Source organism: Anabrus simplex, chromosome 4 (assembly GCF_040414725.1).
Source record: "Anabrus simplex isolate iqAnaSimp1 chromosome 4, ASM4041472v1, whole genome shotgun sequence".
Lineage (NCBI taxonomy): Eukaryota > Metazoa > Arthropoda > Insecta > Orthoptera > Tettigoniidae > Anabrus > Anabrus simplex.
Genome location: NC_090268.1, coordinates 161,021,097 through 161,151,279, shown reverse-complemented (window position 1 = coordinate 161,151,279; position 130,183 = coordinate 161,021,097). Strand labels below are relative to the sequence as shown.

The 130,183-nt window shown below is 44.4% G+C and overlaps 1 protein-coding gene across 1 annotated transcript; it reads left to right on the top strand.

Annotated features, from left to right (window-relative positions):
• Positions 1-10,448: 10,448 nt before the first annotated feature.
• Positions 10,449-78,410, top strand: LOC136871739 (uncharacterized). Its single transcript, XM_068227200.1, has 5 exons — positions 10,449-10,635; positions 10,795-10,965; positions 71,658-71,848; positions 77,445-77,822; positions 78,308-78,410. The coding sequence occupies exons 3-4, from the start codon at positions 71,662-71,664 to the stop codon at positions 77,642-77,644; spliced, it is 387 nt and encodes a 128-aa protein (XP_068083301.1). The 5' UTR covers positions 10,449-10,635; positions 10,795-10,965; positions 71,658-71,661; the 3' UTR covers positions 77,645-77,822; positions 78,308-78,410.
• The last annotated feature ends 51,773 nt before the right edge of the window (positions 78,411-130,183 follow it).

The window sequence follows — 130,183 nt, the reverse complement described above, 5'->3', positions numbered from 1 at the left end:
CCGTCGCGGTAAGACCTATCTGTGTCGGTGCGACGTAAAACAAATAGAAAGAAAAAAGAAGAATAATTTTAAATAAAAATTCAGTAAGAAAAGTATTTTGAGTGAATACATTGTAAACTATTCATTGCTCAGGTAACAACATTCCATACGTTGGCTTTACCGTCATAACAGTAATGGTTCTTACTTGGCAGTATTTAAAAGTTAAAGTTCAGATTATCTTGCATAAACATGTGTCGTATTGATGTCATATGGAAAATACGACTCCGCCTAAAGGATTATTCAATGAAAGAAAATTTAGGGTTAAAATACCCGATTTGCGTGATTAGCTGCCATGCCCGGATGTCCGGGTTCGATTCCTGGCCCTGCCACGAAATTTCAAAAGTGGTACGAGGGCTGGAACGGGGTCCACTCAGCCTTGGAAGGTCAGCTGCGTAGAGGGGGGATCGATTCCCACCTCAGCCATCCTCGAAGTGGTTTTCCATAGTTTCCCACTTCTCCTCCAGGCAAATGCGGGGATGGTATCAAACTTAAGGCCACGGCCGCTTCCTTCCCTCTTCCTTGCCTATCTATTCCAATCTTCCCTCCACGAACTTACGCTGGCGTAGCAGGGGGAGAGGTGATAATCCCACGTGGCGGGTCCCAGGTGGCGTTAACAACTGCTATCGGCCACGTCATTTACGCATTTATTACGAAAACGTGTTATCCTCTTTTTCATTTCGAATTTTCTTTCAGCAGTCGATGGGTATTACAGTAAAATGTAGACGCCTCTGGTATTACTAATCAACTACAACATCGCCTTTGAATGTCAACGAGAGAGCTCGCAAATGCACAAAGTGGGAAAACTATACCGTACCGAAGATGTTCGATCGCATTTTGTTGCAAATGTTTCAGTTTTCTTATTCAAACAGCGTTACGTGGCGGATAGGGGGGTCCTAACGGGCTTGCCGGCGGACTTAATGGAAATAAAATACCTCTCGCGGACCAAACACACTACCCCCTGCGGGTGGGGGACGCACATGTAGAATACACCCGCGGTACCCCCTACCTGTCGTATGAGTCGACTAAAAGGGGCGACCTAGGCGCGGACATGGATTGCGGTTTGGTATAATGTGTTGGACCACCTGTGAATGGGAGGGGTCGAGTACATTCACAGGTAATCCCTGCCTGTCGTAGAAGGCGACTTAAAGGGTCATGTGGCCATGGTCCCCTCTTTATTTTATTATTATTTTTCCGAGGGTCAGATGTAGACCATTTCAAAATTTTGATGTTAGTGTTGCCCGGAGATGGGCCTCTTACGTGTGCGATTACGCCCAAAAGCCCTCAACTGTCCACCCAGGACCACTGCGTGGTGGGAGCGCCATGTGCCTTGGCAGTGGTATCTGCCTGACAACACAGGTCCCCGCACAGCCGAATGCCAGAAGGACATATTATTATTAATTATTTTTAATTTTTTTCTCTATATTTAGTGCTCTGTACACGCTATGGGGTGCATGCTATTGCGGGTGTCTTGAGGAAGGGAGCCCTAGTGCTCATTGCCTCAGTCATCCCGTATTAGGCATCGTCCAACATCGGGCCCCGGGCAGTACCTGCTACGACCAGGTGGGTATTGCCTTGGCTGCTTGGTTCGGCTACAGAGACCCCTGATCGGAGTGGGTGGCATTCGGGGAGGAAGCTTTCGGGAATGGCTTCCAAACGAAGTCGTCCTTCTCAAGGTGGTCCCCCACCAAGTCTTTAACTTTTGCTTCCCTGAGAAGTTCAACTCCCTGGGAAGATGCGCAGCGTGAAGGAATGGGATCCAGCTTCCCTAGGTTTCTGGTCGCTACCAGAACCGATGGGCATGATTTTAAGCTGGTGAAGTCGATCCTTTTTAGTCAACACATCGAAGACGTTTACGGCGAACTTGAGGACCTTAAGAAAATGCGCAACGGTAGTTTGCTTATGAAGACTCCTACAGCACTGCCAGCTGATCAGCTGCTTAAGTGCGACCACTTTGGCGTTATCCCCGTCAAAGTGGCGGAGCGTAAGTCCTTGAACCTGGTTCGCGGAGTCATCTTTCACCGCGACCTCATTTTGAACACTGACGACGAGTTGATGGAAGACATGAAGAACCGTGGCGTGACACACGTCCGGCGCATTACGCGCAAGGTCAACGGTGAAGACGTTGCCACTGGTGCCTTCATTGTCTCTTTCAAGTTGTCAGTGTTACCAGAGAAAGTCAAGGTAACAACTTATCGTTGCGATGTGAGGCGTACATTCCGCCTCCTATGCGATGCTATCAATGTCAGCGATTCGGACATATGGTCTCTCGCTGTTCGAATCAGGCTGTATGTGGTACATGTGGACGAGTAGCTCACGGCGCGGAGGAGTGCACAACTCCGTACAAGTGCACTAACTGCTCCGGTTTTCATTCTCCTCGGGATCGGAACTGTCCGACATACCTGAGTGAGGAGAAGATCCAGGAGCTCAAGACCCTGGATGGTCTTTCCTACCAGGAAGCGCGCCGTAAGTTTAATTCCACGAATACACCTGCCCGTACACTCCACTACAGCATGATAGCTCAGAGTCTACCAGGTTCGTCATTTTCTTCATCGACACCTGTCCAGACCGCCTGCGCCCAAGGCGACTGTTGCTGCTCCCAGCGACGTCGCAAAGAGTAAAATCTCGAAGGGGGGGACCACCCCACCTTCGACCAACCAGAAGTCTGTGCAGGCTGTCAGTTCCCAGCCGGCACAGCACGGGGGGAAGACTAAGTTCCCCCCCCCCTAGGAGGTCGACGAAATTCGTGCCCCAGCCGGCGGAGGCGGCATCGTTGACCAGGGCTGGGAAACCATCTCCCAGCCCGTCTAAACTAGAAAAAAAGAAGGGGAAGAAGAGTGCCCCTTCCTGAGCGCTCTCGCACTTCCCCTACGAAGGAGAAGTAATGCCCCCTCCTGAGGGGTATGAGTCTGCGCCTGGAGGAACTCCTGCTCCCAAACCTGCGCGCTCTCCTCGTAGGGGAGCCCTTCGCCTCCGAAAAACGTCGAAGTTCTGGGCGGCATCCCCGCCGTCTGTTGACGACGTGATGGATGTCGCGCTGTTCACTACATCTACGGATGTAGATGTTGATAGTCTTTAGGTTTGTGAGCATTTTATCGCTCATAACCTAACACTACTTATATCGTCCACACTATGGCACTGTTACAGTGGAATTGTAATGTTTATGACGGGCATCTTGCTGAGTTACGTCAGCTCATTAGGGAGTACGCAGCGAGTATAGTCTGTATTCAGGAGACCAATTTCAGACCTGGTCATCGTACGGTTTTGAGAAATTTTAGGCTATACTCTACAGAACGATACTATGCTCACCGGGCTTCCGGTGGCGTTGGCATTTTTGTACGTTCTGATACCTACAGCGAAGAGGTTCCATTAAGAACCCCGCTCGAGGCTGTAGCTGTTCGCGTTTCACTGCCTGTCATAGCAATAATGTGTAATGTTTATTTTCCACCAGGCCAGCATCTTAATATAACTGATGTCTTTGATCTCATAGATCACCTTCCACCTCCCTTCCTTTTTATTGGGCGATTTTAACGCCCATCACCCCATGTGGGGCTCGGAGGCGCCTTGCCCCCGGGGAAGAGAGCTGGAAATATTAGCAACAGAGCTCGATTTATGTATTTTGAACACAGGGGAACCAACTCACTTTAGTGTACGTTATGGCACGTATTCTAGCATCGACCTAAGTCTATGCAGCCGAACGTTGGTTCCACTGTCTCGGTGGAATACACACGATGATCTCTGTGGCAATGACCATTTTCCCATTATCCATACTTTGTTGAAGCATAAATCCGTCGAGGCTCCCCTCGATGGATTCTTAAACGTGCTGATTGGGCAAAGTACTCATCACTAGCTGTCTTTAATGACGATATCAGGCGGACTGTCGGTGAGGAAATAACTTATGTCACCCAAGTTATTCTTGCTGCTGCTGTGGAGTCCATTCCGTTCTTCTCGGTGACTCCTCGCCGAAAACTCGTTCCCTGTTGGAACGATGAAATAACAGCAGCCATCAAAGAACGCCGTCGCGCTCATAAACGTTACCGTAGACAGCCTACGGCGCCAACTTGGTAACATTTAAGAATCTCTGCGCTAAGGCGCGAGTACTTATTCGACAAAGTAAGAAGGCTTCATGGGAGAGATATGTGTCTTCCATGACGTCACATACTCCATCATCCCAAGTGTGGACGAAGCTTCGATGGATTTCTGGTATTCACGGATAATGTGCTGTACCGGGAATTTCCACTGCAGGCAGTGTCTGCACTGACCCTCTTGCGATTGCTAACCATCTCGCTAGACATTTCGCGGATGTCTCCGGCTCCGGGTATTACCATCCTGATTTCTTACCTCTGAAGCGGGAGGCAGAACGTCATCACCTTAGTTTTGCCACCCAAGCTTCAGAGGACTACAACGTGCCCTTTACGGAGTGGGAACTCCGTAGCGCCTTAGCGCTTTGCAAGGACACGTCTCCTGGACCGGACAACATCCATAACCAGATGTTGAAACACCTTAGTGATGATAGTCTCCTATATCTCCTTCGTGTGTTCAACCGAATCTGGATAGAGGGTTATTTTCCGTCTCAGTGGCGAGAGGGCATAGTCATTCCTGTCCTCAAGCCTGACAAGGATCCTAAGTATGCAGGAAGTTACAGACCAATTTGTCTTACAAATTGCCTGTGTAAGCTATTTGAGAGGATGTTAAATCGCTGACTCGTGTGGTGTCTGGAGAAACAAGGACTCTTGTCCGAGTACCAATGTGGTTTTCGAGCCGCTCGCTCGACTACTGACCACTTGGTCCGCCTGGAGATTGTTCTATCCAGGATGCGTTTCTTCGCAAACAGCACTTGGTAGCTGTTTTCTTTGACTTGGAGAAAGCCTACGACACCACATGGCGATGTGGCATCTTTTCAGTCCTGCATCAATGGAGATTCCGAGGTAACTTGCCGGTATTTATTGCGAATTTTTTTTCCCTCCGTCTATTCCGTGTCCGAGTGGGGAGGACATATTCGCAATACTACGTTCAAGAAAATGGAGTCGCACAGGGATCGGTTCTTAGTGTCACTCTGTTCGCGATTGCCATAAACGGTATTGTTGCTGCTGCTGGTCCAGCAGTAATACTGTCCCTATATGTGGACGAATTTGCTCTGCACTATAGCTCGTGCAGTATCGCAGTCGTAGAGCGACAGTTACAGCAAGCTATCAGGAGGGTGGAGCAGTGGGCCTTAGAACATGGCTTTCGGTTTTCTGCCGCAAAGACCTCTGTTGTCCACTTTTGTCGTCAACGTACTCTTCACCCCCATCCTGAGCTTTATTTAGGCAATGTTCTTCCAGTTGTTGACACTTACCGATTTCTTGGGCTCCTTTTTGACAGCAAATTATCGTGGGAGCCACACGTGCAGCAGTTGAGAGTGTCATGCACTAGGAAGCTTAATATCCTGAAGTTTCCTAGCAGCACTACTGAAAGGAGAACCCCCTCCGGTGTGTACCTGCGGCAACCATCTTACCGTGGTACACATCCTTACGGAGTGTGTGGACCTGGTCGATCTGCGCCGTAGTCTTAACCTTCCGAGTACAATCTCCCTTATCTTGCGAGATGACGAGCAGTGAGCAGACCTCGTCATCCGCTTTATGAGGGATAGCGGTCTGTTTTATCGTGTGTGATGTCCTTTTTCCTAGTGTTGTTTATGTCAGTTGCGCTTTTATCTCATTGACTTCATTTTAGTTTGTGTTGCGCATTTTAATGTGTTATTTGAACGTCTAACGTGAATTGTGTGTTTATATCTGTACTACTGGGCAATGCCTTATTCCTTCGTTTGCCTGTATTTTCTCTTATTTTAATAGAACATAAGGCATTGCGTATTAGATCCACTGAATGTTTTAATCTCACCCTCATTTTTCTTCATCACCATTCTTTTTAACTCTAGTCAGTGGATACTTTTTAAAATTTTAACTTCATGTCTCATGTCATTCATTTCGTTCCATTAGGGGCCGATGACCTTCGATGTTAGGCCCCTTAAAGCAACAAACATCATCATCATCCAACCTTCCCATCCCCAACACAAAGCCCCTGTTCAGCATAGCTGTTGGTGCCACCTGGGATGAGGTACTGGTCATCCTTCCCAGTTTTATCCCCCAACCCGAAGTCTCACGCTCCAGGACACTACCCTTGAGGTGGTGGAGGTGAGATCTCTCGCTGAATCCTAGGGAAATGCCAACCCTGGAGGGGTAAACAGATTAAGAAAGGAAGAACGGAAAAAGAAGATAAATACCTGAAATAGAAACGGAAAACAAAGATGAATGTGCCAACTAATTTGAGCCACTCCGTAGTTTTGTCCTGGTCTACAGAGAATTCGTGAAAGGATAGTGTCTCTTTGCTCGTTTTTTACTGTTCGAAATACAAGAAGGCACACAGCAATACATATTCGATTATTTCCAAACACTGTTAAAGAAAACAAAATCACTATACTATTAAAAAAATAATTAGCGGATAAAATAAAATTCTTGGCTGAAGCTTTAATGTGTTCACTGAAAATGCCGTCAGGGCCCGGTGCTTTTCCATCTTTTAGTTTGAGTATAGTGTCAGAGACTTCTTTTTGTGAGAATAGGGTGATGCCTCCACTGTCTGCTTCAATGTACTTTCTTGTATAGGCTGTTAAGGATCTTTGTTGATTTAGGATGAGTGAGAAGTGCTTCTCCCAGGTCTTCATATCTATTTTACCAGTTGTTGGAACTTTACGTGGTTTTAATGCTAAGAATGGGTCCTTCTTGGCTTCGTAAGCCTTCTTCAATGCCTCGAGTTCAATATACTTGTTTCTAGAAGTCTTCAGTAGTTCTTTGTATTTACTTCTGAGCTGACTGTATTTAATTAGGTCATATATATTTATTGTTGTTTTCGCCACATGAAGAGCCTTCAAGACTTGCTTTCTTTCCAAATAGCAGGTCTGATTGAACCACTTTTTGGATTTTCGTGGAGTTATTGTGATGAAGGCAGATTTGAAGGTGTCTTCCAAAACAGAAGTTGCAGCATCCAATTCATTTTTCAATATTTTGTGGTTTAAGCCGATGATTTTATCAGTGCTTTGCAGGAGGACACTCTCATTAAGTTTTCGAGCTATAGGTTTCGTAACGATTGGTGCATTACATGGGTGCGAAAGAACATCCAAATCAAAGATCGCTGAGACTGGACAGAGCTTCTTTGATACTGACTCTGGAGATGAGTACAAACCTTATAATCAATTAATTTAAGTCCAGCACCTTTGAAGAATAAAACATCAAGTGTACTGCTCCCATTATGGCCAAAGTACGTCTTGTCAGATTTGCTGTTGACGAGAGTGAATCCTTCTTCCTCCAACGTTTGAAGCAATTCCTGACCTCGATATTCATTGTTGTCTATCCTGCACTTTAAGTCTCCAGCAATGATTGTATTATTTTCTTGATTCACCTTCGATAGAGCAGTCATAAGAATATATAATACATCTTCCATTGCTGAGGAAGGATCGACGTATAATCCTATTACCGATAATTTGTTAGATTCCATTATGATAATGTTCTTATCTCTATAAGTGCATGACAACTTTCCAACAACGGGTTTAAAGAAGCAAGCAATACTACTCATGGGTCTGCCTCGTTGCCCTTGTATGGCGAGTACTTGCTCTGAGTAGAATCCTGGTATGTTGATTTCGGTGGTCGCGAATGTTTCAGTCAGGATAATAATGTCTTGATTGTCAATGAGATTTCCCGTAGTTAAAGTCAAAGTGTTTTTAAGCCCTTCCGTTATATAATGTGTGTGTGACACAGTTGTTGGCTTAAAATAACAAAAGGTTTAGAAAATTCATATCGATCGATCATATTATCGATTCAATTCAGATTGCATTCCCATTCCGTTGGCAGTACTAACGGAACCGGGAGAGCTCCCTCTCTACTCTTCAAACGAGTACGCATTTCCTGCGCATTTCTATTGCGAAAAAAAAGCGCAGATTGTACTTAGATGCACGTTCTCGACCTGTAACCCTGGTGTTTCTACAAGTGTCCAACAACTCTTTCCATCATAAGTAAAAATTAGTCTGTTTTCTTGAAGATTTGTGACAAGAAGTGTTGTGACTGGGTATTGGCTTTTCAGCAGCGCCCAAGAAAATCCTGATAAGGAGAAGAAGAAGAAGAAGTAGAAGTAGGAAGTATTATCCGCGCACTTTTTAGTGATAGATTTTTGTACTCGTTGGAGAAGTAAGAAGGGTTCCGTTAATACTGCCAACTGAATGGAAATGAAATCTGAATTGAATCGATAATATGATCAATCGATATGAATTTTATAAACCTTTATTATTTTAAGCAAACAACTGTGTCACACACACAATATTTAATACTATATAACATTTCCCGTTGCGAAACGTGTTCCTAACATGAATTCTATAGTTTGGCTTTGCTGTGTAAACAACAACAGTACGAGTACTTAAAGTGTACGCCAGATGGCGCACAGCGATGATAAGCGATTCTTAGTTTGTGTTTCAAAGGTTGCCAATACGAATCTCGAAGATAACCAAAGTCGACCGCTTCAGCACTAGGGTGTAAATCTATCACTAAAAAGTGCGCAGATAATATAGTACTTAATCCGTCACCGGACATAATATACATATTAAACAAATATTTAGATGACACGGACATCATATTATAAACATACCATAAGATTCACGTTTCATTAATAGTTGTGTCACTTACATAGTCTTCATAACATTCCCGATTATGCCTAATTAGGTTTTGTTTAAGCTTTGTTATTATACAACTCTAGCAACAAATGAACACAATGTTCGCCTTACTATTGTCATTTGTTGACTCTAGCACATGTGTAATACTGCGTTGTTCTTTTGTTAGCAAGATCCAGATTCAGTAGGTAAATTCTCTTTGGTAGGTCAGATGCTCCTTGGTAGGTACGGTTTAGGGAACACATCGTTAGTCATATCACACGTCATTGGTAAGCTTACATTACACTTTGCGCGATATCTACCTTCCAACCCTCTATTTGTGTTATTCCATCCTTAATACTCGATCCTTTAGTTGTTGTGTTCTATCGTCTGTCCTTCCCAATTGTAGACCCGTTCCGTATGTCAAAGTAGAAGACGCCAAGATGGGTCACTTCGGCGTGAAGATATAGTACCTTGTGTCCCCGTGCTTATTCCTATGTCTATTACAGTTACACCCACAAGATGTAATTTTCCACCCATACCAGTGATCTTTGTCCTGTGTGATAAAGTCTTTCTTAAGGCCGGTCTCCACTGATTAACATTTAACAACAACATGTTAAATGTTAAAAGTGTTAAATGTTAACTGGTGACACCATCAGCATGTTAAATGTTAAATGTCAAAAACTGTTTCATTTAACATTGTGTCCACACTTAATAAACATGTTAAACTTGACATCCTTTGTTTATATACAGGTAGTTCATCATATCAATTTATGGTAATACATTTAGATGGTGTCTAGTATTTTTAAATAACGACAATGGACTCAGATGAAGAGGAATTGGCCTTTGTTATTGCCACTGTTGCTTCTTGTTATGATTTAGAAATTCAGTTTTATTAGGCACATTTCCTCCCCTCACTCTGCTCATAGCTTCAAAAGCAAACCACTTTGAAGTACAGGGTATAAACTTCGTCCGCTCCCGACTACCGACTTTTCTGAACTTTCTGCAATTCTCGACTGTACTGGGAGCGGAGGGACGCTAGTTTTTTTTTTTTTTTTTTTTTTTTTTCGATTTACTCGCGGGAACAATTATAGATATTTTCGAGTTCCTGGAAACTGTCGGCTTTCTTCGCTTTATATCTGTATTCCTCTGATGAGACATCCCACAAATAAGGCCTTTCTATTATATCATTAATTAAGTCCAGAGTAATCTCCTTGCTCTACCCCATTTCTGACATTTTAGTAGTGCAGAGAGAACGACACACGTGCGTGTACTGTATTTGTAGCTTATAACAAAGAGAAGGAGTATTGCGGAGTGTTGTAATTATAATCCAACTTCATGAGGAGCACGTCGTTTGCATCGTTTAGGTTATGTGTTGGCATGGAAACATCATGGAAGTTGCCGAAGCTGTGCCGACAACGCACGAACAACGAATTGACTTGACAAGTTTTCCACTTGGAGCGGAAAACACGCCAACATGTTAAAAGTGTTAACTCAACATTCTGAGTTAACATGCAAAGTCAATTGGAAGACACAATCACAATATACATGTCAACTGTAACATGTTAAATTTAACATGTTGGTGTTAAATGTTAAACAGTGGAGACCGGCCTTTAGTCACCATAACTAACTGTTTCTGAGTGTTCTACAGTGTTTCATTTACAAAGTATTGGAACTGGGTGTTAGTTATATACAGAGCCCAACCAAATATCAAGGAGGAGAAGAAGAAGAAGATGCTTGCTCTTGCTGTGAAAAATGGTGTCTTATTATAGAACATCTGTTACAATCAATCCCAACCAATCTCCTCAAGAAAGAAAGAAAGAAAGAGAGAACTTTCGTCGAAAAGTGGAGAAATTTGCATCTTTTCTTGGTAAACAGTGATTTTGAAGAGGCAATTCTCGATGGTGATTACTTAACAAGAAAATTTAGTAAGTTGTGAAAGTGATAAATGTGATAAAATATTCGTATCCTAAGAAAGTGAATGTAAATACAGACTAGTGGAAAGTAAGCCTCGATAATTCTTGCTAAGTTTTTTGACGTTAAAAATAGGGAACTTGATCAAATGAAAGTAACATTTGTTCATATAGCTGGGAGCTGGATCATCACCAAATTCTTATCCATTTAATGTTGTGGATACCTCTCACAGATGTACTACGTAATTTACAGTAAATCCTGCGACACCGACCGGAAGAATTTATGTGCTATCTCAAAATGTAAACGCAAACCAGTGAGACATTATGGAACTACGTCTATTGAAGGTAAAATGTCGATTATATGCCCTCACTTCAATTTGTTTCTTAATTACATTTTTTTGAAATTTCTTTCCTGTAGTGCATAGGCTAGGCCTGTAAGTTGATACACCCTGAATTTTGGATGTGTTGTGCTTTATAGCCCACACTTCAACAACACAACACTTCATAATAGTAAATATCTCATGTTCATCAAATTTTATTTATCCACATCACCAATAATTACAAATGTTACCGTATTATACACTGTAGCATTATAATTTTACCTTCTGCAGGCTACATTCAGCTGTGCGTGGAATGACTGTCGTTTGTTTACACGCTCGGGAAGGATGTTTGTACTGAGGAACTGATGAGTGAGTGGTGCTTCGATGGCTGGTGGTTTTGATTATTGTTACACGATTGCTCTGGGCTGGTTCTTTCCGTGCGGATGTTAGGATAGGTTCTGAACTGGTTCTTGCCATGCGGATGGTTAGGATAGGCTCTGGATAAGACCATTGGTCTGGATGGTTAGAAGCCGCAAAGCAGTCCTAGGCCTCTAGTGTGGAAACACGATTAGACTGATTATTGGCGTGCGAACTGTTAGGATAGGACCTGGACAAGATCGTAGGCCTGGACTGGTTCTTGCTGTGCTGATGGTTAGAATATTGTCTGGACAAGACCATTGGTCTGGACGGTTAGAAGCCGCGAAGCGGCCCTAGGCCTCTAGTTTCGTGTGGAAATACGATTGGTCTGGATTGATTCTTGCCCTGCGGACAGTTAGGATAGGACCTGGTCAAGACCATTGGCCTGGACTGATCATTCCAGCCCGTGGACTGCTATTCACACAGACGTGTAACGACTGTCGTTTGTTTTCTCGCTCGCGGCCGCCTTGGAAAGGATGTTTTGCACCAGTGCTCAGTGCTGCCAACCTCTGTATTTAGGAACTACGCTTCAAATTGTATACGGTTGGGACAGGATCTGGGCAAGACCATTCTTGCCGTGGACAAGATCATTGGTCTGGGCGGTTAGAAGCCGCGAAGCGGCGTTAGGCCCCTAGTTTCGTATACAGTTAGGATATGATCAAGGCAAGACCATTGGTCTGGACGGTTAGGATTCTTGCCGTGGATAAGACCATTGGTCTGGACGGTTAGGATTCTTGCCGTGGACAAGACCATTGGTCTGGGTGGTTAGAAGCCGCGAAGCGGCGTTAGGCCCCTAGTTTCGTATACAACTTGCTCTTTTATTGTGCTGCGGTTGGTAATGGATTATCATCAACATTCTTGACGTGAAGGAGATCACGTGCCACTTTACATTGGCCATTAAGAATACAAGTACCTACTTCAGAAATGAGCATGGCGTGTAATAATCTTTATTAGGTTATAAGAGTAAATATACTTCTTGGGGCGGGATGGTGGGTTCCTGGACATCGCAAAGAACACACCTCTCCTCTGAGACGCTCTCCAAGTAAGATTTCACTAATTCCACTCACTTGTAACATTACAAATTACGCCGGTCTATGGGCTGTACTAATGCCCCGGACTGGTTCTTGCCGTATGGATGGTTAGGATAGTATCTGGACGAGACCCTTGGTCTGGACGGTTGCAAGCCGCATTGTTTCCTTTACATTGTATTTGTTTGCACTTTTATTCAGTCGGGGTTGGTAACGCAATGTATTTATCAGTGTTGATGGTTCTGACGTCACATTCTGTTCGCGTTAACCAGTGAGAATGCAAGTAGTTACTTTAGCCATGGCCGATGTCGGGTGCTGCTCCTTATTGGGTTATAAAAGTAGGGTACGTCGCGCATTCCTATCTATGAAATATCACTATAAAATTTGTCACAAATGGAACATAATAATTGCTTTTACACATATCAAGTGAAAAATCTGCAGCAAATTAAGAAATATTTCATTTTTGGATAATAGTATGTATACCTACTTTACCACTTTACAAGTACGTTTGGTGTTACGCTCACAGTGACACAGGTATGTCTTTTGTCTTACACTTTCAACAATTTCGTGTGTGACGTCTTTGTTCACTGAAGTTCTTTGCTTACGTTTCATTGCATCATCAGTTGTTGATTCATGGTAGTGCTGTAATTTTCACGGTAGTGCTGTAAAGGAAGGAAAAATGACATTTCCTGAATTGTATCGCGATATGCAAGATTTAATAGGCGACAAAAATCTATGGCCAATGTACGTATGAAAAATTCTGTGGACTAGTGAACTAAAATACAGAGATAGATTACCGATCACAGTGCTTTCTTTTTGGAAATGGTTGTCTTACGGACTTTTTCATAGAGTTTCTGAAAGGTTGTAGACGAAAGAGTAACGTCCTAAGAAAATAGCAACATTTATAGGGATCTGGAAATGCTTAGAGAAATGTGTTGAACAAAAAAGGATGGATATTTTGAGGAAAAGAACATATTATGACATATCGTTAGGGCAAGTTGTGGACTTGTGCCCTAACTGATTCATTAAGTGATTTATTGGTCCAGGGATCATGCTACTTTTCGTTGCGTCCTTAGTGGTTTTCCCGTAGAGCTCCAGCCACATGAACTGGTCAGTATGCTCTGGGAGCAGCTTGGAGTTCATTACTCCCATGCTTCTGGCAAAACGCTTTAGTCGTGACCAGTAGCCTTCAACTTGGTTGGTGCAGGTACCAGTGATAGGATCAACAAAATTTCTGCCGTGATTAACGGTTCTGTGAATGAATGGTGAACCCCCTCCCCCAAAGTAGACAATTTAGCATAACCCCGCCAACGGTCAGTCCATAATTCCGTTCCGCGTAGAACACGTTCCAAAATAATGTCAGTCAACGTTTTAGATTTCCTGTCGTCTACATAAATAATCATTCCCTTTTTTTTAAAGTGTTATAAAGGCTGAAAATCCATTTCTGCTTAACTACTCTTCCAAAATTAGGCCTATATTTTCTTTTGGTAATGACACTTTCATCCAACTGAACTATAGTACCTACACCACCGAACTGAAAGTAATCTTTATCATTTATCAATTTCCACGAACAAATGTCGCGGAAATATCTGTACTGTTGCACTACACAGTCCCTCCTCATGTTTAGGATATTAGCTCTTGCTAAGACGCGAGTTTTCGATGCCCATAACCATATTAATATGAATATAGTTTTCACGTCTAATTTAGAATTGCTAAAGAATGTGCCTTTCCTTAGGCTTCTGAAATTCTGGCACCTTTTGCACCTAAAAATAAATCCAAGTAATCCACTGCTCTCTTTTCTCACCAGAGCGCAGTTTCCTCTACAGTTGTTCCTGCTCACACATCTGCCATTCTTTGGCAATAGCTTAAGGTCTTGTAATTTCACAATAACCTGGTCATTTGCCTCATTGAAAAACAAAATAACGTCGTGAATACTATTCACCTCCATTTTGCTGTTTGAACTGCCCTCTCTAGTCATGATGGACAAAGATTATGAGAATCCACAGACATAGCACTCCCATTCCTCGGTGCTAGCCCTGGACCTCAAGAAATGAACAAAAGACGGCACCAGCAGCGGAATACGACATAAAAGGAGTTCTGTGTACAGGCCTTAGGTATGTATTCATATTTCTCTAATAACAACGGTATTTCTTAATTTGCCGCAGATTTTTCACTTGATATGTGTAAAAGCAATTATGTTCCATTTGTGACAAATTTTACAGTGACATTTTGTAGATAGGAATGTGCGACATAACCATATAAGTAAATGTACTTCTTGGAGCGGGATAGTGGGTTCCTAGACATTCCAATGAACACATCTCTCCTCTAAAAGGAATTCCAAGTAAGATTTGCATTATTTTTGCTTCCTTATAATGTTATAAACTCTGGGCTGTGGAAGGTAAAATTGTACCCACTGTAGCAAGTGAAAATGCAACAATAAATGTTATTTGCATGCTTGAAAACTTTTCAGAAATTTGATCCTACTACACAAGCATCTTCTAATACACAGGCACTGGGCAAGTTCTAATGTGTATGTTCGTGTGGGAGACTTTGTTATTTAGCATATCTTCATCAGCTATTTTATGGAAGGAGATATTTCATCCTTGATTCCTCTTGCATTACGTGTAAGTCCAGGGAATACTTTCATCATTTTTGGTTTTAGTTTTGGATACCTTTGAAAAATCAGTTTTCCTCCACTTGGTCGTTTTGTCTTTTCCCATAAAATATTCATAACATTAATTTTCACTTCCTTCCGAGTCAGATCGCTCCTCTGAAATTAGACCTTCCTCAGATTCAAATTCCTCACCTGATTCTGCAGTGTCCAAGTTGTCTTCCACTATTCCACTGCAAAAATATTTGGTGTTCATGGACATATTTCTTGGAAACATTAATGCGTTGGTAGACAGGTCATGGATAGGGAAAATGATTCATTGCAATTAAAATATCGAAAGAGGTCTAGAAAAGTTAGTAATATCTTGGAAATCACGTCAAGTCTTATGCATATGACCTTAACCAAGATATGCAAATGCAAAGAAAGAACTTTTTTTTAGTAGTTCTATTGAAATTACCTTGAAAATAAATTTACGCTGGCTAGAAGATAACGTATAGGCCCTGGTTGAGGTAGATGTCACACCTGTAATTTCCTGTCACACCTGTAACCATTGATTGCAAAATTAATATATGAGGTGATTTACTCATTATTGACATTTACAATAAAGAAGTGGACCATTGCCATTTCACTTAGAGGGGCTTTTAAAGGCTTTAGATATATTCATTAAGGTGCGAAGAACTGGATAAGGTGTGAAAATACTGCATTATTGTCCTATTACTGTAGATATAAAACATTGAATAGTATGACAGGTATGACTATTATAGCACTTGTCAACCATGGATTTACTCATTAGCATAAACTATTTTTTTGAAATTTGTTCATGAAGGAAACACTTTTCTTAAAAGGAATGTTTTTGATATTTTGTATGGTTGTATTTTCTGCAGTTCAGACTGTTTTGATAACTTTTTGTGCCAATTGCAGAAAGGTGCATCGTATCAGTCCTTGATGGCAGATCAGTTGATTGTCCATCATCTTTCGTTTCTGTTCGCGTTGCAGAAAACCTGACCCTCAATCAGTTTGCTGAATATCTGAAAATAAATTGAATCTGGCAACAGTGCAATTTATAACCACTACCATGTTGATTTGTGGTGTCTAGCAAAGGTATCAAAGTGGCAGTGAGTCAGGAAACAGCTGATCGTGTTCTGTGACAGCTGAATAATAGCAGTTTTGAGATGTTGTTTTGATTAGGTTTGGTTTTTGACAAAATGAGCATTGTACCCACTGAAAAAGCAAGAGGGCCGAAGTTTTCATTGAATGCTTGAGCCTTCCTGCTGAATATATTGCATATTATTCAAAATTAAAAACCTGATCCTATGTGAGCAAGAGAGAAGCAGCAGTGAAGGAAATTGCTTGTGACTTCCATGAAGCCAGTTGCGAATAATCAACAAACAAAGGAAAGAAAAAAAAGCACATCAGTCCTTACTTTACCTAAATCTTTTCAGGAACTTGCTTTCATTACACCTAAAAAGCAGTTCTTGTTTATCATGAACATTTTTTCTTAGGCATAAAAATCTCTTCATAACTTATTGTTTGAAAATGTCTTCATTAGAAGAATCCATGTCAAGAAGTTACTAGATAGGACCTATAACTGTAATTATCAATCAGACTGACGAACAGGCCACGATATACTGCATGCAATGATTGTAGTAGAGTGGGGAGGGGTAAATATGAGACAAAATCAAAACTTTCATTTTTTGGAATACAAAAATATATATATATATATTGTAAGTGATTAAAATGATGTTAAATGGCATGCTGAATTCAATTTTAAAAGCAATTTTGCTCTAGTGTGTATACTTATGTGTTAAAGAAAATAATTCTGTTTCCCTTTTTTTTACTGGACAATTGGGGTAAAAAGAAGACAGTGTGGGGCAAATAAAAGACAAAATTATATCTCCATAAAAAAAAGAACTAGAGCAATGAGACAGCATGTTTCTTTTAGTATATTGTGCTGACAGAAATTATAATTTTCTCCGATGAATGTCAATTTTTACAAGAAGGAAGTAGTCCGCTGATGTGTTATAGGCACTAGTTTATGACAGTCAACAGTTCAAGAAAATATTGAAAACAAACATTTTAGATAAGGAGCTATCTGACGGCTGCAGTGTAGAAAGCCAAGAATAACAGCCGAGAGAATTCGTCGTGCTGAGCACACGACACCTCGTAATCTGCAGTCCTTCTGGCTGAGCAGTGGTCGCTTGGTAGGCCCTGGCCCTTTGGGGCAGTTGCGCCAGGGGGTTTGGTTTGGATATGCTTCTATGCATATTAAAGAGTGATGTGAATCAAATACATTTTTTTCTCCTAGTAAATAGTGCTCATAATAAGCTTGTCTTTTATTTGCCCCACTTTCTGGATGTCTTGTATTTACCCCTTCCTACCCTACGGTACGAGAAGAGCAAACAAGCATGCTGCAGATAGGTTCTCAAGTTTTGTCATATCAGCTTATTAATTCTGAAGTTTGGTTTTACTTGAATATTAAGAAGCCAGAGAACACTATTTATTTTAAGATTGGGGTAATTTTGCAAATAGAAGTTAATTTGTTCTTTGCTCAAAACTGGTATGTGAGAGTATTGACTACATACTGGTGGCTCATTCTTTGTCTGAATTTTGTTGGTTCTTGCAGTTTCCTTTATTCTTATATCAGCTTGGAATTCCTCCACGTTTTTTACAGGCAGGAGACATATTGCTGTGCTAAGAAGCTTAATATCCTGAAGTTTCTTAGCAGCACTTCTTGGGGGGCTGACCGCGCAGTGCTCCTACGATTCTATAGGGCACATATTTTATCTCGCCTAGACTACGGCAGTGCAGCATATGGCTCAGCAAGACCAAGCGTTCTTGCGAAGCTAAACAGCATTCACCACAGCGGGGTTCGGTTGGCGACGGGAGCCTTTCGTACGAGCCCCATAGCTAGCCTGCTCGCTGAGTATGGTGTGCCGCCTTTACACCTGAGGCGACAGCAACTGCTTCTTACCTATGCTGCTAATTTGCGACAGATGCCACTACATCCAAGTTATTCTAGCGTTTTCAACAGTGGCAACCGTTTGCTGTACGCCGCTCGTCCCCGAGCAACGCGGCCAGTTGGAATACGTTTAGATAGCAGTTACAGTTTGTTTGACGTACCTTCGGTTCCTTGCCTTGTCAGACAACCAAGTGGGGTACCTCCGTGGGTAGTACGGCGACCTGAAATAATTCTGGACCTACACACTGGCCCGAAGGAGAACACGGACCCTTCGATTTATCGGAGGCTCTTCTTGTCCGTCGTTGGCCGCTATCCAGGCTCAGTCGTCGTCTACACGGATGGTTCAAGGACGGACACGAGGGTGGGCTGTGCGTTTGTTGTCGACAATGATAGGTTTCTTTTCGCTCTCCCGGAAACCTGTAGTGTGTACACAGCAGAGCTCTATGCTCTCTGTAGAGCTTTGCGGTACGCACTGTACAGTGAACGCCGTCACTTTCTTGTGTGTACTGACTCCTTGAGTTCACTCCAGTCTATTGATACCTGTTTCCCTCGGCACCCTCTGGTGCAGCGGATCCAGGACCTGCTGGCCGGGTGTTCGGATGCCGGCACCAGAATTACTTTTCTGTGGCTCCCAAGCCACATGGGCATCGAGGGAAACGAGTTAGCAGATTGGGCTGCCAAGGAGGCAGTTACACTGCCCCCGTTGCCTATCAAGGTTCCAGCAAGTGATATTCGCTCTCAGCTGAGACATCTGGTCATGTCTCATTGGGAGATGGAGTGGCAGGCCATTCCACTTCCCAATAAGCTGAGAGCGATAAAAGGAACAACGAAGGTATGGAGGACTTCCCTTCGGGCTTCGCGAAGGGAAGCCGTGATATTATGTCGTTTTCGGATCGGCCACGGTATCATAACTCACTCGCATCTTTTGAAAGGAGAACCCCCTCCGGTGTGTACCTGCGGCGACCATCTTACCGTGGTACACATCCTTACGGAGTGTATGGACCTGGCCGATCTTCGCCGTAGTCTTAACCTTCCGGGTACCATCTCCCTTATCTTGCGAGATGACGAGCAGTCAGCAGACCTCGTCATCCGCTTTATGAGGGATAGTGGTCTGTTTTACCGTGTCTAGTGATGTCCTTTGTCTTCGTGTATTTGTTTCCATTGCGCTTTTAACCTATTGACTTCATTTTAGTTTGTGTTGCGTATTTTAATGTGTTATTTTAACGTCTAATGTAAATGAAGTATCTATATATGCACCACCAGGCAATGCCTTATTCCTTTTCTCTCTGTATTTTCTCTTATTTTATTAGAAATAAGGCATTGCGAATTAGATCCACTGCTGTTTTAATCTCATACTCATTTTTTCATCACCATATTTTTAACTCTGGTTAGTGGATACGTTTTAAAATTTTAAATATCATGTATCATGTCGTCCATCATGTTCCATTAGGGGCCGATGACCTTCGGTGTTAGGCCCCTTAAAACAACATGCATCATCGAGACATGTTGCATTGATACGTGCATTCCACTTTATATGTCTGCCATTTGCATTCTCCCTAAGAAACTGATATACACATAATGCTATTTGAGATGACCCTCTCGTAGCTATAGCTCATCCCACATGTAACAGACAGCACTATTTGCAATTACATTTAACACTGTTAAGTTGTAGAAAGCAAGTCTTCTTTAGTAAAACCATGCTTTGGCATTTGTATGTGGACAGTACAGTACAGCTTGTAAATCAAATTCAGTGAGTAGGTACTGGTAGCTCATTCTTTGTCTGAATTTTGTTGGTTCTTGCAGTTTCCTTTATTCTTATATCGGCTTGGAATTCCTCCATGTGTTTTTTCTTATCTAATGCATTCATATTACATTAATGTTTATAGCATGAGTCACACATGTCCTTTGGTTATGAAAAGTTATATTTAAGTCCTTATTGAAACATTCTATAACTTTTGACCTTTCTTTCTCTGGATTAATATTCCTTTCTTTACACTGCTGAACATATCTCTCTGGAGTACAGAGCTCCTTCAAAGCAGGCCACCTTCTCTTTACCCATACACTCTTCTACATCTTTAAAACCTATTTCAAGTTCTCTGTTTGTAGCAGATGTTGCTGAAACACATTCTCCACTTCATTTTCGTTTTCTGGACAAGGGTGCGGCTGGATCCCATGGCAAGAGCCCGCATTTTCGAAATCTGCTCTGGACTATTTTGGGTGAGATTTTGTCAGCAAGGACCTCTTTCAACAAAGGGCAGAAGTCTTTTTTTCTTTGTTATGGGAGATTCTATATTTTTTGCACGCCATTCGTGGACTTTGTTCTCCTAGTTTACCTTCAGAGAACGGAAAACTGTAACGTCCATTGGTTGTACGAGGTGCGTTTCATTTGGATGAAGAGCAACTAGTATGATGCCATTCTCATCACAGAACTTGCTTGTATGTAATATCAGATGTGACGTATGACCATCTATAAAGAGGATAATTGGTCGAGAATGTAACTTTTTTGCAGCCAAATGTAGAAAACGTTATACCTAAATTCAAAAAACAAAGCCATTGTCATCCAGCCACTTTGATTTCATTAATCACCAACCACCAGCCATACCGTTGACAATTTCTTGCGGTATTCTCTCATGTTTGAGTTGCCTTTGGGATTTTTAAAAAAGAGAGCACTGAACAAACTAATAGGGTCAGACAAAACAGCTTCTAAACTTATCTTTTAACCCTTCAAGATGCAAATTTTTTTTGTTTTTTGTTCTGCTTTATTATTTTATAAGTACTATTATTATGTATATTGACTGTTGGTACCAATAATTTAACCACAAAAATAATTTGCAATATAAATATTATGAATTTTGGGTGGTTGCCTGTGTGTACCTGTCTTGATAGTGGTCACTTAAAGAACCACTTATTTATATTAATGATATTCACATATTTGGATTAATTTTAAATGTATTCACTAATTATGAAGGTGTACATAATGACCTAAATTGACATTTGTATTGATAAAATATCTGAACACAATAATCTGGCATAAAGATTCACAAGAAAAATTACAATTATCCCGTCTCCCAGTAAAATTTTTTATGTCAACTGGTCACTATCAAAACTGTCACCACTTTTCGGAATGGAAAGGGGTAAAGCAGTCTCTGCAGAGTGCTACTTCACATGCTTTGCATGGCATAGAGTTTCGTCTGGTCTAGCATTCGTGTTGCAGTAAGCACATTGACGCTTAGTACCTTTCACAGGCAAATGCGATGGAACGTTTACAAGTTGCAAAGTATCCTGGAGGCACACAGTATGTTTCTTGAATTTAGATTTGCTTACAGTGGCGTTCACTCCATCTGGACCTTGAGTCTTTCTACTCCTGAAACTTTCAGTAAGTTCATTTGCTAATATGCTGCAGAATATCAGATGGGTTATAGGCTTTTCTTTGTTGTTTTTAAGTTTCATAGTTTCTAGGTGTAATATATAAGAATTGACAATGCAAGCATCAATTAGGTAATGAAATATTTTCAGCCACCACCTCCTGGACTTCCATGAAATTGAGTATGCTTCGAGCAGTTGATCAAATCTGTCCACTCCCCTCATGTACTTATTGTAATCACTGACAGAACTTGGGCAAGGAACAGTTTCTTTCTCATCGTTCTTGTTTCTTCTCTGTACTGTAGTATGATCATCAGTACATCAGTATTATGCAGGTTGCTAATGATAACCACTGATTTGGCACCTCTATCCTTCCATTTTGTAATGGAAATTTCATCAGAAGAAACATATTACAAGTAATGAAAATCATTGTGGTCCGTATTGAAAGTATCATATAATATATGTAAGACAATATTTTATTTTACTGCCACCTATTCTGCATTTTATTGAATAGGTGGCAAAAAAATAAAATATTGTTTAACATATATTAGAAGAAACATACTAGGACTGACCCATCTGAAGTTCTCTATCCTGTTTTAGAATGGTTTTAGGAAAATATTTTTGAGTTCGTAATATTGTCCCACAGGCAAATAGTCCTTGATCTAATAGCTTCCGAAAAAGAGGAATGCAGCTAAAAAACAGTTAAAAAATATACGCTATCCCAAAGTCTGAAACGATGTAGCATGTTCAAGGACTACTCTTTCACCTAACTTTCCCTCTGATGGACCATCTTCCTTGCCTTCGTATATATCAAAGCTCAACATGAAACCAGAAACTGCACTTGCAGTTGTCCAGAATTTGAACCCACGCTTTATGGGTTTCATTGGTAGGTACTGCTTCAGTGAAGATCTACTTTTGAAACTCACCATGCTTTCATCAACTGATAAGTATTGACTTGGATTGAAGGCTTTTCTGAAATTACATCAATTCTGTCAAAAAAGGTATCGGTTTGTAAAGTTTACCAAAGGCTGTTTCTCCTCTCTTCGGCATGTTAGTATTGTCGTTCAAGTGAAGGAAACAAATTATTTTCAAAAATCTCTTCAGGGGCATGATGTTAGCAATTCTCGGTACATGAACGTTTGGGTTAGATGACCAGTAAAGCTTCATACCAGGAAGAGAATGAAATTCCATGATGATCAGGACACCAAGCGTAGCTTTCAGTTCCTCATCTGTAATGTTCAAGGTAGCTTTCAGTTCCTCATCTGTAATGTTCAAGTTCACACCTTGTTGTAAAGCATATAAATTACTCTGATCTGTGATATACTGCATGAAAGATACAGTAAGAAGAAGAGAAAAATACTAATACTGCATGAAAGATACAGAAAGAAGAAGAGAAAAAAATATTAAACAGAGATAATAAATGTATCTCTACATTAGGCCCATAGGGCTGTGTAAATGACATTTGTTTGTATGATGTAGGTTTGCAAGGTTTTTTTTTTGTTATATTTTATGTTTACTTCATCCACTGCATCGAGAATTTCAAGCTCCTCGTCACTGTTATCGCTATTACGTATGTTTCCACATGGAGATCCTGGTTGAATATCGTGCATTTCAACATCACCGTCCCCGACATGCGAAGTCAAGTGGGATCCACCAGGTGTTGCGTTTCTTGTGGAACTATGTGGCGATGATAGACTTTTTGGCAAGATCCTACAATCTTCTGCATCAGAGTCCCCACCAGTATCAGAATTCTCTGCTTAATCTTCTGAAATAGCATCAAGAATGCTACACAACTTCTGATGGGACATTACTCTCAAGTCATCTAAGTCATTCAACTTCTTCTCGACTACTGATCGCACCCTCCCTTCCAAGATGCCATCGAATACTCTGCCTGGTACACTAATCAATGAGATACCTTGATAGATGTTGCAATCCTTCCTGTTCCCTCTTTTATAGATAGAAGATGTATGCTATATCGACATCGCAAAGGCTTTCGATACCGTGGATCACACCCTTCTTGCGCACAAAGTTTCTGAACGGTTTAACGTACATGGGAGACTTCTAGCTCTAATTAATAGCTTTCTGAGCGAAAGACTACAGTGCGTTGTCCTTGATGGATGCAGTTCTTCTCTCAATTCCAGCCATTTTGTTCTAAAATTAGAGTATAAATGGAATATGTTAATATATTGTGTATATATTAATGTATATTACTAATTTATTTATTTATTTTAATTTTTTAGCCAACATAGGACTACATAGTCAGGTTTATGGAGGTTTTTCTTTCCCAAACTGTCGACAGAGGGCGGTGCATCAGTAACTTCCCTCCCAACCACCACAGCAGAGCGCCACGATCCTTGAGTCCAGTTGGTGGGGGTAGGCCGTGGATAGTACGGGCCCTGACTTCCATGTTCCTTCAGATAATTTCTTTGCTCACTGTCGGAGGCAAAACTTCACATGGCCTGATGAAGGCCAATGCAATTTGGCCGAAAGCTTGGCTTTATTATTAATATATATATATAGTGGCTTTAATCCAGTTCATTTCTTTATTTCTTTATGTTATTAGCATGGAATGTTGGTAAGGTACCTTCAGACTGGACAAAAGCAGTAATTGCACCTATTTGCACCTATCTATAAGCAAGGGAACAGGAAGGATTGCAACAACTATCAAGGTATCTCATTGATTAGTGTACCAGGCAAAGTATTCGATGGCATCTTGGAAGGGAGGGTGCGATCAGTAGTCGAGAGGAAGTTGGATAAAAACCAGTGTGGTTTATGACCACAGAGTGGCTGTCAGGATCAGATTTTCAGTATGCGCCAGATAATTGAAAAATGCTACGAGAGGAATAGGCAGTTGTGTTTATGTTTCGTAGATTGAGATAAAGCATATGATAGGGTACCGAGGGAAAAGATGCTCTCCATATATTTGGGACTGTGGAATTAAAGGTAGATTACTAAAACCAGTCAAAGGCATTTATGTTGACAATTGGGCTTCAGTGAGAATTCATAGCCTCAGTAATATTTCCACCATTGAATTCGTCCCACGAACCTGCCACGCAAGCGTAGCAGGGGGAGAGGTGATACTCCCACGTGGCGCGTCCCAGGTGGCGGATAGGGGGGTCCTAACCGGCTTGCCAGCGGACTTGAGGAAAATAAAATACCTCTCGCGGACCAAACACACACCGCCTGTGGGTGGGGGAGGCTGACGAATAATACACCCACGGTATCCCCTGCCTGTCGTGAGAGGCGACTAAAAGGGGCGACCAAGGGATGCTTGGATTAGAACCATGAAACTACTTTTGATTAGTACCGTCACGCGCGGAATTCCATCGGTCGCTTTTACTTGCGAGTAGTACCACTCTGTTAGGTACTCCATATTTTTGTGATTCGTAGCACTCGAGGGGGGTTCAGTGTGGGTTTCCAGTACCCGTGAGTCGTGCCCATGTGTGCAACACCACAGGTCTGGGCGTTGCCTGTGAGTTGTACCCGTGTGAGCGACACCACACGTCTGGGCGTAGCCTGTGAGTTGTACCACTATGCGAGTGACACCGTAGGTCTGCGTTGCCAGTGATTAGTACCCACTATGTGGGGAACACCACGAGAATGCCGGCGCCCGTGCTTAGTACACCTGGGTGAGGAACCTCATCGGTTTGCGTTGGCTATGAGTGGCGCTATTGAGTGAGAAGCACCATAGGTCTGCATTACCTTTACGACGTACAATACTTGTGAGTAGTACCTTACTGCTTGGAACACCGTGAGTTTACGCTACCTTTGATTAGTACTGCAGCTAGAGAAATACCATGGTTTTACTTCTCGCGACTTGTACCATACTGAGGGGCCGTAGACCTGGTTTTTGCACCCCTTCAGACATCAAGCATAATCAGTTCAGGACTGTGCTTTATAAGTGGTCCCTTGGTCAGTACTAGTATTATTTATGACTGTTTTTGAGTCGGATCCACTGTTCTTTTGTTTGTTTGTTTGTTTGTTGTTTTTGTTATTTTTTGGGTTCATGTCCATCCGTTCATTTTCATGACATTTTTATTCATTTTGGTCAGTGGATTTTTTGAATTTTTTGTTGTCATTTCATTTCGTACCATTAGGGGCCGATGACCTCGATGTTAGGCCCCTTTAAACAACAAGCATCATCATCACCTACTTTCGTCTTTGTCAAAAAATAAACCCACTGGTCCTGATGGTCTTAGTCCTATCTTTCTTAAGAATACAGCACTAACTCTTTCATACCCTATTAGTGTGATATTCAATCGGTGCTTCTCAGTCGGCTACTTTCCGAGCTCCTGGAAACTTGCTTATATCACACCCGTTCTTAAAGGTGGACAGAGGTCGGATATTGCAAATTATCGCCCGGTCTCTATATTACCTGCTTTATCAATCATTTGTGAAAGGATCATCCATCTGCATTTGCTTGCGTTTACAAATCCATATATATCCCCTCAGCAGCATGGTTTCCTTCCTGGAAGCTCCTGCGTAACTAACTTGGCTATCTTCCTCCATCATGCCACGTCTGCCATCCACTCGGGCGCTCAACTTGATGTATGCTATATCGACATCGCGAAGGCCTTCGATACCGTGGGTCACACCCTTCTTGCGCACAAACTTTCTGAACGGTTTAACGTACATGGGAGACTCCTAGCTCTAATTAATAGCTTTCTGAGCGAAAGTCTACAGCGCGTTGTCCTTGATGGATGCAGTTCTTCTCTCACTACCACCCTCTCTGGTGTCCCGCAGGGTAGTGTCCTTGGTCCACTTCTTTTTGCCCTGTTTATTGATGACCTTATCGATACTGTTTCCCACCATTCATGTGAAATACTTCTCTTTGCTGATGATTGTAAAATCTTCAAGCAGATCAATTCTCCTACAGATACAATCCAATTGCAAAATGCACTTGATTCACTGTCAGGTTGGTGTACTACATGGCGTCTTAAACCTCATCCCTCCAAGTGTTCCACCATTTCGTTCACACTTCGTAAATACCCCGTTCTACAAGAATATCACCTACTGAACCAACCGATTGCTCTTGTTGACAATCAAAAAGACCTAGGAGTGCATTTTGACAGTAAATTGTTGTTTGTCTTGCACATAAACAGGGTTACCTCATGTGCTATGTCACTCCTTGGTTTACTGTACAGGTTTTCTGACATCACAGATGTAAATGCCCTCAGAGCATTCTACGTCTCCTGTATCTTACCTATTGTTGAATACGCCTCTCCAGTCTGGTCCATTTCTGCTTCTTCAAACCTCAGCCACCTTGACCGTGTACAATCTTTTTTCTGTGCTATTGTCAGAGCCAGGGTCCCAGCATGTCGCAATCTAAGCACTGTCGCAAGTGCTTGGGAAACTGAACCTCAAGACTCTATCTGCTTGGAGGAAAGTAGCCGACCTAAAGCTGCTATACAAAGCAGTTAATGGTCTGTTTAGGTCTCCAGTTTTAGCTTCCTTATTCCCCCTCCACGTCCCATCCCGTAATACGAGAATGAAGACCCTATTCCATACTCCTTACTCCCGGCTTTCTCTCACCCAAAGGTCCCTTTCGGTATGTATTCCAGCAATGTTTAATACAACAACCTAGATCTCTTCGTAACGTTTCCTTCCTTCTGTAATGATATATATAATATAACTTAATTTTCCTTCTTGTTCTTTCCCGTTCTGCTCCTGTATTTACTGCAAATGTATTTTTCTTTGTTAATATCGTTGTTTATGTAAATATGTATTATATAGAAGTGTACAGTTTTCATTGTGTATATTTGTGTCCTTTGTAAATATTTATATATCTTTAATTTTAGATTCATATCTATTGTACATAGCTCAGATCGTTGTAATTCGGCATTATGCTGTTGCTGATCCTGAATAAATAAATAAATAAAGAATGAGTTCTTGGTTCAGGGTATTTACAGGGGTTAGACAAGGCTGTAATCTTTCACCTTTGCTGTTCGTAGTTTACATGGATCATCTGCTGAAGGGTATAAAATGGCAGGGAGGGATTCAGTTAGGTGGAAATATAGTAAGCAGTCTGGCCTATGCTGACGACCTGGTCTTAATGGCAGATTGTGTCGAAAGCCTGCAGTCTAATATTTTGGAACTTGAAAATAGGTGCAATAAGTGTGGTATGAAAATTAGCCTCTCGAAGACTAAATTGATGTCAGTAGGTAAGAAATTCAAGAGAATTGAATGTCAGATTGGTGATATAAAGCTAGAACACGTCGATAATTTCAAGTATTTAGGTTGTGTGTTCTTCCAGGATGGTAATATAGTAAGTGAGATTGAATCAAGGTGTAGTAAAGCTAATGCAGTGAGCTCGCAGTTGCGATAAACAGTATTCAGTAAGAAGGAAGTCAGCTCCCAGATGAAACTATCTTTACATCGGTCCGTTTTCAGACCAACTTTGCTTTACGGGAGCGAAAGCTGGGTGGACTCAGGATATCTTATTCATAAGTTAGAAGTAACAGACATGAAAGTAGCAAGAATGATTGCTGGTACAAACAGGTGGGAACAATGGCAGGAGGGTACTAGGAATGAGGAGATAAAGGCTAATTTAGGAATGAACTCGATGGATGAAGCTGTACGCATAAACTGGCTTTGGTTGTGGGGTCATGTGAGGTGGATGGAGGAGGATAGGTTAGCTAGGAGAATAATGGACTCTGTTATGGAGGGTGAGAGAAACAGAGGGAAGCCAAGACGACGATGGTTACACTGAGTTTCTAACGCTTAAAAGATAAGAGGTATAGAACTAAATGAGGCCACAGCACTAGTTGCAAATAGAGGATTGTGGCGACGTTTAGTAAATTAGTAAATTCACAGAGGCTTGCAGACTGAATGCTGAAAGGCACAACATTCTTTAATGATAATGTATGTAAATTTTTCTTACGTATAACCGATCAATGCGGGAACAGTGTGACCGAGGAAATTAATTTTTCGACAATCGATGCGATAAGACTAAACCGGGAGGTACGTTTCTACTCTGCTCATTCAAAATCAGCGCCTTAATAAACCCCTCTATCGATCAAAAGGTGAAACTGATACTATATGAGGTTGGAACTTTCATCAGAAAATGTGACCACTGAAATACTAAGTAATTTTGTTATTGTGAAGTTTCCTAAACCGATTGAATTTCTCCTTGTTTTGTTTTACTATACATCAAGAAGTTCGGACATTTTTCCACAGGTGACGCTACCAAAAAACTCTGCAAGGTGAAAGAACTTACAACTTAAAGAAGTTTCGTATTTCTAGGTTGTCCATAACTGACTCTATGTTCATTTATTTTTGGGTTGGCAACACTTCCTTTTCTTTCCGCCGGTTTTGAATCTCGCCAATCAGGAATTTTTGTAATTAATTTTCAACCAATCCCGCATTTTTTGTTCACTTTGTGTTAACTACAAAAATTGAGAGGGTGTAGCCGGTTTAGTCTGAATTCTCTTGAACCTTCTCTGAGGGTATATAAGTTGCTGCTTTTCGGGTTTCCTTGTGAATTGATCACCGTCTTTATAAGTGTGTGTGTTAAAGCAGGAGGTGGGAAGCCTCTTTCTTCGGTCAGCAGAACATCTGTAAGGTAATGGCCACATACCACAAACTTGCTACGCAGGCGTAGTGGGGAGAGAGGTGATACTCCCACGTGGCGCGTCCCGGGTGGCGGATAGGGGGTCCTAACCGGCTTGCCGGCGGACTTGAGGGAAATAAAATACCTCTCGCGGACCAAACACACACCCCCTGTGGGTGGGGGAGGCAGACGAAGAATTCACCCAAGGTATCCCCTGCCTGTCGTACAAGGTGACTAAAAGGGGCAAACAAGGGATGATCCAATTAGAACCATAAAACTACTTGTAATTAGTACCATCATGCAGGGAACACCATGGGTTGCATTTACTTGCGCGTAGTACCACTCTGTTAGGTACGCAATAGGTTTGTGATTAGTAGCGACGGTTTGTGAATCAGGATGGGGGTTCTACAGTACCTGTGATCCGTACACTTATATGAGCGACACCATGGTTCTGCCTTACCTATGCTTCGTTCCCACTATGTGAGGAATTCCATGGGATAGTACGGGTCCCTGTGGTTAGTCCATTATGTGAGGAACGCCATGGGTTTGCGTTGCCTGCAAACAGCGCCGCAATGTGCGAGACACTGTAGGTCTGTGTTACAAATGCGCATTACACTACCTGTGAATAGTACCATAATGTGTGGAATACCGCTAGTCTCTGCTACTTTTGATTAGTACCGCAACATTACACATAGCATGGTTCTACTTTCCTAGCGATAAATACCATTATGAGGGGCTGACGACCTGGATTTTGGACCCGTTTCGACTATAGGCATAATCGATTCAGCACCGTGTTATAGAAGCAGTCCCTTGGTCGGTAATACAATTGTTTTGTGCCAGCTTCTGTGCATGTGAGGCACTTTGGGTCGGATCCACTGATTGTTTTAAATTCATATCCGTCCATCCATTCATTCTTCATCCTCATGCTTTGAATTCTGGTCAGTGGAGGATTTTGGAATTTTAAGTTGTCATTTCATGTCGTCTCATTTCGTACCATTAGGGACCGATGACCTCGATGTTAGGCCCCTTTAAACAACAAACATCAATCTCAAGGTCACATAAAAAAAATTTTCTTGCTGTATCCGCAAATTAATCTGAGGGGAAGGTCCGAATCTATAATTATGTAACAGAATTTTCTAAAATGTAAATTTTCGTTCGGGTAATGTAAAACTCGATAAAGTCTTTAACTGTAAATCGGGGATAGAGAGTGAGTTACCCTTTCGAGCTCTCCTTCATCATGGTTTGAGGTGACTACGTTTTTGTAACTGTGTTCTCCTGTAATGTGTTAAAGTAATTTCCATGCAAGCCACCTCAGTAGTTTGGGAATAGCCCCTGTTTCATCTGCTGCGAGCCCTGTAGGATTTTATATTTCATTATCTGGAGCGCTGTATTCGCCTCCATTCTGTTTGTGTTCGGGCCGTTTATTTAAGCTGTTCTTTTTCGCAAAGGCCCTGTAGGTTGGGTACTAGATACCCCTGTATAAAACGATTTCAAATGGTATATTGTGCCTTGAGAGGCCAGAGATTGTGAGATATTCATGTAATGTTGCCTTGAGTAGGCTGGAGGAAACTGAGAGCCTGTTAGATCTTTTCTAGGTTTTGTAATAATGGGGAGTGCCTCTGGAAGGCTAGATATTGTAATTTAGGGAGCAAGTGCTCTTGAATTAGGGGATTTCTGCCCATAACTAAATAATACCACTTTCAATTGTAAATTTGTAACCTAGGGGCTTGTAGCTCAGAATTGTCAAGGTGTGAATCTTGAATTTTCCAATTTTTGAAATTGTCATTGTACCTGATGTTTTATGGTTATGTTCATTCAGTGAAAAATTGTTAAGTTTGCAGTTCTAAAAGAAATATAACCTTTTACAATTTTAATTCAATTCTTGATATTGTAGTTGGACCCATTCAAGCCCGCACCTTCTTTCACCACCTCTGCGTTCCACAAATACCCCGGAACAAAGACAATAGTTCGAGAAACTGTAGATGCGGAGAGATTTAACGTTGGTTTATATGTAATAATTTTGGACTGAATAAATTCAACGATAAATACGGGAAAATGACAGTTCTGGGTACGATGCATTGAAGTTCTACTGTATTTGACCTGTATTAGTATTGTTTATAATGCCCCCTTGCCGTCCTTTTTCATTATGTCTCAAGACTGTGATGCATGCGCGTGTTGTTAAAACTTTCCACTTAAGGATCTTCTGGATTTCTCTTTTGAAAGTTGGTAGGTATGCAGAAGTATATATTAATGTTTATAGAATCTCGTATGTCAGATTCTTTGGAGATGTAGAACTGTTCACTTAAAAAACAATTGTATAAATGGTTTATAAAGGGCATAAGTCCGCAAACTCTAACGTTCGGAAAATCAAGAAAAACTGTTCTGATAATCTATTTTTTGTATTAAAGATAAGATCTTTTCTTTCATAGTTACTAAGTGCAAAAAGACATATTCTCATGCATTTTATAATTGTTTTATAATTTAGGTGAGGTTGTTAAAAAATACAAACAAGGGGACTAGTGCCCTTTTCAAAACTAAGGGAAAGTAAAAAAATTGGAATAAACATAAAATAGCTTAAACTATTTTAATTTTACAAAAGTGAAAATCTATACACACAAGTATTATACCAAAGCATATTTAAGCAAAACCTTCTTCTTCTTGTCGTTTGGGCCTCCTTGTAAGGAAATTCTGTTTTTCTTTTCCCAGAAAGCTTTCATCTTCTGTCTGTGTGCTTGTTTCCTTTCCTCGGTCCACTTCGGTCAGGTGGTGCCTGTACTCTGTCTGCTGGTGAGAGACTCTGGAAAGACACCTTGAAAGGTCAACTGCCGGAATAATACACGATCCTGTATGGTTTGTTCTGAAATCCCCAGCTGTTCTAAGTCGGACTTCACTGTGGTGATCCATTTATTTTTGGACACTTTCCCTCTGCCTGTAGTGGTAAAGATCTTGCTGGCAAGTCTTTAAGTACTCATATGAGTCAAATGCCCATAGAAAGTCAATCGCCTCTTCCTCATGGATGTAACTATATCTTCTTGATGGTCATAATCTTTTTGTTGTGCCCTATTCTGTAAGTACCATCCCCTTCTCTTATTGGTCCTAAAATCCTCCTTAGTATTTTTCATTCCTTGAGCTCTAGCTTCCTCAGTGGACCTTTTCTGTTCATCAGAAGACACTCAGAGGCATACAGTACGGACGGTCTTACTACTGAATTGTAATGTTGGAGTTTAAGGTTCTTAGAGAGGCACTTGGATGTATAGATGCTCTTACATGTATGGTAGATCTTTCCAACTTGGTGCATCTGGTGACTATTGCTAATGTCTCATTCTCCGTTGCTGAAATCTCCTCCCCTAGGTACTTCACTGCAGGAACCTTACGAATGGTGGTGTTTTCCAGTGGCATAGTAGGTGGGACTCCCTGTAAGTTAGTCATGAACTCAGTTTTCTTTATATTGACCCTCAAGCCAGTTTTAGCTGCTATGGTATAGAGGCTCTGTAGCTGGTGAGTATTTACTTAGCTTTACAAGTTTTGATGTTACGGGTATGTTTTTAATCAGCTTCGTCTCCGTCCTTGGTTGGCCACTCACAGATTTCATCATATAAGGGTGTATGTTCTCCTGAAATGTACTGTTGAAGTTTTTGAATGTCATCCACTTTTTTAGAGTTAATCGGGCACTTCTCCAAGTATGCCTTTTGTGTAGGGAATGGGATATCTTCACATTTTGCCAACTTAAAAGTATGAGATCTTAATCCGTCGATAAAGTCATAAGTTTTCAGCACTCCCTTGTTGTTTCTGTTACATTCAAACATGTAGTATTTTGATATACTAAACTGTTCCTTTTCTTCTTTAGGAACATTCTTCCCTAAAGACTCGATAGATAAAAACCAGTTTTTAAAATCAGTTGAAAAGATTTCCTCTTGTAGGATACTTGTAAGTTTGCAGTTTGAACTAGCCACCACAAACATTTTGGCATACTCTGTGGGTGTGTATACACCATCAGAACGTTTCAACTGCCTCTTTATAATGCCAAAATTGTGATCACTAGGGAGGAAGGAATGACCTCTTACTGGGTAGTATTGGATAACATTTTCAAATCGTCCAGTGGAAACGAGCGTCGTTAAGAATCAGATTACACTATTATTCCGGTTTTGTCCTCTGGTAGCATCAGAAAAATAGATACAATACTTTTGCTGTTTCTGGTATATTATTTGTTACATAATCATTAACCCATTCGCCTCATATTTAAATACCATAGGAGTTCACTGAGAAATCACATTTAAATACCGCTCTACGGACGTCGTCATCACACTATTATTTAGGAAATCATACAAAACCAACCAGTAAATATTCCTTTCTGAAAATTTGCATGCATGATAACGAAGTAATAAACTTACCAATGCCGCTATTTTAGTATGTCTGCTGGGTGTGGTACACTTCAAAACATTCTTCTAAGTGAAGAGCTACGCCACACTTTTTGCACTGTCAGCAACTTTCACTTCTTTTACCCTGGCTGTAGCACACAACACACCTTCTTGTGACTTTTGATTTCTTCTCTGTAGGGGGAATTCGCATAGGAAAGTGGGCCCATGATTTAGCTTGTAATCTGGTGGAGTGGCGCTCGCTGAAGGTCGACCTCGAACCAAGTACTCCGGTAACTGAACAGTCTCTAGTAGCTGCTGTCCAATGCTAGTTCGGAAGTCCGTGTAGCTCGTCTTTCTGCTAGCAGCGATCTTGTGATACACAGTGAAGGAATTGAAAATGCACATATCTAGGAGGTAAAAGAATATTTTCCTATACCCTTTCACTGTGCGTCGCATGACAGGAAACAGAACTGTAACCTGATCCTGAAGGTCAACACCACCCATCCCCTTCTGGTATTCAAGGCCACACTTAGGCTTTATCACTTCTTCCCTCGGGGTTTGTCCTCTCTTTCGTCTGAGTTTGCCTGTCCCTGTCATGTCAGCTGATTTGTGTTTAGTGGTGAAAAATCAAACATCCTTGTTATCTTTCCACTTCACACACAACATACTGTTGGCAGCCCACGTCTCATACTCTCCACGTTTTAGTTTCGTCTTACTGATATCGCGAGGCATATCTTTTCGGTTCTGTCTAACAGTTCCAATTACATTCATCTGCTTGTCGTGTAGCCTTTTGAATAAATCTGGGGAAGAATACCAGTTATCTGAAAACAATGTATGTTCTCAGCCTAACAAGGGTTCACACATGTTGAGAACAACGTTTGTACTTTCTGGCAGACTTGGATCCTTTACATCATCACCTACATAAATTTTGAAAGACAGACAGTAGCCAGAACTTGATTCACAAATTTTGTAAATTTTTATTCCAAACCTAGAACGTTTAGACCTATTACACTGGACATATGAAAGGCAGCCTCTGAATTTCATGACTTTCATCTAGAGCAATGTCTTGTGAAGGTAAATATAATTCTGAAAATTTGGAACAGAAATGTTGTATTATAGTCCTAATCTTTCTTAGTTTGTCACTACTATCGACTTGTTCATCGTCAACAAAATGTAAAAATCGTGAAATTATAATAAATCTTCCCCTACTCATGGTTTCACGAAAAATAGGAGTGTTTATACACCTGTTTTTACTCCTGTATAACTGTATTCTTGACTTTTGCACTTGTGACATTAGTATAACTAACACAAAATATGCCCTAATTTCGTCGGGTGTTGGTCTCAAACCATTTGTCATCGTCTTTCAACCTTTTTCTGGCAGGATTGCTCAACTGTTTTGCTGCATATGAATTTGTCTCGACATATATTTTGTCAAACATAGGGTCCATGTATTCACAAAAAACTGAGAGTTCAGATAGTGGCTGTGTATCAAACTTTTTCAATAAGTTTTCACTAATCCCACTGTATTCTCTAAACTTATGTACAACAGGTTTATTGTCACTTTTTGTCCAGTTCCAGTCAGTCAAGTTAGTCTGTGCCGAGGTACGAGCTAGTTTCGAAAGACTCGGCATACCATTGTTATTTGCATCTTTTTCCGTGTCATCAGAACTATTAAATGCATCGCTAGTACTCGAACTAAGGACTTCAGGGTCTATTTCGTCGTCACAAACATCACTGCCTTCAATATCACTCTCTAAAACACTATCTATTCGCTTCCGTATTCCTTCTTCATCAACACCAGCACATCTGCTTGACGCCGTGATGGCAGCTGACAAGAGTAAGTTTATATCGAAAAAGATTCTCTTATCTCTTGTTCTAGAAGTGTGTGAGAACGCGGTGAAAGGGAAAAAACCGAAGCCACATGTGTAAACTTCAGCTCAGAATGCATACAAGTGGTGTCTGTGGGTTAGTGACTGAACTATGGATTGATGTACAGCTGTGCATCGCCGCGAGCAGAGCTCATCATTTGATTCATATGTCACGAAGAACTATGACGAGCTAGGGTCGTCAAATGATGCGATTGGGTTAAGAAAAGTGCAAACTTCATTTGGGCCTCTGTTTCCTAAACCTTCGTGGTATAAATGAAACTCCGATGTCCCTTTCTTCATGCCATACATGCAGAATACATACACCCATAACTGTCTTAAGATAAAACATGTCCTGTACGAAACAAATACATGCAACATCGTCTCGATCTTTACACATATTTTCAACATCTTTCAACTTTTTATAAAACTTTTTGGATCTGTTTTGTGAACCAATAACTCTGCGGCTGCAACACGTTTTGCGTTATCATTAATAATAATAATTTTGTGTGGCTATTTCTAGCCGAGTGCAGCCCTTGTAAGGCAGACCCTCCGATGAGGGTGGGCGGCATCTGCCATATGTAGGTAACTGCGTGTTATTGTGGTGGAGGATAGTGTTATGTGTGGTGTGTGAGTTGCAGGGATGTTGGGGACAGCACAAACGCCCAGCCCCCGGGCCATTGGAATTAACCAGTTAAGGTTAAAATCCTCGACCCGGCCGGGCATCGAACCCAGGACCCTCTGAACCGAAGGCCAGTACGCTGACCATTCAGCCAACGAGTCTGACTGCGTTATCATTGAGTAAGTTACTTTTGAGTTTAATGCCTAATTCTTCACATGTGGCACACACATCTTTCTGTGGCCTACCGAATGTATAACAAAAGTTTTCATTAAAATATTTTAAATAAAATCCATAGGTGACTTTGATGTCCTGGTATTTCGTACAAAATAGAGAATACATTGTAACAGTGAGCTCAACATAGAGGTATTGTATATCCCGATTTGCATATTTAGCCTCCTTTACAGGAAAAGAAATAAAATGTGTTCATGTATTTTCTCTACAATTTTTTCAGGTACAGCCTTAGTTCTACAATTTCTACTCTTACCTCGATGTTCTTGTGAAGTCTCACCTGCTACCAGAAGTGACATGAGACTTTTTTTTTTTTGTGTTACTCCATATAAACTGAGAAAAGTTTGCTTACTATAGTATTATTTCCTTCGCACAAGACACTATAAAGAACATTACACACTCTTCATTTTGGGTTCTCATTTCTAGGTCTTTTACAGTGAATATCTGTTTTAGTCAGCAATCCTTGGAGAAAAATATCTTGTTCGGCTTTTGTCTCAAAATCATGAAATACTTGTAAAATTGCTATTTTGTCTGCGTCTTTGAATTTGCTGTAACACTTCACTTTGCACCTTAAGAAAAAAAAAAAAGAAAAAAATTGCATTACCTTATACAGACAGATACAACTATGGCACCTGGAAAGAAAACTGTACAGTACCTTCAACACAAAGCTATTATGTTATATTTAATTGGAACCATGATAAATTATTTAGTATATTCATTATATAGAATATGTAGAATGTAGGCCTATCTTTAGATAAAAAACACTATAACTTTTAGTTCAAGATAGGCCTATACTTTAAAAGGTTATCAACATATTTGCAATCAGGTTGAGTTGTTCTTGCATTTACAGTTTAACACTGTAGTTTTTGTGTTTAAGTCCTTTAACTTTGCACTTTTTTATTGCATTTTGATTATATCCATCAGCATTTCTTATGCCTCTTTTACGTTTCTTAGGAATTATTTATTGAGAATTAGATTCAGAACTCATAATGTCAAGAAGGTTAGAATCTTACTAAATAAAATGACATTGGCCGCACGGAATGACGGGATTGACAACAGTTGGTTTAACACACGAGAGCGCTACTGTAGTTGTTTTGAATAGGGCATCAGTCCAGTCCCCTTTCAAAACATACAGAATTTTGAAACCATGGTAACTATGACAATATGCGATGGACTGATGCCCTTTTTAATGTAAATCGATAAATACTGTTGTAAGGAACATATTTACTTAATAAATCCAATTCCGTAAAAACTGTGACTGATGCCCTTTTCAAAACCACTGATTCAGTTGTGAAGAGAAAAAAGTTAAAAAGTGCAATATTGGAATATATGAGAAACGCATTTACATAGCGTGTTATTTCTTGAAGATAAGGGCTCAGGTCGTTCTTGAGGTGGCGTAAGGTATAAATTTAAATTTGAATGTTATAATGATCTGAACCGTAAGTGATATTATAATACACAGTTCAATGCAGAAAAGAAAAAGAGGAAAACTTTTTGTTTTATAGGAGATGATTAATAGAAAAGGAAGTGGAAAGATGAAAGGAAAGGATAGGATAGGGGAATAAAGGGGGAGTAGTAGTAGTTTAAGGTACTGAATCCAGCTTGCTGAGTTATAATGAGTTGTTCTAGTATGGCTGTTAGTCAGTGAAGTATAAATCTCTAGCACCTCACAGAGATACTGTTTATTTAAACTGCCAGTATTGAATACTAGTGCCCGAGTGCACCAAGCTCGGTAATTATCAGCCTTTACGAAACCGTGGTAAAACTTTTACCGTGGTATTGTCGTAAAAGCAGTGCACCATTACTATCGCCCGGTTTCGTTACCGCGGTTTCTAGACGCTTGATTTTCTCGCTATTATTCCCCTCGGAAGAAATTCGAAGTAGTATTCAGGAAGCGGTGATCATTTCGATAGTCACTTGTCTTTAGTTTATCCAGCCGGCAGTGATCGTTTCGACAGTCACTTGTCCCTCGTGTTTAAATTTTGTGACAGCGCAAGCAAGTTATCGACTCCTTAAAATGGAAAGTAATGTTCGACATGTTTTGAATGTTACATCGAAGTCCTAAAGACATGGAAGGGGACCTCCTTTTCCACACACAATATTGTCTCTCGACAACATTCCTTGTGGCAATATGGGCTCTGTTATATCGTTGTTCTGCTGGGGAGGTGGGATTCTGAACAGGTGTAAGGAGGAAGGATTTACATGGGTAGCCTCCATCACCCAAAATATAGCCATTAGCTATTTCTCTCGTCTCGAGACGCGCTCTCAGCCGAGAATTGTGAAATATTGTGCTAACATGAGTCGACCCTGGCCATCTTGCTACAATATCTCGTATCGTGAGGTTCGAATCGCTCACAGTTTGCATGTTTAGCGAGAAATAACCTTTCCTATTTCTAAATACCTCCCCATTTTCACCTCCGGGAGACTGTATTCGCACATGAGTGCAGTCCAGCGCACGCAATACACCAAGGAACCCAGCTATTGTATGAAACCCTTCCATAACCTCTCTTTGTTCTCGCTGCGTAAGTGAAAGTTGAATGAACTGTGGCGATAACGACGCAAGTAGATCAGAAACCTTGTGTATTATGCGGCATACAGTTGTTCTGTCAACATCACAGACGTCACCGATCACTCCTTGAAATGTTCCAGTTGCATAGAACCGCAGCGCTATTAAAAGACGATTTCTAGGCGACATAGGACAGTTTCTCCCAGTCGGGCATTCCAATTGTTCACCATTTAAATCTTCTCTGGAACGAAACATCGCTTAATTCTTCAAATAAATCGCGTCTCTCTTCTATAATTCTCCCTTCATTTCTTTCAAACTGATTAAGATACTGGAGATATAACCTATAGTTGTTAAGCTCCATCTTGGAATCTTTAACCACAGAGCACAAATAAACTTTACCGTGGTTTTCTTAGTTAACCGCTCGCTCACGCGCGGTAAACATTATACCGCGGTAAAATGTCGGTAAACTCGAAACCGAGCTTGGTGCAACAGAAATACGACTTTACCCTGGTAAAATTGTGAAGTTTACCGCGGTATTCTCTTTACCGTTGTTGGTGCACTCGGGCATAGGTTATGGAGATAGCTATGTCTCATTGAACTTCTCAGTATTGAAGTAAGTTTTAAATGCGGTCTGGAATAGTACTCTTTTAAGTGCAGTTGGTGGGTTTTCCCTGTCAAGAATCTGCCAGTCATGGACTAGGGATTTTGTGCTTATTATATTGTAAGCTCATAATGGGAGATACCATTTAGTAGTTCTTTTTTTGCTGTTGATTGACACAATCTGTACTTACTGTGACAGTTGCTGAAATTCCTGAAGAATGGAGTTAGTGGGTTTTCACAGTAAGCCCCACAGTAAGTCCCAAACAAAAATATAATTTCTAGAAAACACATTAATAACGGTGAAAATGTACAGAATGGTACATGAATAGGGGCCACACTGGCCAGCAAACAAAATATCAAATAGAATAAAACATTATCCGATCCAGTACAATTCATCAATATTGGACGTAAGACAGTATGACAAATCGGACTACTTGACCCAACATAAAGCAAGACAACACAACGTGTGGCATTAAATAAAATCAGACTGTTAGTGCATCGTCCTTAGTATATCCTTCACAAAAGTCATCATGCCTCCAGACTCAACGCTATTAACATTTGTAATTTATATTGTTCTCGATAGAGCATTTATCCATTGTGTTCCAGTCTGCTACAAAGTCCATGTCTTCTTCTCTTACTGAGTTGGTGGCAGCTTTACAAAACTTAAAAAAGACCATATTCATGAACAATCTACTAATAATTGGTAAAATAACATTATCTGTTTCCTGACCTTTTTTTTTTTTTTTTTTTACAGGTGGTAATGTAGAGTGTCGCTAAGAGTTCTCATCAGCAGTGAGGTGTGTTGCTTCTTCAGCCTCCTTGATATGAAGAGAGGGGTTCCTTAATCATGAGACTGAAGTACTTTGTGTTGTAGTCATCTATGTGGAGAACTGGTGTCATTGGCACAGTCAGTGTCATTCCATTTCCGGAGAAATCAGGCCTTGATTCTGGCTGAATTAAGTGGCATTTGATAGATTTAAATGTGAGAACTGTATGTCAGAACAAGCTGAGTGTAATTGCGAGGACAACTGTGGTGTAGTGTTTCTGTGTCTGGTTGCCATGAACAGCGGCTGTAGATAAACACTTGACCTAGTTTTAGTGACGACAAGACTAGTGATAATCTGGTCATTCACTTGAGGGGAGTGAGCTGTCTGTTTAAGTATTTCTAATTTCCTGAGTCTGATTACTCAGGTTGCTAGTTGCCTTTTGATATTTTATTTCCTGTTTTGGTTTTAGAATTATATATATATAAATATATTTTCCATTTCCTTGTGTTATTTTATTTCCCTTCCCCTTCTTTATACAGATGAAATCCATTGATAATTATAATCAGGTGTAGAATATGAGAGAACATTTATGCAATATTAACCCTTTGAGAGTCAGGGTTCTTAGCCCACAGCACACCCCAAAATTGAGGTTTTGCACAGGTTTGTAAAACAACCCTCAAAAGGCATTATATATTAATGAAACAAATGAATTTAACACAGTATGTTAACAAGATATCAAAAACTAGTTTAAGCACAAAAATTGTGAAACATCATTTTTAATAATGTTTTTTGGTATGATAATCCTCAAAACAAGGTACAGGGCAAAGACTTTTGTTGCACTCCTTACAATGGTAGATTGTCCTTGTGTTCTTTTTCTCCCTTCTTGATGTGTGAGCACACCCATGGCGCACTCTTGAAGGTGGTTTTCTTCCTGGTTCATTTGGGGGGATAAGGCACTTTATTTACCTTTGTTTACCTTAATTCGCTTCGGACGTGGCAGCTGTAAGACGTCATCCTCACTTTCATTCAAGTTTCACCACTTGAATTATTTTCAGATATACCTCCTACATCATCTTCATCACTGTCCTCAAATACTGAACAATTACTTTCATCATTCATAAGAGTTTCACAAACTGTATCGTCGCTTGTAAGCAAGTCGGCTTGACTTGGCGCAGCCATTTCCAAATGTTTGTAATTGACTCGCTAAAGGAAGACTTCCGCTTAAAAACATTTCATTTCCAACACTCCCCATGGTGATAACAATAACCTAACGACTTCAGAAAGTAGCCAACAGATGTCGGAAGCTATCCGTTTTTCAATCGTTGTCCAAAGACATACAGTTACAAAGATATATCACTTCAAATTCCGACACGCAATATATTGCGTCGTGACCTCCAAGGGGTTAAAAATATCTGTCTTTTATGTCGTCAATCAATCCAGAGGCTGGGTGGATCATGAAATAGCACTGCTGAAAACTATGTGGTTGTATGGAAGCCAAAAAATTGATGACAGTGCCAAAATGAGGCATACCAGGAAAGTGAAGTAGTTTGCCATTGCTTTCCTCGCTGGGCCAGAAGTGGTATTGGAGCGTGACCGACCCTATTAGTAGCACCTTTCATACCATCTGGATGTACTAGTCATGCTCCAAACATTACTCAACACCACCCATACCTAAGCAGTTCCATAATGTCACAACCGTTTTGCTCTGGCATCTGCTAAGACGGACATTATCTGTATATCCCAAGTCTAGTTACGGTTCTTTGAAAAACTGAGACAACACAGCCTGTAGGTCTGTTAAAATAAACTGAAGTCGCCAAGGTGTTTCCTCGTGGACAGGTCTCAGGGTTCTCGATTTACATAGGTTAGAGGGTTATACAAGTGGACAAATCATAAATCTTACTTTTTCTGCAAATGATTGGATTTTAATATTTGAGTGCCACTTTATGACCAGGACTTTGACTTATCTCACCCTGATGCTATCATACTGGTTTCATTCTTCTAGCGTCACATATGCGGAACTATTTCAGATTGAGTATAGAATAAGGGGTGATATTTTTAAGGGACAGAAACATACAGCTAATTGAAGCAATATAGTGTTATTAGGGACCAGTGATGTTTTTGTTATAACCCTTAAAAATGTTCTCCAAACATTTAATGGAACAAAATTTGAAAAGTGATATTGAGAAAAACATCTTTCGGGAGACATCTCACTACTGTACCTTATAGTTCAAAACTAGATACTGAAAGTACAAATACAGCAATTCTGTTAAAGATGAAAAATATTAGACAACACTATTCATTGTTGATCTCGGGTAAGTTATGTTTATCATGAAACAGTTAAGAGCAACTGTTCTATCGTGCTGCTTACCACAGGCGTACACACAATCTTTTGGGTAAATCTTTCTGGTATAGCTAGAAATTGCCTTGGTGTGCATAAGTTCTAGAGCTCTGTATAGGCTCTTCACTGGACCTTCCAAGATACAAACCGTAATTGTAACTCTCCTCGAAAACATTCTGGATAGGTCGGCTCCCAACGTTACACGACAGTCTTGAGTGAAGAAAATGTAACTTAAGTCAAAACTGCCTGGTCTACAGATCTTAAACTCCGTACAGTTCCTCAAAAAATGTAGGAGTGAATGGCTCAAACAAAAGATCACTGTTCATAAAATTGTTTAGTTTCACTTCTCACTATACATTGCATTTATAGCTTGTTTTACACCATTATTATTACTTTTGGTACATCATTACATGGAATCGTATTGTTTCTTCATGTGATAAATTTTAAAGCATGGCTCCATGCGCAGCGCAACACTGCACTGCTCTCACTGTAGTTTGTTTCTTTAAAAGAAGCTTTCCTACTTGATTTCCTACGTTCATGCTGCAAACTTGCATATCTTAGCAACATACTTCTTAATTACAGAAGGAATGTGTTGTATGAGATATTCTGTTTGCCTTCCTACAGTTCCAGTTGATGTGAATGTGTTAACAGCTGCATCTTAAACAAGATATCCTGCAAGCTGAATGATGGAATCTGTGATAGGTACTGCATCTTCTTCCTGTGCGCTGAATTGGATAGCCAAAATGCATTGGACATTGCAAGAAGCATCTAGCATACTTTGGGAAACCCATAACGAGGACTGGGAAGAGAGTACTCAAACAACTATTTCAAACTACAGTATGCATAAATCTGTAGTTGATTTGAGTGATCATCATCAGAACCCGTTTAAAAGAGATTTGTGAAAATGTGGGAAAAATTGTACCATTTTGTAAATACTCAATATTTTGTTATGCGCTGCTTATAGTATTCTTTTAAGTACGTACCTTCAAATATTGTAGCATTTAATTCCTCATCTTTCTAAACATCCACATCGTCTATATTAGTTAAACAATCCTTGATATCATGCCGCGATCGGGCCTCTATTTCCACTCACGTGTGCGTGGTGATGTGGTGCAATAACACTGTCATGTGAAATATGTCAAATGGAGCGTCGTCTCTTGCTCACTGTTGTTACAAACAGTACGATGCATAAACCCCTCATGTCCAGATCTGTACGAACACCGCTTAGCCAAATCAAGTTTATTTAAATGAGCGACAACATAGGAACTACGGGCTTGGCAATTTTTGGGAAAATGCTGCCTGTAAAATGTATGGCTTTGTTTTTCTGATATTTCTCTTTATTTCTGTCTGTGAATTTATAGTCAATCTGATCAATAGCTTCAATTTCACATACCTTCTCCCGTCAGTTGGATTTCTTCAGTCAACGATTCCTTCTTTGTTGTTCGACCAGGTTTGAGCTCTTCATACGCCGCCTTCCTGTGTTCTCGCAATGTTTCTCGCTACCTTTTGCATTGTGAAGAAATCTGGTTTGATTAAGCAATTTCTTTACAGATGTCTTCTTTGCTTTTGATTGTCTGTTCTTTTAAGAGAAGAATTTCTACTTTCTTGACAGTGTCAAAAGACATAATCAGTTCCATGAGCTTCATCTTTTGTGGCAACAAGTGAGAGAGATCCAATTTTAGTGCCTGGATGTATCTTATTGGAAGGTAAGAAATTATGGGATATTTTGTTGACCAGGATGAAATCCGTATGATTTCTCGCGATGCTATCCTCGGTATCAGCTGGTGATTTTCAAATATGTACTCGACAAAATGTTAGCTTAAATCATGTACAGAATTTGCCACTACACATATTGATCTATCTCATGCTACTCTTTTAGACGTTTACTACGGTCTCAGCATATTTCTCATGATTAACATCTATGTTAATATCATAGTTATTTTCATGAAGCCATTGTTGACCGTGGTTAGTAGTTGTCCCCAAATCTCCATAAAATTACTGTGAATCTGAATGACGTGCAGCTGTCGGTGCACATACCTGTAGCAAAATCAAATTTATGCTACTGCTTCAATTTCTAAACCCCCAGTATATCAGTAATTGGTACAAAATCATTACATTCAGCAAATCTTTAAAATGTATCGCGTGAACTTAATCAACCTCTAGTCCGGCCAGGAGAAATCCTGCTACGGGATGAGTAGACCGTACTGCCAGCGACTCAACGCCGAGTGTTGGGCGGCGGAAAATAACCCAGCTCCCTGGGAGAGCGAGTAACTTTTCCAGGAGGGATAGTGGATCCCCAGTGGAGGAAATGCCACTGAAATCCATAAAGTGAGAGGGAAAACAAGGCAATGATAAGATCATTAGTGGAAACAGTCACCATAATAACTGTTCCGGGGTTTGTGTGGAACGCAGATATGGTGAAAGAAGGTGCGGGCTTGAATGGGTCTAACTACAACATCAAGAATTGAATTAAAATTGTAAGAGGTTATATTTCTTTTAGAACTTCAAACTTATCAATTTTCACCGAATAAACATAACAATGAAACATCAGGTACAATGACAATTTCATAAATTGGAAAATTGAAGATTCAGACCTTGACAATTCTGGACTACAAGCCCCTAGGTTGCAAATTTACAGTAGAAAGTGGTATTATTTAGTTAAGGGCTGAAATACCCTAATTCAAAAACACTTGTTCCCAAAATACATCTAGCCTTCCAGAGGCACTCATTACTCTTACAAAATTGCGAAAAGAGCTAACAAGCTCTCCGTTTCTTCTAGCCTACTCAAGGCAACATCAAAAACTTACAATCTCTGGCCTCTCAAGGCACAAATTACCAAATGAAAATAATTTTATACAGGGGTATCTTAGTACCCAACCTACAGGGCCTTTGTGAAAAGGAACAGATTGAATAAACGGCCCGAACACAAACTGAATGGAGGCATACACTGCACTCCCAGATAATGAAAAATTAAAACATACAGGGCTCTTGGCCGATGAAATTGGCTAATCCCAAGCTACTTGAGGTAGCATGGAAATAACGGTAATTCATTACAGAAAAAAGGTAGCTAAATAACAGACACCTCAAACCAAGATGAAGGGGAGCTCTAGAGGGTAACTCACTCTCTATCCCCGATTTACAATTGAAGATTTTATGAAGTTTTTACATTAGCTGAAAGAAAAGTTACACTTTAGAAAAGTGTTGTTACATAATTAAAGATTCGGACCTTCCCCTCGAATAAAGCTGCGGAGGTAGCAAGGATAGAATTTACGTGGCTATTACCTTATAGATGTTCTGCTGACCGAAGAAAGAGGCGGCCCTGCCTCCTGCCTTAACACAAAGACACACACACATAAAGACTAAAATTTATGATTGGTCCGATTCAAAACTGGCGGAAAGAAAATGAAGTGTTGCCAATCCAAAAATAAATGAACATATATTCAGTTATAAAAACCTAGAAATACGAAACTTCTTTAAGTTATAATTTCTTGCACCAGAGTGCATGATCAGAGTTTTTTAGTAGTGACTTGTGTGGAAAAATGTCTAAACTTCTTGATATATAGCAAACGAAATCGGGAGAAATTCAATATGTTTAGGAAACTTCACAATCACACAATTCCTCTAAATTTTAGTGATGACACCTGATTAATGTTCCAACTTCATTTGGTACCAGTTTCAACTTTTGATCGATAGAGGATTTCATTAAGGCGCTTGTTTTGAATACGCGGCCTTGTGTTGTACCTCCCGGTACAGACCCCCTCCCCCCCAAATGTCCTTCCTTGGGGTGACACAGAAGAATTTTGAGTAAAATATTTCCAATTGAAAAAAATTGTACATCATTTCCGGAAGTTGGTTTATAGAAAAAATGTGTAAATACAAATTTAGTGTGTCCTTCTGTTCGTTGAAGTTAGATAGATTTGACGGCAAGACCTGCCGATTGCCAGGTGAGGTCGCCCGGACCCCCAAAGTACCCTCATATACACCTCCACGAACCTGCTACGAAGGCGTAGCAGGGGGAGAGGTGATACTCCCACGTGGCGCGTCCCAGGTGGCGGATAGGGGGGTCGTAACCGGCTTGCCGGCGGACTTGAGGGAAATAAAATACCTCTCGCGGACCAAACACACTACCCCCTGCGGGTGGGGGACGCACATGTAGAATACACCCGCCGTACCCCCTGCCTGTCGTATTAGTCGACTAAAAGGGGCGACCTAGGCGCGGACATGGATTGCGGTTTGTATAATGTGTTGGACCTCCTGTGGATGGGAGGGGTCGAGTACATTCACAGGTAATCCCTGCCTGTCGTAGAAGGCGACTTAAAGGGTCATGTTGCCATGGTCCCCTCTTTATTTTATTATTATTTTTCCGAGGGTCAGATGTAGACCATTCAAAATTTTGATGTGCGTGCTGCCCGGAGATGGGCCTCTTACGTGTGCGATTACGCCCAAAAGCCCGCAACTGTCCACCCAGGACCATTGCGTGGTGGGAGCGCCATGTACCTTGGCAGTAGTATCCGCCTGACAACACAGGTCCCCGCACAGCCGAATGCCAGAAGGACATATTGTTATTAATTATTTTTATTTTTTTCTGTATATTTAGTGCTCTGTACACGCTATGGGGTACATGCTATTGCGGGTGACTGGAGGAAGGGAGTCTTAGTGCTCATTGCCTCAGTCATCCCGTATTAGGCATCGTTCAACATCGGACCCCGGGCAGTACCTGCTATGACCAGGTGGGTATTGCCTTGGTTGCTTGGTTCGGCTACAGAGACCCCTGATCGGAGTGGGTGGCATTCGGGTAGGATACTATCGGGCATGGCTTCCAAACGAAGTCGGCTCTCTCAAGGTGGTCCCCCACCTAAGTCTTTAACTTTTGCTTCCCTGCGAGGTTCAACTCCCTGGGAATATGCGCAGCGCGAAGGAATGGGATCCAGCTTCCCTAGCTTTCTGGTCGCTACCAGAACCGATGGGCACGATTTTAAGCTGGTGAAGTCGATCCTTTTTAGCAGGCACAACGAAGGCGTCTATGGATAACTGGAGGAACTTAAGAAAATGCGCAACGGTAGTTTGCTTCTAAAGACTCGTACAGCACTGCAAGCTGATCAGTTGCTTAAGTGCGAGCACCTTAATAAGTCCTTGAACCTGGTTCGCGGAGTCATCTTTCACCGCGACCTTATTTTGAACACTGACGACGAGTTGATGGAAGACATGAAGAACCGTGGCGTGACACACGTCCGGCGCATTACGCGCAAGGTCAACGGCGAAGACGTTGCCACTGGTGCCTTCATAGTCTCTTTCAAGTTGTCAGTGTTACCACAGAAAGTCAAGGTAACAACTTATCGTTGCGCTGTGAGGCCGTACATCCCGCCTCCTATGCGATTCTATCAATGCCAGCGATTCGGACATATGGTATCTCGCTGTTCGAATCAGGCTGTATCTGGTACATGTGGACGAGTAGCTCACGGCGCGGAGGAGTGCACAACTCCATACAAGTGCACTAACTGCTCCGGTTTTCATTCTCCTCGGGACAGGAATTGTCCGACATACCTGAGTGAGAAGAAGATCCAGGAGATCAAGACCCTGGATGGTCTTTCCTACCAGGAACCGCGCCGTAAGTTTAATTCTACGAATACACCTGCCCGTACACTCGAGTATAGCTTGATAGCTCAGTCTTCCATGTTCGTCATTTACGACCTCGACACCTGTCCAGACCGCCTGCGCCCAAGGCGACTGTTGCTGCTCCCAGCAACGTCGCAAATAGTCAAAGCTCGAAGGGGGGCCACCCCACCTTCGACCAGCCAGAAGTCTGTGTAGGCTGGCAGTTGCCAGCCGGCACAGCAAGGGGGAAGACTAAGTCCCCCCCCCCCTCAGGAGGTCGACGAAAGTCGTGCCCCAGCCGGGGGAGGCGGCATCGTCGACCAGGGCTGGGAAACCATCTCCCAGCCCGTCTAAACCTCAAAAAAAGAAGGGGAAGAAGAGCGCCCGTTCTGAGCGCTCTCGGACTTCCCCGGCGAAGGAGAAGTCATGCCCCCCATCTGGGGGATATGCGTCTGCGCCAGGAGGCACGCCTGCTCCCAAACCTGCGCGCTCTCCTCGTAGGGGACCCCCTCGCGCCCGAAAACCGTCGAAGTTCTGGGCGGCACCCCTGCCATCTTTTGTTGACGGGATGGATGTCGCGCTGTTCTCTACATCTACGGATGTAGAATTAGATAGTGTTTAGGCTAACGAGCATTTTGTCGCTCATAACCTAACACTCTTTTTTAGTCCACGCTATGGCACTGGTACAGTGGAATTGTAATGGTTATGTCAGGTATCTTGCTGAGTTACGTCAGCTCATTAGTGAGTACGCAGCGAGTATAGTCTGTATTCAGGAGACCAACTTCAGACCTGGTCATCATACGGTCTTGAGAAATTTCAGACTACTCGCCAGAACGGTACTATGCTCACCGGGCGTCCGGTGGTGTTGGCATTTTTGTACGTTCTGATACCTACAGCGAAGAGGTTCCATTAAAAACTCCCCTCGAGGCTGTAGCTGTTCGCGTTCCGCTGCCTGTCATAACAACAGTGTGTAATGTTTATTTTCCACCAGGTCACGCTCTTAACATAACTGATGTCACTGATCTTATAGATCAGCTTCCACCTCCCTTCCTCTTGTTAGGCGATTTTAACGCCCATCACCCCATGTGGGGCTCTGAGACGCCTTGCCCCAGGGGGCGAGAGATGGAAACATTAGTAACAGAGCCGGATTTATGTATTTTGAACACGGGGGAACCAACTCACTTTAGTGTGCGTTTCGGCACATATTCTCGCATAGACGTAAGTCTATGCAGCCGAACGTTGGTTCCACTGTTTCGGTGGCATGCACACGATGATCTCTGTGACAGTGACCATTTTCCCATCATTCTTACTTTGATGAACAAAAAATCCGTCGAGGCTCCCCCTCGATGGATTTTGAAACATGCTGATTGGCCAAAGTACTCATCGTTAGCTGCCTTTAACGTTGATATCAGGCAGACCGTCGGCGAGGAAATAACTTATATCATCCGAGTTATTCTTGCTGCTGCTGCGGAGTCCATTTCGTTCTACTTGGGGACTCCTCGCCGTAAGCTCGTTCCTTGGTGGAACGAAGAAATAGCAGCAGCTATCAAAGAACGCCGTCGCGCTCACAAACGTTATCGTAGACAGCCTACTGCGGCCAACTTGATAACATTCAAGAAACTCCGCGCTAAGGCGCGAGTTCTTATTCGTCAAAGTAAGAAGGCTTCATGGGAGAGATATGGGTAGTCTATGACGTCACATACTCCATCATTTCAAGTGTGGACTAAGCTTCGACGTATTTCGGGTATCCATGGATCATCTTCTGTACCGGGAATTTCCATTGCAGGCAATATTGTCACGGAATCCCTCCTGATTGCTGACCATCTAGCCCGTCATTTCGCGGATGTATCTGGCTCCGGGAATTACCATCCTGATTTCCTCGCTGTGAAGCGAGAGGCAGAACGTCATCACCTTAGTTTTGCCTCTCAAGCTTCAGAGGACTACAACGTGCCCTTTACGGAGTGGGAACTCCGCAGCGCCTTTGCGCTTTGCAAGGACACGTCTCCTGGACCGGACAACATCCATAACCAGATGTTGAAACACCTTAGTGATGATAGTCTACTCTATCTCCTTCGTGTGTTCAACCGAATCTGGATAGAGAGTGATTTTCCGTCTCAGTGGCGAGAGGGCATAGTCATTCCTGTCCTCAAGCCTGACAAAGATTCTAAGTATGCAGGAAGTTACAGACCGATTTGTCTTTCAAACTGCCTGTGTAAGCTATTTGAGAGGATGGTAAATCGCCGACTCGTGTGGTGTCTGGAGAAACAAGGACTCTTGTCCGAGTACCAATGTGGTTTTTGAGCCGCTCGCTCGACTACTGACCACTTGGTATGCCTGGAGAGTTCTATCCAGGATGCGTTTCTCCGCAAACAGCACTTAGCAGCTGTCTTCTTTGACTTGGAGGAGGCCTACGACACCACCTGGCAATATGGCATCCTCTCAGTCCTGCATCAGTGGAGATTCCGAGGTAACTTGCCGGTATTTATTGCGAATTTTTTGTCCCTCCGTCTCTTCCGTGTCCGAGTAGGGAGGACATATTCGCAATATCACGTTCAGGAAAATGGAGTCCCACAGGGATCGGTCCATAGTGTCACTCTGTTCGCGATTGCCATCAACGGTATTGTTGTTGCTGCTGCTGGTCCAGCAGTAATACCGTCGCTATATGTGGACGATTTTGCTCTGCACTATAGGTGGTGCAGTATGGCCGTCGCAGAGCGACAATTACAGCAAGCTATTAGGAGGGTGGAGAAGTGGACCTTAGAACATGGCTTTCAGTTTTCTGCCGCAAAGACCTCCGTTGTCCACTTTTGTCGTCAACGTACTCTTCACCCTCATCCTGAGCTTTATCTAAGAAATGTCGTTCTTCCAGTTGTTGACACCTACCGATTTCTTGGGCTCCTTTTTGACAGTAAGTTATCGTAGGAGCCACACGTGCGGGAGCTAAAAGTGCAATGCACCAAGAGGCTTAACCTCTTGAAGTTTCTTAGCAGCACTAATTGGGAGGCTGACCGCGTGGTGCTCCTGCGATTCTATCGGGCACACATTTTATCCCGGTTAGACTACGGCAGTGCAGCATATGGCTCCGCAAGACCAAGCGTTCTTGCGAAGCTGAACAGTATCCACCACAGCGGGGTTAGGTTGGCGACGGGAGCTTTTCGTACTAGCCCCATCGCTAGCCTGCTCGTTGAGTCTGGTGTACCGCCTTTACACCTGAGGCGCCAGCAACTCCTACTTACGTATGCTGCAAATTTGCGACAGATGCCACTTCATCCGAGCTATCCCTGCGTGTTCAACAATGACAACCGTTTGTTGTACGCTGCTCATCCTCGTGCGACGCGGCCGGTTGGGATACGCTTGGATAGCAGTTATGAATTGTTTGACGTACCTTCGATTCCTTGCCTTGTCAGACAACCAAGTGTGGTACCTCCGTGGGTTGTACGACGACCTGAAATCATCCTGGATTTGCACACTGGCCCGAAAGGAGACACGGACCCTTCTATTTATCGGAGGCTCTACCTGTCCGTTGTTGGCCGCTATCCAGGTTCAGTCGTCGTTTACACGGATGGTTCAAGGACAGATACGAAGGTGGGCTGTGCGTTCGTTGTCGGAAATGATCGGTTTCTTTTTGCTCTCCCGGAAACCTGTAGTGTGTACACAGCGGAGCTTTATGCTATCTGTGGAGCTCTGCGGTATGCACTGTACAATGAACGCCGACACTTTCTCGTGTGTACTGACTCCTTGAGCTCGCTCCAGTCTATTGATGCCTGTTTCCCTCGGCACCCTCTGGTGCAGCGGATTCAGGACCTGCTGGCCGGGTGTTCGGATGCCGGCACTAGAATTACGTTTGTGTGGCTCCCCAGCCACATGGGCATAGAGGGAAACGAGTTAACAGATGACGCTGCCAAGGTTCGTGCAAGTGATATTCGCTCTCAGCTGAGACATCTGGTTATGTCTCATTGGGAGATGGAGTGGCAGGCCATCCCACTTCCCAATAAGCTGAGAGCGATAAAAGGAACGACGAAGGTATGGAGGACTTCCCTTCGGGCTTCGCGGAGGGAAGCCGTGGTATTATGTCGCCTTCGGATCGGCCACGGTATCTTGACGCACTCCCATCTACTGAAAGGAGAACCCCCTCCGGTGTGTACCTGCGGCGACCATCTTACCGTGGTACACATCCTTACTGAGTGTGTGGAACTGGTCGATCTGCGCCGTAGTCTTAACCTTCCGAGTACAATCTCCCTTATCTTGCGCGATGACGAGCAGTCAGCAGACCTCGTCATCCGCTTTCTGAGGGATAGCGGTCTGTTTTATCGTGTGTGATGATGTCCTTTGTCCTAGTGCTGTTTATGTCAGTTGCGCTTTTATCTTATTGACTTCATTTTAGTTTGTGTTGCGCATTTTAATGTGTTATTTTAACGTCTAACGTAAATTATGTGTTAATATCTGTACTACTTGGCAATGCCTTATTCCTTCGATTTCCTGTACTTTCTCTTATTTTAATAGAACATAAGGCATTGCGTATTAGATCCACTGACTGTTTTAATCTCACCCTCATTTTTCTTCATCAGCATTCTTTTTTAACTCTAGTCAGTGGATACTTTTTAAAATTTTAACTTCATGTCTCACGTCATTCATTTCGTTCCATTAGGGGCCGGTGACCTTCGATGTTAGGCCCCTTAATACAACAAGCATCATCATCATCATCATCATCCTGTCCATGTGTCCGAATACAACTGATACACCCATTTGTCGATGCATGCAAATTAATATCAAATCTTCTTGCCTGTATGAAAATGAGTATGGTTTTCACTAACGAATTGTCATTGACAAACCATGTTTTTACCCGTAATGTACGTTTTATTTCACTTTTTCAATCGTGAATGTGAATATACGAGACTTGATAAGAAATTGAAGCCTGTACGAATAAAAGAGACACATACTGTATGTGCAGTCCCCAGATGAGCTGGCGCTAGGGTCACCGCAGTTCATCCTTTGTCGGTAAGATGGAGTCCGGCGCACCTTACTAGAGCAAAGTGGGCCCTTTCTCCACTCAGTGTCCCTAACAAGATGTTACAGTACGGCGGCAGACAGCTGAGGGGGCACTGAAACTGTAAGATCTTGACGACAGAGAAGTGTTGTTGCTTGAGATTGGAGAGTACGATCTTTATTTGAGAGGTAGAGGGGCGGGCGGCGTTGGCGGTGATGTGAGCGTGGATGCAGAAGACGGGGGTTTGGTAATGGCCACCAAGGAATTGACAGCAGGAGAACCGGCGGGGATGATCGTACATAACAGGTCATATACACAGTTAAATAAAACAATTGGGGCAGAAGGCCTACAATTAAAGACTTATAACCTTCTACTCCTGCCAAATTGAGCGGCTAACGAAAATATAATGAAATTATACAGGTTTCACCTGGGAGAGGTGAACCCTAAAGATTATCTCTATGGATGGATTGCTTCAGTAATGTAACTGATGTCAAAAAATCTAATATAATGCACGGCCCATTAAATCTGGGGGCAAGCTTGCCCGTAGGAACTAAATTCCTAACCATGACTTGATCTCCGGCTTTTAAATTCGTGGGCGTCCATCCACGGTCATATCTTTCCCTAACCTCTTCATGGGAAACCTTAAGATTGGCTTTAGCCTTTTTCCATAGGTCTGTAATATCATCGGGATCTATTGTCTCTGGTAAGATATCATTAAGTGACCAAAGGTTCGAGAGCGGCGTGTTAGTAACAAATTTAAACATCAGGGAAGCTGGAGTAAACTTATGGGACTCAGGAACCGCCGAATTCAAAGCGAACACCAACCAATGCAGGGACGTATCCCACCTGGAATGATCTTCATGATGAAATGCAATGAGATCAGATCTAAGATTACGATTGACCCGTTCAGCCAGAGATGGTTGAGGATAATAAGCCGAAGTAGTTACATGTGATATAGACAGATCAAAACAATTTACGGAATAAGTTGGATGTGAATGCCTTAGCATTATCGGAAACTATATATATTAACAGGGACCAAAGGAAGCAAATATGCTATTTAAACAAGAAATAGTGGATTGAGCTGTTGCCAGCTTGTTGGAAATAACCAGGAAAATCTTATGAAACCATCTACACATATCAGAATGAATTTGTTCCCATTTGTTCAATTTGGCGTTCCCATTTGATTGGGGAAGGGTCCGACGTAGTCTATATATAGGCGCACCATGGGGCGGGACGCTTGATGAGAAGATAATAGACCTAGGTTAGTGGACAAGTTTGGCTTACTAAGCAAGCAAGATTTACAAGCTTTTACAAATTCTCGAATTTCGCCGTCCATACTTTTCCAAATGAATATCTCTCGGATCTTTTCTCGAGTTTTGAAGACGCCTAAATGCCCCCCTAACGGGGTCTCATGATAGTACTTGAAGATCGTAGGCGCAAGAACAGCTGGAACTACTACTTTCATTTTTTGGTCATGCCTCGACGGGCAACACAAAACCCCGTTTCTCGTTACATAAAGGGCGACATATTCCCCAGAAGAAAGGTTTCCATAATAGGAGCCGGCACTGGATCTTCACGTTGGTATTTTTCAATATCCTGAAACATGTGGGCATCAGTCAAAATGACATTAACACCCGAGGGTATGGGCGTGGGAAGAGAAGAACTACCTTTCTGTTCGATAGTCTCCACGCCGTGAGAAAACATGCGGTTTAGTCCATCCGCAACATTTCCGGATCCTCTGGTATGCCTAACATCAAAAAGGAAGGCAGAAATCCTGATGGCCCAACGGGCTATACGACCACTACGACGCGACCTAGGTAATACCCAACTTAAGTCTTGATTATCTGTTTCTAGGTCTCCACGAACCTACTACGATGGCGTAGCAGGGGGCGCGTCCCAGGTGGCGGATAGGGGGGTCCTAACCGGCTTGCCGGCGGACTTGAGGCAAATAAAATACCTCTCGCGGACCAAACACACTACCCCCTGCGGGTGGGGGACACACATGCAGAATACACCCGCGGTATCCCCTGCCTGTCGTAAGAGGCGACAAAAAGGGGCGACCTTGGCGCGGACATGGATTGTGGTGTGGTATAATGTGATGGACCTCCTGTGGATGGGAGAGGCTGAATACATCCATAGGTAATCCCTGCCTGTCGTAGAAGGCGACTTAAAGGGTCATGTGGCCATGGTCCCCTCTTTATTTTTTATTATTTTTCCGAGGGTCAGATGTAGACCATTCAAAATTTGATGTGCGTGCTGCCCGGCGATGGAGCTCCTATGTGTGCGACTACGCTCGAAAGCCCGTGCCAGCAACCACCCAGGACGCGGCGGGTGGGAGTGTCATGTACCCGGGCAGTGGTATCCGCCTGACAACGCAGGTCCCCGCACAGCCGAATGCCAGAAGGACATATTATTATTAATTATTTTTATTTATTTTTCCTATTGTTAGTGCTCTGTACACGCTATGGGGTACATGCTATTGCGGGTGACTGGAGGAAGGGAGTCCTAGTGCTCATTGCCTCAGTCATCCCGTATTAGGCATCGTTCAACATCGGACCCCGGGCAATACCTGCTACGACCAGGTGGGTATTGCCTTGGCTGCTTGGTTCGGCTACAGAGACCCCTGATCGGAGTGGGTGGCATTCGGGGAGGATGATTTCGGGCATGACGTCGAAACAACTTCCGCCTGCCACCTCGGGTAGTTCGCTACCCAAGTCTTTAACTTTCGATTCCCTAAGGGGGGCAACCCCTTGGGAACAAGCGCAGCGACTTAGTCTGGGTTCCAGCTTCCCTAGGTTCCTGGTTGCTACCAGGACCGATGGGCAAGACTTCAAGCTGGTGAAATCGATTCTCTTTAGTCGCCACATTGAAGGTGTCTACGGTGAACTGGAAGACCTGAAGAAAATGCGCAATGGTGGTTTGCCTTTAAAGACAAGTACTGCGCTCCAAGCAGATCGGTTGCTTAAGTGCGACCACTTTGGCGACATCCCCGTCAAAGTGGAAGAGCACAAAACCTTGAATCTGGTTCGTGGAGTGATTTTCCACCGCGATCTCGTTCTGAACACTGACGATGAATTGATGGAAGACATGAAGCACCGCGGCGTGACCCACGTCCGGCGTATCACACGCAAAGTCAACGGCGAAGACGTTGCCACGGGTGCATTTATAGTCTTTCAAATTGTCAGTGTTGCCAGAGAAAGTCAAGGTGACAACCTATCGTTGCGATGTGAGGCCGTACATCCCGCCTCCTATGCGGTGCTATCAATGCCAGAGATTCGGACACATGGTATCTCGTTGTTCGAATCAGTCAGTGTGTGGTACATGTGGGAAAGTAGCTCACGGCGCGGAGGAATGCACACCTCCGTACAAGTGCACTAACTGCTCTGGTCTTCATTCTCCTCGGGATCGGAACTGTCCGACCTATCTGAGTGAGAAGAAGATCCAGGAGATCAAGACCCTGGATGGTCTTTCGTACCAGGAAGCGCGCCGTAAGTTTAATTCCCTGAATGCACCGGCCAAGACACTAGACTTCAGCTTGATAGCTCAGTCCTTGCCAGGTTCCTCATTTTCCTCTGCAACACCTGTCCAGAAGATCGCTGCGCCCAAGGCGGCGGTTGCTCCTGCGAGCAACGCCGCAAAGAGAACAAGCTCGAAGGCTGGTCCATCCCGGCCTTCGACCACCAATCTGCCTGTGCCGGCTAAGAAACCTACGCCGGCACAGAAGGGGAAGAAGACAAAGTCTCCTTCCCCTACACGGTCGGCGAAAGCCGCGCCTAAGCCGGCGGAGGGGGCATCGTCGACCAGGGCTGGGAACTCCCCTCCCAGCCCGTCTAAACAAGAATCGACGGCGGGGAAGAAGAACGCCCTTAATAGGCGCTCTTCCAAATCTCCTACAAATGGGGTGTCACGCCCTCCACCTGGAGGGCCTGATACGGCGTCAGCAGGTCTTCCTTCGGGGAAACCTGCGAGCTCCCCTCGTGGGCAGAAACCCCGCACCCGGACTACGTCGAAGAAGTTGAAGGCCTGCATCACCTCGTCTGATGACGAGGAGCTGCACATGGAACACGAATCTCCATCTTCGGATGGGGATGTGAGTGTAGGTTAGGTTAGGTAGCATTCCGTTGCTCCTATCCTAATCCTCAGAAGTCCACATTTACAATATGGCACTGTTACAATGGAATTGTAACGGTTATGATAGGCATCTTGCTGAGTTGCGCCAGCTCATTAGCGAGTATTCGGCGAGTATAGTCTGTATTCAGGAAACAAATTTCCGACCACATCATCATACGGTATTGAGAAATTTTCGACTATACTCGACAGAACGACATTATGCTCACCGGGCTTCCGGTGGCGTTGGCATTTTTGTCCGTTCTGATACCTACAGCGAGGAGGTTCCAATACGAACCCCGCTGGAGGCTGTAGCTGTTCGCGTACCGCTGCCTGTCATAACTACAGTGTGTAATGTTTACTTTCCACCAGGTGAGGCTCTTAACATCAATGATGTCACTGATCTTCTCGATCAGCTTCCACTTCCCTTCCTCTTGTTGGGCGATTTCAATGCCCATCACCCCATCTGGGGCTCTGAGTCACCTTGCCCCCGGGGAAGAGAGCTGGAAACATTAGTAACAGAGCTGGATTTATGTATTTTGAACACAGGGGAACCAACACACTTCAGTGTACGTTACGGCACATATTCTCGCATAGACGTAAGTCTATGCAGCCGAACGTTGGTTCCGCTGTTTCGGTGGAACACACACGACGATCTTTGTGACAGTGACCATTTTCCCATAATTCTTACTTTGCTGAACCACAAATCCGTCGAGGCTCCCCCTCGATGGATTTTTAAACATGCTGATTGGCCAAAGTACACATCAGTCGCTGTCTTTCACGACAAAATCAGGCGGAACGTCGGCGAGGAAATAACTTACATCACCCAGGTTATTCTTGCTGCTGCTGAGGAGTCCATTCCGTTCTTCTCGGGGACTCCTCGCCGAAAGCTCGTTCCTTGGTGGAACGAAGACATAGCAGCAGCTATCAAAGAACGCCGTCGTGCTCACAGACATTACCGTAGACAGCCCACTGCGGCCAACTTGGTAACATTTAAGAAACTCCGCGCTAAGGCGCGAGTTCTTATTCGCCAAAGTAAGAAGGCTTCATGGGAGAGATCTGTGTCGTCTATGACGTCACATCCTCCATCATCTCAAGTGTGGACTAACCTTCGACGTATTTCGGGTATCCAAGGATCATCTTCTGTACCGGGAATTTCCATTGCAGGCAACATCGTCACTGAACCCCTCCTGATTGCTGACCATCTCGCTAGTCATTTCGCGGATGTATCTGGTTCCGGGAATTACCATCCTGATTTCCTCGCTCTGAAGCAGGAGGCGGAACGTTCTCACCTTAGTTTTGCCTCTCAAGCTTCAGAGGACTACAACGTGCCCTTTACGGAGTGGGAACTCCGCAGCGCCCTAACGCTTTGCAAGGACACGTCTCCTGGACCGGACAACATCCATAACCGGATGTTGAAACACCTTAGTGATGATAGTTTACTATATCTCCTTCGTGTGTTCAACCGAATCTGGATGGAGGGTGATTTTCCGTCTCAGTGGCGAGAGGGCATAGTCATTCCTGTCCTCAAGCCTGACAAAGATCCTAAGTATGCAGGAAGTTACAGACCGATTTGCCTTACAAACTGCCTGTGTAAGCTGTTTGAGAGGATGGTAAATCGCAGACTCGTGTGGTGTCTGGAGAAACAAGGACTCTTGTCCGAGTACCAATGTGGATTTAGAGCCGCTCGATCCACCACTGACCACTTGGTACGCCTGGAGAGCTCTATCCAGGATGCGTTTCTCCGCAAACAGCACTTGGTAGCTGTTTTCTTTGACTTAGAGAAGGCTTATGACACCTCATGGCTATATGGTATCCTTTCAGACCTGCATCAGTGGAGATTCCGAGGTAACTTGCCGGCGTTTATTGCGAATTTCTTGTCCCTCGGTCTATTCCGTGTCCGAGTAGGGAGGACATATTCGCAATACCACGTACAAGAAAATGGAGTCCCACAGGGATCGGTCCTTAGTGTCACTCTGTACGCGATTGCCATCAACGGCATTGTTGCTGCTGCTGGTCCAGCAGTTATACCGTCGTTATATGTGGACGATTTTGCTCTGCACTATAGCTCGCGTAATGTGGCAGTCGCAGAGCTACAATTACAACACGCTATTAGGAGGGTGGAGCAGTGGACCTTAGAACATGGCTTTCGGTTTTCTGCCGCAAAGACCTCTGTTGTCCAGTTTTGTCGTCAACGTACTCTTCACCCCCATCCTGAGCTTTATTTAGACAACGTCGTTCTTCCAGTTGTTGAGACTTACCGATTTCGTGGGCTCCTTTTTGATAGTAAATTATCGTGGGAGCCACACGTGCGGCAGTTAAAAGTGCAATGCACTAGGAGGCTTAATATCCTTAAGTTTCTTAGCAGCACTTCTTGGGGGGCTGACCGCACGGTGCTCCTGCGATTCTATCGGGCACACATTTTATCCCGGTTAGACTACGGCAGTGCAGCATATGGCTCCGCAAGACCAAGCGTTCTTGCGAAGCTGAACAGTATCCACCACAGCGGGGTTAGGTTGGCGACGGGAGCTTTTCGTACAAGCCCCATCGCTAGCCTGCTCGCTGAGTCTGGTGTGCCGCCTTTATATCTGAGGCGCCAGCAACTTCTACTTACATATGCTGCAAATTTGCGACAGATGCCACTTCATCCAAGCTATCCTTGCGTGTTCAACAATGGCAACCGTTTGCTGTACGCTGCTCGTCCTCGAGCGACGCGGCCGGTTGGGATACGCTTGGATAGCATTTCCGAATTGTTTGACGTACCTTCGGTTCCTTGCCTTGTCAGACAACCAAGTGGGGTACCTCCGTGGGTCGTACGACGACCTGAAATAATCCTGGATCTGCACACTGGCCCAAAGGAAAACACGGACCCTTCGATTTATCGGAGGCTCTTCCTGTCCGTTGTTGGCCGCTATCCAGGTTCAGTCGTCGTCTACACGGATGGTTCAAGGACAGATACGAAGGTGGGCTGTGCGTTCGTTGTTGGTAATGATAGGCTCCTTTTTGCTCTTCCGGCAACCTGTAGTGTGTACACAGCAGAGCTCTATGCTATCTGTGAGGCTCTGCGGTACGCACTGTACAATAATCGCCGCCACTTCCTTCTGTGTACTGACTCCTTGAGTTCGCTTCAGTCTATTGACACCTGTTTCCCTCGACACCCTCTAGTGCAGCGGATCCAGGACCTGCTGGCCGGGTGTTCGGATGCCGGCACCAGAATCACGTTTCTGTGGCTCCCAAGCCACATGGGCATAGAGGGAAACGAGTTAGTAGATCGGGCTGCCAAGGAGGCAGTTACACTGCCCCCGTTGCCTTTCAAGGTTCCAGCAAGTGATATTCGCTCCCAGCAGCGACATCTTGTTATGTCCCATTAGGAGATGGAGTGGCAGGCCATTCCACTTCCCAATAAGCTGAGAGCGATAAAGGGAACAACGAAGGTATGGAGGACTTCCCTTCGGGCTTCGCGGAGGGAAGCCGTGGTATTATGTCGTCTTCGGATCGGCCACGGTATCTTGACTCACTCGTATCTTTTGAAAGGAGAACCCCCTCCGGTGTGTACCTGCGGCGACCGTCTTACCGTGGTGCACATCCTTACGGAGTGTGTGGACCTGGTCGATCTGCGCCGTAGTCTTAACCTTCCGAGTACTATCTCCCTTATCTTGCGTGATGACGAGCAGTCAGCAGACCTCGTCGTCCGCTTTATGAGGGATAGTGGACTGTTTTATCTTGTGTGATGCTGTCCTTTGTCCTAGTGTGTTTTGTGTCACTTTCGCTTTTATCCCATTGACTTCATTTTAGTTTGTGTTGCGTATTTTAATGTGTTATTTTAACGTCTCTCGTAAATTATGTACTACCAGGCAATGCCTTTTCCTTTTGTTTTCCTGTATATTCTCTTATTTTATTAGAAAATTAGGCATTGCGTATTAGATCCACTGATTCTTTTAATCTCACCCTCATTTTTCTCCATCATCATTTTTTTAAACTTTAGTCAGTGGATATGTTTTAAAATTTTAACATCATCTCTCATGTCGTTTATCTCGTTCCATTAGGGGCCGATGACCTTCGATGTTAGGCCCCTTTAAACAACAAGCATCATCATCATCATCGTTTCTAGGTCTAACCTGACATGTTCCAGATGCAGTCGGAACTTCTCTAGTGCAAATAAAACTGCCAAACCCTCAAGTTCATAGATGGAATATTTGGCTCTTAGGGCGATAATGTCCTAGACGCATAGGCGATGGGTCGCCTTCCGAGTTCAGTTTCTTGAAGAAGCGCAGCAGCCACCGCCGATGACGTGGGGTCGGTTGAACAATGAATTCGTTCGAAATTAGCAAAGACCTCATTTCAGATCCTCAGAAGCAGCTTGCTGAGACGGTCCCCACTCAAATTTGACACCTTTCATACGGAGTAAGTTTAAGGGCGCAGCTCTGTTAACGAAGTTAGGAATACATTTCCTGAAGAAATTCAGAATGCCTATGAACCTGGCAGTACCTTTGATGTCCTTAGGAGGTTTGAAATCACGGATGACCTGTGTGCTGGAATGGTCGATAGAAACACCATCGGGCGACACAATATTCCCTAGGAATGACATAGAAGGCTTAGCAAAGGCTACTTGGATAATTTGACAGTAAACCCAGCTTTACGAAGGCGATTGAGTACCTCCTTTAGATGATGTAGGTTTTCTTCAAAGGTCTCAGAAAATACGACGACATCATCAAGATAGTGATACAAGTAATCAAATTTGATGTCGGAGGAGACCCTATCTAGCAGTCTAGTGAGCACAGCTGCCGCCGTGTGGAGTCCGAATGGTACACGCTTGTACTCGTACAAGTTCAAGTCCGTGGCAAAAGCCGTTAGATGTTTCGATTCTTCAGCTAGAGGCTTCTGGTTGTTCGCCTGATTAAGGTCTAAGATGGTAAAGAACTTGGCTTTCCGAAACCATGAAAAACAAGATTGAAGTTCGGAAAGAGGCAGAGATTGTAACACCTCCTTCCGATATAAAGCCCTATAGTCAATCACAGGCCTGAAGCCACCTCGGGGTTTCGGAACCAGGAAAATGAGCGATGAATACGCCGACTTAGAGGGTCGAATGATGCCATCCTTTAACATCTGATCAATGATCTCCCTGAGAGCCTTCATTTTAGGAAGAGAGAGCCTATGTGGTGGAAATCTGACCGGGATCGAATCAGTAACCTCAATCTTATATTCAATAAGGTCAGTAACACCAATTGTATCAGAAAATACATCGGGAAACGACTGACACAATTGACGAATACTATCAGGCTGTTCGTCAGGTAGATGTCTTAAGGTCTGACAACATCTCATCCTCGGTAGGCGAAACACATGAACATGATGCAGAACTACACTTAAGCAAAGGAACTTTACAGTTACTAGCAAATTTGAAGGTGCACGACTTGCTCTGAATGTCGAGCACCAGACCAGTAGAAGACATGAAATCAGCTCCCCAAATTACAGGGCACGACAAGTGTTTAGCCGCAAACAATTTTATTTTCCATGTGAAATTAGAAATACGAATTTTAGCAAGGATGAAACCCAAAATTTCTAATGGTGAAGAGTTAGCCGAAACGTATTGGACAGAAGATGAACAATAGTCAGGAAACTTACAAATGCTCTTCAATTTAGAATACCATTCAGCCGAAATTATAGAACACACGCTCCCAGAGTCTAATAGAGCAGTGACGGGTTCACTATTCAATTCAATTTTAAGAAATGGTACAAGTGCGGGGATCTCCGCCGCAATTCTGAGGCATTCTTTAGGGCATTCGAATGATGGATTAGAAGAACCCTTATCCTTACCCGAGCTTCCGTTGGGTTTAACAGGAGCTGAGCCTTGGGAAAATGACCCTGCCGGCTCAGCCGATGATACTAGTCACTTCCTATTATTGGAGTTCGCGGGGTTTTCACCAGAAGTTGAGCTGGGGGGGGGGCGCTATTGACATTAGGGCAATTATTGGCGAGGTGGGTAAGCGAGCCACATTTGAAACATCCTTGTGACGACCATGCTCCATTCTTTGTCCCACTCGATTTTATCACTGGGTACTTGTTACGTAGATGTTCCGTCGACCCACAAGCGTAGCATTTACGGGTGGTGAAAGTTTGGCGAGGTGAAGGCCGCAAATTATTAGAAGACCGAGGGGGTTCCTTCACAAGTCTTAAGGTGTCGGCGTACGTCACTCCTTCGGCTGAGTCTGCCATAGCCTCTAATTCTGAAACGTTTTGAGGGCGCTACGCAAAACACAGATACGTCTTATAGGGCGGGGAAATACCTTCAACAATCGTCTGCACAATTTGGTCTTCAGGGAAATGAAGAGCGAATACCCTCGTGTAAAACTTATCTTGGATGAAGTTTGCAAGATTTTCATTCAGTCGCTGTACTCTGAAATAGTACTTTTGGATTAATGATGACATGGCTCGAGCCGGAATGAAGTCGGCCAGCAGATGCGCGTGGAAGTCTTCTATGGAAGATTGCTCAGCTATTGAGGCTTTCACGGCCGGCGTTACAAATCATGTCAGCCTTTTCCGGGCTTGTAGGCCGTGGTCCAGGAGCGAGCGAATGTCCCGACGTTTCACCGAAGACTGCGTTCGGCATTGTCAAGGGTTCCGACTGACTTCGATAGCAGCGAAGCTCTCAGTGGAATGAAGTGGTGTTTCCACGAACCTGCTACGCAGGCGTAGCAGGGGGAGAGGTGATACTCCCACGTGGCGCTTCCCAGGTGGCGGATACGGGGGTCCTTACCGGCTTGCCGGCGGACTTGAGGGAAATAAAATACCTCTCGCGGACCAAACACACACCCCCTGTGGGTGGGGGAGGCTGACGAATAATACACCCACGGTATCCCCTGCCTGTCGTAAGAGGCGACTAAAAGGGGCGACCAAGGAATGATTGTATTAGAACCATGAAACTACTTTTGATTAGTAGCATCACGCGCGGAACACCATCGGTCGCTTTTACTTGCGAGTAGTACCACTCTGTTAGGTACTCCATAGTTTTGTGATTCGTAGCAATCGAGTGGGGTTCAGTGTGGGTTTCCAGTACCCGTGAATCGTGCCCATGTGTGCAACACCACAGGTCTGGGCGTTGCCTGTGAGTTGTACCCGTGTGAGCGACACCACGCGTCTGGGCGTAGCCTGTGAGTTGTACTACTATACGAGCGACACCGTAGGTCTGCGTTGCCAGTGATTAGTAACCACTCTTTAGGAACACCACGCGAATACCGGCGCCCGTGATTAGCACACCTAGGTGAAGAGCCTCATCGGTTTGCGTTGGCTATGAGTGGCGCCATTGTGTGAGAAACTCCATAGGTCTGCGTTACCTTTACGACGTACAATACTTGTTAGTACCTTAATGTTTGGAACACCGTGAGTTTACGCTACCTTTGATTAGTACCGCAGCTTGAGAAATATCATGGTTCTCCTTTACTACCGATAAGTGCCATTAGCATGATTGTGCTTTATAAGTGGTCCCTTGGTCACTAATACTATTATTTACAATCTTTTTTGAGTCTGATCCACTGTTTTTTCTTGTTTTTGTTGTGTTCATGTCCATCCATTCATTCTTTATGACTTTTTTTATTTTGGTCAGTTGATGCTTTTCATTTTTTTTTTGTTATCTCATTTCGTGCCATTAGGGGCCGATGACCTCGATGTTAAGCCCCTCTAAACAACAAGGATCATCATCATCATCATGAAGTGGTGTTCTTCTTCGTCTTGAGACGTTTTCATTCCCCGCTCGAAGGGCGGAGCGGGCCCCCTAGACGGTTAGGCCCTCTCTCGGGCCAGGAGCAGTGAAGAGAACAGTGTGAAGTGTGATTTGGGTAAGGTGGGTGATCGAAGATGCGTGTTGTTGAAGGAGAAATGATGCAGGTCTCTTTGGGTAGGGAGATGCGTTTTAAGGAGTGGCCGAAGTTTAGATAGGAGTTCCAAGATGTAAAATGAGGAGGTGAAGCGTGGCAGATATAGTGCAGAGGGAGGTGGTGAGAAGTCGGAGGAGTTCGGCTTGCGGTGGTGGTGGGAAGGAGGAGTGAATTGAAGGAGGAGGATATGGACGGACTTGTGGTGGAGGACGATATGGATGTGGTGGCCGGGATCGATGACGTGAGGCGGGCGGGGAGGGGAGTGGGAAGGTTCCACTTTCAGGCGTCGACCGTAGAGGCGTGCTCCGCTGGCGATGAGGCGTTGTACTTCGTCCGCAGTGGGCAGGTGGAGTCGGACTAGATAAGTTTGTCCCAAGGCATTCCATATACGAAAGACTCGACGAACAGGTATGTCTGTCAGGTTTAATTCAGTGAGTATGTCGTGGTCTGAGATTGCAGAATCCACGCCGCGAAGGACACAACTGTACATGGTGGTGCGATCTGGTGGTGGTGATGACTGTTCTCGAGTGGCTTCTGCAGTGGAGCGATCTGGTGGCGGCGACAGGGATGATGGTCCTGGTGTGGAATCGGCGGAGGAGGATGACTGTGGGACCCGTGGTGTTGCTGCGGCGTCGGTGTTGGGGGACGAACTGTTGAAGTAGCGGGGAGGGATGCGAAGGAAAGTAGGTGGATCAAGAGATGATGACAGAGGACGAATCGTTGTAGAAAGCGGTGAAAGATGGGAAAATGTTACTGTGGTGATAGGCAGGTGAGGATAAGCAAAGGCGGAGGACGTAGTGGTCGTGGTGGGGGTGGTGAGGGTGGTGGTATTGGCCATGTTAGTTAGAGCGTAGCGTAGGTTGGGGAGGCTGACTTCCAATGCGGTGTCGGCCATATGCTTTATTGGGGTTGGCAGAGAGCTTGAGTATAGGTGAAGAGCCCCCGGCCGAACAAAAATTAGGTTAGTTGACACGGAGTTCAAGTCCAGACTGAGAGGTCGATGAAAGACCCAAGTGGTGGTGTAATTCCACCTATTTATATAGTGCAGGATACGGTACGCTGCTCGTCTATTGGCCGCCATGGTGGGGGGAGGTCGCTGATTGGCTGTTCTTCGGCCAATGGTGAAAGCGTTAGGGAGCCCGGTGTACATTGACCTGCCTTGGCGGAGACAGGCAGCTGACCACACGTTGCTTTCTTCTGGCCTGCCACGGCTATCGTTTCCTTCGGGATTTAGAGCTTTCAGGACTGGAAATCAGGCTTTGTTTTCCCGTTTAGATTCCTCAGTCGGAACCCTTGACAATGCCGAACGCAGTCTTCGATGAAACTTCGAGACATACACTCGCTCCTGGACCACGGCGTACAAGACTGGAAAACGCTGCCATTTGCTCAGCTATTGCTTTAACTATCTTGTCCGAGAGGACACCTATATAGTAAGGGTAAATAATTTGAAGAATTTGGGAATGAGAGAGAGAAACACTTGAGCGTGATCTTGAAATTCAACAAGGAACCTGAGAAATGAAATTACTTCGTTAATGGAGTTTACTGAAAATGTACTCGTAGAAATTCCCCTAAGCAACATAGGCAATGGATGAGGCAAACTACTAAACTCAGGTGACATAATAAGTAACGGCATAGAAGGATAAGAAGTCTCTAACACCGCATTATTTAATAAGAAAGGTGGAATTTGTGTACGACGATCAGACTCGTTTTCTAATGGGGCAGACGTTCGTTGGGTTGCCACAGATTTCCTACTTTCTACAACTTTGGAAGACTCCTCCTCAGCAGACAAGTTGATTAAAGGGGGTTGATCGGTTTTGGGAGCAGCTGCCCCGGTCAACAATTGATTAACTCTATTTGACATTCCTGATAGATGGTCAAGTAAATTACTAGCCTCCTTAGCATGATCTTCTTTTAACTTTAGAGACAGTAGGTCCCTATCCCTATTATAAAAATGAACAATCTAGCCTGTACTCTTTTAAGTTGGTTAGCAGATGGATCGCTTATTTCAAAAAAACATACTATAAATGCTGATTCGGTGGTATTGTCGGTGATACTAGACAGAGCCTCATCAATTTCCTTTTCTCCCAAAATTGGGATACAAATAGGCAATTCTAGACATTCTTTAAGTTTGGCAGTATCTGCCGCAACCGTGCCTCGAGATTGAACATTTCTAATGATTAATTCATAAATCAATTCCTCCTTGCGCAAGTACTCGGGATGGAGGACTTCACGAGGGCCACACATGATGATAGAAAACTACAAATTTAGAAAAGAAAATTCCGGCGACCAAGAAAAATTCTTAGATTTCGGATCGGATCCTATGTTTAGCCCTCAAAAGAGGCTTAATTTAGACCCATTCAACCACGCTCTGCTAAAACTTGTTCCGGGGTTTGTGTGGAACGCTTAGAAGGTGAAAAAAGGTGAGGGCTTGAATGGGTCTAACTACAACATCAAGAATTGAATTAAAATTGTAAAAGGTTATATCTCTTTTAGAACTTCAAACTTAACAATTTTCACTGAATAAACATGATGAAACATCAGGTACAATGACAATTTCATTAATTGGAATATTCAAGATTCAGACCGTGACAATTCTGGGCTACAAGCCCCTAGGTTGCAAATTTACAATGGAAAGTTGTATTATTTAGTTAAGGGCAGAAATGCCCTAATTCAAAAACACTTGCTCCCAAAATACAACATCGAGCCTTCCCGTGGCACTCATTACTCCTACGAAATTGGGAAAAGAGCTAACAGGCACTCAGTTTCTTCTGGCCTACTCAAGGCAACATCAAAAAAAGGACAATATCTGGCCTCTCAAGGCACAATTTACCAATTGAAAATTTTATACGGGGGTGTCTAGTTCCCAACCTACAGGGCCTTTGCGAAAAAGAACAGGTTAAATAAACGGCCCGATAACAAACTGAATAATGATGACGATGATTGTTGTTTAAAGGGGCCTAACATCGAGGTCATCGGCCCCTAATGGCACGAAATCGATGACAAATTAAAAGCCAAAAATTCTCCACTGACCAGAATTCAAAACATGAGCACGAAGAATGAATGGATGGATATGAATTTAAAACAATCAGTGGATGCCACCCGCAATGCCTTACATTCATAGAAACTGACGGAAAAACAATAGCAGTACTGACCAAGGGACTGCTGCTAGGACATAATACTGAACCGAGGATGCTTGCAGTCTAAAGGGGGTCCAAAATCCAAGTTATCGGCCCCTCATAACGGCACTTATCGCTAAGAAAGTAGAACCATGGTATTTGTCATGTTGCGGTACTAATCAAAAGTAGCAGACTCTCGCGGTATTCCACACATTATGGAACTACTCACAGGTCATGAAATTCGGCATATAATACAGTCCTATGGTTTTACTCACATTGCTACGCCATTTACAGACAACGCAACCCTATGGTGTTCATCACATACGAGTACTAACCACAGGGACCTTCCCCTATCCCGTGGTGTTCCTCATATAGTGGGTACTAATCATAGGCAAGGCAGAACCATGGTAGCTATCATCCCATGGTCCTGCTCATATGGTGGTACTAATCACAGGTACTACAAAAGCCGACCGCACGGTGCTCCTGTGTGCTACTAATCACAAACCTATTTGGTACCTAATATAGGGGTACTACGCGCAAGTGAAAGCGACCCTTGGTGTTCTCCGCGTGGTGGTAATAATCACAAGTAGTTTCATAGTTCTAATACAATCATCCCTTGGTCGCCCCCTTTAGTCGCCTCTCACGACAGGCAGGTTATGCCGTGGGTGTATTATTCGTCTGCCTCCCCCACCCACAGGCGGTAGTGTGTTTGGTCCGCGAGAGGTAGTTTAATTCCGTCATGTCCGCCGGCAAGCTGGTTAGGACCCCCCTATCCGCCACGTGGGAGTATCAAACTGAATGGAGGCGTACACTGCACTCCCAGATAATGAAAAATTAAAACCTACAGGGCTCTCGGCCGATGAAACAGGGGCTAATCCCAAGCTACTAGAGGTGGCGCGCGTCGAAATAACGGTAATACATTACAGAAAAAAGGTAGCTAAATAACAGACACCTCAAACCAAGATGAAGGGGAGCTCTAGAGGGTAACTCACTCTCTATCCCCGATTTACAATTGAAGATTTTATGAAGTTTTTACATTAGCCGAAAGAAAAGTTACATTTTAGAAAAGTATTGTTACATAATTAAGGATTCGGACCTTCCCCTCGAATAAAGCTGCGGAGGTAGCAAGGATAGAATTTACGTGGCCATTACCTTATAGATGTTTTGCTGACCGAAGAAAGAGGCGGCCCAGCCTCCTGCGTTAACACCCACACACACACCCACACCCACACCCACACCCACACACTCACACACACACACAGAAAGACGATGATCAGTTGACGTTGACAAGGAAACATGAAAATAGCCTTAGTTTATATACGCTCAGGGAAGGTTCGAGAGAATTCAAGACTAATCAGAACACACCCTCTTAATGTTTATTGGTAGATTCAAAATGAACAAGTAATGCGAGATTGGTGGAAAATTAATTACCAACATTTATGATTGGTCCGATTCAAAACTGGCGGAAAAAAAGGATGTTTTGCCAATCCAAAAATAACGAACATAGATTCAGTTATAAAAACCTAGAAATACGAAACTTCTTTAAGTTATAAGTTCTTCCACCTTGCACCACAGTGCTCGATCAGAGTTTTTTGGTAGTGACATCTGTGGAAAAATGTCTAAACTTCTTGATGTATAGCCAACAAAACCAAGAGAAATTCAATCAGTTTAGGAAACTTCACGATCACACAATTCCTCAGTATTTTAGTAGTGAGACCTTCTGATTAAAGTTCTAACTTCATGCGGTATCAATTTCACTTTTTGACCGATAGAGGAGTTCATTAAGGCGCTTATTTTGAATGCGCGGCGTTGAGGTGTACCGCCCGGTACATTAACACTAAATGGAAATACAAAAAATAGTGGATTTATGAAAAGTTGGTATATAGGGTCCTTCTGAGATCACATGGAAAATAGAGGAAGAAATGGATGAAGATACATTGAAAAGCATTTAAAGGTAAGCATAATGAGAGAAGAAACGAGACATACTATGAACAAGTCTTCTTATTCATGTTGAACGGGCACATATGTACTGAAGTACATAATGCAGAATATGACCTATATGAAGTAAAATGGGAAGATTGTGTACTAAATTAAAAAGTGAAGCCGTGTACTGGCGGATGAGATGTTACGTGTTTTGAATGAAAGAAGAAAACTGCGTATACCGATATTTCAGCCTGGTAGAATCTCTGTCCATCGAGTGAAGTGAGTGGGGTCATTTTGCTACTTATGTTGTTCCTTCACACTCGCCACTTTTCTCCGGAAGGAAGAAGCCAGTCAGCACTTAGAAAAGATTGGGGTGTGCTTAATGAAACCTGCTATCAGGCGGTATGTCTTTTTCAGCGTGCGATCCATTTTACTATGGGAGAAAATATTTAATGTCATGATTTCTAATTATTGACAGGAGTACCCCCTGAGGGTGCGGGACGCAGATGAATACACCCACGGTATCACCTGCCTGTCGTAAGAGACGACTGAAAGGAGCCGCAGGGACTCACACCTTGGGAACGTGGGTTGGAGTCCATGGGGCCCTTAGCTGTCCTGGCATTGCTTCCACTTACTTGTGCCAGGCTCCTCACTTTCATCTATCCTGTCCGACCACCCTTAGTCAACTCTTGTTCTTTTTCGACCCCGACGGTATTAAAGCATTCGAGGCCTAGGGAATCTTTCATTTTCACGCCCTTCATGGCCCTTGCCTTTCTTCGCCCGTTACTTCATTTTCTCGAAATGACGGATCCCTTCTTTTTTCTCTCAGTCTACCCCGTGTGGGTGAGGGGCGCAGACGAAGAACACACCCACGGTATCCCCTCCCTGTGGTACGGGGCGACCAAGGGATGATTGTATTAAACCATGAAACTACTTGATATTAGTACCACCACGGATTTCTAAAACGAGGTTCAGGCCGTGGTTTCAAACCATGGCTTATTTAAACCGCGGCCGTGGTCTAAGTCCCTGTCCGATTTCTAAAACGTAGTCTGAACGTGGCCGAGGTTCTGAGCCGTGGTTTCAAGTATTACTCTCGGCAACTCTGTAGCGGAATCGACTTTTCGTCTTCCAACGGGCCGTGAGTGGCACGACCATTGACTTTTCGTAGTGCAATATGCCAAAAAACAATCGAAGAGCGGCTTCGCGAAGAGAAAATTGTGTTGCAGTCCTTCTCCATCAGATAATCTTTTGTGTACTATAGGAATTGGGTGCCGAGTGTCAAAACTCCACAAGTATTGTATGTGGAACAAACTCATATCCATTTCAAGAAGAATTTTTGCACATAGAATTTACAGTATCGTAAGTACATATTACACTTTTTATGATTTAATATAGTCTTCTGAATGTCCTTTATGTAGATAACTTCTTTCCTTTGTTTATTTCTTTTATTTTGCATTCAATATATATCATTAATAATAATATATTGAGCGATATTACGAAGTGAAAGAATGAGGTTACGAGTGGTGAGGTGAATTGTGTTTTACAGGTATTCTCATCGTGTTTATCACCATGTATGACTGTGTTACTGCTTGTTAAAATATGTAGCTGTTTGGAAATTAATCAAATGGCTGTATACTGCTTGATGCCTCACTGTAATAACATTCATATCTTTCTTCTGAATGTGGGAATCAGTATGCAGACAAGTATTTTTTCTGGTAGCTGTAACACCTCACGCCGTTTTATTTTCAGTATTCTAGTTTTGGTACATTTTACTTTTTTTATTCACTTGGAAGTTTTTTCTAAATGTTAGACGTTTTGTTTGACTGTTGATCAGCATACTTATTCTGCACCTATCCCAGTTAATTTACTGAATATATATATATATATAAAACTGTTTTAATTTTCAGGAAGATGGCCAAGTTCAACTGCCGAGAGAGAGAGTTGTTGGCAGAAATATGCAAAAACTATCCAATTCTAGCGGATATGGGTTACCACCTCGACACCGTAACGAAGAAGAAGGAGGCTTGGGTGAAAATCCAAGCCGAATTCAATTCAATGAATGCAGGGAAGCCTCCAAAAGATGTGCCTCAGCTAAAAGGTTTGCCAGATTTTTATCATAGTATAATAATAGGCTACATCAAAATATTTCGGATTGGTACTCAAGAACACTAACCCAAATTTAACCACAGGCAAGTTATTTCCTAAAATAATTCAGTGCATTATCTTACATTTGTACGTCTCTTATAAATGAACAATGTCATTACTCGACAACCTAGCATCGTCTTAGTCAGACAATTCTGATTAGCCTCTCAACGCTAAACCGCTTCCTATATTACACAACATATTTAGTGTATGAGAATTTCATGCTTAAAACTGAAGGGATTCTTCCAGAAGTATGTATCTCGGGTATTATATAGGTACAACTTCTTTTAACCCTCACCAGCGCAGGAACTGCTGTTTAATGTTGTCATTAGGGATGTAAGTAAGTTCTTGGTGACTGGTACCAACTGATGTAACATACACTGACTGACAGAGCAAATGCAACACCAAGAAGGAGTGGTCAGAACTTTATGCCAATTGCAGGGTAGACTGACGTCACTGAGGTATGCGCATGATGTGAAATGCGCCGCTGTGCTGCGCACGTAGCGAACGATAAATGGGACACGGCGTTGGCGAATGGCCCACTTCGTACCGTGATTTCTCAGCCGACAGTCATTGTAGAACGTGTTGTGCGTGTGCCACAGGACACGTGTATAGCTAAGAATGCCAGGCCGCCGTCAACGGAGGCATTTCCAGCAGACAGACGACTTTACGAGGGGTATGGTGATCGGGCTGAGAAGGGCAGGTTGGTCGCTTCGTCAAATCGCAGCCGATACCCATAGGGATGTGTCCACGGTGCAGCGCCTGTGGCGAAGATGGTTGGCGCAGGGACATGTGGCACGTGCGAGGGGTCCAGGCGCAGCCCGAGCGACGTCAGCACGCGAGGATCGGCGCATCCGCCGCCAAGCGGTGGCAGCCCCGCACGCCACGTCAACCGCCATTCTTCAGCATGTGCAAGACACCCTGGCTGTTCCAATATCGACCAGAACAATTTCCCGTCGATTGGTTGAAGGAGGCCTGCACTCCCGGCGTCCGCTCAGAAGACTACCATTGACTCCACAGCATAGACGTGCACGCCTGGCATGGTGCCGGGCTAGAGCGACTTGGATGAGGGAATGGCGGAACGTCGTGTTCTCCGATGTGTCACGCTTCTGTTCTGTCAGTGATAGTCACAGCAGACGAGTGTGGCGTCGGCGTGGAGAAAGGTCAAATCCGGCAGTAACTGTGGAGCGCCCTACCGCTAGACAACGCGGCATCATGGTTTGGGGCACTATTGCGTATGATTCCACGTCACCTCTAGTGCGTATTCAAGGCACGTTAAATGCCCACCGCTACGTGCAGCATGTGCTGCGGCCGGTGGCACTCCCGTACCTTCAGGGGCTGCCCAATGCTCTGTTTCAGCAGGATAATGCCCGCCCACACACTGCTCGCATCTCCCAACAGGCTCTACGAGGCGTACAGATGCTTCCGTGGCCAGCGTACTCTCCGGATCTCTCACCAATCGAACACGTGTGGGACCTCATTGGACGCCGTTTGCAAACTCTGCCCCAGCGTCGTACGGACGACCAACTGTGGCAAATGGTTGACAGAGAATGGAGAACCATCCCTCAGGACACCATCCGCACTCTTATTGACTCTGTACCTCGACGTGTTTCTGCGTGCATCGCCGCTCGCGGTGGTCCTACATCCTACTGAGTCGATGCCGTGCGCATTGTGTAACCTGCATATCGGTTTGAAATAAACATCAATTATTCGTCCGTGCCGTCTCTGTTTTTTCCCCAACTTTCATCCCTTTCGAACCACTCCTTCTTGGTGTTGCATTTGCTCTGTCAGTCAGTGTAATTAGTTCCTGGTACCAACTTCACTTAGATCCTAGTACCAGTTGGGCTGTTTTATTTATTCGTGGTTATTTGCTACGGTCATGAATTAATTCTTCGTTGCTATGGTAATCAACAAGGTATTGTTAAACATGGATGTTGTTCCGTACAGAGGTTGCTATGTCACAAGTACTGATTTTCGAGGGAACAAAGTATTCTTTAGATGCTCTCCAATAAGGAATGCTAAATTTGGTATAAATCTTCCTTCCATTCTCCTATGTACGTTAAACTTTGTTTATGTGTGTGTATGAAGTAATTTTTCAGCATTCATCTACCCTGGACCATTAAAAGTTTTACTTTTCAGAGGCATGGCTAGTCAGAAAATCATTTGACTGGATATGTTAGGTCCGGCTAGTGACAGAACCATTGGTCTTGATAGGTTAGGTCCGGCTAGTGACAGAACCATTGGTCTAGATAGGTTAGGTCTGGCTAGTGACAAAGCTACTGGTCTGGATAGGTTATGTCTGGCTAGTGACAAAACTGGTCTGGATAGGTTAGGTCCGGCTAGTGACAAAGCCATTGGTCTGTGATCAAGCTAACGTTACAAGCCACTAGGCCCTCTATTTCTTATTCATATTAAATCAGAAGTGGCGCAATCTGTGCTTTACAATGTTCAGATCCGTAATTACTGCATGGCTACCTCTCAACTATTTAAACATGTTATTTGTCTTTGGTATTCATATTTAATCATGGCTGGCGGTGGCACGAATTGACTCTGCCATTGGCTGAAGATTTGTCCTATGAAACGCCACTCCCATAATGCAAGACAGTGAGATATTATTAATTTTATATGCCTTTCCTTTCCATTCTTCGTCCGGACTACAATGATTATTGTTTTGTTGGTAACATTGCCTCATCGTTCTAGGTTTTTTTATACCGCCTATGTTGGTCATAACTTCTCGCTGTCTTGAATCTTAGCCTACAAGAAATACAAAGCCTGCTCACTCGCAGTGCTCCCTTTAGAAACAGTGTCCGCCTGGCAGTGCGCGCCTTGACCACTGCAGCGCTAGTATACCACCTCACATCAGCACTCGCTAGCATTGCAAACGGGTGTTAAAACCAGCACAAATTTACCTCTACACTATATTTCCTGTATATTATATACGTTACTACGCAGAATGAAGTAGAAAATAATAAATGTTCACCTTTTACCCCCAGGAGTTCAATTCAGCTGTGGATTTTCATTTCAAATAACACATATAACTGTCGACATTTATGTCTGGCATTTAAAAGGATATAAGGTCTGCACTAGATATTTTCACAATCGCACCTTAGATTTTCAGTAGAGATGGACGACTTTAACCATTTTCCTTGATATTTTTCTCATAAATTGTTTTTCTTCTCAAGAAGTATTCTCGGCGATACTCATCTGTCATGCCATCAGCGTAGTTAGTGACAGAGGGGCGCAGAAATTTCTGCGGTATTATTCTGCTTAGTTCGTCAGGATGATCACTTTTTCCACACTGTAGAATAGGATTTTTAGCAACAAGTGGCAACAGTATTTCGGTTAATGTTTTTGCTATTTTTGGACTGCCCAGCGTTACCGATATCATTTCGTCCGTTACTTGCCCCAGTTTCATCAGCAGTGAAACAAAACTTGGCTTCGGATACCTGAGACCACCTCTGTCTTTTATTTTTATTAATGACGTCAGTGGAGATGGACTCTGGATACTGCTAATTTTATCAACACACTCTTGACATGGCATGTGGTCTTCGACAACTGTTACCAAATACCCTCCAATATATGCCATTGCAGCACTCGACATAGAAAAGCTTGGTGCTCCTTCGGCTTCCTTTTGGATACTTTCCAGCTGTGTTTGAACATTTCTTGCTAACTCAGAATTCGTTGCTCCCGGTTCATCCGCGTGTGCGGTTTGTTCACTAACTAACGGTTGCAAAAGTTGGAAAAGATATATTTGATTTATTTTGTTCCGAAAATAAGAAGAAAACCATTTAGAAGCTTACAGGAGACCATTAATTCCTTTTCTGGTTATTTTTCACGAAAAACTGGAAGTTAAAAGGGAACTACTTATATGTCATGTCACTTTACGTTCCACAACTACTCCTCTCTTCTTCCTGTATAGACGAGCACATTAACTTACGCTCCTTGATAAGAATGGGCTGCTGCACTCTTCGAATATTCCAACGTTCAAATCACAGTTTCGACATTGGCAATTCTCAATGTGAGTTTCATGTAGAGTATACCACGGAAGTAATGAAGGTATGAGAGAGCCTTGAAGTCCTGGGGTACCTACTCCAATATTTGTGCCAAATGCGATGGCCATGACACCGAAGGAGTCTGGCATTGTTTATGCCTTCCCAAATAATATGCTAATGTTGACGGATCATGCAACTACTAAATAGTTTTATTCCTGCCCTGAAGAGGGAGACGGGCTTCCTAGACGTGACACCGTCTCTCGGGCCAAGAGATTTATATCGAAGATAATATTATTATCAGAACAGGAGCAATAATAATAATAATAATAATAATAATAATAATAATAATAATAATAATAATAATAATAATTAAGTAACCTAATTTTTGCCGTCACATGGTCTGCGTATTCACTGTACCATACCTTGTCTGCTTATCGCTTTAATCCATAATTCCCTAGTTGGCTCTTGGCAAAGGAATTCATGAAAACTAGTTCCAGAAATTTTATTTCTAGAGCCTTGTTTATAAAACGGTAGGCAACAGTACACCACTGTAATATAATTAACGTATTTTAACAATACGACGTCACCATTAAGCATACAACGTGTAGAAATACCGCCAACCGAGGTGTACATGTGAGGTTGAATTGCAGCGCCTCTAGCGGCAAGTATAGCATCCACAGGGCGGACAGCTATAAGTTGCTATTGGGCAGGCTTTGTATTCCTTGTAGGCTAAGCTTGAATTATGGAAGCAACGTTTCATTGGCATATTCAACAAATGGCAGGGTCGATTTGTGCCACTGTCAGCCATGATTATTATGTTACTTATCTAGCAGACGGAGGACATTTGAAATGATGCTTATGAATTGTAAAGTACTCTGTAGAAATATCTCAGGGCTGCCTAAATGTTGTGATTGATATAATAGTTGTAGTGATGACAAATTAAATTCCACGTATCTTCAAGACAATAAAATAGAGTAAATATAGTATTAATTGGGCAGTTTCATGTGTGACAGACAATAAGTGGTAGACTAGCTTAAGCATTTATTTCCTCTTCAAATATCAGTGGACAGGCATGTATTAGTCTGTTTTAGATTTGAGTAGGCCTGTAAAATTTAGTGACTGACATGATGAAAAAAAAACAACTCAAATTTATTGCAAGTTGAATCAACTGCAATCTTCCAGTGCAGGGAACTGAAATAATTTGTACTGTCACTGTAAGAAGGTAATTAATGCTTGCTTAATATGGACAAAGACATTGTTGAAATTAAAAACTTTTAGGAAGTTCAGAACCATACTTGTGACTCACAAAACAGTATAAAAGTGTTACCCAAAGGTACTTCCATTTGTAAATTAGCAACATTACTGGCAAAACTGGTATTTTGGAAGTACCATTTAAGTCTACTATAGAATTATTAAAACCTGGTCTTTGTATCTATAACCTCATCATTAGGAAAGTTTTCTGTTTTTTATTATTAGGAACCCATTTGATGACATAATTATGAAATTACTAATTATCTTACTGAACATTTCAAAAATTTGTAATTTTCATTTTGTGCACAGGTTTATGGAAAAGAATGAAGATAAAGGCAAAGGGCGACATCGACGCGCAGAGAAGGGATGCCAGACAAACTGGGGGAGGTCCACCGAAACCACCTCTGGGGAAACCCGAGCAGATCCTCTCGGAGATGTTCGGTGGCCAGTTTGATCCTTTGCCTGACACCATAGATGATGATGCTGGTGCATTTCAGTTACCTACATGATCAATAGACACAGACAACTTCGCTTTGGTACAGCAACATTACAGTTGTAGATAATGTATTCTAATTTTCTCCTTTTCCTTTCATTCTAGGAAGGACCTGGAGAAGAAGAGAGTTTGGGGGCAGAAGAAAGGATGCCGCAGGAAACTCCATCCTTTGAAACCCCAAGCAGGTCATCAAAGTATGTATATAAGTGTTCATTTTTATTTTAGAAATGACATTATTTTATAAGTTCTGCAGGGTATTGCCACTCGCCCAGTCCCTAGCGTTGCGAGCTTGTCCCCTGCCAAGCACTTTGCCGTGATGTACTTCTCGGCACTACACAAGTTCCCCTTCTTTGCAGTCTGCTAAGAGCTTTTTTTATCAGTGTGAGGGTCAGTTCAGTCAAGTGTTCATGTGTTTAGTGCTCAGTGTGTTGTTCCAATGTTATTTTCATTATGGAAGTGTGCGTATATACATAATCCCTTCATAAAATGCAGGAAATCTTGTGAGAAAACACTGACTCAGTGCCGGGCATGTGCCCGCATTGCGGCAAAGTGCTAGGCGGGAGAAAGGCTTGCAGTACAAGCGACTGGGCAAGCCACAATCCCCCCGCATGCTTAAAAGAATGTCCCTGTAGAATATGCACGGAATTTGATTAAAACTTCCAGTGCTTCTCTTTTTTAGGAGAAAGTGTAATGACCAGATGCTCCAGACAGAGCTCCTAGAGATGGCCAGACTGGAACACCAAAAAAAAAAATTAAAAAAAAAATGAAAATTTTGGAAATAAAGCAAAGGACGCAGGAAATGAAGCAGAGGAACCAGGAGTTATAATGTTTGTTATTGGAGCATCAGTTGAAAATAAAGAATATTTTACCATAAAACATGTTTTATTTTTATAAATAATAAATTTAGTACTGTACCTACTGAAGTATTCAAGCTCTTTAGGCTTTTTTAAGTTATGAAATTGGGCCGATGACCTTCGATGTTAGGCCCCTTTAAACAACAAGCAACAACAAGTTATGAAATTACCAGCATCAGCCTTGCACGCCACTGTGGTGATAGGTTCAATAGTGCCTTGTAGTCATGATCTAATTACAAGTGCCAGTACAGGACATGCCCGTGGCTAAGAGGTAGAGAGAGGTTGTGAGCTTGCATCCGGGAGAGAGTACGTTCGAATCCCACTATCGGCAGCCCTGAAAATGGTTTCCCGTGGTTTCCCATTTTCACACTAGGCAAATGCTGGGGCTGTACCTTAATTAAGGCCACGGCCGCTTCCTTCCAACTTCTACGCCTTTCCTATCCCATCTAAGACCTATCTGTCGGTGCGACGTAAAGCCCCTAGCAAAAAAAAAAGGAACCATATGAACTAGATTAGTTAGGCTGAGGGATTTATCTGAGACATTTCTCTACATTTTTTTTTTTTTTTTCTGAGCCTAAAGATTAAGATAATTTGAGCTATGAAAGTTTGCCCTTCTCCCCTTCCCTCTCCTTTCCAGTCATCCTCATGAGACTGAGTGCATCCAAAGGCATAGCCAAGTAGGGGTTAAACCCCCCCCCCTCCAGAAAAAACCACTTTTTACAAAATAAACAAACTGGCAATAACAAAGTTAAAAGTTGACTTGATGAGTTGGCTTTTTTGAACTTTTAAAGAGGCATAATTGTAAAAATGACAGATTTTTTAAATCTGTTTTCCAAGAGGCTTTGAAAGTTGGATTTTAGACTGCAATCTGATTATCAACATAATTCACTTGTATCAGTGTCCTTATAAAGACACTCGTGCATACACGCACAAGCACCTTCATTATGGTATTTCATTTTGTAAGTATCCCCCCAAATCAGTACATCCTGGCTATGCTACTAAGTGCATCCCATTTGCACCCAGGCATGCTTAATGAGGAGCTATTCCCATATCCTAACTTCAGTGATGACATCTTAAATTTGTTATTTTATACTAGATATAATGAGTTGATTAATGCCCTAATCTTCCCAGCAAAAAGAAATATAATTTAGTCTCTGTACAAGGAGGCTTGTAAAAAGAAAAAAAAAAAACTCCAGCATTACATAGCAGAGTGCGTTGTAAGTGACCTTGCTTCAACATGCTTGTTAATGTGCTTTCAACATGTGACCAGCGCATGAGCTTAGCTGATAAAGTCGTGTTAAACTCAAGCTCGAAGCTGACTCATTTCATGTAGAAAGCCCTTAATAATGATAAGCATCTCCAAAAACAAAATAATTTAATGTCATGGAATGCACAATTACGGTCGATGTGGCAGATGTAAATCAGTCTTGTGTTACTGTAGCATGTAAGATCACAGTGATCAAAACTGTGAATGAATCTTATCTATGCAATAACCTGTGTTATCACTGTGTTTGTTGTAAGGAAGGGTGAGTTGGTGGCCCTGCACTGTTCAGAGGATGTGCCTGGTGATTGAGGTAAGGATTTATCCCAGGCTACTTAACTAAAATACTGTATGGAAACTCATTATAGAAATACCAGCAAGGTTTTGCAAGCCCGCCTAACGAGCATCTCACGAGATCTACTCTCCCTTCGTAAAGTTAATTTTAAAGCAGATAAGCGCAAGATGCATAAAGGTTACGAAGCCAATAACTGATGCACTCAGGGGCATAGCCAGGGGGGGGGGGTTGAACCCCCCAGTGGAAATTAAAAAGGAAATAAACTGACTAAATTTCATTAACATAATTGTTGAAGCAATAGACCTGTTAATCTATTTTCTAAGAAGCTTTGAAAGTTGGATATTAGATTGTAAACTGAACATAGGCTACCATATGCTGTAAAACTTTTGACCCTGATCATTTTGTTCTTATTCTGTATTTTAACGTAACATTTTTTGTAGAGTACTGAAATCTGAATATGAACATAATTTACTTGTCAGTGTCCTTATAATGACAAGCCATGCATGCGCACACCACACGCACAAGCACCTTCATTTTGTTCCATCATCATTTTATAACTATGACCCTCCCCCATCGCCGATCCTGGCTACGCTACTGGATGCACTTATGACAGAAAAACAGTCTGTTAAAACATACTACTTTTTAGGCATCTCTCCTCCTTTATCCGGGCTTGAGACCGGCACTAGGGCATTTCCTAGAGGGGGAGTTAACTCCCACAGTTGCCTATATCTTTAATAACTGAAGATAAATTCTGACAGCTAGGGCTGGAGGGAGGAACACAGCACGTGCCATTTCACGATGTTGCCACATTCTAGCATTCCTTTCTCTTACCCCTTGCTTCCAGCTCACTTGTTCCCTCATTCATTCGGACCACTGTGATCTGTTGTAGACTACCTGGCCATACTGTGACTGACTTGGTCTCATGTTCCCTTGTCTTTAACAGGGACCGGGCTGATAAGCTCAGACAGTAGAGCGCTGGCCTTCTGATCCCAACTTAGAAAAGGTTCGATCCTGGCTCAGTCAGGTGGTATTTGAAAGTGCTACAGGACGTAAAATCAGTGACATTATTATTCTTTAACAGGGGTGGTACTTATAACCTGACAAATCCTTCAACATGCCCGTTGTCCTATACTTTGTCTCTGTACACCTTATTGGCATAAGTATAGGACATAAAACAAATAAGAAAAAGTGAGTTAGAGGGGAAAAGGGTACGGGGGGTCAAAAATCATGTGTACTCTTTTCCACACCACCCAGCGGTAGAGTACCTGGCGCGTTTAAAAAAAAAAGTGGTATCCCCAGTAGGCCTAATCCACTGACAGTGTTCTTAATCATCCGCGAAATATATATTGAAATACAAAGATTGTATGTATTTAGTATTTGAAATACAGTTAGATACTAATGGCCACAAAACAGAAATGGAATGCCACTCACACTGAACTGCTTGCGACAAGATCCAACTCAGAAGTGAGAGGTTTGGCAACTCCAGGCAAGATGAGCTGGCCAGAAGATTAATCTCCATGGCAACCGCATTCACCCCACCCTCGTTTCCATGGCAACTTTACCCGCCATTCCTTTTATCCCGCCCCGGCAGGCAGTAAACGGACCTCCCTCTAAGAACTGTCAGAGTCCAACTTAAGATATTGGAGGTATAGTTGTACTTCCTTTTAAAACAATAATCACTGCCAGTTCGGCTTTCTTATACTTCCTAATGGTAGAGATTCATTATTTCTCACAATTAAAGAAAAGTAAATAATAATACTGAAAACTGGATCTTGCTTTCTGCTTAACCCATTGATTAAATTACTTCAATGCACTTTAAGGAAATCATGCAAAGTGCATGTTGATTATTTGATTCCTCCAGTTCACTCCAGTCATGTTGTCTCTTTCATCTGGCAGACCTACATGATTTTCGTTTTCATTAGGAATCTCTTCATCTTCAAATTCAGGTTCTCCCCTACGGATTGCATAGTTGTGTAGTATGCTTGTAGCAATGATGACCAACTGTTTGTAGGGATTTTGGTCCTAAGGGTATACTGGAGACAAGGAAATCTTCTCTTCCAGATACCAAACACCCTTTCTACAACATTCCTTGCTTGACGATGAGCAATGTTATACCTCCTCTCAGCAGCATTTCTCTCTTGGAGTACTGGGGTTAAAATATATTTTTTGCAAGCATGTCCACTATCTCCAATCAGGTGACCATCATATCTGCCTTGTTCTAATTCATTATGAATCACAGAATTCCTGAAAATTCTGCTGTCGTGAGTTGACCCAGGCCATCTTGCAACGATATTTGTTATGTGCATAGCAGCATCACAGACAACCTGAATTTTTTTTTGTCGAGTTATTACTACAAATATCTTACATGAAAAGCAATACAAAGTTTTTTTTTCAAATTTCATTTGAGTGGGAACCTTAGTGAGTTTTTAAAAATTCAAATTCAAATACCATTGTGGTGGTTATTCTAAACATGTGTACAGATCTTGCTCCTTGTCCGCTGTAACATTTCATAGCCTTCGATGAACAATCTAAAATGTAGCGAGTGTAACAGCAAGGGAGAGGAAGGAATTTTACAATAAACTCATTTGTGGTTATGTACTTTCTTTGGTCTTCACAAGTCTCTGTATGAAGGGAAATAGAACTGAAAGGTCTCTTATCAGATATTACGTGAATAGTTGATGTATTTTTTTAGAGTCGGTGGTGGTTAATATGTAGTTATGGACTGGGGAGTATGGTGAAGTAATAGATACTGAGACTACTAGAAACTGAGTGAGAAAAGGAAATATATGGTTCTTAGGAGTTGAATGGCTTAAAAATTTAATTTTTCATTATTTATTGTGCTAAGAACAGCTTTTTCTCCATAACAGTATCATTCAAAATGCTCCATGCACAAAAGTTGAAGCTGAATCTGCATAAAAATGTACATACAGGTTCTTTATATCAGGCCCATACTAGAGTCTAAATTTTTGCAGTTAAGTTACTGTGTAGAAAGTAATGACAAATTTGCAACAAACAAGGAAAGAATACAAATTCCAACTGACTAAAAGCATCTATAATAAGATGATGCTCACCGAGATTTTTAGTCAATTTAAGACATTACAGACAGCGCTGGTTGTTAGACCAGAAGGCTTATATGCTTCGGAGACCCTGTGCATGAATCGAAAAGAATAGTCAATCAACTACTGTACTTAAAAGAGAACACAGGCTACTACAGACGATCTTAGGCAACAGATAGGTTGATAGGCAGGTTCGACTGAAATCCAATAAAGAAGCAGGCCTATACAGTGAGATGGAATTGATAACAACAGCAGTTAGAAAGAGAAGATTGATGTTCTATGTGCACATCTTCTGTATGAATAATGACTGGCTCACAAAGTAAGTCTACAATTTTCCACGAACCTACTACGATGGCGTAGCAGGGGGAGAGGTGATACTCCCACGTGGCGCGTCCCAGGTGGCGGATAGGGGGGTCCTAACCGGCTTGCCAGCGGACTTGAGGGAAATAAAATACCTCTCGCGGACCAAACACACTACCCCCTGCGGGTGGGGGACACACATGCAGAATACACCCGCGGTATCCCCTGCCTGTCGTAAGAGGCGACAAAAAGGGGCGACCTTGGCGCGGACATGGATTGCGGTTGGTATAATGTGATGGACCTCCTGTGGATGGGAGAGGCTGAATACATCCATAGGTAATCCCTGCCTGTCGTAGAAGGCGACTTAAAGGGTCATGTGGCCATGGTCCCCTCTTTATTTTTTATTATTTATCTGAGGGTCAGATGTAGACCATTCAAAATTTGATGTGCGTGCTGCCCGGCGATGGAGCTCCTATGTGTGCGACTACGCTCGAAAGCCCGTGCCAGCAGCCACCCAGGACGCGGCGGGTGGGAGTATCATGTACCCGGGCAGTGGTATCCGCCTGACAACGCAGGTCCCCGCACAGCCGAATGCCAGAAGGACATATTATTATTAATTATTTTTATTTATTTTTCCTATTGTTAGTGCTCTGTACACGCTATGGGGTACATGCTATTGCGGGTGACCGGAGGAAGGGAGTCCTAGTGCTCATTGCCTCAGTCATCCCGTATTAGGCATCGTTCAACATCGGACCCCGGGCAATACCTGCTACGACCAGGTGGGTATTGCCTTGGCTGCTTGGTTCGGCTACAGAGACCCCTGATCGGAGTGGGTGGCATTCGGGGAGGATGCTATCGGGCATGGCTTCCAAACGAAGTCGGCTCTCACAAGGTGGTCGCCCACCTAAGTCTTTAACTTTTGCTTCCCTGAGAGGTTCAACTCCCTGGGAACATGCGCAGCGTGAAGGAATGGGATCCAGCTTCCCTAGGTTTCTGGTCGCTACCAGAACCGATGGGCACGATTTTAAGCTGGTGAAGTCGATCCTGTTTAGTAGACACATCGAAGGCGTCTATGGCGAACTGGAGGAACTTAAGAAAATGCGCAACGGTAGTTTGCTTATGAAGACTCGTACAGCACTGCAAGCTGATCAGTTGCTTAAGTGCGAGCACTTTGGCGAAATCCCCGTCAAAGTGGAGGAGCATAAGTCCTTGAACCTGGTTCGCGGAGTCATCTTTCACCGCGACCTTATTTTGAACACTGACGACGAGTTGATGGAAGACATGCAGAACCGTGGCGTGACACACGTCCGGCGCATTACGCGCAAGGTCAACGGTGAAGACGTTGCCACTGGTGCCTTCATTGTCTCTTTCAAGTTGTCAGTGTTACCAGAGAAAGTCAAGGTAACAACTTATCGTTGCGATGTGAGGCCGTACATCCCGCCTCCTATGCGATGCTATCAATGCCAGCGATTCGGACATATGGTATCTCGCTGTTCGAATCAGGCTGTATGTGGTACATGTGGACGAGTAGCTCACGGCGCGGAGGAGTGCACAACTCCATACAAGTGCACTAACTGCTCCGGTTTTCATTCTCCTCGGGATCGGAATTGTCCGACATACCTGAGTGAGAAGAAGATCCAGGAGATCAAGACCCTGGATGGTCTTTCCTACCAGGAAGCGCGCCGTAAGTTTCATTCTATGAATACACCTGCCCGTACACTCGACTATAGCTTGATAGCTCAGAGTCTTCCAGGTTCGTCATTTACGACCAAGACACCTGTCCAGACCGCTGCGCCCAAGGCGACTGTTGCTGCTCCCAGCAACGTCGCAAATAGTCAAAGCTCGAAGGGGGGGACCACCCCACCTTCGACCAACCAGAAGTCTGTGCTGGCTGGGAACTGCCAGCCGGCACAGCAAGGGGGGAAGACTAAGTCTCCCCTCCCTAGGAGGTCGACGAAAGTCGTGCCCCAGCCGGCGGAGGCGGCTTCGTTGACCAGGGCTGGGAAACCATCTCCCAGCCCGTCTAAACTTGAAAAGAAAAAGGGGAAGAAGAGCGCCCGTCCTGAGCGCTCTCGGACTTCCCCTGCGAAGGAGAAGTCATGCCCTCCATCTGGGGGATATGAGTCTGCGCCGGGAGGCACTCCTGCTCCCAAACCTGCGCGCTCTCCTCGTAGGGGACCCCATCGCGCCCGAAAAGCGTCGAAGTTCTGGGCGGCACCCCTGCCATCTTTTGATGACGGGATGGATGTCGCGTTGTCCTCTACATCTACGGATGTAGAACTAGATAGTGTTTAGGCTAACGAGCATTTTGTTGCTCATAACCTAACACTCCTTTTATAGTCCACACTATGGCACTGTTACAGTGGAATTGTAACGGTTATGACAGGCATCTTGCTGAGTTACGTCAGCTTATTATTGAGTACGCAGCGAGTATAGTCTGTATTCAGGAGACCAATTTCCGACCTGGTCATCACACGGTCTTGAGGAATTTCAAACTATACTCGACAGAACGATACTATGCTCACCGGGCTTCCGGAGGCGTTGGCATTTTTGTACGTTCTGATAGCTACAGCGAAGAGGTTCCTTTAAGAACCCCTCTTGAGGCTGTAGCTGTTCGCGTCTCGCTGCCTATCATAGCCACAGTGTGTAATCTTTATCTTCCACCAGGCCAGCATCTGAACATCACTGATGTCGCTGATCTTATAGATCAGCTTCCACCACCCTTCCTCTTATTGGGCGATTTTAACGCCCATCACCCCATATGGGGCTCTGAGACGTCTTGCCCCCGAGGAAGAGAGCTGGAAACACTCCTATCAGATCTGGATTTATGTATTTTGAACACAGGGGAACCAACTCACTTTAGTGTACGTTACGGCACATATTCTCGCATAGACGTTAGTCTATGCAGCCGAACGTTGGTTCCACTGTTTCGGTGGAATGCACACGATGATCTCTGTGACAGTGACCATTTTCCCATCGTTCTTACTTTGTTGAATCATAAACCCGTCGAGGCTCCCCCTCGATGGATTCTTCAACATGCTGATTGGCCAAAGTACACATCACTAGCTGTCTTTAGCGAAGATGTCAGGCGGACCGTCGGCGAGGAAATAACTTACATCACCCAAGTTATTCTTGCTGCTGCTGAGGAGTCCATTCCGTTTTTCTCGGGGACTCCTCGCCGAAAACCCGTTCCTTGGTGGAACGATGAAATAGCAGCAGCCATCAAAGAACGCCGTCGCGCTCATAAGCGTTACCGTAGACAGCCTACTGTGGCCAACTTGGTAACATTTAAGAAATTCCGCGCTAAGGCGCGAGTTCTTATTCGCCAAAGTAAGAAGGCTTCATGGGAGAGATATGTGCCGTCCATGACGTCACATACTCCATCATCTCAAGTGTGGACGAAACTTCGACGAATTTCGGGTATTCAAGGATCATCTGCTGTACCGGGAATTTCCATTGCAGGCAGTGTCGCCACTGATCCCCTCGCGATTGCTAACCATCTCGCTAGTCATTTCGCGGATGTCTCTGGCTCCGGGAATTACCATCCTGATTTCCTCCCTCTGAAGCGGGAGGCAGAACGTCATCACCTGAGTTTTGACACCCAAGCTTCAGAGGACTACAACGTGCCCTTTACGGAGTGGGAACTCCGCAGCGCCTTAGCGCTTTGCAAGGACACGTCTCCTGGACCGGACAACATCCATAACCAGATGTTGAAACACCTTAGTGATGATAGTTTACTATATCTCCTTCGTGTGTTCAACCGAATCTGGACAGAGGGTGATTTTCCGTCTCAGTGGCGAGAGGGCATAGTCATTCCTGTCCTCAAGCCTGACAAAGATCCTAAGTATGCAGGAAGTTACAGACCGATTTGTCTTACAAATTGCCTGTGTAAGCTATTTGAGAGGATGGTAAATCGCAGACTCGTGTGGTGTCTGGAGAAACAAGGACTCTTGTCCGAGTACCAATGTGGATTTCGAGCCGCTCGATCCACCACAGACCACTTGGTACGCCTGGAGAGCTCTATCCAGGATGCGTTTCTCCGAAAACAGCACTTGGTAGCTGTCTTCTTTGACTTGGAGAAGGCCTACGACACCACCTGGCGATATGGCATCCTTTCAGTCCTGCATCAATGGAGATTCCGAGGTAACTTGCCGGTATTTATTGCGAATTTTTTGTCCCTCCGTCTATTCCGTGTCCGAGTAGGTAGGACATATTCGCAATACCACGTTCAAGAAAATGGAGTCCCACAGGGATCGGTTCTTAGTGTCACTCTGTTCGCGATTGCCATAAACGGTATTGTCGCTGCTGCTGGTCCAGCCGTAATACCGTCCCTATATGTGGATGATTTTACTCTGCACTATAGCTCGTGCAGTATGGCAGTCGCAGAGCGACAGTTACAGCAAGCTATTAGGAGGGTGGAGAAGTGGACCTTAGAACATGGCTTTCGGTTTTCTGCCGCAAAGACCTCCGTTGTCCACTTTTGTCGTCAACGTACACTTCACCCTCATCCTGAGCTTTATCTAGGTAATGTCGTTCTTCCAGTTGTTGACACCTACCGATTTCTTGGGCTCCTTTTTGACAGTAAATTATCGTGGGAGCCACACGTGCGGGAGCTAAAAGTGCAATGCACCAAGAGGCTTAACCTCTTGAAGTTTCTTAGCAGCACTAATTGGGGAGCTGACCGCGTGGTGCTCCTGCGATTCTATCGGGCACACATTTTATCTCGGTTAGACTACGGCAGTGCAGCATATGGCTCCGCAAGGCCAAGCGTTCTTGCGAAGCTGAACAGTATCCACCACAGCGGGGTTAGGTTGGCGACGGGAGCTTTTCGTACTAGCCCCATCGCTAGCCTGCTCGCTGAGTCTGGTGTGCCGCCTTTACACCTGAGGCGCCAGCAACTACTACTTACGTATGCTGCAAATTTGCGACAGATGCCACTTCATCCGAGCTATCCCTGCGTATTCAACAATGGCAACCGTTTGTTGTACGTTGCTCATCCTCGTGTGACGCGGCCGGTTGGGATACGCTTGGATAGCAGTTATGAATTCTTTGACGTACCTTCGATTCCTTGCCTTGTCAGACAACCAAGTGGGGTACCTCCGTGGGTTGTACGACGACCTGAAATCATCCTGGATTTGCACACTGGCCCGAAAGAAGACACGGACCCTTCGATTTATCGGAGGATCTACCTGTCCGTTCTTGGCCGCTATCCAGGTTCGGTCAGCGTTTACACGGATGGTTCAAGGACAGATACGAAGGTGGGCTGTGCGTTCGTTGTCGACAATGATCGCTTTCTTTTTGCTCTCCCGGACACCTGTAGTGTGTACACGGCAGAGCTCTATGCTATCTGTGAGGCTCTGCGGTACGCACTAGACAATGTACGCCGACACTTTCTCGTGTGTACTGACTCCTTGAGTTCGCTTCAGTCTATTGATACCTGTTTCCCTCGACACCCTCTGGTGCAGCGGATCCAGGACCTGCTGGCCGGGTGTTCGGATGCCGGCACCAGAATTACGTTCGTGTGGCTCCCCAGCCACATGGGCATAGAGGGAAACGAGTTAGCGGATCAGGCTGCCAAGGAGGCAGTTACACTGCCCCCGTTGCCTTTCAAGGTTCCAGCAAGTGATATTCGCTCTCAGCTGAGACATCTGGCTATGTCTCATTGGGAGATGGAGTGGCAGGCCATCCCACTTCCCAATAAGCTGCGAGCGAAAAAAGGAACAACGAAGGTATGGAGGACTTCCCTTCGGGCTTCGCGGAGGGAAGGCGTGGTATTATGTCGCCTTCGGATCGGCCACGGTATCTTGACGCACTCCCATCTACTGAAAGGAGAACCCCCTCCGGTGTGTACCTGCGGCGACCATCTTACCGTGGTACACATCCTTACGGAGTGCGTGGACCTGGTCGATCTGCGCCGTAGTATTAACCTTCCGAGTACTATCTCCCTTATCTTGCGCGATGACGAGCAGTCAGCAGACCTCGTCATCCGCTTTATGAGGGATAGCGGTCTGTTTTATCGTGTGTGATCATGTCCTTTGTCCTAGTGTTGTTTATGTCAGTTGCGCTTTTATCTCATTGACTCCATTTTAGTTTGTGTTGCGCATTTTAATGTGTTATTTTAACGTGTAACGTACATTATGTGTTAATATCTGTATTACTGGGCGATGCCTTATTCCTTCGATTTCCTGTACTTTCTCTTATTTTAATAGAACATAAGGCATTGCGTATTAGATCCACTGACTGTTTTAATCTCACCCTCATTTTTCTTCATTACCTTTCTTTTTTAACTCTAGTCAGTGGATACTTTTTAAAATTTTAACTTCATATCTCATGTCCTTCATTTCGTTCCATTAGGGGCCGATGACCTTCGATGTTAGGCCCCTTAAAACAACAAGCATCATCAGTCTACAATTTTCTGAAACCAAAGGCATCTACGTTGAGATGGTTCCAAGTGTGTGAGAAAGATATGAGAGAGGTGGGCATTACGGAGGATGAATTCAATGACAGAGTTGGTTTCAGAAGGATGGTGAAAAGGTATCAGGGTTTTATGGTCGGGACAGAGCCCAGAAGATCTCCCTTTACCAGAGGAGTGGAAAAAAGCGCTGATCGACGGGCTCAAGAAATACTAGAAGAATGTCAAAGCCAGCACATGAACAAGACACGGACACTGAAAATGAGAGTGGTTGTTAACATGCCGTTCATAGAGGCTCAATTCAAAAGAAAAAAGAAAAGAAAATAATTATTTCAAATATAGGCTCATTCAACTTCATGAATTTAAGTAAGTGTAACACAGAACGGTTAGTTGTGTTTGTAAAAAGAAACTTTCAAAGAGATTACTGAAAAACAGACAACGCATAAGAGGTCACACGTTATTTAGGCCTACTTTTCAGAAAAACATTTATTTCTGGAACTGAGCCAAATTTAGTGGACTTTTTTGCCTCTTAGTCAATACAAGCCTACTAAAATTAAAAAGCCACGAACCTGCTACGCAGGCGTAGCAGGGGGAGAGGTGATACTTCCACGTGGCGCGTCCCAGGTGGCGGATAGGGGGGTCCTAACCGGCTTGCCGGCGGACTTGAGGGAAATAAAATACCTCTCGCGGACCAAACACACACCCCCTGTGGGTGGGGGAGGCAGACGAATAATACACCCACGGTATCCCCTGCCTGTCGTGAGAGCCGACTAAAAGGGGCGACCAAGGGATGGTTGTATTCGAACCATGCAACTACATGTGATTAGTACCACCACGCGGAGAACACCAAGGGTCGCTTTTACTTGTGCGTAGTACTACTATATTAGGTACGAAATAGGTTTGTGATTAGTAGCACACAGGAGCACCGCGCGGTCGGCTTTTGCAGTACCTGTGATTAGTACCACCATATGAGCAGGACCATGGGATGATAGCTACCATGGACCTGCCTTACCTGTGATTAGTACCCACTATATGAGGAACACCACGGGATAGGGAGAGGTCCCTGTGGTTAGTACTCTTTTGTGATGAACATCATAGGTTTGCGTTGCCTGTGAATGGCGCCGCAGAGTGTGATAAACATAGGTCTGTATTAATGTCGAATTTCATAAGCTTTGAGTAGTACAATAATGTGTGGAATACCGCAAGTCTCTGCTACCATTGATTAGTACCGCAACAGGACAGATACCATGGTTCTACATTACTAGCGATAAGTACCATTCTGAGGGGCCTTTGACTTGTATTTTGGACCCATTTAGACACCAAGCATCCTCGATTTGCCTTGGAAGTGGTCCCTTGGTCAGTAATACTATTAACTATGATAGTTTTATGAGTCGGATCCACTGATTGTTTTAAATTCATGTTCATTCATTCATTCATTCGTTCATTCATTCTTCATGACATTTTTTATTTTGGTCAGTGGATAATTTTGAACTTTTACTTTGTCGTTTCATTTCGTACCATTAGGGGCCGATGACCTCGATGTTAGGCCCCTTCAAACAACAAGCATCATCATCATCAAAATTAAAAAGAAATTCAGTGAATTATAATAAACATTTTGAACTTACTAAGGTCCCCTCAACTTAGTTATTGATAAATCAAATTATTATATCCACCAACCTGGCAATTGACAGAATAAAAGTGCTTCCTGTTATAATATCGCTGAGCTTCTTGATGGCTTGGGGCCACTATTGGAATGTGGGTGCAATCTATAGCTCCTATAATTCCCGGGAAATCCACGAACCTACTACGATGGCGTGGCAGGGGGAGAGGTGATACTCCCACGTGGCGCGTCCCAGGTGGCGGATAGGGGGGTCCTAACCGGCTTGCCGGCGGACTTGAGGGAAATAAAATACCTCTCGCGGACCAAACACACTACCCCCTGCGGGTGGGGGACACACATGCAGAATACACCCGCGGTATCCCCTGCCTGTCGTAAGAGGCGACAAAAAGGGGCGACCTTGGCGCGGACATGGATTGTGGTTGGTATAATGTGATGGACCTCCTGTGGATGGGAGAGGCTGAATACATCCATAGGTAATCCCTGCCTGTCGTAGAAGGCGACTTAAAGGGTCATGTGGCCATGGTCCCCTCTTTATTTTTTATTATTTTTCTGAGGGTCAGATGTAGACCATTCAAAATTTGATGTGCGTGCTGCCCGGCGATGGAGCTCCTATGTGTGCGACTACGCTCGAAAGCCCGTGCCAGCAACCACCCAGGACGCGGCGGGTGGGAGTATCATGTACCCGGGCAGTGGTATCCGCCTGACAACGCAGGTCCCCGCACAGCCGAATGCCAGAAGGACATATTATTATTAATTATTTTTATTTATTTTTTCTATTGTTAGTGCTCTGTACACGCTATGGGGTACATGCTATTGCGGGTGACCGGAGGAAGGGAGTCCTAGTGCTCATTGCCTCAGTCATCCCGTATTAGGCATCGTCCAACATCGGACCCCGGGCAATACCTGCTACGACCAGGTGGGTATTGCCTTGGCTGCTTGGTTCGGCTACAGAGACCCCTGATCGGAGTGGGTGGCATTCGGGGAGGATGCTATCGGGCATGGCTTCCAAACGAAGTCGGCTCTCACAAGGTGGTCGCCCACCTAAGTCTTTAACTTTTGCTTCCCTGAGAGGTTCAACTCCCTGGGAACATGCGCAGCGTGAAGGAATGGGATCCAGCTTCCCTAGGTTTCTGGTCGCTACCAGAACCGATGGGCACGATTTTAAGCTGGTGAAGTCGATCCTGTTTAGTAGACACATCGAAGGCGTCTATGGCGAACTGGAGGAACTTAAGAAAATGCGCAACGGTAGTTTGCTTCTAAAGACTCGTACAGCACTGCAAGCTGATGAGTTGCTTAAGTGCGAGCACTTTGGCGAAATCCCCGTCAAAGTGGAGGAGCATAAGTCCTTGAACCTGGTTCGCGGAGTCATCTTTCACCGCGACCTTATTTTGAACACTGACGACGAGTTGATGGAAGACATGAAGAACCGTGGCGTGACACACGTCCGGCGCATTACGCGCAAGGTCAACGGTGAAGACGTTGCCACTGGTGCCTTCATTCTCTCTTTCAAGTTGTCAGTGTTACCAGAGAAAGTCAAGGTAACAACTTATCGTTGCGATGTGAGGCCGTACATCCCGCCTCCTATGCGATGCTATCAATGCCAGCGATTCGGGCATATGGTATCTCGCTGTTCGAATCAGGCTGTATGTGGTACATGTGGACGAGTAGCTCACGGCGCGGAGGAGTGCACAACTCCATACAAGTGCACTAACTGCTCCGGTTTTCATTCTCCTCGGGATCGGAATTGTCCGACATACCTGAGTGAGAAGAAGATCCAGGAGATCAAGACCCTGGATGGTCTTTCCTACCAGGAAGCGCGCCGTAAGTTTCATTCTATGAATACACCTGCCCGTACACTCGACTATAGCTTGATAGCTCAGAGTCTTCCAGGTTCGTCATTCACGACCAAGACACCTGTCCAGACCGCTGCGCCCAAGGCGACTGTTGCTGCTCCCAGCAACGTCGCAAATAGTCAAAGCTCGAAGGGGGGGACCACCCCACCTTCGACCAACCAGAAGTCTGTGCCGGCTGGGAACTGCCAGCCGGCACAGCAAGGGGGGAAGACTAAGTCTCCCCCCCCCCCTAGGAGGTCGACGAAAGTCGTGCCCCAGCCGGCGGAGGCGGCTTCGTTGACCAGGGCTGGGAAACCATCTCCCAGCCCGTCTAAACTCGAAAAGAAAAAGGGGAAGAAGAGCGCCCGTCCTGAGCGCTCTCGGACTTCCCCTGCGAAGGAGAAGTCATGCCCTCCATCTGGGGGATATGAGTCTGCGCCGGGAGGCACTCCTGCTCCCAAACCTGCGCGCTCTCCTCGTAGGGGACCCCATCGCGCCCGAAAAGCGTCGAAGTTCTGGGCGGCACCCCTGCCATCTTTTGATGACGGGATGGATGTCGCGCTGTCCTCTACATCTACGGATGTAGAACTAGATAGTGTTTAGGCTTACGAGCATTTTGTTGCTCATAACCTAACACTCCTTTTATAGTCCACACTATGGCACTGTTACAGTGGAATTGTAACGGTTATGACAGGCATCTTGCTGAGTTACGCCAGCTTATTAGTGAGTACGCAGCGAGTATAGTCTGTATTCAGGAGACCAATTTCCGACCTGGTCATCACACGGTCTTGAGGAATTTCAAACTATACTCGACAGAACGATACTATGCTCACCGAGCTTCCGGAGGTGTTGGCATTTTTGTACGTTCTGATAGCTACAGCGAAGAGGTTCCTTTAAGAACCCCTCTTGAGGCTGTAGCTGTTCGCGTCTCGCTGCCTATCATAGCCACAGTGTGTAATCTTTATCTTCCACCAGGCCAGCATCTGAACATCACTGATGTCGCTGATCTTATAGATCAGCTTCCACCACCCTTCCTCTTATTGGGCGATTTTAACGCCCATCACCCCATATGGGGCTCTGAGACGCCTTGCCCCCGAGGAAGAGAGCTGGAAAGACTCCTATCAGATCTGGATTTATGTATTTTGAACACAGGGGAACCAACTCACTTTAGTGTACGTTACGGCACATATTCTCGCATAGACGTTAGTCTATGCAGCCGAACGTTGGTTCCACTGTTTCGGTGGAATGCACACGATGATCTCTGTGACAGTGACCATTTTCCCATCGTTCTTACTTTGTTGAATCATAAACCCGTCGAGGCTCCCCCTCGATGGATTCTTCAACATGCTGATTGGCCAAAGTACACATCACTAGCTGTCTTTAGCGAAGATGTCAGGCGGACCGTCGGCGAGGAAATAACTTAGATCACCATAGTTGTTCTTGCTGCTGCTGAGGAGTCCATTCCGTTTTTCTCGGGGACTCCTCGCCGAAAACTCGTTCCTTGGTGGCCACGAACCTACTACGATGGCGTAGCAGGGGGAGAGGTGATACTCCCACGTGGCGCGTCCCAGGTGGCGGATAGGGGGGTCCTAACCGGCTTGCCGGCGGACTTGAGGGAAATAAAATACCTCTCGCGGACCAAACACACTACCCCCTGCGGGTGGGGGACACACATGCAGAATACACCCGCGGTATCCTGCCTGAGGCGACAAAAAGGGGCGACCTTGGCGCGGACATGGATTGCGGTTTGGTATAATGAGATGGACCTCCTGTGGATGGGAGAGGCTGAATACATCCATAGGTAATCCCTGCCTGTCGTAGAAGGCGACTTAAAGGGTCATGTGGCCATGGTCCCCTCTTTATTTTTTATTATTTTTCCGAGGGTCAGATGTAGACCATTCAAAATTTGATGTGCGTGCTGCCCGGCGATGGAGCTCCTATGTGTGCGACTACGCTCGAAAGCCCGTGCCAGCAACCACCCAGGACGCGGCGGGTGGGAGTATCATGTACCCGGGCAGTGGTATCCGCCTGACAACGCAGGTCCCCGCACAGCCGAATGCCAGAAGGACATATTATTATTAATTATTTTTATTTATTTTTCCTATTGTTAGTGCTCTGTACACGCTATGGGGTACATGCTATTGCGGGTGACTGGAGGAAGGGAGTCCTAGTGCTCATTGCCTCAGTCATCCCGTATTAGGCATCGTTCAACATCGGACCCCGGGCAATACCTGCTACGACCAGGTGGGTATTGCCTTGGCTGCTTGGTTCGGCTACAGAGACCCCTGATCGGAGTGGGTGGCATTCGGGGAGGATGCTATCGGGCATGGCTTCCAAACGAAGTCGGCTCTCTCAAGGTGGTCGCCCACCTAAGTCTTTAACTTTTGCTTCCCTGAGAGGTTCAACTCCCTGGGAACATGCGCAGCGTGAAGGAATGGGATCCAGCTTCCCTAGGTTTCTGGTCGCTACCAGAACCGATGGGCAGGATTTTAAGCTGGTGAAGTCGATCCTGTTTAGTAGACACATCGAAGGCGTCTATGGCGAACTGGAGGAACTTAAGAAAATGCGCAACGGTAGTTTGCTTCTAAAGACTCGTACAGCACTGCAAGCTGATCAGTTGCTTAAGTGCGAGCACTTTGGCGAAATCCCCGTCAAAGTGGAGGAGCATAAGTCCTTGAACCTGGTTCGCGGAGTCATCTTTCACCGCGACCTTATTTTGAACACTGACGACGAGTTGATGGAAGACATGAAGAACCGTGGCGTGACACACGTCCGGCGCATTACGCGCAAGGTCAACGGTGAAGACGTTGCCACTGGTGCCTTCATTGTCTCTTTCAAGTTGTCAGTGTTACCAGAGAAAGTCAAGGTAACAACTTATCGTTGCGATGTGAGGCCGTACATCCCGCCTCCTATGCGATGCTATCAATGCCAGCGATTCGGACATATGGTATCTCGCTGTTCGAATCAGGCTGTATGTGGTACATGTGGACGAGTAGCTCACGGCGCGGAGGAGTGCACAACTCCATACAAGTGCACTAACTGCTCCGGTTTTCATTCTCCTCGGGATCGGAATTGTCCGACATACCTGAGTGAGAAGAAGATCCAGGAGATCAAGACCCTGGATGGTCTTTCCTACCAGGAAGCGCGCCGTAAGTTTAATTCTACGAATACACCTGCCCGTACACTCGACTATAGCTTGATAGCTCAGAGTCTTCCAGGTTCGTCATTTACGACCTCGACACCTGTTCAGACCGCTGCGCCCAAGGCGACTGTTGCTGCTCCCAGCAACGTCGCAAATAGTCAAAGCTCGAAGGGGGGGACCACCCCCCCTTCGACCAACCAGAAGTCTGTGCAGGCTGGCAGTTGCCAGCCGGCACAGCAAGGGGGGAAGACCAAGTCTCCCCCCCCTAGGAGGTCGACGAAAGTCGTGCCCCAGCCGGCGGAGGCGGCATCGTCGACCAGGGCTGGGAAACCACATCCCAGCCCGTCTAAACCTGAAAAAAAGAAGGGGAAGAAGAGCGCCCGTTCTGAGCGCTCTCGGACTTCCCCTGCGAAGGAGAAGTCATGCCCCCCATCTGGGGGGTATGAGTCTGCGCCAGGAGGCACTCCTGCTCCTAAACCTGCGCGCTCTCCTCGTAGGGGACCCCCTCGCGCCCGGAAAGTGTCGAAGTTCTGGGCGGCACCCCTGCCATCTTTTGATGACGGGATGGATGTCGCGCTGTCCTCTACATCTACGGATGTAGAATTGGATAGTGTTTAGGGTAACGAGCATTTTTTCGCTCATAACCTAACACTCCTTTTATAGTCCACACTATGGCACTGTTACAGTGGAATTGTAATGGTTATGACAGGCATCTTGCTGAGTTACGTCAGCTCATTAGTGAGTACGCAGCGGGTATAGTCTGTATTCAGGAGACCAACTTCAGACCTGGTCATCATACGGTCTTGAGAAATTTCAGACTATACTCGACAGAACGGTACTATGCTCACCGGGCGTCCGGTGGTGTTGGCATTCTTGTACGTTCTGATACCTACAGCGAAGAGGTTCCATTAAGAACTCCCCTCGAGGCTGTAGCTGTTCGCGTTCCGCTGCCTGTCATAACAACAGTGTGTAATGTTTATTTTCCACCAGGTCACGCTCTTAACATAACTGATGTCACTGATCTTATAGATCAGCTTCCACCTCCCTTCCTCTTATTGGGCGATTTTAACGCCCATCACCCCATCTGGGGCTCTGAGACGCCTTGCCCCAGTGGGAGAGAGCTGGAAACATTAGTAACAGAGCTGGATTTATGTATTTTGAACACGGGGGAACCAACTCACTTTAGTGTGCGTTACGGCACATATTCTCGCATAGACGTAAGTCTATGCAGCCGAACGTTGGTTCCACTGTTTCGGTGGCATACACACGATGATCTCTGTGACAGTGACCATTTTCCCATCATTCTTACTTTGATGAACCAAAAATCCGTCGAGGCTCCCCCTCGATGGATTTTGAAACATGCTGATTGGCCAAAGTACACATCGTTAGCTGTCTTTAACGATGATATCAGGCAGACCGTCGGCGAGGAAATAACTTATATAACCCGAGTTATTCTTGCTGCTGCTGCGGAGTCCATTCCGTTCTACTCGGGGACTCCTCGCCGGAAGCTCGTTCCTTGGTGGAACGAAGAAATAGCAGCAGCTATCAAAGAACGCCGTCGTGCTCACAAACGTTACCGTCGACAGCCTACTGCGGCCAACTTGATAACATTCAAGAAACTCCGCGCTAAGGCGCGAGTTCTTATTCGCCAAAGTAAGAAGGCTTCATGGGAGAGATATGTGTCGTCTATGACGTCACATACTCCATCATCTCAAGTGTGGACTAAGCTTCGACGTATTTCGGGTATCCATGGATCATCTTCTGTACCGGGAATTTCCATTGCAGGTAATATCGTCACTGAATCCCTCCTGATTGCTGACCATCTAGCCAGTCATTTCGCGGATGTATCTGGCTCCGGGAATTACCATCCTGATTTCCTCGCTGTGAAGCGAGAGGCAGAACGTCATCACCTTAGTTTTGCCTCTCAAGCTTCAGAGGACTACAACGTGCCCTTTACGGAGTGGGAACTCCGCAGCGCCCTAGCGCTTTGCAAGGACACGTCTCCTGGACCGGACAACATCCACAACCAGATGTTGAAGCACCTTAGTGATGATAGTCTACTCTATCTCCTTCGTGTGTTCAACCGTATCTGGATGGAGGGTGATTTTCCGTCTCAGTGGCGAGAGGGCATAGTCATTCCTGTCCTCAAGCCTGACAAAGATCCTAAGTATGCAGGAAGTTACAGGCCGATTTGTCTTACCAACTGCCTGTGTAAGCTATTTGAGAGGATGGTAAATCGCAGACTCGTGTGGTGTCTGGTGAAACAAGGACTCTTGTCCGAGTACCAATGTGGATTTCGAGCCGCTCGATCCACCACAGACCACTTGGTACGCCTGGAGAGCTCTATCCAGGATGCGTTTCTCCGCAAACATCACTTGGTAGCTGTCTTCTTTGACTTGGAGAAGGCCTACGACACCACCTGGCGATATGGCATCCTTTCAGTCCTGCATCAATGGAGATTCCGAGGTAACTTGCCGGTATTTATTGCGAATTTTTTGTCCCTCCGTCTATTCCGTGTCCGAGTAGGGAGGACATATTCGCAATACCACGTTCAAGAAAATGGAGTCCCACAGGGATCGGTTCTTAGTGTCACTCTGTTCGCGATTGCCATAAACGGTATTGTCGCTGCTGCTGGTCCAGCCGTAATACCGTCCCTATATGTGGATGATTTTGCTCTGCACTATAGCTCGTGCAGTATGGCAGTCGCAGAGCGACAGTTACAGCAAGCTATTAGGAGGGTGGAGAAGTGGACCTTAGAACATGGCTTTCGGTTTTCTGCCGTAAAGACCTCCGTTGTCCACTTTTGTCGTCAACGTACACTTCACCCTCATCCTGAGCTTTATCTAGGTAATGTCGTTCTTCCAGTTGTTGACACCTACCGATTTCTTGGGCTCCTTTTTGACAGTAAATTATCGTGGGAGCCACACGTGCGGGAGCTAAAAGTGCAATGCACCAAGAGGCTTAACCTCTTGAAGTTTCTTAGCAGCACTAATTGGGGAGCTGACCGCGTGGTGCTCCTGCGATTCTATCGGGCACACATTTTATCTCGGTTAGACTACGGCAGTGCAGCATATGGCTCCGCAAGACCAAGCGTTCTTGCGAAGCTGAACAGTATCCACCACAGCGGGGTTAGGTTGGCGACGGGAGCTTTTCGTACTAGCCCCATCGCTAGCCTGCTCGCTGAGTCTGGTGTGCCGCCTTTACACCTGAGGCGCCAGCAAATGCTTTTTTCGTATGCTGCAAATTTGCGACAGATGCCACTTCATCCGAGCTATCCCTGCGTATTCAGCAATGGCAACCGTTTGTTGTACGTTGCCCATCCTCGTGCGACGCGGCCGGTTGGGATACGCTTGGATAGCAGTTATGAATTCTTTGACGTACCTTCGATTCCTTGCCTTGTCAGACAACCAAGTGGGGTACCTCCGTGGGTTGTACGACGACCTGAAATCATCCTGGATTTGCACACTGGCCCGAAAGGAGACACGGACCCTTCGATTTATCGGAGGATCTATCTGTCCGTTCTTGGCCGCTATCCAGGTTCAGTCGTCGTTTACACGGATGGTTCAAGGACAGATACGAAGGTGGGCTGTGCGTTCGTTGTCGACAATGATCGGTTTCTTTTTGCTCTCCCGGACACCTGTAGTGTGTACACGGCAGAGCTCTATGCTATCTGTGAGGCTCTGCGGTACGCACTAGACAATGAGCGCCGACACTTTCTCGTGTGTACTGACTCCTTGAGTTCGCTTCAGGCTATTGATACCTGTTTCCCTCGACACCCTCTGGTGCAGCGGATCCAGGACCTGCTGGCCGGGTGTTCGGATGCCGGCACCAAAATTACGTTTGTGTGGCTCCCCAGCCACATGGGCATAGAGGGAAACGAGTTAGCAGATCAGGCTGCCAAGGAGGCAGTTACACTGCCCCCGTTGCCTTTCAAGGTTCCAGCAAGTGATATTCGCTCTCAGCTGAGACATCTGGTTATGTCTCATTGGGAGATGGAGTGGCAGGCCATCCCACTTCCCAATAAGCTGAGAGCGATAAAAGGAACAACGAAGGTATGGAGGACTTCCCTTCGGGCTTCGCGGAGGGAAGCCGTGGTATTATGTCGCCTTCGGATCGGCCACGGTATCTTGACGCACTCCCATCTACTGAAAGGAGAACCCCCTCCGGTGTGTACCTGCGGCGACCATCTTACCGTGGTACACATCCTTACGGAGTGCGTGGACCTGGTCGATCTGCGCCGTAGTCTTAACCTTCCGAGTACTATCTCCCTTATCTTGCGCGATGACGAGCAGTCAGCAGACCTCGTCATCCGCTTTATGAGGGATAGCGGTCTGTTTTATCTTGTGTAATGATGTCCTTTGTGCTTGTATCTTTGTGTCAATTACGCTCTTATCCTATTGACTTCATTTTAGTTTGTGTTGCGTATTTTAATGTGTTCTTTTAACGTCTAATGTAAAGTATGTATATATATCTGTACTAGCAGGCAATGCCTTATTCCATTATCTCCTGTAATTTTTCTTCTTTTGTTCCAAAATAAGGCATTGCGAATTAGATCCACTGATTGTTTTAATTTCATACTCATTTTTCATCGCATTTTTTTAAAACTCTAATCAGTGGCTACGTTTTAAATTTTAACTATCGTATGTCATTTCGTCCATCTCGTTCCATTAGGGGCCGATGACCTTCGATGTTAGGCCCCTTTAAACAACAAGCATCATCATCATCATCGTTCCTTGGTGGAACGATGAAATAGCAGCAGCCATCAAAGAACGCCGTCGCGCTCATAAGCGTTACCGTAGACAGCCTACTGTGGCCAACTTGGTAACATTTAAGAAATTCCGCGCTAAGGCGCGAGTTCTTATTCGACAAAGTAAAAGGCTTCATGGGAGAGATATGTGTCGTCCATGACGTCACATACTCCATCATCTCAAGTGTGGACGAAACTTCGACGAATTTCGGGTATTCAAGGATCATCTGCTGTACCGGGAATTTCCATTGCAGGCAGTGTCGCCACTGATCCCCTCGCGATTGCTAACCATCTCGCTAGTCATTTTGCGGATGTCTCTGGCTCCGGGCATTACAATCCTGATTTCCTCCCTCTGAAGCGGGAGGCAGAACGTCATCACCTGAGTTTTGCCACCCAAGCTTCAGAGGACTACAACGTGCCCTTTACGGAGTGGGAACTCCGCAGCGCCTTGGCGCTTTGCAAGGACACGTCTCCTGGACCGGACAACATCCATAACCAGATGTTGAAACACCTTAGTGATGATAGTTTACTGTATCTCCTTCGTGTGTTCAACCGAATCTGGACAGAGGGTGATTTTCCGTCTCAGTGGCGAGAGGGCATAGTCATCCCTGTCCTCAAGCCTGACAAAGATCCTAAGTATGCAGGAAGTTACAGACCGATTTGTCTTACAAATTGCCTGTGTAAGCTATTTGAGAGGATGGTAAATCGCAGACTCGTGTGGTGTCTGGAGAAACAAGGACTCTTGTCCGAGTACCAATGTGGATTTCGAGCCGCTCGCTCCACCACAGACCACTTGGTACGCCTGGAGAGCTCTATCCAGGATGCGTTTCTCCGAAAACAGCACTTGGTAGCTGTCTTCTTTGACTTGGAGAAGGCCTACGACACCACCTGGCGATGTGGCATCCTTTCAGTCCTGCATCAATGGAGATTCCGAGGTAACTTGCCGGTATTTATTGCGAATTTTTTGTCCCTCCGTCTATTCCGTGTCCGAGTAGGTAGGACATATTCGCAATACCACGTTCAAGAAAATGGAGTCCCACAGGGATCGGTTCTTAGTGTCACTCTGTTCGCGATTGCCATAAACGGTATTGTCGCTGCTGCTGGTCCAGCCGTAATACCGTCCCTATATGTGGATGATTTTGCTCTGCACTATAGCTCGTGCAGTATGGCAGTCGCAGAGCGACAGTTACAGCAAGCTATTAGGAGGGTGGAGAAGTGGACCTTAGAACATGGCTTTCGGTTTTCTGCCGCAAAGACCTCCGTTGTCCACTTTTGTCGTCAACGTACACTTCACCCTCATCCTGAGCTTTATCTAGGTAATGTCGTTCTTCCAGTTGTTGACACCTACCGATTTCTTGGGCTCCTTTTTGACAGTAAATTATCGTGGGAGCCACACGTGCGGGAGCTAAAAGTGCAATGTACCAAGAGGCTTAACCTCTTGAAGTTTCTTAGCAGCACTAATTGGGGAGCTGACCGCGTGGTGCTCCTGCGATTATATCGGGCACACATTTTATCTCGGTTAGACTACGGCAGTGCAGCATATGGCTCCGCAAGGCCAAGCGTTCTTGCGAAGCTGAACAGTATCCACCACAGCGGGGTTAGGTTGGCGACGGGAGCTTTTCGTACTAGCCCCATCGCTAGCCTGCTCGCTGAGTCTGGTGTGCCGCCTTTACACCTGAGGCGCCAGCAACTCCTCCTTACGTATGCTGCAAATTTGCGACAGATGCCACTTCATCCGAGCTATCCCTGCGTATTCAACAACGGCAACCGTTTGTTGTACGTTGCTCATCCTCGTGCGACGCGGCCGGTTGGGATACGCTTGGATAGCAGTTATGAATTGTTTGACGTACCTTCGATTCCTTGCCTTGTCAGACAACCAAGTGGGGTACCTCCGTGGGTTGTACGACGACCTGAAATCATCCTGGATTTGCACACTGGCCCGAAAGGAGACACGGACCCTTCGATTTATCGGAGGATCTACCTATCCGTTCTTGGCCGCTATCCAGGTTCGGTCGTCGTTTACACGGATGGTTCAAGGACAGATACGAAGGTGGGCTGTGCGTTCGTTGTCGACAATGATCGGTTTCTTTTTGCTCTCCCGGACACCTGTAGTGTGTACACGGCAGAGCTCTATGCTATCTGTGAGGCTCTGCGGTACGCACTAGACAATGTACGCCGACACTTTCTCGTGTGTACTGACTCCTTGAGTTCGCTTCAGTCTATTGATACCTGTTTCCCTCGGCACCCTCTGGTGCAGCGGATCCGGGACCTGCTGGCCGGGTGTTCGGATGCCGGCACCAGAATTACGTTTGTGTGGCTCCCCAGCCACATGGGCATAGAGGGAAACGAGTTAGCAGATCAGGTTGCCAAGGAGGCAGTTACACTGCCCCCGTTGCCTTTCAAGGTTCCAGCAAGTGATATTCGCTCTCAGCTGAGACATCTGGTTATGTCTCATTGGGAGATGGAGTGGCAGGCCATCCCACTTCCCAATAAGCTGAGAGCGATAAAAGGAACAACGAAGGTATGGAGGACTTCCCTGCGGGCTTCGCGGAGGGAAGCCGTGGTATTATGTCGCCTTCGGATCGGCCACGGTATCTTGACGCACTCCCATCTACTGAAAGGAGAACCCCCTCCGGTGTGTACCTGCGGCGACCATCTTACCGTGGTACACATCCTTACGGAGTGCGTGGACCTGGTCGATCTGCGCCGTAGTATTAACCTTCCGAGTACTATCTCCCTTCCACGAACCTACTACGTTGGCGTAGCAGGGGGAGAGGTGATACTCCCACGTGGCGCGTCCCGGGTGGCGGATAGGGGGGTCCTAACCGGCTTGCCGGCGGACTTGAGGGAAATAAAATACCTCTCGCGGACCAAACACACTACCCCCTGCGGGTGGGGGACGCACATGTAGAATACACCCGCGGTATCCCCTGCCTGTCGTAAGAGGCGACTGAAAGGGGCGACCAAGGGCTGACTGAATTAGAACCATGAAACTAATTTTGAATCGTACCATCACGCGGGGAACACCATAGGTTGCCTGTACTTGCGAGTAGTACCACTAAATTTGGTACGAAATAGGTTTGTGATTAGTAGCAGTAAAAGCCTGGCCTGGTGGATTCCAGTACCCGTGCGTCGTACTCATGTGAGCAACACCGCGGGTCTGGGCGTAGCCTGTGAGTTGTACCCCTATATGAGCAGCACCATGGGTCTGCGTTGCCTGTGATTAGTACCCACTATGTGAGGAACACCACGGGAATGCCGGCGCCCGTGTTTAGTACACCTAGGTGGGGAACCTTCTCGGTTTGCGTTGGCTATGAGTTGCGCCATTGTGTGAGACACACCATAGGTCTGCGTTGCTTGTACGTATTGCAATACTTGTGAGTAGTACCATCTTCTGTGGAACACCGTGAGTCTTCGCTGCTTCTGATTAATACCCCAACATGACACATACCATGGTTCTATTTTACTCGCGACATATACCATTCTGAGGGGCCTTAGACGTGGATTTTGCACCCCCTTTAGACACCAAGCATCATTGTGCTTTATAAGTGGTTCCTTGGTCGGTAATAATGTTAGTTTCGATCTGTTTTGTGTCTGATCCACTGGTTTTTGTTTGTTTGTTTTGTGTTTTGTTGGGTTCCTGTCCATCCATTCATTCTTCATGACATATTTTATTTTTATTTTGGTCAGTGGATGCCTTTGAAATTTTTGTTCTTTCATTTCGTACCATTAGGGGCCGATGACCTTCGATGTTAGGCCCCTTAAAACAACAAGCATCATCATCATCACTATCTCCCTTATCTTGCGCGATGACGAGCAGTCAGCAGACCTCGTCATCCGCTTTATGAGGGATAGCGGTCTGTTTTATCGTGTGTGATGTTGTCCTTTGTCCTAGTGTTGTTTATGTCAGTTGCGCTTTTATTTCATTGACTTCATTTTATTTTGTGTTGCGCATTTTAATGTGTTATTTGAACGTCTAACGTAAATTATGTGTTAATATCTGTATTACTGGGCAATGCCTTATTCCTTCAATTTCCTGTACTTTCTCTTATTTTAATAGAACATAAGGCATTGCGTATTAGATCCACTGACTGTTTTAATCTCACCCTCATTTTTCTTCATCACCATTCTTTTTTAACTCTAGTCAGTGGATACTTTTTAAAATTTTAACTTCATGTCTCATGTCATTCATTTCGTTCCATTAGGGGCCGATGACTTTCGATGTTAGGCCCCTTAAAACAACAAGCATCATCATCATCATCATCAATTCCCGGGAAATTGCTCCTGTAAACAAAATTATGTACATTATTGTAAACATTACTATTTTTTAGGTTATCTGAAAGAGTGTAATCATTGATATAAATAACTGCATAGTTGCTACGTATTTCAAGATACAAATGTGACACATGGCATGATTTTCGAAGCACACACACATATTTAGGCCTATCAAGATTTGTTTATGCTCACCTTGATAACTCTGAGAAACGAGCTGCAATCTGAGGATGCTGTTCTCTTCTCGGAAAATAAATGAACCTTCGTTTCAACATCGCTATCGCTCTTGAAACGCCTTTTACCACACGGCAAACAGTGCTCTCGTGAATTCTAAAAAAGTCACCTGTTATTGTGTGGAAAGATCCACTAGCATAAAATCTGAAAGTAAAAAGTAAATACAGGTATTCAACTGCAATCCTAAAGTACGGTAAGCATATCGTTATAAATACCAAAGGAGGTAACGCACAACTTCGGTACCGTACCGGTACTCTACCATAAAACGTACTTTTATAAATCTCTTACCTTAAAGCTATCAGAAGCTGCGTTAAAATAGTTAACCCTGCACCTCTTGTATCTTTGCGGAGGTTAGGTTCTAGCATACGAGCTAAATCTCTCGTAGATTCTTTCGATAAACGAAATCTTCTCCTGAACTGACTCTCGTCGAACATTTCCAGTGGATTAGTCCTGTCCCTCAGTATCCTAATCCTAGGATTGAACGCTCTTGCTAAGTCAATTTGACGTTCGTAATCCCGCAGCTGAACAAGCGCCTCCATTTTACACTACGTAGCCGAGGTTTTAAACCTACCACAGCCGTGGCCGTCGTCTGAGACCGTGGCTTCGAGCTTAGCCTACAAAGAATACAAAGCCTGCCCAATAGCCACTCATAGCTGTCCGCCCTATGGATGCTATATTTGCCGCTAGAGGCGCTGCAATTCAACCTCACATGAACACCTCGGTTGGCGGTATTTCTACACGTTGTATGCTTACTGGTGACGTCTACTACGAAAGTTGAATGTTATTACTGGTAGAAATAATGAAACTCAATAATGATTTTATTTTGTCCGAATCCTTGGCTGAATCGTCAGTGTTGAGGCCTTCGATTCAGAAGTCCCCGGATTCGATTGCCGGCCGAATTGGTGATTATAATCACGTCTACTTAATTCTTCTGGCTCGGGGACTGGTGTTTGTGCTTGTTCCAACGCTTTTCCTTTCATATTCAGACAACACACTACACCTCCAACCACCACAGGAAGTTGATATAGTGATTACAAGACCTCGGATTTTTTGGTGCTAAAATGTTATTTTAGCTGCCTAAAACAGACTCTCAAATACGCTCTACAATATTTTTAGGCAGCTGCAGTTTTACTTATCTTAATATGCATTATCGAAAATACCATGTTGATTTTGCTAAATTCATTATAATTCGTTACGGGGAATATAAAACAAGTTTCACTCACCTCTTTGCTGCAAACGTCACAGAATATAATTTTGCCATCAGATGTGAAATGGGTAAACTCTTGTAAATTGAGGATGATTTGGAACCTGATACTTTGGGCTTAACTCACACACTGACAAAACGGGAAAACGGTAATGTTAAAATACGTCAATTATATTACACTGGTGTACTGCTGCGTACTGTTTTGTAAACAAGGCTCTAGAAATAAAATTCCTGGAAGTAGTTTCCATGAATTTCCTTGCCAAGAGTCAACTGGGGAGTTATGGATTACAGCAATAAGCAGACAAGGTATGGTACAGCAAATACGCAGACCCTGTGACGGCAAAAATTAAATTACTTATTATTGCTCCTGTTCTTATGATAATAATTTCCTTATTCTGTTGTGTAAGTGGTACCAAATATAAGTTATGGAACCCTAGTGAACGGTCCGTCGAGTGCTCCAATGGCATATATTGGAGGGTATTTGGTAAGAGTTGTCGAAGACCACATGCCACGTCAATAGTGTGTTGATAAAATTAGTAATATCCAGAGTCCATCTCAACTAACGTCATTAATAAAAATCAAAGACAGAGGTGGTCTCACGTCTCAGGTATCCAAAGCCAAGTTTTGTTTCACTGCTGATGAAACTGGGGCAAGTAAGGGACGAAATGTTATCGGTAATACTGTGCAGTCCAAAAATAGCACAAACATTAACCGAAATACTGTTGCCACGTGTTGCTAAAAATCCTGTTCTACAGTGTAGGAAAAGTGATTATCCTGAGGAACTAAACGGAATAATACTGCAGAAGTTTCTGCGTCCCTCTGTCACTAACTACGCTAATGGCATGGCAGATGAGTATCGCCGAGAATAATTCTCGAGAAGAAAATCAATTTATGAGAAGAAAATATCAATAAAAATGGTTAAAGTCGTTCCTTTTCACTAAAAATCTACGGTGCGGTAGTAAAAATATCTAGTGCAGACCTTATATCCTTTTAAATTACACAAATTTCGACAGTTATGTGTGTTATCTGAAATGAAAATCCCCAGCTGAATTGAACTCCTAGGGGTAAAAGGTGAACATTTATTATTTTCTACTTCATTCTGCTCACTAACGTATATAATATACAGGAAGTATAGTGCAGAGGTAAATTTGTGCAGGTTTTAACTCCCGTTAGCAATGCTATTGAGTGCTGATGTGAGGTGGTATACTAGCGTTGCAGTGGTCAAGACGCGCACTGCCAGGCGGACACTGTTTCTGAAGAGAACACTGCGAGTGAACAGGCTTTGTATTCCTTGTAGGTTAAGCTTCGAGCCATGGCTTCAATATGCGAATGAAACCTCGTTTTAGCAACAGGAACGTGGTTTAAAGCCATGGACGTGGTCTGAACCTCGTTTTAGAAATCCACCCCTAGGGTCGCCTTTCCTTGCGAGTAGTATCACTATGTTTGTTACAACATAGGTTTGTGTTTTGTAGCAACAGAAGGTGAGTCTGTATGGATTTTCCAGTATGTGTGATTAGTACCATGATCTGGGTCTGAGCGTCGCCTGTGATTAGTACCATTATGTCAGCAACACCGTGGATCTGCGTTGCCAGTGATTATTACCTACTATTGTATATGAGGAATACCACGGGAATAACGGCGCCCGTGATTAGTACACCTAGGTGAGGAACACAATGAGTTTGCGTTGCCTATGAGTGGCGCCATTATGTGAGAAAACACCGTAGGTCTGCGTTACCTGTGCGAAGAACAATACTATTGTCGCGGCCACGAAATAAGGCGGGTCAGAGAGATTACGCTGTTGCCAAGGTTATGTAGCAACTGGCGAAGAAATGTTTAACTGAACACATCATTTCGGAGCGCGAGGCAAGTTGTTCTCTCTCAAGCTCCTAATGTTACTTCATACAATGTTCCTAGACAAATTATACTACAAGCTTCAGAAAAGACTGCTGATTCCAGTGGTATAACTATTTTCCATATAAACCACTTTAAATAATTATGAAAAATAAAATCTTGAACGAGTAAGTTTAAATCCGTAGAATCATGTATTGAAAATTTTAGTAAGCGGCCAAGTTTTTATTTCTTCAGCCAATAAAATTTTGTTTGCGGGAAAAATGTAAAAAATTGCCTGACATATTTTTTATCTGAAACATTTTTCATTCATTCATTCATTCATTCATTCATTCATTCATTCATTCATTCATTCATTCATTCATTCATTATTTATTTATTTATTTATTTACCATAAACCTTTACAGTATCTATGGAAGGCCAGCGGAAAAGGACAAGCCCCCCTACACGTAGTGCCCCCTGACCTTTGAAATAATTACCTAAATCCTAAAAACAGTCATACACTATTTACAGGTAAAGTATTAAAGTATAGCCTAATATATACATATTTTTCCTTTATACAACCTTTCACTCCCTCGTTCATTCTTCCACATGTTCACATGCATTTTCTCACCGTATGTGCTTGCTAACATAACATTTAACAATATTTACATTTCCACATTTAATGTTGGTGAGTAGATCGTTCCAAAGCCGTGAGTCTTGTAATTTTCCTGGAAAATGGCCCGCAAAGCGATAATGTAAATGTCGCTAGCTGAGGCAGTTCGGGGCGCGCGCACCAGCACTGGCTGCAGTACCCCGTAAATACTTTCGGATAACATATTAATCCGTATCAGTTTTATTACATTATAAATATTTGAATACTGTATATTGTACCGAGTAATATAGGAAAATAACTACTTTAAAGAATAGGTTTACATTAATTTACAATGAAGTAAGAATCGGTTTCTGGCTTCAAGGCAGTCTTAGTCACTGTGATCACTCATCTCACTATCTGATGATGAATGGCTCCTGTGTTTCGTCCCTTACTATTTCCTTGGCCCAATCGTCTGTTTGAACATCTTCCGCGCGATTGAAGTACTTTTTCCAATCTGCAGCAGGCACACGGTCGATGGTTTCTGACGTGAGTTTTTCTACGCCCTTTATTTTGAATGTCTTGTTCCTCTCTGCCACTTCTCTCTTGACGTGAGCCCAAATCAATTCACATTCACTATCAATCTTTAACTGCACTTACGATGCGAGCTCAACAGCTGCTTGACAGGGAATGACTCGGGTAAGGTGGCCTGGAGCGGATGGACTTCAGTTTGACAGCACTGCACGATCAGCGTTGCCAATCCGTGCCCGGGCGTAAGCGACTCTCGACCATCTGTCACTTCGCCGTTCCCATATCTGACGACAGCGCAGTTTTCCTCACCCGCCTAATTTGGTGGCCGCGACAATAGTGAGTAGTACCATAATGTGCAGAACACTGAGTCTACGCTACTTTTGATTAGTACCGCAACTGGTCCTTCTTTACTCGAGATAAGTATCATTCTGAGGGGCCGTTGACCTCTATTTTGGACCCCCTTAAACATCAAGCATCCTCGATTCAGTAATGTGCTTTAGAAGCAATGCCTTGGTCAGGAATACTATTGTTTATGATAGTTTTTTGATCGGATCCGCCGATTGTTTTGAATTCATATCTATCCATTCATTGCGTTTTTTATTCCGGTCAGTGGATGATTTTTAACTTTTGAATTGTAATTAAATTTCTTATCATTTCGTACGAATAGGCGCCGCTGACCTACATCTTAGGACCCTTTAAACAAGCATCATCATATCGACGGAAGTTTTGCACTTTTGTCGCATGATCAGGAGGATACTCGCGCAGGAGTGAGAAGAATAAGTAAAACGGCTTTGCTTCCAAGTTCTCAAACCATGGACTGTCTGACCTGTTACCAACGCTTTTCCATAACGACGACGACGAACCTACTACGGTGGCGTAGCAGGGGGAGAGGTGATACTCCCACGTGGCGCGTCCCAGGTGGCGGATAGGGGGGTCCTAACCGGCTTGCCGGCGGACTTGAGGGAAATAAAATACCTCTCGCGGACCAAACACACTACCCCCTGCGGGTGGGGGACGCACATGTCGAATACACCCGCGGTATCCCCTGCCTGTCGTAAGAGGCGACAAAAAGGGGCGACCTTGGCGCGGACATGGATAGCGGTTTGGTATAATGTGATGGACCTCCTGTGGATGGGAGAGGCTGAATACAACCATAGGTAATCCCTGCCTGTCGTAGAAGGCGACTTAAAGGGTCATGTGGCCATGGTCCCCTCTTTATTTTTTATTCGGGAGATAGTAGGTTCGAACCCGACTGTCGGCAGGCCTGAAAATGGTTTTCCGTGGTTTCCCATTTTCACACCAGGCAAATGCTGGGGCTGTACCTTAATTAAGGCCACGGCCGCTTAATTCCCACTCCTAGCCCCTCCCTGACCCATCGTCGCCATAAGACCTATCTGTGTCGGTGCGACGTAAACCAACTAGCAAAAAAAAAATTATTATTTTTCCGAGGGTCAGATGTAGACCATTCGAAATTTTGATGTGCGTGCTGCTCGGCGATGGAGCTCCTATGTGTGTCACTACGCTCGAAAGCCCGTGCCAGCAACCACCCAGGACGCGGCGGGTGGGAGTGTCATGTACCCGGGCAGTGGTATCCGCCTGACAACGCAGGACCCCGCACAGCCGAATGCCAGAAGGACATATTCTTATTAATTTTTTTCCTATATTTAGTGCTCTGTACACGCTATGGGGTACATGCTATTGCGGGTGACTGGAGGAAGGGAGTCCTAGTGCTCATTGCCTCAGTCATCCCGTATTAGGCATCGTCCAACATCGGACCCCGGGCAGTACCTGCTATGACCAGGTGGGTATTGCCTTGGCTGCTTGGTTCGGCTACAGAGACCCCTGATCGGAGTGGGTGGCATTCGGGGAGGATGCTATCGGGCATGGCTTCCAAACGAAGTCGGCTCTCTCAAGGTGGTCGCCCACCTAAGTCTTTAACTTTTGCTTCCCTGAGAGGTCCAACTCCCTGGGAACATGCGCAGCGTGAAGGAATGGGATCCAGCTTCCCTAGGTTTCTGGTCGCTTCCAGAACCGATGGGCACAATTTTAAGCTGGTGAAGTCGATCCTGTTTAGTAGACACATCGAAGGCGTCTATGGCGAACTGGAGGAACTTAAGAAAATGCGCAACGGTAGTTTGCTTCTAAAGACTCGTACAGCACTGCAAGCTGATGAGTTGCTTAAGTGCGAGCACTTTGGCGAAATCCCCGTCAAAGTGGAGGAGCATAAGTCCTTGAACATGGTTCGCGGAGTCATCTTTCACCGCGACCTTATTTTGAACACTGACGACGAGTTGATGGAAGACATGAAGAACCGTGGCGTGACACACGTCCGGCGCATTACGCGCAAGGTCAACGGTGAAGACGTTGCCACTGGTGCCTTCATTGTCTCTTTCAAGTTGTCAGTGTTACCAGAGAAAATCAAGGTAACAACTTATCGTTGCGATGTGAGGCCGTACATCCCGCCTCCTATGCGATGCTATCAATGTCAGCGATGCGGACATATGGTATCTCGCTGTTCGAATCAGGCTGTATGTGGTACATGTGGACGAGTGGCTTACGGCGCGGAGGAGTGCACAACTCCATACAAGTGCACTAACTGCTCCGGTTTTCATTTTCCTCGGGATCGGAATTGTCCGACATACCTGAGTGAGAAGAAGATCCAGGAGATCAAGACCCTGGATGGTCTTTCCTACCAGGAAGCGCGCCGTAAGTTTAATTCTACGAATACACCTGCCCGTACACTCGATTATAGGTTGATAGCTCAGAGTCTTCCAGGTTCGTCATTCACAACCTCGACACCTGTCCAGACCGCTGCGCCCAAGGCGACTGATGCTGCTCCCAGCAACGTCGCGAATAGTCAAAGCTCGAAGGGGGGCACCACCCAACCTTCGACCAACCAGAAGTCTGCCAGCCGGCACAGCAAGGGGGGAAGACTAAGTCTCCCCCCCCCTAGGAGGTCGACGAAAGTCGTGCCCCAGCCGGCAGAGGCGGCATCGTCGACCAGGGCTGGGAAAACATCTCCCAGCCCGTCTAAACTCGAAAAAAAGAAGGGGAAGAAGAGCGCCCGTCCTGAGCGCTCTCGGACTTCCCCTGCGACGGAGAAGTCATGCCCCCCATCTGGGGGGATATGAGTCTGCGCCAGGAGGCACTCCTGCTCCCAAACCTGCGCGCTCTCCTCGTAGGGGACCCCCTCGCGCCCGAAAAGCGTCGAAGTTCTGGGCGGCACCCCTGCCATCTTTTGATGACGGGATGGATGTCGCGCTGTCCTCTACATCTATGGATGTAGAACTAGATAGTGTTTAGGCTTACGAGCATCTTGTCGCTCATAATCTAACACTCCTTTTATAGTCCACACTATGGCACTGTTACAGTGGAATTGTAACGGTTATGACAGGCATCTTGCTGAGTTACGTCAGCTTATTAGTGAGTACGCAGCGAGTATAGTCTGTATTCAGGAGACCAATTTCAGACCTGGTCATCATACGGCCTTGAGGCATTTCAAACTATACTCGACAGAACGATATTATGCTCACCGGGCTTTCGCAGGCGTTGGCATTTTTGTACGTTCTGATAGCTACAGCGAAGAGGTTCCATTAAGAACCCCTCTTGAGGCTGTAGCTGTTCGCGTCTCGCTGCCTGTCATAGCAACACTGTGTAATGTTTATCTTCCACCAGGCCAGCATCTGAACATCAATGATGTCGCTGATCTTATAGATCAGCTTCCACCACCCTTCCTCTTATTGGGGGATTTTAAAGCCCATCACCTCATATGGGGCTCTGAGGCACCCTGACCCCGAGGAAGAGAGCTGGAAACACTTCTAACAGATCTGGATTTATGTATTTTGAACACAGGGGAACCAACTCACATTAGTGTACGTTACGGCACATACTCTCGCATAGACGTAAGTCTATGCAGCCGAACGTTGGTTCCACTGTTTCGGTGGAATGCACACGATGATCTCTGTGACAGTGACCATTTTCCCATAATTCTTACTTTGTTGAAACATAATCCCGTCGAGGCTCCCCCTCGATGGATTCTTAAACATGCTGATTGGCCAAAGTTCACATCACTAGCTGTCTTTCACGATGATGTCAGGCGGACCGTCGGCGAGGAAATAACTTACGTCACCCAAGTTATTCTTGCTGCTGCTGAGGAGTCCATTCCGTTTTTCTCGGGGACTCCTCGCCGAAAACTCGTTCCTTGGTGGAACGGTGAAATAGCAGCAGCCATCAAAGAACGCCGTCGCGCTCATAAACGTTACCGTAGACAGCCTACTGTGGCCATCTTGGTAACATTTAAGAAACTCCGCGCTAAGGCGCGAGTTCTTATTCGACAAAGTAAGAAGGCTTCATGGGAGAGATATGTGTCGTCCATGACGTCACATACTCCATCATCTCAAGTGTGGACGAAACTCCGACGAATTTCGGGTATTCAAGGATCATCTGCTGTACCGGGAATTTCCATTGCAGGCAGTGTCGCCACTGATCCCCTCGCGATTGCTAATCATCTTGCTAGTCATTTCGCGGATGTCTCTGGCTCCGGGAATTACAATCCTGATTTCCTCGCTCTGAAGCGGGAGGCAGAACGTCATCACCTTAGTTTCGCCACCCAAGCTTCAGAGGACTACAACGTGCCCTTTACGGATTGGGAACTCCGCAGCGCCTTAGCGCTTTGCAAGGACACGTCTCCTGGACCGGACAACATCCATAACCAGATGTTGAAACACCTTAGTGATGATAGTTTACTATATCTCCTTCGTGTGTTCAACCGAATCTGGACAGAGGGTGATTTTCCGTCTCAGTGGCGAGAGGGCATAGTCATCCCTGTCCTCAAGCCTGACAAAGATCCTAAGTATGCAGGAAGTTACAGACCGATTTGTCTTACAAATTGCCTGTGTAAGCTATTTGAGGGGATGGTAAATCGCAGACTCGTGTGGTGTCTGGAGAAACAAGGACTCTTGTGCGAGTATCAATGTGGATTTCGAGCCGCTCGATCCACCACAGAGCACTTGGTACGCCTGGAGAGCTCTATCCAGGATGCGTTTCTCCGCAAACAGCACTTGGTAGCTGTCCTCTTTGACTTGGAGAAGGCCTACGACACCACCTGGCGATATGGCATCCTTTCAGTCCTGCATCAATGGAGATTCCGAGGTAACTTGCCGGTATTTATTGCGAATTTTTTGTCCCTCCGTCTATTCCGTGTCCGAGTAGGGAGGGCATATTCGCAATACCACGTTCAAGAAAATGGAGTCCCACAGGGATCGGTTCTCAGTGTCACTCTGTTCGCGATCGCCATAAACGGTATTGTCGCTGCTGCTGGTCCAGCCGTAATACCGTCCCTATATGTGGATGATTTTGCTCTGCACTATAGCTCGTGCAGTATGGCAGTCGCAGAGCGACAGTTACAGCAAGCTATTAGGAGGGTGGAGAAGTGGACCTTAGAACATGGCTTTCGGTTTTCTGCCGCACAGACCTCCGTTGTCCACTTTTGTCGTCAACGTACTCTTCATCCTCATCCTGAGCTTTATCTAGGAAATGTCGTTCTTCCAGTTGTTGACACCTACCGATTTCTTGGGCTCCTTTTTGACAGTAAATTATCGTGGGAGCCACACGTGCGGGAGCTAAAAGTGCAATGCACCAAGAGGCTTAACCTCTTGAAGTTTCTTAGCAGCACTAATTGGGGAGCTGACCGCGTGGTGCTCCTGCGATTCTATCGGGCACACATTTTATCCCGGTTAGACTACGGCAGTGCAGCATATGGCTCCGCAAGACCAAGCGTTCTTGCGAAGCTGAACAGTATCCACCACAGCGGGGTTAGGTTGGCGACGGGAGCTTTTCGTACTAGCCCCATCGCTAGCCTGCTCGCTGAGTCTGGTGTGCCGCCTTTACACCTGAGGCGCCAGCAACTACTACTTACGTATGCTGCAAATTTGCGACAGATGCCACTTCATCCGAGCTATCCCTGCGTGTTCAACAATTTCAACCGTTTGTTGTACGTTTCTCATCCTCGTGCGACGCGGCCAGTTGGGATACGCTTGGATAGCAGTTATGAATTGTTTGACGTACCTTCGATTCCTTGCCTTGTCAGACAACCAAGTGGGGTACCTCCGTGGGTTGTGCGACGACCTGAAATCATCCTGGATTTGCACACTGGCCCGAAAGGAGACACGGACCCTTCGATTTATCGGAGGATCTACCTGTCCGTTCATGGCCGCTATCCAGGTTCAGTCGTCGTTTACACGGATGGTTCAAGGACAGATACGAAGGTGGGCTGTGCGTTCGTTGTCGACAATGATCGGTTTCTTTTTGCTCTCCCGGACACCTGTAGTGTGTACACGGCAGAGCTCTATGCTATCTGTGAGGCTCTGCGGTACGCACTAGACAATGTACGCCGACACTTTCTCGTGTGTACTGACTCCTTGAGATCGCTTCAGTCTATTGATACCTGTTTCCCTCGACACCCTCTGGTGCAGCGGATCCAGGACCTGCTGGCCGGGTGTTCGGATGCCGGCACCAGAATTACGTTCGTGTGGCTCCCCAGCCACATGGGCATAGAGGGAAACGAGTTAGCGGATCAGGCTGCCAAGGAGGCAGTTACACTGCCCCCGTTGCCTTTCAAGGTTCCAGCAAGTGATATTCGCTCTCAGCTGAGACATCTGGTTATGTCTCATTGGGAGATGGAGTGGCAGGCCATCCCACTTCCCAATAAGCTGCGAGCGATAAAAGGAACAACGAAGGTATGGAGGACTTCCCTTCGGGCTTCGCGGAGGGAAGCCGTGGTATTATGTCGCCTTCGGATCGGCCACGGTATCTTGACGCACTCCCATCTACTGAAAGGAGAACCCCCTCCGGTGTGTACCTGCGGCGACCATCTTACCGTGGTACACATCCTTACGGAGTGCGTGGACCTGGTCGATCTGCGCCGTAGTAATAACCTTCCGAGTACTATCTCCCTTATCTTGCGCGATGACGAGCAGTCAGCAGACCTCGTCATCCGCTTTATGAGGGATAGCGGTCTGTTTTATCGTGTGTGATGATGTCCTTTGTCCTAGTGTTGTTTATGTCAGTTGCGCTTTTATCTCATTGACTCCATTTTAGTTTGTGTTGCGCATTTTAATGTGTTATTTTAACGTGTAACGTACATTATGTGTTAATATCTGTATTACTGGGCGATGCCTTATTCCTTCGATTTCCTGTACTTTCTCTTATTTTAATAGAACATAAGGCATTGCGTATTAGATCCACTGACTGTTTTAATCTCACCCTCATTTTTCTTCATTACCATTCTTTTTTAACTCTAGTCAGTGGATACTTTTTAAAATTTTAACTTCATATCTCATGTCCTTCATTTCGTTCCATTAGGGGCCGATGACCTTCGATGTTAGGCCCCTTAAAACAACAAGCATCATCATCATCATTTCGTTCCATTAGGGGCCGATGACCTTCGATGTTAGGCCCCTTAAAACAACAAGCATCATCAGCATCATCAACCATAACGACGAAAGGTGATGCAATGATGTCGGCACAGCCGCAAACGTCGAACCTATTTAATGAATTATGAAGGCATGCACGAGCACTGGTCGAACACTCCTCGGGCCTAAACGATTTTCAAGAAGAAAGTTACCACGACCCTGCTACGCTGGCGTAGCAGGGGGGAGAGGTATACTCCCACGTGACGCGTCCCAGGTGGCGGATGGGGGTGTCCTAACCGGCTTGCCGGTGGACTTGAGAGAAATAAAATACCTCTCGCGGACCAAACACACTACCACCTGCGGGTGGGGGACGCACATGTAGAATACACACGCGGTGTTCCCTGCCTGTCGTATGAGTCGACTAAAAAGGGGGCGTTCTAGGCGCGGATATGGAATGCAGTTTGGTATAATGTGTTGGACATCCTGTGGATGGGAAGGGTTGAATACATCCACAGGTAATCCCTGCCTGCCGTAGATGGCGACTTAAAGGGTCATGTGGCCATGGCTCCCTCTTTATTTTTTATTACTTTTCCGAGGGTCAGATGTAGACCATTTCTAAATTTTGATGTGCGTGCTGCCCGGAGATGGGCCTCTTACGTGTGCGATTACGCCCAAAAGCCCGCAATTACCCACTCAAAAATATTGCGTGTGAGAGCGCCTTGTAACTTGGCAATAGTATCCGACTGACAACACAGTTCCCCGCATAGCCGAATGCCAGAAGGACATATTATTATTAATTATTTTTGTTCCGGGGTATTAATAATAATTTAATGTTATTTGTTTTACGTCCCACTAACTACTTTTTAAGGTCTTCGGAGACGCCGAGGTGCCGGAATTTAGTCCCACAGGAGTTCTTTTACCTGCCAGTAAATCTACCGACACGGGGCTGTCGTATTTGAGCCCCTTCAAATACCACCGGACTGAGCCAGGGTCTAACCTGCCAAGTTGGGGTTAGAAGGCCAGCGCCTTAACCGTCTGAGCCACTCAGCCCGGCAATTCTGGGGTATTTGTCGATCGCAGAGGTGAAAGAAGCTGCCGGGATGAATTGGTCTAACTACAGTGTCAAGAATGAATTTAAAACTTAAACTGAAGGTTATACTTAACGACATCAAACTCTAACAATTTTTACAAGTAGCAAACGTTAAACAAGATTGGTAAAAAATCCAAGATTCGGAACCTTAACACCTGGGGCTTTAAGCCCCTAGCTTTACATTTCCTGAACTACGAGCTCAAATTTACAAAGAACTCAGATTTACTCAAGGGCAGAAATCCCCTAATTCAAAGAGCACTTGCTCCCAAAATTACAACATCCAGCCTTCAAGAGGCATTCATTAATCTTACAAAACCTTGAAAAAGAGCGAACAGGCTCTGTGTTTCTCTAATTCTACTCAAGCTAACATTACATGAAAATTTAATAATCTCAGGCTTTACAAGGCACTATATACAAATAGGTATCTTATTACACAGAGGTATGTAGTACCCAACCTACAGGGCCTTAGTAAAAAAGAACAGGTTAATTAAACGGCCCGAGTACAATTTGAGTGGAGTTGAAGACTGAGCTCCCCCCCAAAAAAAATTTAAACCTATAGGGCGCTTGGTCGACGAAATAGGGGCTGTTCCCAAACTACTGAGGTAGCATGCATGGAAATAACTTTAATACATTGCAGAAACGAAAGGTCAAAAAACGTGGCACCTCAAACCAAGATGAAGGGGAGCTCGAGAGGGTACATCATTCTCTATCCCCGATTTACAGTTAATGTTTTACGACGTTTTTACATTAGCCGAAAGAATATTTTAGAAAAGTTGGTTACATAGTTAAAGTTAACTTTCTCTCGGGTTAAACTGCAGAGTTAGCCAGAAAGAAAGATGTTATGTGGCCATTACTTTGTCGATGAAGTGCTGCCTGATGACAGGCCTCCTGCTTTGACACACACACTTAGTAAGCTGATGATCAATTGGCCAAGGGACGTGAAAGTCCGCAGTTTACAAACCCTCGGGGAAAGTTCATAATCATTTATGAATAATCAAGACACACCCACACAATTTATTGGTTGAGTTCAAAAGTGACACTCAGAATCGGAGAAGAAGCCTGTGGTAGGTGGAAAATTAATTCCAGAAATTATTGATTGGTTGGATTCAAAACTGGTGGAATGAAAAGGTAAATATTGCCAACCCAAAAATAAAATACCATCAATAAAAACTTATGAATACAAAACTTCTTTAAATCAAAAAAGTTATTTCACTTCGCACCAGGGTGCATGATCATAGTTTTTAGCAGGGACATCAGTGGAAGAATGTCCAGACTTCTTCATGAATGGCAAACAAAACAAGTAGAAATACAGTCAGTTCAGGAAACTTCACAATAACAAAATTATATTAGATTTTAGCGGTGACATCTTCTGAGTAAAGTTCTAAGTTGATATAGTTTCAATTTCACTGTCTCACAAGTAGAGGAGTTCTTTTAGGCGTTAGATTCAAATGCGCAGCGTTGGGATGTACCTCCCGGTACAATGTTTATTTTTTCTCTATATTTAGTGCTCTATACACGCTATGGGGTACATGCTATTGCTATGCTGGAGGAAATGAGTCCTAGTGCTCATTGCCTCAGTCATCCCGTTTTAGGCATCGTTCAACATCGGACCCCGGGCAATACCTGCTATGACCGGGTGGGTATTGCCTTGGCTGCTTGGTTCGGCTACAGAGACCCCTGATCGGAGTGGGTGGCATTCGGGCAGGAAGTTTTCGGCCATGGCTTCCAAACGAAGTCGCCATTCTGAAGGTGATCCCCCACCGAAGTCTTTAACTTTCCATTCCCAGAAAGGTTCAACTCCCTGGGAAAATGCGCAGCGTGAAGGAATGGGATCCAGCTTCCCTAGGTTTCTGGTCCCTACCAGACAAAGTGAGCATGATTGTAAGCTGGAAAAGCCGATCCTTTTTAGTTGACACATCGAAGGCGTCTACGGCGAACTTGAGGACCTCAATAAAATGCGCAACGGTAGATTGCTTATTAAGATTCGTACAGTACTGCAAGCTGATCAGTTGCTTAAGTGCGAGCACTTTGGCGAAATCCCCGTCAAAGTGGAGGAGCATAAGTCCTTGAACCTGGTTCGCGGAGTCATCTTTCACCGCGACCTTATTTTGAACACTGACGACGAGTTGATGGAAGACATGAAGAACCGTGGCGTGACACACGTCCGGCGCATTACGCGCAAGGTCAACGGTGAAGACGTTGCCACTGGTGCCTTCATTGTCTCTTTCAAGTTGTCATTGTTACCAGAGAAAGTCAAGGTAACAACTTACCGTTGCGATGTGAGGCCGTACATCCCGCCTCCTATGCGATGCTATCAATGCCAGCGATTCGGACATATGGTATTTCGCTGTTCGAATCAGTCTGTATGTGGTACATGTGGACGAGTAGCTCACGACGCGGAGGTGTGCACAACTCCGTACAAGTGCACTAACTGCTCCGGTTTTCATTCCACGAACCTGCTACGCAGGCGTAGCAGGGGGAGAGGTGATACTCCCACGTAGCGCGTCCCAGGTGGCGGATAGGGGGTCCTAACCGGCTTGCCGGCGGACTTGAGGGGAATAAAACACCTCTCGCGGACCAAACACACACCCCCTGTGGGTGGGGGAGGCTGACGAATAATACTCCCACGGTATCCCCTGCCTGTGGTGCGAGGCGACTAAGGGATGAATGACTTACAACCATGAAACTACTCTTGATTCGTACCATCATGCGGGGAACACCATGGGTTGCATGTACTTGCGAGTAGTATCACTAACATGGTACGAAATATGTTTGTGATTCGTTGCAGTAAAAAGCCTGGCCGGGTGGATTCCAGCACCCGTGTGTTGTACCCATGTGGGCAACACCGCGGGTCTGGGCGTAGCCTGTGAGTTGTACCACTATATGAGCGACACCGTGGGTCTGCGTTGCCTGTGATTAGTACTCACTATGTGCGGAACCCCACGGGGCCCGTGGGACCGGCACGCGTGACTAGTACACTAGATGAGAAAACTCATCGGTTTGCGTTGGCTGTAAATGGCGCCATTGTGTGCGAAACACCATAGGTCTGCGTTACCTGTACGAAGTACAATACTTGTGAGTAGTACCATCTTTTGTGGAACACCGTGAGTCTTCGCTACTCCTGATTAATACCCCAACATGACACGTGCCATGGTTCTATTTTACTCGCGACATGTACCATTCTGTGGGGCCTTATACGTGGATTTTGCACCCCCTTTAGACACCAAGCATCATTGTGCTTTATAAGTGGTTCCTTGGTCGGTAATAATGTTATTTTCGTTCTCTATTGAATCCGATCCACTGGTTTTGGTTTTTTGTTTGTTTGTTTTGTGTTTTGGGTTCCTGTCCATCCATTCATTCTTCATGACATTTTTTATTTTTATTTTGGTCAGAGGATGCCTTTGTAATTTTTGTTCTTTCATTTCGTACCATTAGGGGCCGATGACCTTCGATGTTAGGCCCCTTAAATCAACAAGCATCATCGTCATCAGCCGGTTTTCATTCTCCTCGAGATCGGAACTGTCCGAAATATCTGATTGTTAAGAAGATCCAGGACATCAAGACCGTGGTTGGTCTTTCCTACCAGGAAGCGCGCCGTAAGGTTAATTTCACGAATACACCTGCCCGAACACTCGACTACAGCATGATAGCTCAGAGTCTTCCAGGTTCGTCATTTTCAACATCGTCACCTGTGCTGATCGCTGCGCTCAAGGCTACAGTTGCTGCTCCCAGCAACGTCGCAAGGAGTAAAAGCTCGAAGTGAGGGACCACTCCACCTTCGACCAACCAGAAGTCTGTGGGGGCTTGCAGTTCCCAGCCGGCGCAGCATGAGGGTAGGGCTAAGTCTCCCTTCCCTAAGAGGTCGGCGAAAACTGTGTCCCAGCCGGCGGAGGCGGCATCGTCGACCAGGGCTGGGAAACCATCTCCCAGCCCGTATAAATCAGATAAAAAGAAGGCGGCAAAGAAGAGCGCCGTTGCTGAGCGCTCTCGCACTTCCCCTGGAAAGGAGAAGACATGCCCCCATCTGGGGTGTATGAGTCTGCCCTGGGAGGTACTCCTGCTCCCAAACCTGCGCGTTCTCCTCGTAGGGTACCTGCTCGCCCCCGAAAAACGTCGGAGTTCTGGACGGCACCCACGGCATCTGTTGATGACGGGATGGATGTCGCTCTGTCCTCTAGATGTAGATGTATATAGTGTTTAGGCTAGGGAGCATTTTGTCGCTCATAACCTAACACTCCTTCTATAGTCCACACTATGGCACTGTTACAGTGGAATTGTAACGGTTATGACAGGCATCTTGCTGAGTTACGTCAGCTAATTAGTGAGTACGCTGCGAGTATGGTCTGTATTCAGGAGACCAACTTCAGACCTGGTCATTATTATTATTAAAGCGTCTTTATTGTGGCGAAGTTAGGGCTCCCGGCCCTTTCTTACACTTAACCACTTCATTTATATACAATGTATATTTTACATAAAATTTAAACCTATGAAATCTTTACAACCTGAAGTATAACTAAAGCAACTAAAGTATCACTAACTAAACTAAGGTGAGTAAAGTATAACTAAATTATATACAGGAACACATTGCAATAAACCACCGTAGTCACTCTCATTCATGCATCCCATTCACACTCAAGAAAGACTGGAAGTGCTTAAAAGATGACGCTGGCAAAGGATTTTAAATTTTGTCTTAGATTTAGCTTCCCTGATTACATTGGGGAGTTCATTCCACCAGCTCGTGGCGGAGATTGTGAACGATCTGTTGTAGGTTGCGGTTCGATGCACATGAATTTCTAGCATACAGCCTGACCGGGTATTGAACAGGTGCAGGGAACTAAGGTAGCGAAATCTGGTGGATAGGTAGGGAGGAGTGTTTTCAGAAAGCACTTGCTACACCAAAGTAGTTGCGTGGAGTCTACGTCTGTCATTCAGTCGTAACCAATGGGGATACATGGGCGTATGGTTGTATGTCGAATGCATACCTGATGCATGCATTTTGTGCACGTTGCAGTCTCATGCTTTGCTCGTTATTGATATCAATAAAAACTGTATCACAATATTCGAGAATTGGAAACAAGAGTGATTGAATGAGCTTTATTTTCAAGGACCGAGGAAATATATTTTTAAACCGCTTCAGAGGATGCAGGCTTTGATATACCTTTTGGCACACTTTCATCACATGTTGCGACCAGTTCAATGTTTCGCTTATAGCCACACCAAGATTCATAACTGTTTCACGAAATGGAATAATGGTATTGTTTATTGCTACAGGAGGAATTTCGTATTGTTTTAAGACGTGTAAGTTTTTTGAAGTACCAATGATTATTGCTTGCGTTTTAAGAGGATTAATTTTGAGATTGTTACTCAATGCAAAATTAGTTATGAGACTTAAATCAGCATTAACTTTTTCTACAGCACTCTGAATTTTATCAGTTCTTGAATGGTAGTAGATCTGCAGATCATCAGCATTAAGATGATACTTGCAATGTGTAATCGATTTGGCAACATCGTGTAAGTAAATTGCAAACAGCAATGGTCCAAGTACAGACCCTTGGGGGACACCGAGGGGTTTGTTAAGCCACTCAGATCTGCTATTATTTACTTTGACACACTGACGGCGATTTTTGAGGTACGAACTGAAAAAGTTTATTGCCGTCTTGCTTAAATTTAATGAATCCGATTTTGAAAGTAGCAGTTGAGGAACAACAGTATCAGAAGCACTAGAAAAATCAAGTAGAACCAGTACAGTCACTTGTCGAGTGTCCATTGCCTGTCGGATATCATCAATTACTTTCAGTAGGGCAGTCGTTGTGCTGTGTCCTTTCTTGAAACCAGATTGGTAAGGGTCAAGCAGTGAGAAGTTAGTCAAGTAAGTGAGGACTTGTTCGTGTACCAAGCGTTCTAGTACTTTGGAAAGCGGTGGGAGAATGGATATAGGGCGATAATCTGATGGTAAACTAGGAGAATTCTTCTTAGGAATAGGAATGACGATACCGTGCTTCCACACAGTTGGGAATACTCCCTGTACAAGGCAATGATTAAATATATGCGTCAGAATAGGTAATATGGCACCAATAATATTTTTTATGAAAGATAATGGTATGTCGTCATTACCCGGAGCATCAGACTTGAGGGAGTAAATTACACGCTTCACATCGTTCGCCCCAACTTTTTGAAAGTGAATTTTACTTGATTTACTCGGGAATGAGCATTTATGGCGTTAATATCATCATCAGTTAGGTCATCAACTGGTTGATGATGATTATTATTATTATTATTATTATTATCATCATTAGGATAGTTAGCATCATAGTCATTATTGTCAGTAATATCATTATTAGTGTATGCTGCTTTCGTAAAATGAGAATTTAGATCATCAAGTTGTATACTGGGTGTCTGCATGGTCAGGCTGCGACCTATACCCATCTGATGCAAATGTTTCCATATTAGTGCTGAATTTCGTCTGTTTGTTATCTCTTGAATATATTTATACTTGCTGTTACGAATTAATTTCTTAACTTGATTTCGGAGAATACGGTAATTTTCGAAATCACTAGTGCTTTCAGTTCGCCTAAATCGCCTATACCAAGCATCACGATTTGCCATGACCGACTTAATTTCATTTGTTAGCCAAGGAGACGAAGGGTGAGAAACTCGAATTTGCTTCTTCGGAGCGTGTTTGTCATACAGTCCTAATATTAAAGAGTTCAGTCTGTCAACCTTATCATCAATGTCATTAGTCAGTAGAATGTCATTCCACGGCAATTGATATGCTTCATTTCGTATTATCTCAGTATTAAAATGCTTGAAGTCTCTTCGCATTATGTACCTGGTTTTGTACTTTGGTGCCTTGAGAGAGTAACATAAGTATATGAGATCGTGGGTCGAAATACCTGGTACAGCAAGCTGTCCATGTTTTACCACTTTCTGCGGATTGTTTGATATAATAAGGTCAATCAGGGTGTGAGACGTGTGGTTTATTCTGTGAACATGGTTAGTCGCGTCTAGTGTTAGTATATTGTAATCCATGCCATGGAATAGGTTTTGTAAGTATGTTGATTCGTTACTTGTAACTAGGAGATTAGTATTGAAGTCACCAACATGATTATGTTTTCGTACAGCGGAGTTAACTTCGATAATGCCACTTCTAGGTCAGATATATGTTGTATGTCCGGCGCCTTGTATACCACTCCGATCAGTAGTTTTTGATTATTAACCAAGAGTTCAACAAACATGAATTCAGGTCGAAATGGAGTCTTAGGATCTGAGGTCATAATTATTTTACTTTTTAAGTCGCTACGGCAATATATAGTGCAACCGCCCCCTACACGATTTAAACGATCTAGGCGATGTAACGTCATGTTATTCAGCTTTACGAGATCAGATTTGAGTGACTGCTGTAACCATGTCTCTGTTACACAAATACAATGCAAGTTACTGTTACTAAATAGAGCCTGTATTTCGTCAAAGTGACAAAGAAGCGATTGTGCATTCATATGACAACACTGAAAATATTGTTGGTGGGGAGCTAACATTTCCTTAAGAATGTCTCCTGCCACAGCTGGTGAAGGGGAAGGTAAGGGTGAAGGCGGACGACAATGAAGAGGGATAGGGTGAATGACATCACGGACATGCTGTTCGGTGTAAATAATTGACTCATTTACGTTAGCCATTGTCAACAAAAAAATTCAAACTACTCACCCTAGTTGTTTCATAAGCACCTCCAGAAATATTTACACAATCACTCACACACACACTATCACATTCACATACACAAACATTATACGCTATTATATCACTCATTGTTTTTCCTAGTCAATCTCGTCGCTCACATAAGGCTTATTAATTGTGCCATGCTGCTAACAAACATTTTCTGTCCATTGTCTTTCAAAACAACAATGCGGCCGTCCTGTGTCCACACCCGTCGGAGTCCGAAGTGATCACGTGCCCTGTTTAGAATAGTTTTTCTGATACCTGTCAGGGATTCAGTCAGTAGAAGGCCAGTTCCTTTTAACAGCCGCTTGGCCCTCCAAACTCTGTCCCGGTCATGGTAACGCACGAACTTTATAATTATAGGGCGCTTACCCGTAGCAACAACCTGAGCTGTGGTTCGTTTTAGCACTCCTAAACGATGGCAACGATCTATATCATAGTTATATCTACATTTAACTTGCCCTTCATCGTGTTGATAACTTTGTCGTAAACGTTCTCTGCCGGCTCCTCTGGAATACCAAGCAGCACTAAGCAGTTCCGCCGGCTGTACTGTTCAGCTTCATCAAGCAGTTCGGCCTGTTGTTCGAGGCGCTGTTCAGTAAATTCCAGTTTTTTTGTTATGTCTTTCAGCTCACTAGACACCTTTTCTTGGAACTGGGAGAACTCAGCCTTTAGCCGCTGCAGCTCATCCGCGCGGCAGGTGCAGCTTGCGACGTGTTCCAGGCGGCCTTGGAAGTCCTTCATAACATCTTCAATAGACGCTACACGACGAATAGCTTCTTTCGCGGACATACTGAATGATGCTTCAGGTCAATGACAGTTTAGTTACACTGAGAAAGTCACAAATGGCACTTGTTGGCTGTTAATCTTGCTAATTAACGAGATTACTGGAGAGGCGTTTCACACAACAGCAGCAGTTGGCGCCATGTTCATGAGCAACATCATACGGTCTTGAGAAATTTCAGACTATACTCGACAGAACGATACTATGCTAACCGGGCTTAGGGTGGCGTTGGCATTTTTGTACGTTCTGATACCTACAGCGAAGAGGTTCCATTAAGAACGCAGATTGAAGCTGTAGCTGTTCGCGTTCCGGTGCCTGTCATAGGAACAGTGTGTAATGTTTATTTTCCACCAGGCCAGCATCTTAACATAAATGATGTGTCTGATCTTATAGATCTGCTTCCACCTCCCTTCCTCTTATTGGGCGATTTTAACGCCCATCACCCCATATGGGGCTCTGAGACGCCTTGCCCCAGGGACGAGAGCTGGAAAGATTGGTATCAAAGCTGGATTTATGTATTTTGAACACATGGGAACCATATTTGGTTCCCCTGTTTCGGTGGAATACACACGATGATCTCTGTGACAGTGACAATTTCCCCATCATCCTTATTTTGTTGAAACATAAATCCGTCGAGGCTCCCCCTCGATGGATTCCTAAACCTGCTGATTGGCCAAAGTACACACCACTCGCTGTCTTTAACGATGATAACATTCGGACCATTGGCGAGGAAGTAACTCATCACTCAAGTTACAAACGTATAAAGTTTTGGTATTTCCACCTATTCAAAACATAATTAAATGCTGTTATTCAGCCAGAACATTTATAGAATTATAGATAGCTAGTTAGGACACATAATAGTGTCATCCTCAGCTGTTAATGAAAAATAGGCATACATACAGTTCATAATGTGACTTAAAGTAATGGGTGCGGAAAAACTATTTAAAACTGTTTTGAAAATATTAACACATTAAAAACATTTGAGGCGCCCAGAAGCAAAACGCTGTGAGTGCACCAGAACATATTTTTCAGGAAACACGAAAAACGTCTTGCTTCCTTTGGCTCGCAGATATGCAAAATTCCTTTTCATTGTAGATTTATATTCACTTGCGGACTATTTTTATGACAATCTTTAAAATATAGGGGTTTCATTTTTTTAGTTATTACCTAAAATTGTTTGGATTCATCGAGTTTTGCTCCTGTTTTCATGTATCTAGGTAGTTTTGCTTCTGTAGGGATATTATCACAATGTAATTGGAAAGAAGATGCCTTAATGCTGGTTCAAATGACAAAAGAAATTATTTATTGACTACAAGTAAGAGTGATTACATAGTATATGGCATCAAATGATACTCTGCAAGATGTAAAAAGGCCGCAACCTTGCAAGTCCTGTCCTGTTCCATCGAAATTACACAGGCAACTCATTGTCTTCTGGATGAATTTCAAACTCTGAGTCCTCCTATGTATTGTTCACAGTTGTTTGAGAATCCATCAGATTCTTATAGAAAACGAGATCTTCGTTTTCTTCCCAAGTCACCCCGAAATGCTTTCTAAGCAGAAAATCAATGTCCCTAACTTTCACTTCCGTTAAGGCTCCTCCAATATGGATAACATTCGGCTTCATAGACGAGTAGGCTTTGCCACGTCTGCATATCCCTCTCCCTTCACCAGAGTCCATTCTGTAGGCCACTCAGTTGCAATTCAGCTAGCGAGGTGAACGGACGTAGTGCTGAACGTGCGGGAAGTATAGGAGTGCGCGAACATGGGAGTTACAATCGAACAATACAGATGTGCTATAGGCAGATGTCAGGCCCGAAGCAAGGTGAAGTCGTTACAAACGGTGAAAAACGATCTCAACATCACTTATACAGTAGTGTCATTAGTGGTGGTGATGGTACTATTAGTGATTGGCGGAGTGGAGATGAATCCCGGCCCTGGACTGACATGGGAAGATATTGAGAAGATCAAAGAGGCCATGCAAGAATGCCATGCAGAAAAGACCAAAGAAATGTTACTGGAACAGAAAAACGGATTCAAAGACTTGAAATCATTTATACAAACAGAACTGAAGGATATTAAAGAGAGTGTATCACAAAATAAAAATGAAATATGTGGTATGAAGACGAAAACACTGGAGCTAGAAGAAAAATTAAGGAAACTCGAGGAAAAAGAAAAAACACGGTCGAAAGAAGATAGGAAGAAAAACATAATAATCTACGGATTGGCAGAACCAGTAAGAGAGAACTTTAATGACTTAACAGATAGAATAATTTCTCTAATCAGAGAGAGTTTGAAAATAGAGTGCAACGAGAGTGATATTGATAACGCCTTTAGATTAGGAAGAAATATGGGGAAAAGACCAGTAGAAGTCTGCATGGCATCTGGTTTGAAGGCTCGAAAAATTTTGGAAAACACGAGAAACCTGAAAGGCACGAAGATATGGATCAAGAAAGATCTCGACAAGGAAGAAATGGAGAACGTACAAACACTACGTTTCCATCAAGGAACAGCTAGGCATTCGGGTCTAAAAGCCTTTATACGTGGAAACAGACTCATAATATCGGCCGATTCGTGGAGCAGGACATGGACAGTTGGTCAGCTCCGTGAGCTAGGATATTGCCCTGATACGTCAGCTAAGCGGAAGAACAGCAGTCCAGTGAGTGACGCCAGCACTCCTGAGTCAACAGGTACGTGTGCAAACCTACCAAGCAGGGACAATGAACTGGATGTTGTGACGACAGAAACTAGACATCACCTACCCAGGAGATCAACCCAAGAAGAAGAAGTGGTCCAGAGGAAGCAAGACACCGCAGGGAGAAAAGAAGAAAAGAAACGTAAGCCAGCGTTAAATTTAAAGGACATATGGGCAAAGAAAGGATTGACAAGGTCTGAGGAAGCTAGAGGGTTAGAGGAGGAAATAATTAGCTCCCCAAGTGGATCTATTATACAATTAGAAAAAGCCCGAATAACGAGAAGCAAGGCCCTGGTAGCATCAGATATACCTATGAACAAATAACTAGACTGGGTAGTGGGATTAATCAACATAGAGGGTATATTAAGTAAACTGGGAAATGATGAATTTATAGATTTAATGAGAGAGAGTGAGATTATTGGGATAGTAGAGACATGGTTGCCGCCTAGCAAAAATGTGAAAATACCGGGATTCAAGGTCTGGAGTAAAACAAAATATAAAAGGAGTTCGAAAGGGCGTCACCCAGGAGGGATAACAGTAATCGTAAAAGACGAAATTTGTAAGCAAGTGGAGATATGGGAATCAGGATGTGAGGAAATGATTTGGGTCAAAACTAAAAAAGGAAATCAAAAGGGGAGAGATATGTTTATTGGTTTTGGTTACAATCACCCATCAGGGTCCCCG

What these genes read in the sequence shown, in the direction of transcription:
- LOC136871739 (XM_068227200.1), top strand. Translation starts at nt 71,662, where the DNA reads ATGGCCAAGTTCAACTGCCGAGAGAGAGAGTTGTTGGCAGAAATATGC. An exon ending in AGATGTGCCTCAGCTAAAAG is followed by an intron (nt 71,849 to 77,444) that starts GTTTGCCAGATT and finishes TTTTGTGCACAG; the next exon opens with GTTTATGGAAAAGAATGAAG.